The 144,179-nt window shown below is 40.0% G+C and overlaps 3 protein-coding genes across 4 annotated transcripts in view; 2 read left to right on the top strand and 1 right to left on the bottom strand.

Moving 5' to 3' along the window:
• Positions 1–11,275: 11,275 nt before the first annotated feature.
• On the top strand, positions 11,276–77,012 carry LOC131474510 (contactin-associated protein-like 4). The gene is made up of 24 exons (XM_058652416.1): positions 11,276–11,595; positions 26,635–26,745; positions 31,246–31,439; positions 37,874–38,021; positions 41,808–42,011; positions 47,251–47,426; positions 48,815–48,961; positions 51,322–51,589; positions 52,747–52,893; positions 53,016–53,187; positions 57,859–57,965; positions 59,158–59,277; positions 59,393–59,593; positions 60,354–60,516; positions 60,787–60,914; positions 61,125–61,295; positions 63,156–63,374; positions 66,317–66,556; positions 67,537–67,767; positions 70,062–70,195; positions 71,882–71,969; positions 72,547–72,762; positions 73,413–73,484; positions 75,719–77,012. The coding sequence occupies exons 1-24, from the start codon at positions 11,349–11,351 to the stop codon at positions 75,913–75,915; spliced, it is 4,101 nt and encodes a 1,366-aa protein (XP_058508399.1). The 5' UTR covers positions 11,276–11,348; the 3' UTR covers positions 75,916–77,012.
• Positions 77,013–95,076: 18,064 nt separating this feature from the next.
• On the bottom strand, positions 95,077–98,374 carry LOC131474184 (protein FAM161A-like). Its single transcript, XM_058651936.1, has 4 exons — positions 98,186–98,374; positions 97,428–97,705; positions 96,246–96,392; positions 95,077–96,155 (listed from the first exon to the last, which is right to left on the bottom strand). Exons 1-4 carry the CDS (start codon positions 98,282–98,284, stop codon positions 95,480–95,482), a joined length of 1,200 nt encoding a protein of 399 aa, XP_058507919.1. The 5' UTR covers positions 98,285–98,374; the 3' UTR covers positions 95,077–95,479.
• Positions 98,375–127,177: 28,803 nt separating this feature from the next.
• Positions 127,178–144,179, top strand: part of b3gnt2b (UDP-GlcNAc:betaGal beta-1,3-N-acetylglucosaminyltransferase 2b) — a 22,943-nt gene continuing 5,941 nt past the window's right edge. Inside the window, exons 1-2 of one of the 2 annotated variants that reach the window (XM_058651777.1) lie at positions 127,178–127,439; positions 141,175–141,306. The gene's annotated coding sequence lies outside the window, so the exon portion shown is untranslated. The remainder of the gene's footprint in view (positions 127,440–141,174; positions 141,307–144,179) is intronic. The other variant, XM_058651778.1, reaches the window with a different exon arrangement.

The following is a 144,179-nucleotide window of genomic DNA, read 5'->3' on the forward strand; positions in this document are numbered from 1 at the left end:
TCTGTCTGTCTGTCTGTCTGTCTGTCTGTCTGTCTGTCTGTCCGTCCTGCTAACCAACCAACTGACCACTAGAAGAATAATTGTCTTATTTCATTGTTGAGACTTAGACAATGATGTCACTTTGAAAAGCTTCAATAGATATAATTTTAGATACAGTGAATTGACTATTCTCTATGTGCATGTTTCACTGGGTTGGCTCATTCATGAAAGTTCAAGATTATAAAATCTGTTTCATATTTTAAGTGTATATTTTCTCATATAACCTTTATTTTATTCATTTAAAGTTGTGTGTGTTTGCTTCAATTGAAAACTCCATTTGTTTGCAGTCTCAGTCTCGTCTCTGATTACTGAAGCAAAAGATATCACAGGTGGCAGATTAATGGTCAGAAATAAAGGCCTGCTATATTTAAACTTTAAAGAGGAAAATCAGCGTGTCCGGATGAATGTTTTTTCTTGTTAGCAGCAGATTGGTTTCGGGTAAATTGTGGAGACAGAAGGACGACGTTGAAATAACCAAAGGGCTGGAGAGCGGAGGTTATCTCTTTCCCTTTCATAAATCCTCCTGCTCCTGATCACAGCGTCCTGAGCCGTGCAGCAGAGACACAGACACACATGCTGTTTGGAGAAATCTGCACAATGACAGCCAAGAATGTTTTACTGCCTTCATAAATTTGGTGCGACACTCATAGGGAAATGAAATAACAGTGGAAAAATGTGGGATATTTATAGCTGTGCTGTACCCGTCGACAAGGAAGAAACAGCAGTCTGTGTGTGGGGGTCAAATTTACAGAATGATTACACACAGAACAGACCCACTGCAGGTGTCAGAGGTCACCACAGTGATTTATTCACCGACTGTAACGCTGTTAACAGAAATCCTCTTCAGACAAGAGGGAGATTAATCTTTGAAGCACTTTCATCGGGCGACAGGATGGTTGTGAACGTGAAAAATAACCACATCTGTTGGACGCGTATTGTCAAAAATGTTGACAAAAACGTAGCAGTGACCTACGGCGCTGACACACCTGTAAGAGACGTGTCAAACTGTGAATATTGCAGCAAAGCACGAGCTGCTGAAGGCGTCCTAGGTTTGACGTCAGTGTAGTCTGGAAAGGCAATGAACATCAGAGTGTGTATTTTTCCTCAGAGCCAGTGTTGTGTTGTAACAAATAAAAAAGCACATGTTATCCTGTTTGTCATGCAGAAGTGGATATGTTGGCGTGACACCAGCTCAACTTATAAACATCACTTTGGACAGAGCAGAGGAGAGGGGACAAGTATGTGCTGTACAGGTAAACTGAAGGTGCAGGGGTAAGAGTGCAGGTAGAGAAAAGTCCAATAGTATGTACTGTAGAGACACAAATCTGCAAAACACTTGGTGACTGGGCTGTGTATTTGTGTTAAGGGGGAACCGATTGTAGAGTTGCCATCTTGCAGTGGTGTGTTTTACTTTTCTGTGCATAGACAAAAAAGAACGTACTATTGTAGGCTTATTCATATTCTTATTCATCAACACAGTTTGTAAGAATGTCACATAATTCTATAGTAGTGTGGCCCTATACTGTTAATTTATGGTATAGTTTTCGTATTCAATATAAAATGTGATTGTGCAAATCTCCTCACTCCATCTCCAAAATCATACGTGTTTTTAAATCACAAGGAAACTACAGATGCATTTAAGCGAGTACAGTATATGATGTGTATCAAAAAGAAAACTCCTCATATAACCAGCAATCTGTCAATTTTGAACTGCTTATATAAAAATACTATTATCCCACAAATTGTCCACAAGAAATGCTTTGTACCAAGTGTGATTAAATTGTTAAATAGTTAAAATGTGAAAATATTAAGCTACATTGAATAGCATGTAAACTGAAGCTGGCCTGTTCACTTTGTCCATTTTGCTGGTCGCTTGTATTTATAATTTATGTTAGTGTTTTTGGGTGGAGCCAATTTTCCACATGTGGATATAAAAGTTTTATAAAAGCTTACTGTGGCTTAGGCTTCCATTGCTGACCTCTAGCAGAAGGAAAGTCTAGCACATGCATCATAAATAGTCTCTAGCTCCTGTTTATTCTGATTATTTTATGTATTACTGTTTCTGCTTTGCTACACCTTAGACTGTAAAACACACACAGGTCTGCATTATATAAGCCAGCTAAAGATCATTTTTTCACAATGTGACACTAAGTCTAAAATGATTGACCCCACCTCCCATTCCATTATGGGTGACAGGGTTCTGTGTGTATGGTTGTGTTTGTACTCTAGGCCCCACTTTGCCCAGTAATCTGTGTTCTGACAGCAGGTTTACTTTGTCACTTTTCACCTAATGTCTGTGTGAAAGTCACAGCTGAACACAGCGTTTTCTTCCATCTCAGTGGTTCCCGTCACTCACTGCAGTTGGGTCAGCGATGCCTGGTGATCGTTAAGGCTGTGAGGCATCCTGGCGCGGAGACCTGCACCTAATATCACGCTTCACAACCACGTCAATACCCTGCAGCACCGAGCTCAAAAAAGCCAGCGAGCTCTGCCTAAGCACTCACACAGAAGCTTTTTCATTCACCCCTGCTGCTAAGCCAGGTCGATGCTACAGGAGAAATCAGCTGTCATCTGACTGGAGGCAAATGTAAATACACTGAGTCAGACATTAAGTCATTATGAGAGCTAGTTAGCTGGTCTTGGAACAACGTAGTCCAAATAGTCTTGTAGAGCCAAGTTAATAGTTATTGTAAAGTTGTCACAAGCTGTGAAAAACAGTTGTTTACATACTGAGTTGTATTACGCAGATTCTGCTTTGAACATAACTTGTTATTACATTTTGATTTGATGCTGCTTCAATAGTCTTACTTCAAAAAAGCTCCCTTTTAAGACCATGCGGCGAATACTTCTCCGTTTGTGATGCAAATAAGTAACTGATCTTCTTTTATGAAATGCAGATGTCCACTTTAGCGGTGTTTATGGAATGTAGGGTTTTTGTAACCATGTGGTTATTTGCATCCTCGTTCACCAATTATAAATTGTATATTAGCGGGTTTACTCTGGGTTCTGCAGCTTCCTCCCACAGTCCAAAAACATGCAATATGGGGATTAGGCTAAATGGTAACTCTAAATTGACCGTAGGTATGAATGTGAGCGTGAATGGTTGTTTATCTCTATATGTGGCCCTGTGATGGACTATAGCAAAACTGTCCAGTCACTATGTCAGCTGAGATTGGCACAATACCCCGTATGCGGAGGATAAAGTGGTAGAAAATGGATGGATGGAGATGGATTCAGATAGTAATACGACCTAGACAAAATATGCTTATTTGGGAACTTTAAATAAAAAACTAAAAATATAGTTAAAGTAAAAATATCTTCTTTGGCTCCACCTACTGCCCATAAAGCGAATGGCAAAATCTCTGCGTTCCTGACTATTTTTATCCAGTCATGGACATGGGTGACGGGACAGGGGCTAAATGTGCGTATTGTGCATTTGAAATTGTATTGTAGTTTGAGGATGCTCATGAATTTGTATGGTTTGTTGTGCGCCGTGATTTCTTAGCGCTGTCCATGGTGATGAAATGAGTAGGTGCCAGCAGTGACATTCAGGGTGACCTCATTTTATATTTCCACATTTTGGCTATGTTTGCACTGAGTATGTTTATTTATTTTCAGCTATGTAGCCTAAATTGTCTCCAGTTTTATAAAGTTAATGTTGAGAATGTTTCTTGTTGCGGAGAATGTTATTGATGTTATGGTCTATTTGTTTACATCTTCGTTAATTACAGGATTGCATTTGTTGAACGCTTTCAATTCATTGTACTGTTGCTTTTTCCCCCCACAATGATGGCTGAGGTGAAGGCCGAGCTGTAGTGCTCACAGTTCACCACTGGTGCAAATATATATTCGGTCTGTCGTAATAGCAAAGATACACCTTTGGTTGGTGAATACATAAGCTATGATAATATTCTGCATTGTTTTTCACTTATTCAAATACTTGTAAAGGGCTAGTGCAAATAGTACCACACAGTATTCCAGTTGCCAGATATTATTCTGTGCTCCTTGTGGCTGAGGCGATATTTTTGCTTCAAAATCACTTAGTTTTATTGGGTGTGACACATTTTAAACATTATAGCCAACTCAGCCCCTGTACTTGTTGAAATATCTGTAAAGGGCAATTGCAAATAATAACATGTATATTATTCCTGTTGCCAGATATTGATTTGTGCTCCTACCTTGTGGCTGAGGGGATATCATCGCTTCAGAATCACTTATTTTCATTGGGCTGTGACATATTTTAAACACTATAGCTCTCTCAGCCCCTTTACTTGTTGAAATAACTGTAATGGAGTAATGTAAATAGTAATATGCGACATCCTGTTGCCTAAAACAGTGATTTGTGTTCCTATTTGCTTCAAAATCACCTATTTTCATTGGGATATGTATGGGGTTATAGTTACATTTGATTAACAATTGATTAACAATTTTCAATCATTAATCGGGCAACACTTTCATTGAAGAAAGAAAACTGAGGAACAAACAATTCCTCTACACTTAATTAAAAGTAATTGTTTATTAACAGTTCATTGTAAATCCCTCTCATTACTGGAGTTATGAATTTTTGGTACACTGATTTTAGTCTCTGCTCAGAAGTAAGTAAAAAGAGTACTTCCTGCATGACCGGAGCACAGACTCCGTCTGACACAATCGCTGAACTTAAATACAGCAGAAGGGGTTTTGATTCTGAAAACTTCCAGTTTTCAGAATTGTAAAGTCTTTTTAACCGATGTGCATTTCAGCATTGTTCAGTTTGATTCCTGTGTTGGCCGTGGCGCTCATGACTCTTCCAGTGATGACACTCACTGCCGATCAGTGGCATGCAGGTCTGTTGACATCATATTTTAGGATCGGCTCACCTTGCTTGGGACATCTCCAGAGCAGGTACTAAAAAAGCTGGTGTCATATATTGACCTTTGACACGTTTTTGAATCAACAAAAGTTGGATCTGCAAGCTTTCAAAGTGACACCGTTAAGATTCTAATGCTGAAGTATCAGGACGATGAAGCAGCACTTTGTATCCAGCTATGTTGAGTTTTGGTCAGTCCTGAGCCTCCAACTTCCTTCACACATAATCCATTTATATTTCATTTTAGGACACTTCTGTTTCCCCTACAGGTATGACATATTTTAAACATTATAGCCCATTTTGAAAGTTTTTTACTCTAACTTGTCTCTCTCTCTCACTCTCTCTCCCTCCCCACCAGACTCCCAACTGTCCCTTTAATGGAGCCACACCATAAATCTCCAGTGAACTCATGTTGGCATGCCCATCGCACTGCTTGTGTCTGTTCCTGAAACCTAAAATCTTCAAATGCTCCCCCTATTTTCCCCATTTCTCAAGAAAAGATTCAGTGAAAGCTGAAGTGCAGCACTTGATGATGTATTCACTCGTGAAGTAAACTCATTAAAGAACTGAAGTTCAGAAATTGATCGATCCAACATTAATCTCATAGTTCATATTAATGGATTTTTGAAAAGGTAGAGTGCAGGAATCTGAATTACTCCCACCGTTGCTGAATCTTATCATAATTATTCATTCGTCGGGCCAATAACAACAAAATGTGTGGAGTCAATAATGGAAACAAAGCTACTTATGTGGAATAAGCAGCACCGGGCAAAGCTGTACATAAATCACAAGTCTTTATGTATTGTTTCTCATATTGTTTAGCAGTTGAGGGCAGTTTGATTTCTTCAAGAAAAAAAACGAACAAAACCAAAACAAACTAATGAGCAAACATACATACACAGTCCTGCTTCCAGGCTGGAAGGGAAATGCTTCAGGCAGCCCAGTAAACAAAGACTAGCTCTGCTGTGCTGTGCTGTGCAGACACATCGCGTAAACAAGTCCATCTGTATGTTGCAGGATAATCTTTCTTTCATATTCTAGGTGACCAGAGTCTAAACACCAGCGTCTCACTTCCCTGCAAAGAAATGTCACTGCTAAAAAACCAATGGGAAAATTCAGAAAAGAATAATTAAATATTCTAATTCCAATTCTCATTTCAAGTCAGCTTACCGAGCAGCTGGAGAACATTCTGAAAAAACTTTTGTTTTATTGAGAACAGACAATGTGAAACAACACCTGCATCAGCCAGTAGATTGATTTAAACGTATCATGCACATTCAAATTTAATCAGGTTTCTCCAAACTGTAATCTTTTACACGTCTGTTCTTTTAAATGCCAAGTCCTTGGAGGAGGACACTGATTTCTCTGTTTGCAATAAATCCCAGTGCAATTTGAGGTCTACTTTTTATACTTTTATATTTATACTTAAGTTTGTGTTTCTGTCTCCTACAACTGACTCGTAGAACCCGCACAAGATTTCCTATGTGCCTGGAATATCTGTTTAAGCACAAATGGCAAATAAAAACCTTGAAACCTTGAAACCTTTATGTGAACTTTGACTTTTCATCAAAGCAAATTCTAATGTTTTATATTATCTAAAACATCTGTTCATCTTCTGTACTGATAATTAAGCTATAGTGTTACAATTAAACCGTCTCTCCCTGTACTGATGCAGCAAAAAAAACAAAAAAAAACAACTGTTCATTTACTTAAAAGACAATTGCTGCCCTTTTCTATTGTACACTTAGGGACATTTAAACTGTGTTTGACCCCATATACTGTATATGAGACTGCTGTGCAGACAGTCTCTACTGGGAAACTATGCCCTCATTCATGTTTATGCTGCATAAGAGAATCACATGGATTAGACAAGGAGGAAGGAATGACTCCCTCATTGCCTCCACTGTCTCGCTTGTTCTTACTTTTTTTGCTTAGTGACATAAATATTGATGAAAAAAATCTCAGTGTACCCGAACCAGGGGCGTTTCTCCTCTGGATGGGTTCTATTGGTCTTGTGTGGACACAGCAATCGCACTCCGTTCTGGCACAAATCAACCGGGCTGCGATCGCCTGGAGAGGGTGGTCTCAGTTCGGTTGCATTTGAAGTGCGTACACAACTTAGGAGTAGTATCCAGCTGCATTTACAGCGTTCGAGCTAGTCTAGTCTTATAAATGGGCTCTATGACCTGATGTGTCTCCGGAATATGTATATCTGGTGAATACTGTAGGTCATTATACTCCTCCAGAACACGTCTTCTAATCAGAGGTGTCTGGATGCAGCAGCAGTGCGTCTTCATCATCACATATATTATGGCAAAAATCACAAAACTTTTAACAAGCACATAGCGTTGAGAGCATGTTCAGTCTAGAATGAAGTGTGAAAATGAATCAAACTAAGGTTTAACTGAATCGGAATTAAATACAGGTATGACAGCACCCTTCAATTAAGACAATATAGGATTTGCTCCTCCCACAGTTGGTAAATGGTATTGTTTGTTTCAACTGTCGTAAAATATACAGTATGTTACGGTAACGTGTGCATTAGGTGACAAGAAAACAATACCAGTGAACTCTGAAGCAGGAAAGTAGTTTAGGTTTTCTACACAGATTAAATAATCTTCTGCTCATTTAATGCACATTTTGTGACATATGCCATGAAGTAGATTGTTGCAGTTCTTTTTGTGGCACAGCCCTGAAACACATGTGACATGAACCCTGTTGTAAGTTGATGCACCATCAAAATAATATAGGAGACGTTAATTGAAGGTTGAAATCCCACATAAAATCCATCCTCCTCATAGTTACGTAAAGACATTCAGCATTGGGAGAGTTGTGCCTTACAGTGATCCCCCATAAAAAACAACATTTGTACAAAAAAACAACATGAATGTTATATTTGACATTTCCTGTTTTATTTTGAACCTTACATTCTTCTCCTGTTGCGGATCACTTTACTTCCTGTTATTTTCCCCACGCCCACCATCTTAGTCACATGCCCCGCCCTGTGCTCAGTTAGCCACACCAGTTTTTAATCTCCCGCCATCATGCAGTCTGTGCCACTTCATCTGTTCAGTCACCTGGTAACTTTTCAGCACTCTCTTGTTTTGTCTCCAGTGTTTGACCCTGGTTGTTTTCGTTGACTCTGCCCTCAGCGTTGTGATTTTTATACCTTTGCTCATCCTGACTGAGTGTTTGTGTTTCAAGCCATTTACCAGTAAATGACCATTGCTTTTTGTCAACCGGCATCTGAGTCTACTTCTCCAAAATTGCAGTGTCGTACTGTTGCTGACTGATTTCAACCATAACAACCACTTAAGTATATATTGACTGTGTTACCTTGCTGTTAGACAGCCTTTTCTGACAGGAAAACTGACATTTGTGTCACTTTGTGAACTCCTCACTTTCCCAGCACAGCAGTCTATAAACAAATACATATGTATTAGCGCTCAGGGCGTGGCAGTTGCTCAACTATTGCCTTGATCTATAAGTTTATGTTGCTTTTGTAAATAAAAACAACTCCCAAAACAAATATAATGGAACTTAATGATGGAAGCATCAGTGAAACAAAATCACTGTTGGAAAAAGAACAACTTCTCCAAACCCCCCTGTTCACAACTTCACAGCTCGTCTCTTCAACTAACTGCAGGTCTTTTTTGTTTTGTCTGGCCAAAGCCAAAAAGCCCTACACAGCCCACAGCAGGTGTTGTGCATATGAAGTAGAGAGGGAGTACATCAGTCATTGGCTGGCCTCATTTGAAATGCAAGATTAAAATGAGTTATACAAAGTGAGGCCTGGCAGGAGGCTACAGAGGGGCTGAAATACAGCTGCACAAAGTCACTGAAACATCACGCAATGTCAAAGCGAAAGCAGTTGTTTCGCTTAAAAATGGGTCAAATGAGATCAGCGGTTTTTCACTTGTCAACAGTCTTATTGAAAGACAGCAAAGTAAAACCAAACTAAAGTGTTTACAATTAAAGTTAAACTTTGTCTGAAGAATTTGTGTACACTACTCTTTTATTTTGTAATATTTTTCACTCATTGAAAATAACCTTTTGGCCAACATGAAGTTAGTTAGTGTTTGATGTTCTCTCATGAACATGCTTGATCCTTACAAATGGAAAAACGAAAAAAACTCAGAAGAGAAAAGTAAAGAAAAGAAAAGCAGGAGTCTCTAAAAGTATCCCTTTCTTGACATGTCTGTTGTTTTATGGTCAGGTCTAGTGAGTTTTCCACCTCTGTGATTTACTTTGTTGCACCTGTGTCTCATTACCTCCATTTGTGTGTATTCAATTTGGTGCATTTGTCATCTCTTCTTTTCTGTCCTGAGACGTCTCCTCTTTCCTCTCTTTAGTGACCCGTCCATGTGCCTGTGTTTGGATTACCACAGACGGGATTCATGGATGGATGTTTGGATGGACTTGCTCATTGTTCAACCCATCTGCAGGTATTCTTTTTGCTTCTCTTGTTTATTTTGTCTGTCACTATATTCACTATCTTACTTTATTGTGTTCGTGTCTTCTAAGTGATTCTAAAGGAAAAAGATGATGTTAAATATGGTATGGGGGGCCACACAGTTGCTGTAGTGGTTAGCACTCTTGCCTTTGCAGAGACTGGGTCTCAAACCCGGGTCCAAAAACATTCAGTATGGGGATTAGGTAAACTGGACACTCTAAATTGACCGTAGGTGTGAGAGTGGTTGTTTGTCTCTCTGTGGTCCTGTGATGGACTGGCGATCTGTCCAGGGTGAACCCCGCCTATCATCCTATGTCAGCTGAGATTGGCACAGCACCCCCCCGCAACCCTCACGTGGAGGATACAGCTGTGTAAGATAGATGGATGGATGGATGATATGATATTCAATCTCATACAAGTTTAAATCTCAAATAGTTGACTCAGTAGTGGCGACCACCAGGCTGGAATGTTGTCGTAAAAGAAAATGCATGTAATAGACAAAGGCAGAATGTTATGTGATCTTGCATAAAACTAAAATGAAGTGAGTGAACTGGATGGTCTCAGTTACACATCAGTTTTTAATCAGTAGACACGGGAATGTGTTTGCTGAGTAAATGTTGTCCCTGCAAATATTCACTGTGAGCCCAGGCTTTAATCTACAGAAGCGCAAACAATCACGGAAAGAAAGAAACAATAGGTTTATCTGTGTTTTTTTTTCCACAGGTTCATCTCTCACTCTGATTTTTATTTTAAACAAACATCCCCTGCATGTCAGTGGCAGTAGTCGTCTCTGTGGAGGTTTAGCTGGAGCTGTTGTCAGCTGCTCTCTCTCGCTCTCCCTCATTCACATGCCGTCTGCATATCTGCCACTGAAAAGCCTCGCTTGCATCACTGTGTATCTAACATCATTCGTCAGATTAAACAAGGAGCCCAACATGATCCAGGGATTGTAGTAGTCGCTGTGATAATACTCATAAAAGCCTGCAGCTTATTCTTCTGTCGTGAACAATACTGAGACATTTACGCAGTGTTTCACTCAGACTGTAAAATAAAACAACCAAAAACTTTCCATAATAACTCTGTCACACTGTTCAAATGATTCACTATCGCTCACACACACTCATCCTGTATGTCGACATTTACTACTTCATCCTTAACAACAAAGAATACTTCTGCAACCTCAAATAAAAAGAAATATAAAATATTTAAAATATTTATTTAAAATATAAATAATAATGATTTACAAAGTTGATGTGTACAAAGAAAATCAAAGTTAAAAGTCAGCTTCATTTTGTTAAAATTATATAATAAGAGACCACATTGTGGTAGCAGACAATACAGTCATAAAACTTAAACGGTAGAAAGGTGATATTTTTAATCTTAAGGACTCGCAGTGCTCTGCGTTTTCTCTTTCTCGTGGTATAAAGACAAATGATCCACTTTTCTCTTAAGAAAGTGCTCGCTCCACTGCTGTGAAAGACACTTCAGTGTGGGTGGAGGATGAATCGTTTTTGTTCCGAGTCTGTAAAATAATCTATAAATTGAGGTCCAGCAGCAGAGCAGAGAATACACTCCGTATTAGATTTTGGATAATCACTTTATTTCCCTTTTTTCCTCTCACAATGGGCTGCATTTAATTGATTTGCTATGCCATGATATGTGTGCTGCAGGATCCCTCTCCGTGGCCTGACCTGCTGCTGGATTACATGGTGACAGACAGACGGTGAGGAGCAGCCTGGAGTCTAACGGGACCTGAGATGACTCTTTCTCAAACAATGTCGGGACAGAATATTGCTGCCTGCAGTGGGTTTCCTGCTGAAGGATCAAGTGCTTTTAATGACTAAAGTACCTTTCCCTGGAGTAGAGACACTAGTGAAAGCCACCCTCCTCTCCCCCCACCTCTACCTCTCCCTTGCTCTCTCCCTCTTCTATCCACTCACTCTGCAGAGAGCAGCCAAACAGAGAGCAGCCTCTTGCATCTGCTGTCATCACTGTGAAGCCAGGCGGATGCTGCGGAGCGCTGCGGAGCCTGAAGTGAAAAATTCACTTGGGATCTGGGAAGTGTGTGATTGCAGAGGAAGAGGAGGTGGAGGATTCGGGGGGGAAAGGAGGAGAGGAGAGGAGAAGCAGACAGTCTCCCTCCTATTCAGCAGCAGCTCCAACTTCATCATGGATGTCTGGAGTAAAAAACTCCCAGGAATTATTACACAGGTCGCCCTGATACTTTTCAGCTCATGCGGGGTAACAGGAGGAGGTGAGTACGCACATCTAAAATGATCTTTACAGTGATTTTTCTTCAAGCATTGTACAGTGATACACTTTTAATATATACTTTTAAACACTTTCTAAACAGTTGTCATTGAGCTAGATTGAGTCACACCTGCTCTTTGGAGCCGACTACAGACATCTGTTGTGATTTAAAGTAGTCGTGATGCACAGCAATCATTTTTATAACAGGTTTATTCATGTAATCATGTCATTATTTAATAATATTTTAATATAGACAAAACATGCAGCTTGAAACACCAACAATGTAATTTTCCACCATTTAAATATTATTACTTTCTCTTTTTTGACTTGAGTTTGAATTCCCAGTCTTTTCTGTGTATTATAAGCTCGAGTATACTTTCTATGTAGTTTTAAATTGAAATCCAATTTGATTTTACTCCAATTTAGACATGATTATGTAGATCTTTGTAAATGTACATGCAGAATCCACATCTGAAGTGATGTAATGTAAAAAATAAAACAAATCCTGACCCTTCATAGTGTTGAAAACTCAACATTGGTATTATTTTACATAGAAACACACATTTGTGTGTGTTATGAATGTAAGAAACCTTAATAACACAACATAATTAATTGGATGAAAAGACAGCATGAGTCTGGCATTGTTGAAAATTGCATTTTGAATGAGCATCTGTGGACAAATAAGATTTACTTAACATTTAAGGAAATAAGGGATTTTGTCTGAGCAAAAAAGGGACAGATAACATATTTAGCATCAGGTTTTTATTTCTTTTTTTATTTCCCTTGACAGACAGCAGCTATGAGAGAGCGAGAGCATAAGCTCTGAAATAGCAGAATAAGGCAGATAAAGATTTTTATGACCCTGAAGGAAATGATAGGACTCAGCAGAGTCGGAAACTGTACAACCTAAAGAGAAGAAAATGCTGTTGTCTCTCTAAAATCAATAAGTACTGCATCAAACCCTTTTTGGCCACTTAGAAAGCAAACATACAGTACATCATCCACTTAATGATCTCACAAACCTTAGAGTTCTCTCATCTGGACTTTGTTTTAGTGCTGAGCCAGTGGCACAGGTATAAAAGCTGACTCTGGATATTAATCAAAAGGAGCAAAGGACATAAAAACGTTGCATAAGGGCAGATGTTTGTGTTTCTCCTGCTGGTTGTAACTGACCTGCTCAGCACTGAGGCAGCAGTGTACCTGATTAGAGGAAGTGTGGCTGGAGCGGCTGCAGGGACCGTTTTGTATTAGCTGACAGGTCTGTCATGACCACCAATGTTTCTCCATGATCAATTTCACGAGAGGAAAAAGGAAGATGCTTGTGTTTATTAGATCACGTGATTTACGGACGCATCAGTCGTCTTTGTCAGGGAACGCTCACCTTATAATACATTAATGATACTGCAGCTCCTATACACTTACCAAGTCCTCGTGAGGAACACCTGTTCACCTGCTCAGTCGTTCTTTAATCCATATTCATATGATCCAGCAGCTTGTTGGGCACGCTTATAAAAAATGGATGTAGTCAGCGGGTCCACAAAGAGAAGCCTGTATGTTGGAGTGCTTTAGATCCATATGGCTTCTGAACAAGCCAGCGGGACGACTCTACCGATTGTAAAAAAGTTTTCTTTAATGCAAGAAAAACACAGAAAAAGATCCTCATTACTTCACCCCACAGAGTGGGAGTGAAGTATTGTTTTTAGCGGCTCTGTCTGTATGTGTGCTTCCGCACTTGCTTGCAATATGTGCAACAGAGGCCGACATAGACTTGTTGTGTGATGGGGTGAAGTCTGCCATCTGTGATTGCCTTGTTGTCACTTGATGTATACCATCAGTAATCATTTCCCTTCAGAGTTTATCGGCTTAATCATTAGGTTTTCCTCAACACAGCATGGTGCTCATTTCTTTTATTCGCCTCCCATCATTGTTCATTCCAGGTTTAATACTAATCAGACTTTGCTTTAGATTTTGTGATTCAATGAAATATTTCAAATAATAAAACAAATGGAAATAGCATAGACATAAATGATGGTCCCTTTAATCTTTTCATTAAGTGACCTCTCTAAAGCCCCTTTTCCACCTATGGTCCCAGCCTTGCCACAGCATGGCACGGCACGGTTTAGTTTGGTTTTCCACGACTCAACATGGGCGGAGTCATCACTGCATGGCTGCATGGAACTGCCGTGACTTTGTTTTGCACACGACACAGAAATGAGTGACTAGTGACTTGTAAAGCAGTTGTTTTCAGTGTAACTGAGTCATTAGAGTTAGTTAATTAAAAATATTTGTTCAGTACTTTCTCCATGACTGGAGCACAGACTCCATCTGACACAGTCACTGGACTGAAATACAGCGGCAGGGTTTGTGATGCAGCTCGCGATCAGCAGTGCTGTCGCTAAACACACCAGACTCCTCTGTTAAATATTGAGATTTGAGACAGTTCCCTGGTAACTGTTTGAGATGATCCCACGTTTTTAGGACTGTTAAGTCTTTTTTTAACTGATCTACAGTTCGGAATTGTTTGGTTTGATTCTTTTGTCGGACGTCTGGCAACAAGTCAGAACAAGAATCTCAAGTTCTCTAGCTGTCTCAGGTTTTTCAGATCTTTCCACAGACCTGCAACAGGATTATGATTAAGACTCATTTCAGAATACTCAGTGTTGTTTGAGCTACTCTTTGGTGTTTTTGGGAATCCTAACAGAGGACCCATGACCTGAGACTGAGCTGTCTGACACTATAGACAGCATTTTTTGGTCCCAGGATGCCTTGATATTTTTTAACGTGAATTGCGCCTGAATGGAGCAGGTGAAGGCAGGAGATGGTGCTCATGTGGTTCATGTCTCAATGGAGCAATTAGGTTGATGCAGCCACATGTTTTTTTTTTAAAGCTACCAGGGCAGTGGTGTCAGACATTAAAAATGCCTTTAGGTGTCCTCTAAAACTTACTTTCTTCTATCACAGCCTAACTTTTTAACACACATACCTGCTGTTTGCATTTGTTCCTCAAAGCAGTAGAGTTTTTGGCATTGGAGTTCTCTCTCCTAGATTGTGTGAATCTAGTGAACACACCAGCAACAAGCACTCATCATTGCTATCATATAGAGTGGATGCTTCATCAGTCAGATAACACACACACACACACACACAACTTTTCTCTCAGTCTCTTTCAGACCTGCTCGTTCCCCTGTGGAATTCCTATCTTTGGTCTGGGCTGATTTGGAGTCCGTTGAGTGTCTGCTCTAATCGCAGCCTAATGACAAATAGAACTGCCGCCCTCCAAACCTTTGTGTGTACATGTCCTGTGAGTGTGAGTGTGTGCACCTTGAGATAAGAAACAAGTATGTGTGTGTGTGTGATAGGAGGTGAGCGACGGAATGCTAAGCAGCATGAATCTCGTGTGTGTGTGTGTGTGTTTGTGAAGCCTGTAAATGCAGTAAGTTTCTTGCATGTGCACATGTTATGCTCCGATAACGAATGACTCACCACTCAGTCAACAGCAGAGAGGTGGTCAGGTTAAAATAAATTTGTCGCTAGACGCTGCATCTAAACTGAAAATTGTTGTTTTCTTCTCGCTGTTCAAATTCAGCTGCTTTTGTCCCAAAGCTTTTGAGAAGTAAATGACTTGTCAGCTGATGATAGATGCTCAGCTGTTGACTCTGGTGTGTTTGATGATGAAGCACAAAACTAAGTGGCATATTTTTACTTTTTTCTTAACATGCAACACTATTATGTGACACAATGTTATAAAGACAGAGATGTTGCTCAGGAGATAGCGCAGGTCATCCTCTAGCCACATGTCTGGTGACAGATCTCTGGTTCCTTCACTCTGCATGCCTAAGGCTGCGTTTACATTGTATGGTGCAGGTGACCCAATTCTGATTGTGTCCTCCCATGTGGCACAAATCAGATATAACCCATGAAGGTGCAAGCTGGCATAGAGTCTAAATGATAATAACTCTAAAATGTTAGAGCAACAAAAGCACAACAAATAGAGGAAAATATTAGTATCTTAAAGTTGAAAAGTGATGTCAAATTTGCGAATGACACTTAGTGTCCCTTCACGTTAGTATTACCCTCCTTTCTCCCTGTGTCACCACATATGCAAACAATTAATTACAGACAAACAGCCCAAGACCCATAAGAGACCACAAGACTTGTTGCTTCTGGTCCTGTATCATCAGTGTCATCCTTAAATCAGATGTAACCTTTCACAGATAAGCATTTATTACTCTATAATTAACTTAATGAGTTGACATAATTGTGTGGCCTGGTCAAATACCTGTATGTGCCTACAGTGTGAATGGCTAAATCCTTGAGTTGCTTTCACAGCATCATTTTTAGTGTTAACCTGCAGGCTTAAGGCTGCAGGAACCAGTTTGTATCAGACGGAGGAGATAGTGAAATGTCAGGAGTATCGACAGTGTGATTATTAATGGTTTATAAAAGTGCACAAAAGTGTGTGCCAATTATTGAAATCATTTTCATCTGCTTCCCTCTGATGTCAGCATACAAATCTTGGCTTGTTTTGTTTTTATCTCCTCTGAAAATGATGTTTGCCGACATTCATACTTCAGTGTGAAGGGGGAAATCTCAGAGGAGAAATCAATCTCCATCATCACGACGCTTTGGGATGGATTAGTTTTAACTTGCTGTACTTGACTTGAATCTTTAATGTCAATCATCCCGTGCAGGATTCTGCCAACTTTATTCTGATGTGTGTCTTCTTTAGGACTTCAGCTATCGTTGTAATTAGAACTAAATGTAAACATTACTCACTCTGGCAATGAAGGAAAGGAAGCTGAGGAGAGAAATCTCCTCTTCTAATATGTGTTCAGAAGAGGTCAGCCATAATACCAACCTGATGAAGTCCAGGCTGTGTTACACCAGCAACAGCCATCACTGCAAACTTGGAGCCGTCCATCAGGAGTTTAGATTTATTAACCCAGGGACAAGTAGCTAAGTGATAAAACTGACAGAGGCCTGCAGTCCATCCATCTGAGTTTGTGATGCATTGATATTTGCTCAGGGCCGACCCCACTGAAGCTTTGGCTCACTAAACACACACACATTCATCACATGGGCCTGTCATTACCTTTAAATAACTTTTATTATTTTAAAAATCACTCTCTGCTCAAGTCGGGTCTCTTGACACTCACTGCAGTGCTATACTTGAGCCTCAGATCACCTGATGAAGAAGACGAGTGAAACTACGGATGTCAAAAGTGACACTAAAATGAAGTCATTCTTGTCCCAATGGAGTATGATTGAGAGGATGAGGAAGAAGAGGATGATGATGTATAAGTAGATGGAAGAACAGGAGAATGGTGATAAAGATTAAGAATAAGAAGTAGAAGTAGTGAATGAGATCAGGAGGATGTTCAACGATCCTTCCTCTGATGATAATGATGTAAACGATGGTGACAAAGATGATGCCAGTGATAGCGATGATGATGATGATGATGCTAAATAGACTAAGGATATGATAAATAAGTATCCTTGATGATGATTGCCAAGCTGCAGACAAACAAATTAATGTTATAAAGAGAAAAACTGTTCCCTCAAAACAATCAGCAACCTTATGTTTCTGACTAACTTAACCTCCCAAACCCCTTTGAAACAAACACCTTTATTACGTCTGATTACATATTCCCTCTCTGAACAATGTACAGCGTTATTTTTCCAGCACCACCTCTTAATGACTTGTTATTTACTGCCACTGTCTTGGGTGTAATATGGAACTCAATTGGCTGTAGCTGAAGTTGATATATATATATTTTAGAATATCAGAGGCAAAGCATGGAGCATCCACAATTCAACAGACAACTATTATGAAAATCAGTGGTTGCAGGATATTACTTCTGAGTCCTCATGAGGAGAACTGGGCATCATTTAACAAAAAAACATCCTCACACTTGAGCTGCATTTAAATGTCTTCTAACTGTAAAACTACCGGCTGTTTACGCTCTCAATCCAAGCTGCTACAAGGGACAATTAGATCCAAAGGGATGTCTTGGCAAATGTGAGTGCAGTAGAAAAGTCATTGACTGTAGCTGACATTGAACAGCTTTGGAAAAAGGTCAACTAATGGCCAACAAGCAAGAGAGACGAGGGATCTGACGAGCAAAGCAATGACTATGAGAGAGAGAAGAGAAAGAAGAGAGATTGCTCTCCATTTCCTTCAGTGCCTGACATTTCATCACTTCAATCCACAGATCAGAGCTGAGAAATATCTCACCTATTGATAAGCACTGGTTCATTGCAATTTCCAGTAATTAACTCTAAGAAGTGAGGCTAAGGTCATCCTGAGTAGGGGTGTCACGATCAAAACGATGTCACAGTCTCGATCGTGGGAAACAAAGTAGCAATCAAGGATTTAATGGAAGCTGCTGCCAACTAATAGTAACCATGGCAACTGCTGATTTGGGCGACACATATTTTAGGTCCCCCCCGTAAGTTTTGTCAACAACGTTCAACAAAGTTGCAGACCAGAAAACCACGGTGTGTGTGTGAGCTATTTTATGCATGTGTAGCAAAGCACAGGACATCTCCACATGCATCATCAAGTACGTAAACATGACTACGAAGACAACTCCGTTAACACAGGCAACTCCTCCATCCTCATTTGGAAGAAAACTTCCACAAAATTCAACTCGTACTAAAGCAATAACTAGTGCTATAGGTGTGTTTTCAGCATTCGATATTCCACCTATTAGCATAGTGGAACCATCCATCCATCCATCTACCGCTTTATCCTCCATCAGAGGGTCGCAGGGGTGCTGTGCCAATAGCTGACATAGGGCGATAGGCAGGGTACACCCATGACAGTTCACCAGTCCATCGCAGGGCCACACACATGGAGAGAAACAACCATTCACTCTCACACTCACACCTATGGTGAATTTCGAGTGACCAATTTACTTAATTCCCATATTGCATGTTATCTGCCCTGTGGGAGGAAGCCAGAGAACACCCACACACACACTGGGAGAACATGAAACTCCATGCAGATAGGCCCTTGTTTCAACTTGAACTTGAACCCGGGTCTCCTTGCTGCAAAGGCAAGAGCCCTCACCACCACACCACCCGTGTGGCCCGACTCTCTAACTAAATCAAGAGGCAGCTACAGCGTCATCACCTCTCAGTGAAGTTGTTGTTGCTCGGCAGAGGCAAAATGTTGTGAAATATGCATGAGCAAAGCTTTTTGCACATTTGCATGTGCTTACACCAAGCGTGACACAAACAAACAATGACAGAAAATGACATCATAGCATAATACACTAATTATGATATGAGGTGGGTCATGGTTTACAGGAAATAGCAGCACACGCAAAGGTGGTCAGTTGATTGCATTGCTTTTGCATGCTGATGCATATAAAGAAGATACAGCACCACTGTTTTCAGTGAGTTTGGATGTCAGATTAGATTTTTAACATGGTCTCATGTTGATGCAGAAGCCACACGTTGTGTCTAAATGAGAGACAGTGGGTTATGATTTAGACCCCCCCTTGCAGCAGCACCCTTCTGAAAAGAAGTTGTTTGTGCCACGAGTGCTGATCAGTAGCTGCACACTGATCTATCACTGATCGATGCATTTTTGTAAATCAACAGAGAAGAATGTAGAGATGCTGATCACCAGCACAGAACCTCTCAACAGGTGATTATGTTTTTAGGTTTTCTCCAGGTGGAGGCTGTAAAAGGAAACCATAATGAAGTTTGACTGTGACACATGGCCCTGTTCACAGGTCACATGTCGCACACACACACCCCGTCTGTTTTTGCATTCATCTGTGTATCAATAATTCACACTCTGCAGTGCCACAGCAGCTAAATAAGTGAACAAAATGGGTTTACACAAGGAATCTGGACTCTACCACAGGTTGGTGTCAATGTGGATGAAGAGGCGTTTTCGCTATTTTCGTGGCTTTTGAGATTATTTCCCATGCACCTTTTGTTGAATGTAAGAGCTTAGTTTTTAAATGTTCTCTTTATTGCTGAAGGTTGGAATTATTCCGTAATTTGATTTAATGAGAAAGCCTTAAACCTTTTTCCGTCTTTGTTATTATAAATGTGTTCAAAACGAAGAACAAGCCAACTGCCGTGATAGGGAATAAACCAGTTGCTGCCAGCTGTTTTGAAGTCACTCCAACAAACAGTGTCATTGTTTTGTCTTTAAAGGAATGCATATCTGTCCAGTAAAACACTTCTAAGTCATTTTGTCCATTTACGTCAAACAACACAAAAGGTTGTGAGAAAGTGAGTGGTTCAAGGGCACAATGCTGATTGCGTTTTTTCTGCCAGGTGGGTGATTAAAGTTTCTCTTCATCAGCCAGATTCTTTAACCTTTCCAGCTCTGCAGCCATGGGGGATTTCAGTTTACTGCCTGTGCAGAAAAGGATGAAAGTTAGACCTGGCAAACACTGAATAAACACAAATTCATTGACCATTTGGAAATGGTAGAATTTTATTGATTTTTCTTTTTCATGTCGTTTAGTTAACAGCAGTGCACATTTCCTTAGCTGCACCGGCATTGGCTCTAAATTAATATATATATATATATCTGCACACTATAGGATGATTTTGTGAGTAAATTGTCTAAACTTCATTGCACAGTAAAGGTGTAAGTGTTGAACAGAGTGCCTGAAACTTAATCTTGAATCCAAGGGGTTTGAGCCGAATCTATTCACTGCTTGTGCTTCCCAAGGTGCTACTGATGGTTTTTTGAATGTCCTTGTCCTAAATTGTGCGTGGGTGAGTCAGTGCGTAGACTCTGAGTGGGACATGCATCAGTGAACACAAGAAACAGGTCCAACAGGAAGGGCTTCTACTTTCCCCCGTTGCTTACGGTTTCCTGCATGTCATGCAGAGGCTCGCCGTGTTAAAATTCTCCACCATACATGGGGTCAGGCTCTACCACCAGGGGAGGAGACGACAAAGCGTTTCTCCTCAAAGCTGAAATCCAGTCGGTGGCTGATAACCACAGGACACGATCATGGATCTTTCTCTCTTATTTTGCCCCCTCTGGTTTCTCTGTGTTCTGAGTCATAGTAGCACAATCCTCATTAGCATCTTTGAGCTTATTGGTAAAATGTATAATTGTGCTTATTTTACCATGTGCACTTCTGTCAAATAATGTCATTTTTTGAATCAACATGTCATTTTGTCTTGTTATTTTGTCCTCTTAAATGGCAGGGATGGCTCCAGTCCACTATTTTGAATCTTAATTTAAAAACTTTAATTTCTTTTCACACTGGTTCAGTTCAGTCTCTCCAATAAAGAATCTTCCCTCTCTTACATCAGCTTAGCTGTTAACATTAATAACTAGTAGATAATTAAATAGCTGTCTCTACTGCAGAATAATTTCCTCCAGGAGTGAAGCCATATGTTAGCATCTTCCTACCTAACTTCATAATATTAATTACTTCTGGCTCGCATGTACCAAATCAAATGTAAGTAACGTGCATTAATGTATGGTTCATACATTACCTGTATGAACCAGAGTTTAAAAGCCATGATGTTCCTCAAATAAATCCTACTGGGTTGGATAAGCAGGTCAAGTCAGACATGTCAGAGCACAAAAGACACAAAAATGTGATAAATCACATTTGATAAAATGAATGACATGAATTACAAATAAGTCCTTCTAACAAAGCAGTCCCCATAATTAGCACATCTCTGGCTTAAAGAGGCAGCACTATGCTGGTGATGTGTTCTAAAACAATGTAAAGAATTCAGTGTAGCACAACACAACACAGGATGTACTGCATATATTGCCATGGGATTACAAAGACCTTGAGGAGTGGGAGGCAATGTTCACAACTTAATTATTGTTTTTCCACCCATGGCAGTGCTTCTACAGCTTCCTTGATGTTAATTACAGATCCTCATGCTTTTATTGCTATCATTTCTGCGTGCAGTTTATGGAAATTCTCTGGCAACCTAGCTCTGAGCGAGGGAGTCAAGCTGTTCACTCTAAATGTCAAGCTGAATGATATCTAAATACCACAAATGCATATGTACAGTACATGCACTATTTATGCTCTGTCTTTCTCCTAATCTCTACATTTTTAAACTTTAATGGAGGAATCTAGCTGGGAATATAGAATCATTCATTACTGTTCATATTCATACAAAGCAGTTAGTCACACCTGCAGAACAAATATATTAGATGAGACTGCGGCTCTTTGATGACGACAATTCAAACTTAAAGCTTTAGTGAGTCACTTTTAAGAAGAAATAAATCCAATATATTAAAAGATTGATAACCCAGTTCACACAGTGTAGATTAAGACAATATCAGATCCACATGAGTCTCTATGTTTTTATTCTCAGTATATATGTGTTTAGAACTCAAGTGTCACACACAGAAATGTGATGTCAGCACAAATGGAGGCAGCATTACACCAATAAAGTGAGATGAGATGACTGTAAACAGCTCAGAGTATGAATGAATATACAAAGAAGAGTACGACAATTTCAGAATTGAATTCTACTACTCAAAAAGAAAAAAGCTTCTTTCAGCATACCCACAAATGCTTCCTCAGTCAGGTCTGATAGTTTTGCTTGACAGAGCCTGTTTTCAGCTGAAGGACTCGACAAATAAATAATATCAAATCCTCTCTGTTCATGGAGACAAGCAGAGGCAGAATAATCACATCAAATATCACCAGAAGTCTTGTCAATGCAGTTTTAAGCGGGGCTTGGTGTGAATATTGTGCTCAGTATCAGCTTGATTTAATCATTCATTCTTTTGAGACGCTGTTATTCCAGGACATAAAGTAACACTTATTCATGGAGAGGTTGGTGGATATAGGTGAAGCTCATGGTGAAGAAAAGGTTGGAATACATGTTGCAAATGTGCCGGAAACTATTCGGAGTGAGGAAAAACAATTCAGTGATCTTAAACCCGTAGATCTTCAGTGTGAGAAAGACAAATGCTCTGCAGCAGCTTTGTTTCGGCCAAAAACTGTCGAGCGCCACTGTCAGTGAAATGCTTCTGGGAGAAAAAAAATTGGGGCTTGCATAAAATGCTGACAGAAAATGTTAGTGACATTTGTGTTTGCATATCCAGGCCCATCAGACAATCTCCAAAATAGTTTTCAGACTTACATATGTTTGAAATAGTAAGCTATAAATTAGAGAAAAAGTGGCATTACAAAGATATTCCATAGATGTTTTATAAATATGCTAAAATATCAATCACAAAGAAACCTCTGCCATTTTTTTTATGCTGTCTTTGAAAAAAAAAATTTGGTTTGCTAATGTCAAACTGAATTTACCATAAACCTGGCTGGTAACAGCTACAGCTGCTGCTGCACTTATTTAAATGAATTAAACAAGGTCATGAAAATCAGTAAAATGAGGATTGAGGCTCATGAAAGAGCTCACAAAAGACCAGGGTAAAGGAAAAAATATAAAGTACTGTTGGGCAAGAGGAAGTCCAGCTACTGCTTCACTTTTCCTTGATGCCCTGCTGATGTGTCAGGATATTTTATGAGCTGCAGTTTTTTAGTCATTGACCCAAACTCAAGTGATATTTTTCCTTGTGTTTGTTTATTTCGGAGGTCCTCAGCATTTTCTTTATCCCCTTCCACCTCTTTAAATTGGTTTTTCACAGCCAGCTCTGTGACTTGTCAGCCACTGGTACAGAATTAAGTTCTGCTCAAAGGAGTTGTTAAATTATTGCTGGGTCAAAACATAATTGAGGTTTTCCTTTATGATTGCATCAGCTCCATTAAAAAAACTGTCGGTGTTACTAAAAAAAAAAAAATCTTAGTTCATCTATGACTGCTGTGAGCCATGGTCCTGAAAATATTAGATTAGTACTCAGTTTGGACTTTTGTTTTTTTCTTGATCAGAATTTTCACATTCTTCTTATTTTCAGTTATTATAGTCTGGTTTCCCTCTTTTGTGACTGGCCTGTCCTAATGTGTTTCACCTGTGCTCAACTATCCCTGTCCTTTAGTCTCTGCTAGTTTTGTTGTATTCTCTGGTGTGTTTCTCTGTTTGGTTCAGCTCCAGTTTGCAGTTTTGTTTCCCCCATGTAATGTTTTGTACTTTGTTTTTTTGACTTTGCATAAATGTCTTCACATCTGCCACCGGCGCCTGTAAAAATACCAAAATGATCATTTTACCCTCACCATGTTGAGGGTTTGCAATTCAAGATTTATCAACATCACCTATACAACCAGGCACCTACTGTAGCTTTCAAGGGAACACAAAATGGACATAATGTGCTATTGAAGAAGATCTTAACTATCAATTGAGATTAGTATTTCCTCACTACATGCCACAAAGTTAGGCACAGCTAAATCTTGTACTTTATTAATCTCCTTAGGGAAACGATTTCTCTGCATTTGACCCATCCTAGAATTAGGAGCAGTGGGCTGCCACACTGAGTAGTGCCCGGGAGCAATGGGGGTTGGGTACCTTGCTAAGGGGTACCCCAGCCCCTTTTGACCTGCTGGGGACTTGAACTGGCAGGGAGTTTCTCCAGGTTCTTCAGTTTAATCCTACATGTTCAAATCGTAAAGGTTATTTGGACACTTTAAATGGCACGTAGGTGTAAGTGTGTGAGTGAATGGTTGTTCATGTTGGCCCTGTGATGGACTGGCTACCTGGCCAGGGTGCACCCCGCCTTTAGCCCTGTGTCAGCTGGGACTGGCACCAGCAGCTCTGTAACCCTCATGTGAAGGATAAAGCGATGGACAATCAATGAATGAATGAATTCCTCAGGGAAATGTTAACTGACTTTAAGTGAGGTGACAATTAGCCTCAATTTTCCAAAGATTGTTGTTTCTGCAACCAGCGCAGTCACTGTTCAATATATTCTTGTTTCCTGATTAGCTTCATCAGCAAACCAGAACGATGCTTCCATGTTTGTATATGGTCGGTGGTTGAGACCAGCATCTCCTCCTGCCAAAGGCACGGCTGTTTAAGTTGTAAACTTTATTGAGCTGTTGTTTGAACACTTGAACACCATGGACTCTTGATGGCTGCTCCCCAGCTAGCTGATTTATGGCCTTCAAGCCTCTAGTCTGCATCTCAGTCGACAAGCTTTTAGCCTACTAGCCTTTAGCTGCATGTTTCCAGCAGCCTGCACAAGGCTTGGAAAATAACCAGTTTTCCGTTTCCAGTCAGTGTCACATCCAGTGTCTGTTGTTGAACCCCAGTCAGTGGCGATGTGCCCGGTCGATGTATGTTCCTGCAATTCAGTCAGTGCCACAACTGACCTGAGCCTCTGCACCTCAGTTGGTGCCCCTCCTCTCCAGGATACATCGCAGCCAACTTCAGCTCAGTTGGTGACTCCTGCTGAGCTTCTGGTCGTCTGGTGTCCTGGGTGACGTCTGCTTTTCAAACTCAGTCAGTGTGACCTCTGTCTCTGAAATTAATTTGGCACCTAAGCCAACCTCCACCCCTGCAGTTCGACCCTTGGCCAACATGTTTTCCCTGGTTCTCAGTCCTGAGTCCAACTCTCTTTACATAGAACATTTATAAATTAATACATCTATTTTATGTTTTGAGTAAGTCTGTATCCTCGCATTATTTGATTAACATGTAGCACTATTCAGATAATGCATAACAATGAATAAAAGCAAGATGGAATCAATGTCCCATGAAAGATAGACCAAAGTTAAAGCTAACATACTGGGCAGGAATCCAATGTCAAAGCACTCGAGGCCAAGTCTGATTAAATCTCAAAAACAAAGTAAAGACAGCTTAAGATCTTTCATTAATTTAATTTCAACAAGCGATATCTTATCTCTTAGAGATGCTCCCAGCAAAACATCCACTGTTTGACGGCAGATTTAGGAATGGAAGCCAATGGGTCATTTACTTTTGCAGTGGGGTATATTAAAAGAAGATTTAGTATCACATTTTTAATCAAATATGAGTGCACATAGTTTTGGGAAGACTGATGTATGAGTGGAAGATAAGTATTGATCACTAACACAAAGTTAAAATGTAATCAGTTACAAAATCGAATTGTGATGTCACATGCCAGAAGTGAAGTGCTAAATCAAGGAGTGTATTTCAACCAACAGTACACAGTGCAACTACTGTGGCGTGACATGCAGAGATGGACGACTACATACAGCAATAGAAGACAATAGTGCCAAGCTTGCAATTAAGTCAAAAAACAAATCACATAGACTTAATCAGTTTTCGATGACTTTTTACACATAAGCTGGGTTTGAGTTACATAGGAGCCGAGTTCACATGGAAGTTGTGAAGTCATACATTGAGAGGGTCGCTAAAACTTAACCAACAACCATTATTTAATCGCAGGTAATGCAGTTTTCATCGCAGCGTCTATCATGTACATAAAGGAGATGAACAAGGTTTGGTAACGACGGGCCCCAGTGCACGGTAGTTACTGGTAACAAAGAACAGCGCACACACACACACACACACACAAAGGGAACGCGATCAGAAGGGCGCTTGGTGACAGCGCTGAGGAGCTGTTTGATCATAATGTTACATTATGTGTAATTGTTTTTATATGTATATTGTATTTATTTGAAACTGCTGTATGTACATTTTGTCTTCATCTCTGTCAAGCAATACTGTCAGACCTGACTGAGGGAGCATTTGTGTGTATACAGCAGCAACAAACTGCATGGATTACCACTTTTTTTTCAGCATTAGAATTCCCTTGAAAATGTTTGTTCATTTTTATTTCTAGCACAATGTTGCTATTCCTCCATCTGTCTTGGCATACAACACATCACTTTCTGTGTGAAGCATGAAAATGTTGCCATGCGGAGGACCGACGCCATATCTTATCACTGCCACACTGAGAAACAGAGTTGTGGATGTTGTGTAATCTCCTCTGGTTATAGTTTAACATGTAACAGACGTTCATTTTAACTAAGCACTGCTAGCTTAGCTTACCTTGGTTGAACATCACTGGATGATGAATGAAAAACCTTATCAGTGAATTTCTAAACATTGAAATAATAATAATGAAAAGCTTGTAACTGGCTGTGCAGGCTAAGAGTATGTTTTACAATTGAATCCTTTCTTCCTCTTCTGTTGTTGACAGAGGTGTGTCACAGTCCCCTGGTGTCAAATCTACTGCCCTCATCCTTCAGGAGCTCCTCACAATTGTCTGGCAGCCACGGGCCAGGTTTTGCTAAGCTGAACCGAAGAGAAGGTGAGTCAGAACAACTGTACTCTCTTGCTGAGCCTCACTGTTCTTCTCACCAGCTCCTTTCTGTGAGTTTGTTTTGGGGTCATTTAACGGTTCATCAACCAGGTTTTCTCCATCTAAACCACAGAATCCGTGCCTTTTCAGTTTAGGGTAATTAATGGGCCAACACGGTGGGGCAGTGGTTTGCACTGTCACAACAAAAGGGTTCTTGATTCTGTGATATAGAGAAAGGAAAGCTGCACAAAGGAAACTCCCCTCTGTTCCTGGTCTGATAGACTCACCTCATGATGCGCTTCCATGTAGGGCACACGGCACACAACATCAAAAAAAAAGACTCTCGCTTGGATTCAGACCAACTGACAGATACTTCCTTGGGGGAATGAATGAACTGACAAACGGAGACAGACAAGGCAGAAAGAGAGAAGAGCAGTTTTTCCCCCTCTTTCTACTCTGGTTTTAGGTGAATTTATTAGTTAAGAATGTCACACCATGGAAAATGGTCATGTTTTGTCACAAAAGAGTGACCACATTAAAATAATGTACGCTGAAACAGGAAGGTGCGAAAAAGACAGGTTTTTTGCTGCATTGTTGCAGGAAGAGTTTACTCGTCTTAACCTAAACTGAGTAAAGACACTGCTGAGGATGTGAATGATTCTAACCACCTGGGAACCTTCTTGTGTGTTTGGTAAAAGCTGCGAGCAGCAACACCCGCTGTGTTCCCTCACTTCAGTCAGTCACTGCCGACTGATCTGAGTTTGATCTGTATAAAGAAGAATTTGATGCTTGCAAAAACAGATAAGATGCATGTAAAGGGAAGAAATATGTTACTTTTTCCACGTGCTTTGGAGAAACTGAAGATGAAGGGAAAGGCACTTAGGATGTAATTCTGGTTTTGTCTGGCACAGAGAAAACACGAGTCAGGTTACAGTTCAGTAAAGGTTCTCAAAGGCAGCAGAGGAAGAAGATGTGTAAAGCTGAAGGAATTTAAAAGGGAAGAAGTAATGTAATATCATGGATGCCAAAAAACACCAAGAACAAACACTATTACACTAAAAATGGAAAAAAAAAATGGATCAGAAGGTGGTTATGCATCATTATCCAACCAAAATTACACAAAGATAATGGTTGAGATAGAAGATGAAAAGGAAGGAGAAGAAGAAAGCTAATGCACTTGCCAATGGTCCTGGTGCACCACATGAGAAAAAGACAAACACTAAGAGAGAAAATGGAAAGGAGGGTGAAGATGGAAGAGAGGAGCATGTTTTCATCTCCAGAGAGCAAAAATGGAAAGGTGGGAGTGAGAATGTGGGGCATCACAGACAAGGCTGTGACCCACAGGCAAGAGAAAAGAGGAGAAGGAGACAGTCGACATTACAGATGTCACTAACATCACCAACTCATAATGAACAAGTGACTGTTTTCTACCAGCATCATTTTATCAGTAACGTTTTAACAAAAGTGTTTACAATAATGCTACTCGAGTCTACATGCCATGTTTCAACACAGTAGGGCAAATTCTAAATCGGTGGAGGCCATTTACCATTCATGAATTCATGGATCGTTGCTGGAGTTGATTCAAAGATGGATCCATGGAAAATAGCATGTAAAGGGTTTCATACATTAAGAAAGCTTTGAGCTTCTACTCTCTTCTTTTTTATACTGGTGAGTGTTTAGGTTGTGAGCCCCATCAATATTATCTTGCTCACAATCAAACCTCTAGAAGGTACAATGCCTCATTAATCCTCAGCCTGATATTAGTATTGCATTAGAGCTTAGACCTGTAGCAGTAGTGTTTGCTCAATAAATCTAATTGAGCTTTGAGAGGAACAGCATTCACTTCAGACATAATCCACGATATAACAAAATGTTTCATTCATGTGAAAATAAAAGCTGCTTTAATTATTGAATCCCAGCTGTTCTTACTAGAATTCAAACCCCTGCTAATTTATTCCTCCTCCAGCTGCTGCTAATGCTCCTCACCCTCTAAAGTCACTCTCTGAGGAGACTCTTCATTCAGAGTTAATTTAAAAACAAAATGAGCCGAGACTCAACACACGGCTCCATTTAAGAGAAACATCAAGAGATCTTTGCTTCCTCCCAAGGCTCTGCACTTGTCTTTTTGCTGTATAAGAATGTGCGTTAACTTATCGGCTTTGTTTAAAAAAAAGGGACATTTTACTCTGAATACCGAAAGCAAGACATAGAAAACACACACAGAAAACTGATCCCACACTCATAATAATATAATGAAGCATCAAAAAATTTAGCTGGAAATTTGAATTTGAATTTGAATACATATGAAGGGCTCTGAAAGTCAAGCCTGATGCTAAATGAGAAGTTTTCTACCCACTTAATGCTTTTCAGTTTGTCATCACACAATTATTTAAGTTGCCTTAAAGGACTAATTCACCGATTAGCATTAAGCTTTGTATCACTACAACAGGGTAGTATTTTTGAAAAATTGTGTTTCCCAACATCAGTTTGCCCGGAGTTGAGAAATGTCTTCATTCTTTTCTTTGTTAGCGTAACTGTTAGCAAAGATGGCGGACACTGTTTACATTCTGGGAATGGGGTCCCTTCCCCTTACGAGTTCGGAATTAGCGTTGCAGTTTCAAGTGTCGCTGATGGGCAAGTAACAAAAAAAAACGTTTCAGGGGAAACTGAGGTTGGGAAGCACAATTTTTCAAAAATACTATCCCTATTCTAGTAATTCAAAGCTAAATGCAAATCAGTGAAGTATTCCTTTAAATAATTTCACTTACTGCATATTGTTTTACAGCCTCTTTTTATACAATATAATTCATTAATGAAATCCCTGGAAGATCATATTCTCTCTCTCTCTCTGAGTACTTAAATGTCTTTCTCGTGTTGTCCTTCAGATAATTTTGTGCTGCTAAATCTTTTTTATTAATTACTGATGACCAATTTGACTTTGTAGTAGTTAGTGCATCCGATGCTTGTCTCTTCCGCGGTGGTTCATGGTCGGCCTCAGTTAATATCTAAGACGTCGCAACCACCACTGTCAATCTTTTGAAAATATGCACAGGGTATTTAATCACATTTTACTCTGGACACACACAGAGACGAGGCGTAGATTGGGTTCAGAATGCTAATCTGTGCATGTGTGGTAATGAGTAATCTTAATTGACTAATCTAACATCTACCTCGGGAGGAAACAGAAAAAACACATCTCATTATAATAATTGGTTGTGGCGGTCTTAGGGGTTTCTGGTTTGTAGTGGAAATGTTGAAATTGCTTACTCCTTTGAGAAGATAAGGAAAGTTGACTCTCCTGAGGTCTCTTGCTTAACCTGATTCCGAGTGACTCAACTGGCAGAGAGCCCAGATTCAAGTTCATTTTTAAAAGGAATTTTGATACAGATACATATATTTTGAATTTGTAATATTTGGCTGCCAGTGGTAAATAAGGGAAATTTCAGCAGAAAGAGGGTGACATTGATTACTGTCTTTCGTTGTAATTATTTATTAGACATGTCTTCAAAGTCACTCGAAAGTGAGCAGTCGTCTAACATTAAAAACACATCACAGCGGCCCTGTTATCAGTGGGATTTCTCACATGTTGTGTAGTAATAATACTTGTATCTTTGTGATGACCGCTTCCATCCATCTTTGCTTTTTGTGAGCTCAGATTTTTTTTTTTCCCTTGCCTAAGACTTTTTAGATTCCCAGTGGTGAAGAATGGCAGTGGTAGACTTCCAGGGGGAGGTCGTTGTGAGAACAAACAGTGGCTGTGGGAATTATGGGGCAGAAATGCTCCATGGAAAAAATGTTGGGGATAGGCAAAAAGACCAGACTTCTGAACCAGGTTGGAAAAGCTTAATGTCTACTTAATGATTCCAAAAGTGTGGACTAGAAGGGTATTTCAATACAGTCTTTTGTGTTGATCAGAATTATGTTTCAAGGTTTTTCAAAAGTTAACACAGGTGAGAGCATCCTCAAGTTAGGTCCTGTCCTTACTATGAAGGGACTCACTAAGAGAAGAAATGTCCCTTTCGTCTGATTCAGCACATTCACATGCACACAAACACACACACACACACACACACACACACACACACACACACCTTGTGGTATTTTAATTATTTAAAATGTCTTCATTTTATGGGCCTCTGCCCTCGTACTCAGGTTATATGAAGCAATGAAGTAGCTACTTTTAATATTGTATAAGGCTTGCGGTGTTCACCATAAAGGCCTCAGCTGCAGCTCACATAGGTTGTGGTATGTCGAGAACAGGCTTTATCAAAGAGATGGACTCTGATAAAACCTTTACAGTCTGAAGATTTAAACCATTTAAAGATAAAAAAAAAAAGATAACTCTTCTTGTTCATGCTGTCATTTAATTTCCCTTTACATTTTCTAGCTCCCTTTTCCTAACAAAAGTCACGCACAGTTATTCGATGTTTTTCCATTTTTGTAAAGAATCAAATACTATTATTGTGCCTTTCCATCCTTCAGAGGTTTTTCTTTCCTCCTTCTCTCCAGGTGCTGGAGGTTGGTCTCCCCTGAGTTCAGACAGGTATCAGTGGTTGGAGGTCGACCTGGGTTTGCGCACAGAAATCGCTGCTGTTGCCACCCAAGGCCGTTATGGCAGCTCTGATTGGCTGACAGCCTACCTGCTGATGTTTAGTGACACAGGACACAACTGGAAACAGTATCGACAGGAGGACAATATCGGGGTGAGTGCACTGTACAAAACTACTGTCAGTTGTGATGTTAGGCCTATTTCAGGGTACTGTACTCAACTATGTGTGCTTTAATTTTTGGCACCCTTCCATTGGGGCACCAAGCACAGTGGTCCAACTCCTATAGGTTGGAGCTATAGACACACACTACAGTCCATTGACTTGTATAAGATCATAACTTGCATCTGTTGTGCTGTGCAGTCTGCATTATATAAGATTTCAGATGTGCTGTAACCATGTATCACCAGTAAGATGTGCCAAAGTTGCATCGAGGTGCATTACACCAGGGTATTTACTTAAATTAAAATGCTCTGCCTGGAACAATGTTTGCCTGATATTGCTTCTCCCCCAAATTTATAACTCCTACATTATAATCAAAGATATTAAAAAAGTTTCTCTCACACACACTCTCTTGTTCACCCTCACCTCATTAGGCATAGCAGCTTAAAATTGCCGTTTCAGTTACTAACATTGGGTCAACACAATTTAATACTAGAAATTGTTCAATAGCTGAAAGTTTAATACTGAAAAAAAATTGTTTTCCACGCTTCCTGGAGGTGGCAGGACTCTTTGTGGAGGTGACTACGGTTGCACTAAAGACTCGGTAGCACAGTCTCTGACTAACAGTCTCATTAGGACTAGGTTTGGCAAGAAATGGATAAACAGACTACACACATGGATACAGGGGGCCTCCTTCTGTTGCTCTGCTCTTAGAATAGTCCGAACCCTCCCCATAACATGACTGGTCTCTGTGGCCCCTCCAAAGCCACTCTACACATCTCTCATACCCATTCACATGCTGCCGGCACAGCGGTCAGGAGCAACTTGGAGTTAAGTGACAAAAAGTCATATAACAGACCCCCCACCCCCCCAACATGCACATGGTCACAGTTTCATTCAGACTAAACTGAGGGTCCACATCAGTCTAGTATGTGTGAGTACAAATTTCACATTCCACTTCAGTAGCTTTGTTGTTTTGCCAGACGTTTGCCAGTATCTGTATTTTACAGGTGCATGTACCTCCTTGCATAACCTCTCTCATTGTCATCATCTTCTTCAACTAAAAAAAGAGCACACCAACAACTGGGCTGCATAGCCCCTGATGTTTGTTTTTTTGACATCACATATTTTTGCAAAGGGTCTGCGTGTGCCATTGTAATCTTGTGGATAATGACATCCGTGTAAAGCAGATTATGGCCATTATGGCTCTGAGTGAGTCATTTGTGTCACTGCTTGTCTTGTCTTGTCACTGTCATTGTAACTGTTGTTTGTGTCTATTTTTATTTATTCTTGGTTGCTGCTGGCTGTGCTTCAATTTGCCCCTTGTGGGAAAATAAAGACAACTTTGAACTGTGGACTCATAAGGAAGTATAAATCTAGCCTAACCCTGACAACATGATGTTAAATGACAAGCACCATTTTCTGAAGCACCTCATCCTGGTGATCAAGAGAAGCCTTCACATATTATTAAAAATATGCAAAGTCCTCCCTTATAGCCAGTGTTTCATTTGTCCATTATACCATGTGTAAGAAATGGATGCAGCCTTCTGGTTTGAAAAGTGAAGCCTCAGAAGTAGGAAAGAAGTGACAGTTAACCTTTTGAATGGAAGTCTTGAGGAAAATGAATCTACCTCTCAATTGATTTATAACACCAGAGTAGTTAATAGTCGCAATCACTAATTTAAGTTCTTCAAAATAACATGAAGTCAGTTTTGTAAATGATAAAGTAACCACCAATATATGCTTGGTTGAAAGTGACATCTGTTAACTTCTGGTTACAAAATCTGACATGGCACCAGTCAAATCTAGAAGCTTGCAACTGGAAGACTACGTTCAAGTTTTTAGTCATTTAAAGGGCTCATTGTTAGGTAACTAAAACACAACAGCTCATATTTGTGAGGAGATAACACAGCATAACATAATTACAAATATTGTCTAAAATGTGTGTTGAAATTCCTTTAATTTGTCTGCATATCCTGACATCAACATCTTCAAAGTAATCATATAAACAGTTGTAACAGATGCATTTGAATTAATGTCCAGGTGAAACAGAATCCTGAGATTTATTTCATTAAGTCTCAAAAAAAACACACATAAAATTGTTCTGGGGGGAAAAAAAGCTGTTTGTCAAGCCTTTAACTCTGAAATGTTGTATTTATTTATTTTTCCACCTGGGTTGTTCTCTGTCATAAGGTAGAGGCAGTCATGTCATAGCACCTGGTACAGACCGACGATGCTGTGACAAACTGCTTCATTTGAAATGAGAGGTGAGACTCTCACAGTGAAGGTAAATCTAATGTCAGCCCAAAACTTCCTCAGACAGAGCAGAAATGGCTTCTGGTTGATTTCACACCCAGCATACAGTAAATCGAGATAAATCCACAGCGTGTCTCAAACGTCCCTCTGAAGCTCCCCACGTTAGTCAGCCGAGGTTATTATGGTTTTTGGGAAACAGAGTTGACTGCTTAGCTGCTTCATCAGTCATAATTCCTTGTGGGCCTTTCTGTCTTTTAAGCTTTAGAGGCCAGAGTTAGCGAGTAATGCTTTCTCCTTGGCCAGTTTTCTCCTTCTATCATCTTCTCTACTCATTCTTTCTTCACATCTGTTCCAAAGGATGCAAATGGACAGATGGTGTTGGGAATATTCTATTCTAACCGGGGGATACCTTAAGTGTTAATGGAGGTGAAGGGATTGGAAGCAGGATTCCCTGTAGCGCTGGCACAGATTCTGCTGAGTGGCACGCTGAAATGCAAATGTGGGCTCTTTGACAACAGCTACAAACTGGCTGTAGGAAATGTAGGTGTGACATTTTTAGCTTGTGCATATGGTATACATTTCAAGAATGCACTGGTTTCCTGATTGTTATGTCTCTGCATCTGGTTATTATAGCTGGAGGCATTTCATTTTCAGGTTTTCTAAATAATTTCTAAAGAAGGACTTAGAATTTGGTACCTGATTTATGATAAGAAAGAGATTTATTTCAGGTTTTTATGTGTTTTCTCTGTCGATAAGTTCCGGCAAAATGCATTCTGGGATACATGGCTTTCACAAGTACACTCAACTCACCCCCGATGCGTACTTGGTTAAATCTGTGGAGCCAGCACCAGAACATTTGCGGGTATGAGAACTGTAGTTGTGAATTGGAACATTCACAAGTACAAATCAAATGTGTTATTTGATTCTATAAACACAGTCTGACCATCTCAAGCTTTTATTTTGGTACTCAGCTACTGAATGTGTGATTTATATTTAACACTTATATTTAGATTTAATATTTAGATTTCAAATTTATATTTAATATTTAAAGGCGACATAGACCGGAAGCTCCAATTAGCGCTGCGTTTGTGCGGGTGTGATTTTGGTCTGAAACAGCGCGGCTGACGAGAGCGTCAGTGAGGAGATATTTTGATCGGCTCGGTTGCAGCGACTAGTAAGTTTATAACCATGAAAACAAGTTAAAATATGTATGTAGACCTCCATAACTAATATATATGTGTGATACAAGCATTCTATGTCGCCTTTAATATAATTGTAAGTTAACAAATATTGTTGTAAATGGTTTTTTTTATTATTATTTTTGGTTTATTTTAAACATTGTTTGAAGTTAATATGGCGAAATGTTGATGTTATTTTCAGCTTGAGCCACTTTTCAGACTTCAGTGGTCAAGAGTCAAAGGTAAAGGTCATAGTGACCTAGTTTTTTGGTGTGTTTTTTTTAATCAACATGATATAACACCTGGATATGAATTTTAATTACAGCTGACCCAAACAGTCGGAAATTAAAGGTGAATTCATTAAAAATTTAGTGGTAAAAGGTCAGCTTCACTGAGACCTTGTCATCTTAAAAATGCCCTGAGAGGATATTTTCAAATTTGCCATAAATATTCACTGATTAACAGTTTTGGTTTTTGGTGCTAAAAAGTCTCAATGGTCTCACAATTTGATTTGAAGTGCATGTTTTACAAGTCTGTAAAAAGATTGTGTGGTGTGAACTCCATTGGTCAGCAGAGGCATACCACCACTGAGCAAGTGTGACCTTCTGCAGTGATAAAATGTTAACTTTGCATTTGTATTAACTTTGTGATTGCCACAATCATTTATAACTGATTGTGGCAATCACTTATAAATGATGGTAGCTTTTGAATCTGTGTCCCTCCATTCCCTCAAAGGTCAATACTGGTTACAATTTACCATTCATCAGTGCTGAAAGTTCACAAATTTCAAACGATAACAGAACATCTGTGTCATGGCCTTTAGGAAGTCACGGTCTTTTCATTTTATTTACTTATTTAGGCACATAGGGTCTTTCCGTGTCCCTCTCTTACTGTGACATTGTGCTTTATTATTAGACTGCACTTCCTGTCTTCGTCTGCCTCTCTCTCTCTCTCCCTCTCTCTCTCCCTCTCCCTCTCTCTCTTTGTAATTAAAGTGTCCTTTTACGGATTTAATTTCTCGAGTCAGGTCATATTATCAAACGCCTCAGCTACATGAGGTGCACTTCTTCTCAGCTCCCTCAGCAGGAGAAAGTCATGTGAGGAGGTTAGGATTTGATCACTGACAGACTCAGCTGCTCAGCTCTGTCAGATTAGTGAAACATCGCACTTACACGGTTCAGATGATGACACTTGACTTAAATGAGTCAACACTTCAGAGGAAGCTTCACAGCATCACACAGGGATGAAAATAAGCAGACATGCTCGAGTAGTCACAATCTCTACGTGCCAGTACTCTGGCACCCCCCCCCCCCCTCAAATGTGGAAATGCCACTATATGAGTAGTGATTATGTAAGGAAATGCTCTTACCCTCCCCACCTGGCTATGTGAACAGACTGGAAGTAGGTTGATGTCGTCCATCACACAGGAGGACATTAATGAGCTGGACAATAGCCTCAAATGTTATGACAATTTATTTATTGTGGTTGTAAACTTCTTTGTGGACTGAACAACAACAAACAGGGAGATGTTTCATAAATGTGGGGCAAAACATTCATAGCAGTGGCGTGCTATGTCTCAAAGTGTCTTTGCACAAGGCATAACCATCCCTTCAATATTTAATGAACTTGTGTTGAATGAGAAGAAAATCATACAGCAATATACAGTATTGAATTAAATAGTCACTGTGACATCCTGCACTTTAGTATTAGAGTGTATCTCAACATAAAAAAGGGGAGAACAAGAATGTGAGCCAGAAGGGTTACAATTGAAACTGGGACACAAGCAGACAAAATATGGTCTACCTGACAAACAGTCGGGAAAATTAAACCGTTTATTGCAACAAATCAAAATACAGTCAGACTTCAGATGCAGAAAACCCCCATACAAGAGCGAGTCCAAGCAAGACACAGGAAAACACAATGGACTTTTGAGCTTGTTAGACTCTGATTGAGAAATGTGGAGGCTGGGGTTGTGGCAGCAAAGTTTGATGTGATGTGAGGCAGCATTGGTGTAGCAGGAAATGAGTGAGGAGTGGGAGGAGTGTTAATGAAATGGTCTTGCATGGTGTGAGAGTTGGACTGTGACTAAAAGATTGCGGTCAGCTGGGGTGTATGACCTCTGTGTCCTGCATGAACCAACACAAGACTTCATTTATTTATGTAACAAGGTTGTGTGTTGACTGATCAATGGAAATACATTTGTAACTATGTCTCCACTTCTCCACAATGTACTGGCTGCACAATGTCACCTGATATTCACCTCATTGACTGTCATTGATGTATTAGCAAATACAAAAAAACTTTTTCCAATACAGAGACTGAAGTTTGACTGAATAAGTAGTAGTTAAATAAGAGGTTAAAACTAAAGAATGCTTTATTGTAAAACGTAGTGTAAAGAGCTGAAAGAGTTTTTTTTTTTTATAATGAAGATGATAATGAAGTGTTTCCCTGTCACAGAAAGAAAACAAACACCATACACACCATCTTACTTCTCATCAGTGTGAAAAGAAGCTGAACTACTACAAAATAGAATTGTGAATTGGGAAACATTTATAGATTATTTTAAAAAGAGGTTAATACAGTCCACACACATCCAGTCACTCTGGCTCTCAGAGGATCACAGAGGTTAATAAATGGTATTCTCCATGGACCAAGTGTTTACCAACATGTCTAATATGTATAAAACTACACCTAGTGCCTCACAAATCTAATTTTCTACCCGATTGAGAAGCAATTCAACGGGAATGTGGCCCTATCTCCACAATATTCCCCCTCATTAAGAGGAAAATCAAACATATCACTTCTCACTGAAGCCTTGGGGGATTGCAGTTCAGCTTCATTGATCCGAGAAAATAACATGTTCACTTGTTTAGTGGAAAAAACAATAAAGATCCAGAGGGAGATGTTTCACATTTCTCTTTGTAGGATTTCTCACTATGGACAGATGCTTTGATTGAAAAACCAGGTAACATTTATGCTCTCCGTGTGTTTCAGGCCTTTCCAGGTAACACAAATGCAGACAGCGTGGTCCAGCACAAGCTCCAGCATCGAGTCATAGCTCGCTATGTTCGCCTCATCCCACTGGACTGGAATCGAAATGGCCGCATTGGACTCAGGCTGGAGACGTATGGATGTCCTTACAGTTAGTTCTGGCTTTTTATTTCCTTACACTTTTTATTTTTATTCAACAACAACAACAACACCTCAACCCCATGTTTTGTTTTTTCCGGCTTGGGGGGGGGGAATGTAAAATTTCATGATCAATGGAAATGAGGGACTGAGGTAATGCTGCACTCGCGTGTATGCAGTGGAGGCTTCGAGTGGACACTTACTTTAAGTGGGGCAGGGTCACACATCGCTGAACTGCACTGCGGATCCATCGCCACTTTGCCAATGTCGAGCGCGGCAGACTTTGATAAATGCACAACTTTTTCAAGTGGCACCAGCCAATTAAATCATCTTATGCAAATATCTGAGCACAGGCACTTGCAAATCAATATCACATTTATGCACTTAAGGTCAAACAATCCACCATCCAAGCGTATAGCACTCGGACAAGGCTCTTCTCTCCACTGCCGGTGTTTGTGTTCGATAGAGTGGTCACACAGTGTACACCACGCTGCCAGTGTGAAAAGTGTCTCAAAGTGACCTAAAGCATTATTGTTGTTAGGCAGACTCACCTTTAAGGGGGACAGGGACTTGCAAGTAAGTGCAGCAGACAGAGTGAAATTTGCTGTTGTTTCTATGTCAAAATCATATTTTACTTTACCACATTTAAGGTGCAGTAACGCAACTTTTTGGTGATTTTGTTTGTTGATGATGTCATTCCTCTGCTCTTTGTTGTTTTTCATGGGCAAGAATGACACATCCTTCATCTGAAAATGGGCTCTGTTAAGCAATAATATCAGAAGGGATTGCAGAAATGCGTGTGTGTATACAGTAACAGTGCAGGGGTGGGTCTGGGCAGGCAGCATTTATCACCTTTAACTGCTAATTGAGTGTAATTCACCTCTGAAACTTTTCATGGGCACTGTAGTTTCAGTCTTACCCCAACCTGTGCATAGTTGTGTACAGTCACTTTACGAGTGCAGTTGTGCTGTTGCCTGCAGTGACATAAAATGAATCACTTCCTATGTGCAGCACAGGATTGTCACTGCTATACTGAGAAACACAGACACAAAGAGGGTTTCCATTACCAATTGCAATAAAAACTGGTAATGGACACATACTTACATTTAGAAAAACCTCTCAGATATTGCTAAACCATTTTTACACTCATGAGGTGGTTTTTCCACACATTTCTATATAAAAGTTAATCGCAAAAGTGTAATGGAAACCCTTTGTTTTCCGCATTTCCGCATCACCGGTGTCACTGGACATGATGTAGGGGGGTCACATGACCGGTTCACGACAGACAAGATGGTGTGGTATGTGTGGGCAGATGAAAACATTCAACAGCAACAGCAGTATAGCAGCAATCGAAAAAAACATGGAAACGCGAAATTGCTTTCAGCCATCTACCTCAAAGTGGAGTCTCGCGGGATGAGAAATGGGATGTTGCAAATGGAAACAAGTTGCAATTGCACTTTGTGGAAATTTTAGAAATGTCACTTTTGTTTTGCAAAAACCTATAATGGAAACACAACTGGAGTCTTGAGGAGCAGCTAGTCTTAATCAGCATTGTGTGAACTCATGTTTGTGTATATTAACAGGTGCACACTGTAAATGAAGTTACAATTAACCAATATTCCAGTATGATGGAAACACAGTATAAGTGGAAATGAGGAGCAGGTGGAGAGGGCGCAGACATTTGAGGTTGAATTAGTCACATGTGAAAGACGCTGGAGCCTGGAAACTGCTGGGCAGGTGAGGAATGGACAGAAAAACCAGACAGGGCATTAGTGAGGGCAGACGAGGCAGGAGAGGACACAGCAGCTGTGGCCTTGACAATTACAGAAAGTTTGCCTCTTCCTGTGTCTATTGCTTGGAAGAGAAGCTTTCATCACACAAACAAAGAAGAGAGATGTCACGAGAAGTCGACTCAGTGTGAAAAGTTAATCAGTTCTTCTCTGCCCCCAGACAGCGTTTCTCGACTTGTCATGCAAATCCACGATGAAGCCGAAATAAAAAAAAAGCCAAATCAATCCAACTCAGAAAATTATACTGCAATAAAACTGGAAGAGTTTGAAAATATCTCATATTTAAACCTAAACTCTTGTGCAAGAATCAATTATCTTTGGAAGGCTGTGTGCTTGGAACAAAGACGTATGCTTCTCTGTTCAGAGGAATGGGATTTAATTAGACTGCGTGGATGCTGGCAACATTTCCTCATTTCATCCAGAAGGTGAAGAGTAGAAAGTTCTCGGCGTTGACTTTTTGAATAATTAAAATCGTGGGTTTGTGTGGTTTCCAGTGTCTCAAAGTTTCATAAGCACTGAATGCTTCAGAAGACATTTCTAATTTGACGCTTCAGTAGTGATACGTGGTGGCAGATTTCTCGTATCAGCACAGGAATGCTCAGCACAAAGATGGGCAATGGTGGGGTATAATTTTCTTCAGAGTGACATGAAGGATGCTACAATGTCTGTAATTTGCTTCTCAGACTCCAGACACCAGCTTGGAGACCAGCCCCTTATTGACCATCTGTATCTGCTTTATTTCTAATCACTCACTCAACTTGTTTTCTTCTGGAGAAAATGTGTGTTTGATTTGTGTCTGTTCTGAAACTTCAAATTTCATCATGACCAGAATACAAACAGTGTGATCATGTCAAGGTGAAGCCATGCAGAAAAAAAGGGCACGCATACAGTACATTATTCATTGCACCTAGCGAGTTCTTCACATATGTATATTCATATAGTTTTTATTGAATTATGTATGAAACATTATTAATATTTCAAAAGCTAAGAATAAGGTCCATGATAACAGCAGGTCATATATAAACAAAGGCTTTTCAAAAATTCAGTTACAATATATTTGTGATGACATGTGCAAAAAATCTAATTCATTGACTTGTTTTTTGTATTAACATAAACTGAAGGTGCAGAGAAATTATTGATGATGAAATCAGCTCAAGTGTTGGATTTGAGTCGTCTTTGAACACAATACCTTCAACTCCTCTGGGAGGACAGAGATTAGGAGAGAGATTTAAATAGATCTCTAGAAACAGAGTAAAGAGTGAGAAAATAATCTGAACTTGAATTTACTTCTGTAATCTGTTTAGAGCTTCTACATCGACCGTATTTAAAGACTTAGTTTGGAATAAACTGAAAAAAAGGTGAAGTAAAGTTCCAAAAGTTCTCCAATAAATAGTAGTGTAGTATAGTATTGTTCAAAATTAAAACTTTACATCCTTTGTCCTTTCTTTGTAAGATTTACATTATATATTTTGACAGTGCGTTTACTGTGTTTATACCAAAATCATTTAACAATTGTATGATATGTAAATAATAGTCGTACAATACTGTAATATTACGAGACTAAAATCATTCTTAATCAAGCAAAGACGAGTAGCAGCAACATGCGACAAAAGGAGCATTTTGTGAAGTTATATTCTGGTTTGGGCTTCATAAATAAAAAGAAATACTTAATCGTTTGGCAAATCAGCACCACATTAGCATCTTTAGCATCTTTAGCTGGACCTAACGATTTTGAATAATGTAGTTGCGATCAATTTGACAGGAATTGCATTTGCGATATTGGTCATTTACAATGGTAATTTTTACATCATCATTCTCATTTTTATTAAAAAAAAAAGTCTGTAGAGTAGAGTATTTATAGATCAAGACAATAAGTAATTGAAAATGATAGTTTGGCACATATTTAGGCTTTAATATTGCACGTCCTGTTTTGCAATTTCAATAAAATTTCGACCTTGATCAAAACTGTTTTGCACTTGTTAGTAACATGTGGTTGTGTTACTTCTCAGACTCTGACGTGGTGAGCTTCGATGGCCACAGCAGCCTTCTCTACAGGTTGAGCCCCAGGCTGAGGCAGATGTTCAGGGAGAGCGTCTCTCTGAAATTTAAAACCCTGAGGAACTCCGGAACACTGCTTCACGCAGAGGGCAGGAACGAGCACAGCCTCACCCTGGAGTTAGAGAGAGGAAAGCTTCTGTTCATCCTCCGCAAAGGTAAAACTCTGAAATACACAAAAAGTCACAGTTGCTCAAGGTCGTAAAAGCTATTCCTGCAGAATGACTCTTTAATGGTTCGGTCTCTGCTGAGAGGCAGGGGATTATGTCACCGAGCCAAGAGTTTACAGCCTGTGATAACATGCACTTCATTAGATGGCGCGTGTGTATTTGACAGTGTGTCTCTATAAGCTGTGAGGCTTCCAAACTCTGGTGGCTGTTTTACTGCGCTCACAGAAATGTACTGCTTCTGATATCATCATGGTGTTTGCTGACCAATAGCTTCTGTTATTTGTGTTGGTACTGGGATACAGTACATGTGATGAGATTTTCAGAATCTCAAAAAGAGTAAAAAAAAAGAAGAAATAACCTTGTTCTGTTACAAGACATAAGATTGAAGATGAAGGAAGATTAAGATCAGATTAAAGGAAGAGAGGTGAAACTGTACAAGAGTGGGCCAAAAAAAGAAACAATGCATCACTGAATTCAGACTCAAGGCTTAACAATAAGAGGAGAAATAAGCTATTAATATCAGAGGACTGCTTTGGTGTTTTAGTGCATAACAAAAAGAGATTAGGAAAAAAGATTTAGAAAGAACAAAATACACCTTTCATTTGCATAACAGGACATTTCTAAGTTACTGTTTTTGGTGGTTAACACATAAGATAACACACTGTTTGTGTTGTGTGATTTTTAAACGTGGAGAAATACGTATTTATCCAATTATACTTTGAGTAATATTAAAACTAAGAAGCTTTTCATGTGTTTCACTGCTGTGCATTTGTATTTCATATTACCTTGTTTACTTTTGGGATTTCAATAAACATACATCAAGGTGTTAATACCCGGCTCTGGTGTTAGCTTGCACTCCTGTGTAGTTTGTGCTTGTAGTTAAACTCTAATTTTCCTGTTAGTTGAGTAAATTTGGCATCTCCTCTATGTTTATACTCTTGTTCTTCCCTTTCTAGTCCCTTCCCTGCCTATTTTGTTGCTTTCGTCACATTCCTCTTCGCCCCTCTGGCCTCTGCTCTCACATCCGTCTTCTGATATTGTTACTTTTATAGATCTTCACGTTATCTCCACACTTTGAATCTGCCGTTGCAGAGTTCTCCGACTCCCTTTTGTTATACGTCCGGTTTTCAAATTGCCTCAAACTTGATTCTCCGTCATGTTCCCTCTTCCTCTTTGTGATGTAAAAACTGTACGGTACATGTTGTGCATACTCAATTACTCAACGTACAGTGCGATCTCATCCTTTGTAAATATTAGATGAGTTTCCATATGTACAGTAAAAACTCAAAAATAGCACATACAGTGTATTTTATGTTTGACACTGATTCATCTACTTCCTGCAACGACACAAAACAAATGATGCACCGCTGTGGAAATGGATTTCCCTCCCTCAAGCGCAGTCTATGAACCCATGGGCAGCTGTGTTTCTTTGCTTTGTGTGACATTAAAAATGCAAATGTGTTTTTTCTAAATTGAGGATACATTGTGCTTCTAAAACCAACTTTTTGTATTCAACCCATCCTGTTGCTGTGATTATTCTACATGCACACTAAGCAGCTTCAGCAGCATTTAACCAAACACATAACAGTTTATATGAACCACTTGCATGAATTACAAAAAGCTTATTATTTATTTAAACTTTTCACCAAGAAGTCGCATTGAGATTAAAAACCCCATTTACAAGTGAGGCCTCGGCAGGGTCCGTTAAAAGGATTATACATATATATCATACATACTTGAACAAACAAGTTAACAACAACACCAGGAAACAAAATACAAATCATATACTGTTGATACATTAGCAGAAGGCAGTAATATTTAGGCATAAATTCATAGATCAATGAATTAAAGCAACTGCAGTTAGCAGTGACTACTTTCTTAGTACAGATGTAAATTATGCACTGAAGTTTTGCTGATGTTCATGCAAGTTTCCTTTCAACTTGGAAACATCTTTGCACAAGGATTCTATCCTGAGTAAAGTGTGAAAGAGGGACGTCATCACTGAGTTTAACTTATGACCCGAAGGAAATAGGCTCATATTCATCTCAATGGAGGCTGATGGGCGATGCCTCTGACGCTCAGAGTTTCATGTCGCTGTCGAAATAAAAGAAGATTGATTTGTGTTTGTCGTTAAAGTGCCCGGAGGTTCAATTCCTGCAGCAACCCTCAGTCACATCAGATCACGTCACACTGGCACCAGAACACAAAAAGCACTCATGGTCTCTTGCAAATAAAAGTATTTGAATTATTCCCATCTTGTCTACTGTAGATTGGAAAACAGATTGTTGCCGAGTGCAGACGATGACTCACAGATACAGTGTGTCAGCTCAGCTGCGACAGTGAATGTCAGGCTCCCTGCTGTGTCCAATACTGCACTATTGACTTACCCTGTTATTCTACTCCATCTATTGAGATTTATAGGGCGGTTTCTGTGTTGGGCTCGGCCTGACGGCATTGTAAATAAACAGTTTAGCCTTCATCCGAGAAGCAACGCGCTGGTGTCATGCAGAGCCAGCTGTGCTTAATCACAGTCCACAGCTCAGTCATTTCAGCAGCACAGAAGGTCCTGCTCACACCTGGTGTTAACTTGTGCCGGGAGTGAGACCATTTTGGGATATTCTATACAGGTCACATGCTCCTTTTGCACCCCTCAAACACCTCAATCACCTGATAACATGAGGCTTTTGTCTGCAATGGGAGCGGATGCAAACAAATGACTGCAGTAGATTATGATCAGCTCCAACACTGATTTCCTGTAATGAAATGTATAATATGTAGTATTATTATAATAATAATAATAATACTAATAATAATACTAATAATAATAATAATGTATACATACATTTCTCTCTGGGAAAAGGAAAGCAGTCACTTGATTTTTAAAGTGGGTTTACTCATGTGTTGGTCTTCCAATAACTTACACATGAAAAAGATAAATCAGGGCTGCAGCGATTAATTAAAGGCCTTTATTCTTATTGCATTATTATATTGTAGCATCAAAGTGTCCAACCCCTAAACAACAGCTTGTATGGAACTGAGAAGGCATCTAAACTGGAACTCCTGCAAAGTGCAAATGCTTTTGTTTCTTAAATCAACATTGTTTTAAATGTTGATTATGTTGAATGTTGAAACAAAAGCATTTGCACATTAGACTTATTGTACTTCTTTTGATTTGAAATAATCAAATATATCTAAAAGTGAGATTCATAAGGTTACCTCCTTTGCATTTGTTTGATTTCCAATGAAGAAACGCTGTTTAAAGTTGATTTGCATTGTTAATATAAACTGCTGTGAATAGCAAATAAATATCAATTGTAAACGTTTGATTAACTATTGAACTTTTGCAATGAATCACCATTAAGAAAAAGCTGGAGTTTTTCTTTTTATTTATTTCTTGTTCTAGTCAGTTTTTGATTTTTCATTCAATTAAAAAACCGCAGTGTCTGTTATGAGCAGATTCATGTTGACTGATTGCGTGCACCATTTCAATTATTGAAGCTGAGCAGAGAATAATGAAAATGCGGCAACAATTACAGGAGTCTATCATCTGATAAAACCCGTCAATGTCTTCACACAAAATTATACTGAGTGTCTTGGTGAGGAGCTGTAACGCAGCAGCAGCAGCAGCAGACAGATGATTATTTGGTAATATTGCCTTGGGGAGTTTCTTTTTTTAATGATCAAACACAAGAGCCCACACTGTAAAAAGCCATTGATTTGAGCTTCTCGGGTCATAAAGCAGGGGAAGTTTACATAGTTCCTTGAAGAAATCTGCATGAATCCTGGAGGAAAGTCACTGAAAATGAAGACGACCCCAGTAAAACCATAATGATTGTGGAGATCACAGAGGCAAACTCCCACAAGTGCTTTGGAAGTAGTAAAGACACAAAGAGCACTTACTGAACAAGCATTATCCCTGTAGGTAATGGATCTCTTCAGCTAGTAAAGCTAATTGGAATTTAAATAAAAGCATATACGACTTTCGGCTATAGCACAATCTGCACCTTTTTTAAAGCTAACTTGTTTTTAAAACACTTCAAAAAAGATGCTTTTTTGAAGTGTTTCTGATGAATTCATTGTTCTTCGCCACAGATTTTGTTCATAGCCCGGAGATCCGACAGATGTGATGGATGTATGTTTTCTTTCAAACATTTCAAACAACAAGTTTATTTCTTGAACACTGAAAACTGCCATGTTTAAAATGCTTGTCAACCGCTTGCACTCCTCATGCCTCCCGATCCTCTTCTGGCGTGTTGTTGCATATCTTGACACAGAACTTTCACCTTCAGCACGGGAGGATTATGTGAGCGAGCCTTTGAATGTCATACAAATATAAACAGAGGATAGAACATAAAATCATTTTTACAAGAAAAAAAAACATCCTCAGGCATTTCCCTGTTCACCTGACACCATGGTGCTCATTCAGGGCAAATGAATATAAAGAAATCTCTTTTTGTTAGATTGTGTAAACTGTACCTCAAGGCAAAGCTAATACTCCACTTTGATTTGGTTGAAACTAAAGTGATTAAACTTGAATATTTCACATTTATAAATGCTATTGTGCCCTAACCCTTAGGCTTAACATTTAATCTATCTGGTATTTCCTACAATATCTAATTTTCTGAAGCTTATTTAAGTCCAGAAATGTATTTAACAGTGTATCTCTGAAAAATGTTATGGTTTAAATATTATTATTATTATTATTATTATTATTATTATTATTATTAATAAAATAAAACATGTTTTGAGTCACTTTTCACATCCAAATGTTATGAATGTTGTAATGCTTCAGTTAGTAACAAGTGATATAACATTGTCAGTGATCATTTTACTGATATGTTCAGTATCAACATTTTGCGACTTTTTCTCCGTCCCAGACTCTACTCTCTCCCTCTGCTGTGCCAAGTGTCTGTCTGATGAATCAATAATGATTGATGTCTCAACATGTCCATTTCCTTTTTTTTGTGCGTCCTTTCTTCTCCAATGCAGACATTGTTTTCTCATTTGAAACAAAATCAAATTCACATTTGATGAATACATTCAGCCCCATCTTCACTTAAAGGCATAAAAGGCAACACTATAACAAATAAAGAAAACTTGATGTATTTGCTGTCATCGTGAACCTATTCCATTTACTTAAATTAAGAACAAATTCAAATTATTAACTTTCTCATTCATTCATTCATTCATTCATTCATTCAACCTCCATTTCCTTCTTTCGTTCCAGGCCATGTTTCCTCTCGTGACAGTCAGCATCTGGTGTCTCTGGGCAGCCTGTTAGATGATCAACACTGGCACCATGTCGCAGTGGAGCATCATAGTGATCACCTCAACTTCACTGTGGACAAAAACACAGTGTGGCTGCAGATCCCAACGAGTTTCACCCACTGGAACCATGATCAGGTGTGTACGTGTGTGTACAGGTATAGTCCTTATGTTGTCTGTTTACACAGTCACATTATGGGGACTCGTCTTCCTTATGGGGACAAAAATGGAGTCCCCATAACATAAATGACTACATTCTACCCTTCCTTTAAGGTCAATACAAGTTTTAAAGTTAGGCTGAGGTCAGGGTTAGGATTAGGCCAGTAGAAATTATGGTTAAGGTTAGAGTTAGTGAGTGTCCAGGAAATTAATGGAAGTCAAGGCAATGTCCTCTGAAGTCATAGAAACCAGTGTGTGTGTTCGGTGTGTGTTAACTTTAAAGTGAAGACATTTTATTTAGACCTCACTTCTTTGAAGGAATACTTCAATATACATTAAGCGTTGAAAAATACCTGTATTGTTTTTGAATGCCCTCAGAATGCACCATTTGAGGCAGGAAACTACATTTCTAGTTTGGTACGTTTTGGTACGTTAACAGGCTCTTGCTCTGCAGATAAGATAAAATAGTCCTGTATTAGTCCCGCAGTGGGGAAATGTTCATAGTCACAGCAGCAAAGACAGTAAAGATAAAGATAATAAATAATAAACATGCATTTCCAAGTATAGTACAGTAAAGATTAAAGTATATTGCCCGTGGTAGGGAGGAATGAGTAGCCTGGTTATGTGTGGTCTACTGAGAGCTGTGCTTGTTGTACAGTCTAACAGCTGCAGGGAGGAACGACCTGCGATAACGCTCCTTCAGACATTTAGGATGTTTCAGTCTGTTACTGAAGGAGCTGCCCAGTGCTGTGATGGTGTCCTGCAGGGGGTGGGAGAGATTGTCCATCAGTGATGATATTGATGACATTCTCCTCTCTCCCACCACTTCCACTGGGTCAAGGGGACATCCAAGGACAAAGCGGGTGTTTTTAATCAGTCTGTCCAGCCTCTTCCTGTCCGTAGCTGAGATGATTTCCTGGATGTTGAACATTCCTGACATCATCAACAAATAAAGTTATCTAAAAAGAAAAGCTGACGTACCTGTCACTAACTGATGTGTTTACCTGTGTGGATACATTTTAATGTATTCATACAGGTGAATCATGATTCATCTCCCTCCTCCACATGGATTCAGGCACTGTGTGTTTCTTCTTTTTTACGTTGCATTGTAGCCTGCTATTACAGGTTTTCCAAATTTGAATTGCAGTAGTTTTTTTATTCATTTTTTTAATAAACTTTATTTATTGATAGCTATCTGGGCAAGAAGTGGGTTTCAATGAATAATATATTTCAGAAACAAATTACAGACTGAAACCTTAAGGTGTTGAATGCTGGCCAACAAAAGACTTGCCTCTTGCATTCACACACGTACGCCTTCTTTTCTTTGACTCTCTGTGTTTTTATCTGTTCATGTTTTTCGTAAACAGATGATTGTGGGATCAGACCGGGTTCTCAGCTCGTGGAGGTCTGTCGGGTCAAACAGAAATTTCTGTGGCTGTTTGGAAAACATAATTTACAACGGCGTGAACCTGGTCGACCTCGCTAAACAGAGAGACCAGCGTGTCACTGTGAAGGTAAACAGACTCTCAATGTTCAGCAGAAAAGTGTCTTTGTGTCTGTTTAATACCACATGTCGACACACAGATGTTTGGTGGATGCATCCAGCTTGATTTACTGGTGTATCTGCTATGTTTATGGTCTTATGAAGAGAACAAGTGTTCATGTTTGTAGCACAGGATTCAACCAGGATTCTTCATGTGTGGAGTTTGCATGTTCTGCTGTGTTTGCAAAGATTCTTTCAGGGCACTCGGGGGACTTCTTTCCACAGTGCAAAGACATGCAGATTGTGGTTAGGATAATCTAAACTGTAGGTGTGAATATGAGTTTGAATTGGCCCAACTCTCCCTCACCTCAGAGGATTGATATTTCAGTCAAGGTGAGAATGTGGAAAAAAAAACTGTGGGGTAAAAAAATGACTGAGTCAAGACTGAAAACAGGTTCTCTGTTTTTTTTTTAAAATATGACTCGATGACACACTGGAGCCATAGTTGGCATTACTCCTCCTCATATAGTGTATTGACATATTAACCTTCAGCGCCAGCTCCCACACTTCTGCCTTTCGGGTTAGATGTCTTTGTCCTGAAAATGTGTCCTCTATACCTCAATTCAAAAACACACAGAAAAGCTCTGCTACTTCATTTAAAATTCTTCAAGATGGGGGATGACGTTGAGAAGAAGAAGCATAGAATAAAGAGGAGACTCTTGCTGTAAGGCTGCAGGTACCACTGATAAAAAAGAGGGAAATAATGAGGGCAGGACTGCAGATAAACCAGCTCTGTTTGTGGACAGCATGTTGTACAACTGCGACCACAATGGTAAAAAAAAAATGTCACTTCTCTGCATTTGATAAAAAAAGTGTTAATTTTAATATTCTGTATAAACACTGAGGAACAGCGACGTTTAGAAAACCTAAAGAAAGATCAGAAATATGAGAATTGTATATCTGATTGTTATTACTGATGACGTTATTATTCTGCCTCAGTTTAGTCTTCATGAACAGAAACAATGTAACATTATTTGTGTGCTGCATTCTTCATCTGAAGAATGGCTTGGTACTATTACTATTACTATTGGCACATTTCCACTTGCTCGTCTCACCTGCGTCACCATGGCACAGTTATCTTGCGTGTCCACTAGCGATACCTGGTACTTTACCTAGTACCTGCTCTGGTGAGGTTCCAAGCGAGCTGTGGGGATACTATGCGTGACGTCGCCAGACTGCAGGCCACTGATGGTGGTCAGAGTGCTGTCACAGGAAGAGACGTCACGACACAAGAATCAAGCCGAACAATGCTGAACTGTGGATCATTTAAAAATACTTAACAATCCTAAAAACGGTTTAATCTCCAACAATTACCAGGGAAATGTCTAAAATCTCAATATTTACACATCCTCCCCATTCTGACCTCTGGACAATAGTACAAATACTGTACTTTAGAACAACATACTTGTACTCTTAATTGAATGCAAGCTTTGATGAATAGACCAAAATTAAAAAATAATTATTATAAGTCTGTCTGGATTTAGGTGAACAATGATAAATTCTGGTTTCCTGAAGTCCAACTTGTTTCATTGTGTGTTTTTGTTTATCAAGAGGACAATTGGCTTTGTATTTTAGCTTACACTTAAAGATTTACTGCATAAACATTGTCCCTTACTGTTGCATAAAATAAAAATTGCATAAAACACAATGGTATAAAGCACTTTTTCGTTAAAACATCCTTCTTACTGTAAAAGGTTATAATGGGGACACATACAGAATAGTTTTTCATTGTGTTTGCGTAAATGAATACATTTCATTACAGTTTGCATGCTTGTGGATTGTGTCAAGCTAATGGACAACACCGCTGCATCTTTGTGCCTCTCTACTCTGCAGTTTGCATTACTTTAACTACCCCGCAAAGAGCTTTTAGAGTTGATCATGTGTCTGCGTGTTGCAAACTCCACTGAAAATAGAAACTCAATATTCCCAATGGGTTGTAACATATCACTGTTGCTGCCCCAGCAGTGGATTTACTCTAATTACCACTTCACAAAACTATGAGCCTGCACAGAGATGGCCAACTGCTCCCAGTTATTAAAAGGCCACTTTCTCTCCTTCTCTCTGTTTCTGTCTCTCACTCTCGACTCTGTGACATTAGGAAGCTGTTGGGTGACATTGATGTCTTCATTTTGAGCTGTTGGTGCTTTTTTTCTAAGCCTAGCTATTATCATTATGTTAATACTGTCATGCTCTTTAAGGAGACTTACTGATGAGATTTTTGCGCATGAGGGCACTGCTTCGCAAATTAATTTATATGCTTCATCGTGTTTTCCCTGTTTTCATATAAATAATTACATATATTTTCCCCTCTCCTTTCGTTATCTGTCTCAGGGCAACGTAACCTTTTCCTGTGTTGAACCCATTTTTGTTGCCATGACGTTCACTGGCCCCCAGAGCTTCCTGTGGTTGCCAATAGTGACCAACGCGTGGACGATGGGCATGACAGTGGGGCTTCAGTTTCGGACGTGGAACAAGGCGGGGCTACTGCTGACCTTTGAACTTCCACACCAAGGTGGTGCAGCCTGGCTGTACCTGAGCAAAGCTGTGGTGTATCTGCAGATCCACAAGCCTGGCAGGGCTCCACTGGAGCTTAACACAGGTCAGAATGAACTCTAACTTCTAACTAGAACCACCTTGTCTCCATTTTGTGTGCGGTTAAATCCAGTCCTGGTATATTGGTATTCACAGATTCAAAAGCATGGATGTAACAAAGCAGTACATGACTTTTTATCCATCCATCTTCTACCACTTTATCCTCCACATGAGGGTCGCGGCGGGTGCTGAGCTAGACTCAGCTGACATAGGGTGAAAAGCAGGGTACACCATGGACAGATCGCCAGCATGACTTTTTAATTCAATTCAATTTAATTCAGTAAGGCAGAAACCTTTACAATATTAAAGAGAGAAGAGAAACCCAACAATTCACACAATGAGCAAGCACTAGGCATCAGTGGAGAGAAAATTCTCAGGAAGAAAAATTTCTGCCTCGACCGGTTGAAAGGAAAAATGGGGGACAGAGGAGAGGAAAGGGAGTAAAAGGACTCGGTTTTTAGTCCATTAACTTGGTATCAAGAGGAATGTGTTGGTTTAAACAGGCTGGTGCCAATGACAGGTGACATAGGGCAAAAGGCAGGCGACACCCTGGAAAGGTTGCCATACCATCACAGGGCCACATAAAGACAAACAACCATTCATTCTCACACCTACGGTCAATTTAGAGTGTCCGATTTGCCTAATCCTCAAATCTGCATGTTTTTGGACTGTGGGAGCAAAACGGAGAACCCAAAGAAAACCCATGCACACATGGGGAGAACATGCAAACTGCAGAAAGGCACTTGTTCAGACCAGGTTGCAAACATGGGTCTTCTTGCTGCAAAGGCAAGAGTGCTAAAAGTTTTAAATAATTGCTGAAATTTTAAAAAAAAAAAAAGAAGAAAGAAAAAAAGTTACCAGCTCCAAGAACATTGTCATGTTGCTGAGTCTGACCTTCCAATTTCCAAATTCATCAAAAGTCTTCTCTTTGTATAATATATTCAAATATTATGTTTAATTTTGATATTGATATTTTAATTACAAAAACCATGTTTATTTTTAAATACAACGTAGGGCTTCTCAGTCATGGCCAAAGATGATATCTGAACAATCGGATCATAATTGTCATACTTCTATTTAAACCTAAAAAAGTCTGCACATACTGATATTAGCTTTAGACCCACTCAGCATGTTCTAGGACAGTCAGAGTCTGTGTGTCCTCAGGTTCCGCTCTGAATGACGGTCAGTGGCACTCTGTGCTGCTGATCTCCAGACGAGGACATCTGACGATCGCTGTGGACGGAGATGAAGGAACCACTGCTCATGCAAGTCCCGCGTTTGATGTCACCTCAGCTCAACTCGTCTTTGGTGGTAAGGAAAAAAAAAATGAATGAATCAACACATGCATAAATTATGTTTTTTATATAGTAAATTTTGACGTGAATGTTAGGTTTTTCTAGGATCAGGACATCATGGTTTCCTCTCATGCACAGGTTGCCCCACTGATGGGAGCAGCCAGGAGTGTATGAACCCCTTCAAGGTTTTCCAGGGCTGCATGCGTCTGCTGACTGTGGACAACCAACAAGTGGATTTGATCAAGGTGCAGCAGAGGCTGATCGGGAACTACAGCCACCTGCTGATTGACATGTGTGGCATCATTGACAGGTCAGACCTAAAAGCACCATGTGTTGAGTTTGTGTTCAACACATGATGCTGTAATGTTGTAAAATGTCTCTCTCTCTGTGAATCTCCCTCTGAAGCATCTGCAATCTGTTTCCTGGGTAATAGGCTTAGATTTGGATAATGTGCCATCTGAGAACTGGATAAAGAAGTAATTATGGGCACCGTTTCTGTGTTTCCTCACCAGGAAAACAACAGCATTATTCTTTGGGGTATTTGGCATCATATAAGGTCGGATTTCTCTAACCTGGCTGAAATGTGTTTCTTTTGTTTCTTTAAAATGTGATTTATATTTGAAAGAAAGCTGTGATCCAGAAGACACACAAACGCGCACATTGCATTTGGATCAAGGGCCAGTCTCTCTCTCTCTCTCTTTTCTCTCAGTGTTTTATTAGCTTGGCACTGACTGTTGCTTTTCCCCCAATGGGCGTGTTTAGAAAAATCATGGTAATTTATGTTTCAAAGATTGTGTGAGTGGATGGATATTATTGGCATGTTTGGAAAAGGGTTTTCTGTTTGGATGATTTTCTTTCTCCTTCTGCTCGCCATAGTGGTGTTGCCAAACGATCATCATCAACATCATTTTTAGTTTTGTGGAGTCCAGTTCTCCAATGATCCCCAATCCTTTAATGAATTGTAGTGAAGACATTTCCTGTGTGGGTTAGCACAAAAAAAAAAAGATCTCTCTTCATCATCACTTACGTCATCAACCATAATTCTCTGAATGTGAACAATGAAATCATTCTCAACAACACTTGCTAACGAGGGTTTTACAAATCAGATGGTTGCCTCGGGCCCTGAGCTACGAGACCCCTCTTTAATATGATCAACTGGCTACTTACAGGAGATGGTAATGACCTTGTGAGACCCCCATGCCACCAGCTTGCTACTTTGAGCTTCATAATGTATAAGCGGTAGCATATACTTATGCTTCACTGAGTCAAACAAAAGAACAGGCGGACAAGTGGCAGGATGAGCTAAAAGTTAGGCAGTGGAGAAACTCAGATTCTGTTTGCCAAAGTCCCTTAAAACACCTCTTAATTATTTGCATCCATTTATCTATATTACTCATCCTTTGAGGGTAAAAGATGGATATACAGTTTAAAAATATCTGCGACATTGAGGACATTTCCGTGTCGTCAAATACTGGAGAAGCCACGACCTGCTCAGAACATGACATTAGACCTTTTTCCCCAATGATTAGAGACCATTTGTAAATGGCATACACATTAATTATCCACAGTGCAGCTTTTCTTTCAATAAAAGGTTGGGTTGGAAAATTGATTTCCACCTCTCCAGCCACTGACCCTCTACCCTGGTGATATGTGCTGGCTTGGCTGATTGTATTTTTCCATGGACTCTTGGGGAAAATAAATGATTTCCTATATAATGCCATATTGACTATATAATATATCAATATTATTGAATATAATTTAAAAGCACACAGCAGTGGAGTTAATATTGTCCCTGCCTCCCTCTCAGCCTACTTTCAGATAAAAAGAAATTGGTGTTTAAACCAAACTTTGCTATCTGTCAGGTCTGCTGACTAAGGTCTTTTCTGTAGCTGTGAATTTTCCTGTGACTTCAAGATTAAACATACATGCTGTGCTCTCTCTCTCTCTCTCCTTTTTTCAGTTTCTCTGCAGTCACAATCCACTGACCTCATTTACCCTTCCTAATATTGTTACCCAGTCCCTTCCTCCACTCCTCCTTCCTGTCTTGTTTTGCTCGTCATTCCCCGCTCCACTCTGACACAACGCTGACACTGAAGAAAAAACAGAACAAAACAAAAACTCAAGCTGACAAGAGCAGAATTTGCACAAATGTGTATCACTGTGTATGTGCAATTTCAAATAAGTTGGCAAAAATAATGATACACATAAAGAGGGAAATGTTATTCTGTGTGTTTAAGTATTCTTCTCAAAGCTTTTTCCCATCCACTCCTTCTAGAAATGTGTTTTAGATGACATGGACATTTTGGATTATCCTTTCCACAACAGTTTTCATAAAAATATGTACATGTATTTAGGCATTCAGTGTGACAGCTGTTGCAGAGGCTTGCAACATAACGTAAAAAGTTGGATCATAAACATGATAAAATGTGTTAATATTAGCAGACCATTTCAGAGATTGTCTCAGGTCATGTCTCTCATATGAAATGAGTGCTTTTCCACCCATGCTCATCAGGAGGGGCTGTCAAAGTCCAGAACAACTTATGTGTCTGCGCCATTTAATAAAAATAAAATCACACAAAAAGAGCCATTGATGTGCAGTGGGCGACATAGTATACTTTTTATTAAGGCGATAAAAGAGGCACTAGAGCCATAAACAGACAGCAGTTAAATATTTTATGTAGTGAAAAGTGATTTGTTGGGTTGATGGTAGTGAAACAGCATTTAAGAACATTTACCTTTGTCTTCAGTGATCTGTGTCAAATATGCTTTGTTGTGTTTGTTTTTATTTTCTTTTACCATCAGAATATCAGTATGTCTTTTATCTAATCACGTTAAGATTTAAGACTAACCAATGTTCTTGTTTATTTTGGAACCTCTGTTGAATGAGAGAATGAATGCTCTTTCTTCAAACATCTATGATGCTGGCATGTTGTTTGTTGTTGGCCCTCGTCCTCCTCCACCACAGCACACAACAGCAGATGTGATCACATCTTGTGCTGAAACCCAGTGAGAAAAGAAATGTTTGTCATTGTGGTGATAAGGTGGTTCTGACATGATTCAGTTGCAGATAACCAGATAAGATAACCTCCACATGAAGGTTGGCATAGGGCTAAAGGCAGCGTACACCCTAGACAGGATGCCAGTCCATAACGGGGCCACACATAGAGACAAACAACCATCCACTCTCACCTATGATCAATTTAGAGTGTTTTTGGACTGTGGGAGGAAAACCGGAGGAACCTGCAGAAAACCCACGTACATACTGGGAGAGCACGCAAACTCCATGCAGAAAGACTCTTGTTCTGACTGGGTCGTGAACACTGCTGCAAAAGCAGGAGTGCTAACCACTACACCAACAGTGTGCCCCAACCACAGTCCCCCTTCATACATAAACAAGCGTTCCATGCATGCTCTTTCAATCTCTTTTGACCAAAACAAGAGAGAAAAAGAGGGAGCCACCAACTGGACTGGAACTCATTTATGTCACACAGACCCTAAAGGGACTCACATCGGTTTATTATTATATTAACCTGGATCACGGAAACATCAGGTTGACTGAGCTCACTACTCTAGGTAGAATATGGATTCACAGGAAACACTACACACGTGTTAGGATGAGAAAACAAGAAAATAACCTTCCACATGCAGTATCTATTTTGGAAGAGCACAATAACACAGCAAAAGGGAGTTAAAGGTGACATAGAATGCTTGTATCACACATATATGTTAGTTATGGAGGTCTACTTACATATATTAACTTGTTTTCATGGTTAAAAACCTCCTAATCGCTGCAAACGAGCCGATCAAAATATCTCCTCACTGACGCTCTCATCAGCCGCGCTGTTTCAGACCAAAACCACACCCCCAGAATGTGGACTGTGTTGTGATTGGCCAGCCAACGAGAGCTTTCCCACTGACCTGTGATTGGCCAGGTACCTGGAAGTGACGTAATAGATAGGCCAGCTCTCAGATACACAGCTCCCCCTCTGGCACGGTGGATGCTCTGCATCTCAGCAGCTACAATGAGAGTAGTTCTTCTTCTTCTGCGGTTGAATGTACGGAACCAGATGTGCCCGGACTAGTGCCCGCACCAGGAGGGGCTACAGTGGTGAGACGAGTGGTGAGGATTTCTGATGACGACATCAAATTAAGGAAGTGCCGATCCGCTTCGCAGAGCCCAGGAAAACAATACAACACTATTTTCTCAGCAGTGGCTGAACTGTTTGTTCTGAAACTTTAGGGTTTCATAAACGAGGTAATGACGCAGATACACACACAAACGCAGCATTAATTGGAGCTTCCAGTCTATGTGGTCTTTAATGAAGGGACACTTGGATCTGATGGGAGAGAACCCAGGTGTTTCCTGTTTGGGAGAAATGTGTTATCATGCATTGGAAATTTATATTCAAAAGTTAAAAGGGAGAACGTCAGCCTAGGATGTGAAGACCGGGAGCTTCTGGAACTGGAGCGAGCAATGACCAGTTGTGATCCGAGGGTTTGCGTTATATTTTACGATTACCAATATAGGACAAATGACATGTATGCAATTGGTGATGTCAGACATGCTTTAAAATGTGTGGTTATGGGAAAACAGAGTTGTGCAGAGTTGTCCTAAGATTTGGCTGAAACTGCAGTGATGGATCCTGATGCTTGGCTTGTGATAAAAAGTTCTCTTTGTCCTAAACAAGCCTTGTGTCAGCGGAGTCTGTTTCTGTACCATCATCTCACCACCTGTTATTTAAAGAAGGAAGGCCCGGTAAACGACACACGTTATCCTTGTTATTCACCATATACTGTATCTTTTTCTGTCCTGCTCTTTGCTTTTGAAGATGAGCAAACGTCACTGATGAGTGGTGTTCTTGTAAGTGTAGAGATATTTTTCACTCTAACACTCTGCAGGTACGTGGGTTTATCTACGACAACGATAACAGCTATTGCTATGAAGACTAAATATGGACTCTCCTCTGTCTCTCGTTCTCAGGTGCTCTCCGAATCATTGTGAACATGGAGGCAGCTGCAGTCAATCATGGAGCACCTTTCACTGCAACTGCTCCAGCACCAGCTACAGCGGAGCAACCTGTCACAGCTGTAAGGGCCTGATGCTTTGGCAATTAGCGTGCTGCAGAGATCAAGAGAATTCTATGGATACTGTGGGAGACAACCGGTTGCTTTAATGCCAGGTCCCTGTGGGACACTGTTGAAGCAGCGTGTTGAGCTGAGGTCAAACTTCCTCGCTGTAATCCTTATTACACACTACTGATAATGTGTGGGTGCTGAAGAGTCCCAGCAGAAAGTCATCAACACAAAGGGAGAGAATTAGAAGTATGAACAAGGGAAGAAAGAGGAGGTTAACAAAAAGAGAAGGAATAGATGTGTCTTACGTGCATTTCACATCACTGTGCTCCCATTTCTAAGGTTCCCTCGAAATGTGACAGGCAAGTCCGTCATTCTATCCAAGATCAAACGTATAGATCTTTATTTTAGGATGTATGGTGTGCTGTTTTAAAAGGTGAAAGATAAAGATAATGGAGGCCAAAACAGCTGAGGAATATAAGTATGTGGCTTTAATTGAGTTTAATAGATAAGAGTACACATATAGCACAAAATAAATGACCTTGAGACTTTTGTTTTCGGTAAAATATGTGTTATTGTGTGACCTAATTTGTTAAAAGATAACTGTGTTCTGCTACTGTACATTTGTCGTTTACATTTCATAGGTGTACATATTTTATTATAAAAGCCAGTATAGCATTTAACTTTATCTGCTTACTTACCCAGAAGGGATAAATATTACACATTATACTAATTGAATAAAACATGTGCATAATGAATTAACACACACACACACACACACACACACATATAAGAAAGATCATTGCTCATTGGTTCATCATATGTGTGAATGATAATAATTATTTTCTGTTTATCATATTTTTTCTGTTTATCAAATCAGCTGCTAATTCACGAGTTTCATTTTTACACACGACTTGTTCTCAACCATTTCATTTATTATGATTCATGTGTGAGTCATCAGACAAGGATCAGTCACACAAAACAATTAGCAGCCTCATTTGCATGTTAAGATCCAGCATGTGTGGCCCTGACTGCACATCTTGACACCTTGGATTGTACAATATTTGTCTTTGTTTTCTTCATTTCCATTGTTTATGTTAAAAAGAGAGAGAATAAGTCCGACCTTACGGATGGAAACAGTATGTCTGGGAGAATGAAGTAAACATTGATGATGATGATGATGATGTTTGTCTGTCTCCGTCCTCAGCGATATACGAGCAGTCCTGTGAGGCGTACAAACACAAAGGGAACACATCAGGCTACTATTACATTGATGTGGATGGCAGTGGACCCATCGGACCACAGCTAATATACTGCAACATGACAGGTCGCTCACATGCACATCAAACAACTCCCCATGTCTAGTTCTACCCCCTCTCTCTCTCTTTCATTCTGCACCATAGAAAAATTGAATTTTTTTTTTTTTTTTTTGTCTCCACCAGAGGACAAGACATGGATGGTAATTCAGCACAATAACACAGAGCTCACCAGAGTTCGACCATCGCAGGGGAAGACACAGCACTCGGCTCACTTTGAATATGCTTCTGAAGAGAAGCAGCTGGTGGCCGTCATAAGCCAATCAGAACACTGCGAACAGGAGCTGACGTATCACTGCAGGAAGTCCCGTCTTCTCCACACGCCAGGTTATTGTGCTGATTTTCTGTGACACCGCATCTCAACAGACTTTTTGCTAAGCTTCATCCACAGGTTATTAAACTACTTGCAGATTTGCAGTTCCTTACAGAGAAGAGACAGACGCACTTGTTTCATACAGGACAGAAGACACAATGTTGTCTCTCATCTCTGAAACTCAGAGTATTGACAAATGGTTTTATTGCATTTATTATCTAACTTCTTATCTGTCTTCTTTTTTAGGTTTCTTTGTAGCGTAGGCAGTTACAACCAAAAGCACCTCTGTTCTCTCTCTGTACTGCCCTGTGATCTGATTGGTCAAAGCCTCCTGTGATGCTACAGATTAACTGTGTTCACACTGAGTGTGATAAATCACTGCATGTCGATCATGCACAACGAGCGGCAGGATACATTTCTTTTGCTGAAGTTACTCGGATTGGAAGAAGAAGTGTCATAGAGCTCTAAAATTTGACATCACCTCACAGTGGGCGGCATAATGGATGTGATGAACACATGCGATGCATCATTTAATCAATTTGATCAAGAGAACAAACATTTAGTTGTGAGGTTGTACAGTCCAGAGTCCAGAGACGTTTCCATTTTGTTGAAAGCTTATAGTGGAATTCTTCGGTTGTGTCAAAAAAAACCTGCCTACTTTAACTTTAAAGAAAAGAGGTATTTGTATTATTAGTTATAAGTTCAGTAAGGGTTGCACAGCTTGTGCATCATTTATAAAAGTTGATTAAAAGAATGTGTTTGTGTCTTTTTCAGATGGTTCTCTGCTCAGCTGGTGGGTGGGAGGTCTCGGTGAAGGACAGATACAAACCTATTGGGGTGGAGCTCCACCAGGCAGCCAGCAGTGTGCCTGCAGCCTGCAGGAGAACTGTGTGGACCCCAGACACCACTGCAACTGTGATGCTGACCACGTGGACTGGTACTGTTTAATTACTGTTATAAACAAGACAGCGTGATAATGAAATGTGCTGCTACAAAACACTTGCCTTGCTGGTTTTAATTTAAAAATCCTCTTGTTTACAACACAGTATTGATTTCGTTTACAGTAAAGTATATTATGACTTATCTAGAAGTGAATAATGATTGATTTGCCTCCTTTGTATGAGAGTTACTTAACTGGTGACATCTTTTTACTTTTGTAATCTGGTTTCATCTCTGAAATCCTTTCTACCATCCCTCTTCCATCCAGGGCTAATGACTCTGGCCTGTTGACACATAAGGAGGACCTACCTGTCAGAGCTCTGGTGCTGGGCGATGTCCAACGGCCTGGCTCCGAAACCGCCTATAGGGTAGGACCTCTCCGTTGCCATGGAGACAGTAAGTCCAGTCCAGAGCCCTCAATCTCAACTCATGCATTTGTTTTCTAATGATGCACAATGTATATTTTTCCTGTCTAAGCATCAGCATCATTTTAATGCCACAAAAGCTGCATTGCAAACTCATGTCTTTTCTACACTTGTTTCCTTGCAGCTTCAAAACCAAGTTTAATAGGTTTTTATTTTATTTTTCTTCTACATTATTTTGCAGAAAACGTGTGGAACGCTGCCTTTTTTGACAAGGAGACGTCATACCTCCACTTTCCCACATTTCACGCCGAGCTGAGCGCCGACATTTCCTTCCTCTTTAAAACCACTTCATCCTCTGGTGTCTTCCTAGAAAACCTGGGCATCAAAGACTTCATTCGGATCGAACTGAGTTGTAAGTAAAACCTTTCAGGTTAGATGTCTGATCCAGACTCCACTGAGATGTGGATACAACCTGAGCAGGAAGGATCATCCTCAGCCTAGGGAGATGTTCTTTCCTGAAACTCCAGCTCAGTTCACCTTAAACCCAGACATATATATATATATATACATATATACTTTTCAACCCCGTAATTCCCTTTCCTCCTCTGGGAAATCACAGCAGTGTCATTGTGCCTGCTGCAGTACATTTCTTTTCTTAGAGTTTGTAGTTCTCTATATCATTGTTGTGTACTTGTGTTGAAAAATCTTTGTAGCATCACACTTCGCGGCCATTCCCACTGTATGAGCTGTTCTTTGTGACACACCTATTGAAAAAGTCTTGGATTATTGTTTGTGACTTATTGAGGGCAACCTGCTGGTTTTGATAAAAACAGAGGTAGAGGCACATTTTTTATGTCAAATGATAATTGCAGCAGAACATACCGTTGTTTGAGTTTGGTGTTGGGACTCTGGCTTCATCACCCTCCTATATAATATATAAATACACAGAGATAATGGAGAGTAATGAAAAAACACCTCATCACATAATTTCAAAATCACCAGCAGAAATGTGGTCATGGGAATGAAAAGGTCAGGTTCCTGTAGAAAACACACTTGATGCCCTGTTATTATCAAAGTGATGATATTCTCTGTGAAAACGACTCTGAGTTGAGATTTCGTCTTTGGAGCTGGTTGTTAAGACGGCAGTGGTTTTGGATATCCAGTGGCCAATGGAACAGGTTTCTATGACAACTGCTCCTTCATGTGACACTGTTGTGTGCTAGTTGGTGTTGTTTCACTCTAGTAATTAATTACTAGTCTAAATATATATTTCTCTTTTCAGAGTTCCAGTGGAGCTTGTGTGTCAGTTTGCCGTCCGACTTAGTTTGCTCCCTCTGCAGCAGCCGCAGATGGTGAATTTCTGTTAGAGATTAAAATGAAAAACATGCGCTTGGTGATAGCAGAGGATCCGCAAACAACTCTTTAAAGTTGAGCTATTAATGAGAAAAACATACAGCTTTGGTGTAAACACACGCAGCAATGTGCTTTGGTATCAGCAAGTTCTTGATCTTACCTTACTATGGAGCACTGTTTTCTTTTTTGCACCTTTGGTGTTTGTGTTCAACAAATACAAATTCATAGGAAGATGATATGAACCGCAGCTCTAATACCCAGTTCATGTCCTTACAGAAAAACACGTATTATATATTAGTATACTAGTGCTGTCAGTTAAACGCGTTATTAACAGCGTTAACGCAAAGTCATGATGTTTGCAGTGTTACCAACCAAGCTGGCAGACCCCAGAACTGTAGTAAGGAGACCTCCTAAGACAGCTAGCTCCTTTAGCTTCAACACATTAAACCACGGGAATTCATCTGCGTTGAAGAACGGCACCTTATTCACAGCACTGCAGGGTGATACACAGCATCTCTTATTATTGTGCGGCTCTCGCAATGAGAGGAATAACTCAAAATATGCAGGGTGACAGAGATATTGTCTCAATAAAGTAAGCCAATCCACTTTTCTATGTTGATAAGAGCATTAAAATGAGAAAAAATAATGGGGCAATGCGAGTTAACTATGACATTAATGCGATTAATCGCGATTAAATATTTTAATCGTTTGACAGCCCTAGCCACTAGCATATACAGATCCTTTACTTATATACCTGAGAGTAATGTATGTGTGAATTTGTGGAGGTGAGAACTGGTCAAAATGTGTCCTGTCTGCAGGTGGAATACGTGAACAACAGACAGGACGGGATGAGTGGTTGAGGAAAAGGGATATTTGTGTTTTCCCATTAAGCCTGGATTCTCCTTCTTCCCTGATGCAGCCTCCACTGAGGTCCTCTTCTCGCTTGACGTGGGCAACGGTCCATTAGAGGTCACTGTGAAAGCTGACTTCCCACTCAACGACAACAGGTGGCACCACATTCGAGCCGAGAGGAACATTAAGGAGGTGTCGCTTCGCCTTGACGAGCTTCCTGGTGCCTCGCAGAAGGCTCCGGCTGATGGTCACATCCACCTGCAGCTGAACAGCCAGTTATTTATAGGTGTGTGCTCATGTGCTCATGTGTGTCTTTTTGGCCAAGTGGCTTCTTGTATTCCCCAAAGTGTAGGTAACCACAGTTTGGCAGTGTCTGCTTATCGTTTTTTTTGTACATTACAAAATGACTCTTTTCACAATTTTTGACATGACTCACATGAGTCATCTTTTATCTTTTCTTCCCCAACTTCCATGTTCTTCTCTGCTTTGACACTAACACTGGCATCTGCTTGGCCATTTTCACTGTACTAGAGTTGTAGAGGCAACATGCACATGCTGATGTCTCTTTAGTTCTCACTTCCCCTCACGCCACTCCACAGCAGCTGAAACACAACTAGTTTTTGTCAAGAAGACCTATCGTTTGAAACGTCACTGGTCCGCAACGGTATTAAGATTAAGACTTTTGACATTACCGTAACATCATATCGTCACATTTACAACTTCAAGGAGCCTTTGTTACAATAGTCAATTATCAAATCTGTATTTTTCTATTTATCTTATTGTCAGTCACACACCAACACCACATACAAAATGACACTATCCTTGAAATCTCACGACCCTCTTTGTATTTTCTCCTGAAATAAGCAGAACCACAAAACTCCATTCTACAGCGTTGCTCCCCATTCCGCCTCATACCCCACATATTGCAGTGTTGTGTCAAGTTAATGATACACACCGACAGATTCAAGCTCAATCATTCAATCTATTGCAATCCCTGTTACTCTGGCAAGTGTGAGGTCAGTTAGAGGTTGTAATGTGAAAAATTGTCAAACAGTAACCTCTGCATTTAAAATTCTGCCAAAGAAGGGGAAAAAAAAACCTGTCACATTCAGGGAGCCGGGCAGGACAAGCAAAGTGTCACAGAGACAGACAGCCCGTCAATTTCCCAGATATCCACAATCAGCATGGTGCTCGGATGGCAGACGGATACACACTTAAGAGTCAGCACTGGAGTTTTTTTGCCTGCCAGTTTGTTTCACCATGTTTCATCACCTCATCATTTAAAAATTCTCTACAAGGGTGGTGACTTTTTATGTATGTGGAGTGTTTGGAAGTCGTTAAAAAGTTAATAAAAAAAATAGGTAAATCAGTCAGTGACTCTCCCCAATTTGATCAAAGACGGATTACAATTTGCTTTTTATTCATTAATGTACAGTATGAACACATGAAAAAGGCCTGAGTTGCATCAGATATCACACGGAACACCATTTCTGCATATATTTTTGATGATGTTGTATCACTGCTGTGAGGGAATGCAGTGCAGACCTTAAGATCATGATTTTCTGTTAACTGTAATGGACAAAAGTCACAACCAAAGAACATAAATGATCTGCTGTAACCCAGACTCAAAAGAGCATAAACAAGGGTTTAATAGTTGCTGCATGCTGTCCAAGCTCTTTTTCACCCACTTATCAATTAACTCCTGGGGGAACAATGTGGTGTAAAGTGGCTTTGATTGTCACACATGGGATCACACAGCAGTTGCACAAAATCTCTGTGACTTGCACTTGAAGTGCAAATGTAACCTCTGTGTGTGTCAGTGTGTGTGTGTGTGCATCAGTGCAAGTGACTGGTAGAGAGAAAACAATTGGAGGAGCTGAGTAAATCAATACACTCACGGAATTGAGCCATTGGGGGGAAAATTGGGCTGATCAGTGTGAAGACCGTGGTGATGGCTACAAATAAATCAATGTGTGGGCCATGAGAAATGTAAAAATACTGTAAAACTGGAGCGGGTCAGAGGACGTCAGTTTTCAGTGAAAACTGAAGACCAGATTCAGGAATGTGTCCTCAAATCACCTCTCCGAACCCGGATTTCTGACTCCAAACCACAGTAAAGAGCAGTTGGGGCTAATTAGCATAAGCTTGTTAGTGCAACAGCAAAAAAAACTGTCCATGTCCACAAAGGTCCACTGGGGTCACTGTGATGTAAAATTCAGTGTCGCCAACTTGACGACTTTGCCGCCAAATCTGTTGACTTTCCAACTCCTCCTAGCGACAAATCAAATCAATGTTATAGGACAGACAATAGCGACTTTCCTTACTGAGGAGTTGACAGTGGTAAAATTCTGTCATTTTCCCATTTTTGTCGATGTTATGTGCCAACTATATATGCTCCCTGTCACGTCACTTCTCAGTCTAGTAGATGGCGCACTGTTGTTTTGGTCAAAACAGTTAGCATAGAAACGTGCTTGTGGTAATGTTAGCAAGGCCTGTGATACCCACATATGTAAAATTCTGCTTAACCCTTTAACACCAAGCGTATCACAGTCGTCACATTCGCACAAGCGCACTTCGCGTCACCCTAATTGTGCGACGGTTTGTGCTATCGTAAAAAATTCCAACGGTTTCTGAAAGCTGAGAAGTTGGAAGTCAACATGTGTTTATTACAGTCATTTCACTCATGCTGTTGCAGGAAGCCGGCGAGTCAGGGTCTGTGTCACCAGATAGACCTGTGTTTGGCCTGTGGTTTTACAAAAACTCATCAAACGTTATTTTAAATATGTTTTATATTGTTCCAATTTGAATCTGGTGTTAAAAAACTTTTTGTTTTTCTTCATTTCAAATTGTTAATACACTATTTTAACATGCTGCAAGTTGTACATAACTGCTAGATTTTGAAAGTTATTCTGGAAAAATGGGCAAAAGCACTTACTCACAGGACATTTTCTGGCTCTTTTTATAGTTAAAATTATTAAAAAAAGGTCAATTTTGAGGCTTAGGTGTTAAAGGGTTAAAAAATACAAAAGAGGAAAAACTCCTGACGAGAAATTACTGCTATTAAAACCCAAATGTGAGAGGGTTAGAGTTTGCATGTGTGTTCCACACAGCCTGACTCGAACACAAATGGCAAATATTCCTGATGTTATCCATCACATTATTCGATCACACCAGACCAAATCATAAATTCTATTAAAAAAAAATATGTTCCTCTATGTGTGTCTTCAGGAGGCACAGCGTCCAGGCAGAAGGGCTTTCGAGGTTGTATTCGTGCTCTGCAGCTGAATGGCGTCACCTTGGACCTAGAGGAGAGAGCCAAGATCACCCCTGGGGTTCAGGCGGGATGTCCAGGCCACTGCAGCAGTTACGGCTCCCTCTGCCAGAACCAGGGTCTCTGTGTGGAGAGACCCAACAGCTTCTCCTGTGACTGCGTCTCATCAGCTTACACAGGAGCTTTCTGTGACAGAGGTGCAGACACTTTGTCATCTGCGTCTCGCCAATATCTCAGGCTGTCATAGAGATTTAGATAAGTAACATTGAAATGAATGAAAATACGAGCTGATTTCAGACAGGAACAGCAGAAAATGAGATGACAATAATATATGAGGAACACAGCATGATAGTGGGTCAGATGTGTTCAGCTGCATCCAGGAGAAGGGCAGCAATTATTTACAAATCTTCCTCAAACTCGAGGAAAAACACAAACATGAGGTCTTTAAAATCTTTCCAACTCACACCGTTATGACTAATATTCTTATGTGCACTTATATCCAGCATTGAAGTCCTTCCTCTCTGTTTGTTTTGTGCAAATAACAACAGAACTATAACAATGAGTGCAAAAACTGATCTAGGTAATGCAGTTATTTTATACACCTTAAAATAAGTGCTTATTATTGTCTTTAATAAGTTATTCTGTAAAAAAAAATGTGCACATTAGTTGAGACATATATGCATTGTGTTCATAATTTCACACCTAGACAATATCATGGGAAAACTGAGCCATCACAACTGGACAGTAATGCAACCTGTTTTCTATCCAATAATGAATGTCTGAGCTCCACAGAAGCATCGGCAACAAAAACCACAGCTAATACTCAACTTTGTTATAATTAGACGGCAGATTTTGTGTTCTTCTTTTCACCTGTCAGCTGGTTTTCCTGTGGCTGTTGATTCATCAGCTCACTAATTAGGCATTGTTAGTGCTGCCGAGATGCTGTACATAAAATATATGAGCCACGGATACAGTCCCACTGTGACAGTAGTTATTACTCTGATGCAGTGTGAAGGGAAACAGTATATATTGTATATGCAAATTGAACTGGGGGTCATACTGTCTCTAGAAAGCAATTTACAGTGGATGTGGAAAAGTGAAATGATAAGTTAATCTCATTTACAACTGTGAACATAACAACATCATTTCAAGCAACAAACTTTTTGTCAAAATGCAGAAGTTTCAGCCAGCTTTAAGTCAGGAACGTCCATCAGCTACATCTTCAAGGAGCAGGTGGTGAACGTACTGAACAGGAGTAGTAGTGTGGTGGCCTCCTCCGTGCACTCTGACATGACTCTGAGAGCAGAAAACATCTCCCTGAGCTTCAGGACCAGCCAGAGTCCCGCTCTGATCCTCTACGTCGGCTCCTACCACAGAGAGTACCTGGCTCTGCTGCTCAACAAACACGGTGAGCACTCACATCCACTTATCCATGTTATGAGTAGCTACTGTGTGTATTTTGCTCTGAGGCTCTTAACTTCAAATTATACTTTAGGTCTGGTGAAAGTCTGGATTTTTCTTACACTCAACAAATCACATGAAAAGACCAGAAAGTGTGGTATTTGCAGCCAAAGCCTGAGATAACTGGTTTGAGGCTAAATTCTACAGACAAGCTTTGGAATTTGCAAAGCATTCTTGATTTTGGTGTTTTTCGTGATGGGTCTGTGTAAAATAAAAATAAAAATATTGCCAGCCTTTTATTTTAACAGTATTACTTTGGTAGTTTTAGACACTCAGTGTCAAGTTTCATCTACAAGTCAATCATTTCCTTTTTATTAACTTAATAGGAAGGTTTGGACTTCAGAGACATGAGACTTTCTGCACTAATCCATTAAAGATAACTTGTTTGTCTATTTTCAATTTGACCATCAAGCTTCGTCTGTCAAACACATGTTCACAAAACATACAAATGTTATGTCTTCGTATCCTGGGATTGAATATATTGTCATTGTGACTTTTGGTTTCTCAACAAGAAGAATGTATTATTTAGCCACTATAACTTGAAAAATAAGAGCTCAAAATGTGATCTGAATTGCCTTCAACAAATACATGTATTTCTCCATTTGAGATAGACTTGTTGGAGGCCTCAGTTGGAAAACTGTCAAATGCTTTTAAAATATCTGTTAAAAGGAGAACAATTCAGACTCCTGTCACTTGTTAATTGTGGTCATTACCCTGTAAACACCCTGTAAGACAGCCTCTCACTTTGCTTTGTCTCCCCGACTCTAACAAGTGTAGAACAAAATGTAAGTGTTAGGGAATATGAATTATGCATTGATAACATAGTCTCTTCTATATTCAGATTACACTGTGGCCTCAGCAGGAATACATGCATTCACAATATGCTCCTATGAATATTTTAATACATTTTCCTCCCATCACAAAATCGTACGAATTGACTTGATTCTCTGTTGTGTTATTGGCAGTATTTGGCCCTCATTTTCTAAATATTGATTCATTTTAGATTTGTTATTCAGATTGTGCTGTTGTAAATATTAATACTTACTAATATCCATCAATGATGAGTACAAGGACATATTAAGTGGACAAAATGTTCAATAGTTCTGTTTTTAATGGATTCTCCAATGATTGAGTGTGTGTGTGTGCGTGCATGCTTGTGAACCAGTAGAACAGTGGACATTGTGTCGTTACACACCAACAAAGAGGGGACTCCATGTTGAACAGGGGACATTTTTCAGGTCCCGTGTGTGTGCGCGTGAACCAGTAGAACAGTGGACTTTGGTGTCGTTACACACCCACAAAGAGGGGACTCCATGTTGAACAGGGGACATTTTTCAGGTCCTGTGTGCGTGCGTGCGTGTGTGTGTGCTTGTGAACCAGTAGAACATGGGACTTTTGGTGTCGTTACACACCCACAAAGAGGGGACTCCGTGTTGAACAGGGGACATTTTCACCATTACTGACATAAAATGGTTCTTACACAGAATCATCAACTTCGTTTTAACCACTGCAATTCGACCTGAATTATTTTTCTCTGATTATTGTCCCTTCTCAAAATTCTCGAAATATTTACATTTTAAAACGTGTTGAATGACAACATTTACATTAAAGGTGACATTGAATGCTTGTATCGCACATATATGTTAGTTATGGAGGTCTACTTACACATATTAACTTGTTTTCATGGTTAAAAACCTCCTAGTCGCTGCAAACGAGCCGATCAAAATATCTCCTCACTGACGCTCTCGTCAGCCGCACTGTTTCAGACCAAAATCACACCCCCAGATTGTGGACTGTGTTGTGATTGGCCAGCCAATGAGAGCTTTCCCACTGTCCTGTGATTGGCCAGGTACCTGGAAGTGACGTAATTGGTAGGCCAGCTCTCAGATACACAGCTCCCCCTCTGGCACGGTGGATGCTCTGCATCTCAGCAGCTACAACGAGAGTAGTTATTCCTATTCTGCGGTTGAATGTACGCAACCGGATGTGCCCGGGCTAGTGCCCGCACCAGGAGGGGCTACAGTTGTGAGAGGAGTGGTGCCCAGGAAAACAATAAAACCCTATTTTCTCAGCAGTGGCTGAACTGTTTGTTCTGAATCTTTAGGGTTTCATAAACGAGGTAATGACGCAGATACACACACAAACGCAGCGTTAATTGGAGCTTCCTGTCTATGTCGCCTTTAACACTTGTTTGTTCTTTGTGAATGCAGGAGTCTCACTGGTGTTGTGTTGTGTGTTCAGATAAGCTGGAGGTGCGATACAGATTGGACAGCAGCAGAGATGCAGAAGTCCTGAGGAGCAATGTGAAGAGACTCGCCAGTGGACACCTTCACACCGTTACTCTCAGCAGACTAGCAGATGCTGTCTCTATGCAGGTTATAAATTCACTACACTCTTCTTCTCATTCAGAATTAAAGCCTGCGTTGTGTCTGCCTGGTGTTTTTTCACCGCCTTCTTTCTTAGTCAGGGAGAACAGAAGGAGGGACCACCAGGAAGGGAATGCTGGCAGATAATAGCCTGAGCTTCTGTCAATCTTTTCAAAATTATTTTTCTTAGGTTCAATATAATACTTTTTCTGCTGACTCACTTTTAAAGTATAACCTCAGGGCTCCTGATTCAAAGACACAATATAAGTTGTACTTCCCACATGATATGCAGCTCTCTTCTAACTGCCTTATGTGGAAGTGCGAGAAAAACAATGGTCTAATTCACTGCCTTGTCTTAAAATCAACATATGTATATATAGACCCTGATCTTACAAATATCATTATACTTACAGTAAATTTTTTGGCTTTTATTTTTGGTTTGATTGTATTTTCGGAGTCCATATTGTAATTGTGAGGAAAAAGTTAAACAGGCCATAGCATGGTCCTATCTCACTTATATGTGAGATATGGAGGTGTACTTACAAACATGAAGTCGTTTTTATGGTCAAAAACATCCTAGTCGCTACAAACGAGCCGTTGTAAATGTCTCATCACTGACGCTTTCGTCAGCCACACTGTTTCAGACCAAAACACACCCGCAGAACACGGACTGTCTTGTGATTGGCCAGCCAACGAGAGCTTTCCCACTGTCTTGTGATTGGCCAGTTACCTGGAAGTGACGTAATTGGCACGTCAGCTCTCAGACCCGCAGCTCCCCCTCTGGAAAGCTACTTTCAACCGTAGAAGAAGAACTACTCTTGTTGTAGCTACTGAGCGAACCGGTTGTACGGAGCTCAGCAGCTACAACGAGAGTAGTTCTTCTTCCTCTACGGTTGAAAGTACGTCACCGGATGTGCCCGGACTCTAGTGCCCGGACTAGGAGGCGCTGCTGTTTAGAGGAGTGATGAAATTCGCCAGTGACGTAACTATTCAAACCCTAACCCTGCGCTCTCAGCAGTGGCTGAACTGATTATTATGGACTTTTAGGGCTTCTTTAATAATTAGGCCACAATTATTTCAATTAAATCCAACCAAAATATGTCACCAATATAACACTGTCTGTACCTGTTTCAAAGTAAAAGCATGCTTGCATTGTGGTTCCCTTAATTGGTTCAATTTGATCCACAGCATCCCAGGCCTTACAGGATTGGGGGACTAAAAGTATATATACATGACATATATATATATATATATATATATATATATATATATATATGTATACTTTTTAACTCATTTAACAAGCCGGTAGCATGTGGAAGAACCATACACAGCCACAACAGCCTGGTACCTCCTCCTCATGCTGGTGGTGAGCGTTGTCATCTTGGAGGATAGAGATCGGCCCCAGACTGTGGACATATGGGATTGTCCCTGTTTACAGAATCTCATCTCAATATCTCTCTGCCTCCAATGATGACAGGCCTTGTTTTTTCCAGTGAGGGAGATGCCGCACAAGAGTCAATAGCATGATAAGCTCGGCTATAAGATGTATTGCCAAGAAACATTGTACAAAGAAATAATAGACCAAACACAAATGTCCTAACTAAGATACTGTAAGTTACTACATTTTTACATGCCAGTGATCCTTGAGATGTTTAGTTTTTAAAATCAGAATGCAAATTTTTGATTTTCTTTCAGATTGACCAGAACCCCAAAGAAGAGTTCAACCTCACATCAGATGTAGAATTTAATGGCATCAGGCTGATGGTTCTTGGCAGACTGTACAGTAAGTATCAAAGCAATCAAAGACACAGACTCTCCCAACTGAGAGACAGCAGTGCAATCTTAATCTATATGTGAAGTTTTATTCTTGAAATCATCGTATTCAACAGCTTGATATTGCAAATCATGTTGTTTTTTTTCCACTGCTTTTCACTTACACAAGGTTTGCAAAGCTTTGTGTGGCTTGATGTTCAATGTCATGCTTTACTATGCCTTTTTTCAGTGATTATAAAATATAAATATATGAAAACTATAGTGATTCAATACTTAAGGTATCAATTATGGACTCTTCCTCAGCTCCTGTTTGCTTTCTGTCTTGTGTCTGTTACACCGATCAGACACATGGCAGCATTTTAATTTACTTTGTCATGACCTAGTTATGGTCTTTATGAATTGTGTCTCTAGAGACAGACTAAGAAAAAGGTTGTTAATGAGATGAGAGGCTGAGGGACATTCTAACCCAGGTGTACTGCTGTTTGTCAGCATGCTCAGATGGAACCAATTATGTGAGGGGGGGGTGGGGGGGGGGGGGTGTTGTTGTTTTTTTTTTTATAAAATCAGCTAAATCTTTTCCTCCACAGATTCTGGTGAGATGGATCCAGAGCTGGCTCAGCTCAGCTCGCTGGGTTTCATAGGCTGCCTCTCTGCTGTCCTCTTTAACTCCATCAGCCCTCTTAAAGCCGCCCTGCTCCACCCTGACACCAGCCCCATCATCGTCACTGGTCCACTAGTGCAGTCCATTTGTGGTTCCATGTCAGCCAATCCCTACGCAGCAGAAACCACCCATCTTCAATCAGGTGAGAGGAAAAATTACTTCTCACCTCTGCCAATGGACCTTTTGCACAGCAGCCATTTTGACATGGTTTAGTGTTACCGATCACAACAGTGACTCTGTTCACTTCAAATAAGTCAGGACAATATGACAGTGAGCCAGTGTACAGTCTGGAACTGAGGAAGCTGAATGGAACTCAGCTATAATTGATTTAAGTGTTCTTATATATATATATATATATATATATATATAGATTTACATATATGTATGTATGTATGTATGTATATGTATATATAATTAGACAAACACCTTTATTCTTGGGCTAAATTAATAAATATTATGTGAGGCTGTCCAGCCTTCTGTGAGGGGGGTATACCTCTCTAACCTCATGTTGCCTCCCTTGGGTTCCTTATAATATAATGGCACAGATTTAGTAATCTGCAGATGAGGCAATTGATTGTACTCTGATATTTGATATACTGCTCTCACTGATGAGTCATTGAGTGTCATCATGAGTCTTTTTCTCCTCTGCATTTGTCTGCAGTACCTCCTTTTCATTTTCATGTGACTGATGGCTCTCCCTGCTTATACACATGTTCTCTTCTCTTTCTCACTGTACTGTTATCTTTTTTTTGTCTCGTTTTTGTCGACACCCACCGTCTGTTTATGCTGTAGGTCAGTCTGAATCCGTGGGAACAGGTGAGCCTTTAGTCAACACCATCAGGAGCGACTCAGCTCTAATTGGAGGTACAGTAATTGCAACACTGTTAAAAAAATGTTCTTATACGTCTGTCACCACTTATACCTCTGTTACACCTTGAAACAGAAGAACTGAACACAGGACCAATCAAGTTTAACACTGAACTGCATGCTGGGTAAACGAAACCCTGACAAACCCTGAGCTCAAACAGCACGACTATGTCTGAGTACACAAAGGAAAACACAACTAATTGGAATAGAAATGATTTTACACCACGACTGTCCATTTTTAAATTTTGCTAACATCTGTGCAGAGACCTTCTCAGAGCTGAAATTGCCCCTGGGAGCCTGGAGAAAATGAGCCCACTGCACCACTAATGATGGCGCAAAACCAATTTGTTTCCTTCTGCCTGTTTGGCCACTTATCAGTTGTTGTTTTTTTAAATAGATATTTTATTTCATGTTCGGTTTCATAATTTGGTTCTACTTTTCTGATGTGCAAGGTCCCACAGCGTTCTAATGTTCTGCCTGCATTACATTTCAAATTTAAAACACCTAAACAAATCACACACGGATACTTTCCGCACATTCTGCTGAACTGAAATCAGACTCTATGATGGAAATTGTAAAACCATAAGGTGTACAGTATGTAATTATGTTACTATCTTGAAACTGGGATGCAGTTAATATGGACTGATGATGACTCAATTATCAGGCTGCTGCTTTCAGACTAAAGACTGGTCATTTTGATTCTTAATTGAAGTGGTTGTGTCATTGTGAAACATTTAAAAATATCATGCACCATCAATTTATAACAATGACAATTTGCAGACAAATCTATATAAATATAATATTATAGTTCTAAATTTTGACCAAAGCTTCACTGGAAAAAATACTAAAGTCCAGAATTTCTCGTCAAACTTAACGTCTGAGTGGAAAAGAGTATTGTCTAATTTTGTGAACCTGGTTTTCGCATCACTATAGTTCAGGTCCCCTCTCACTCCTCAGTCTTGAAGGTTTGAGGTTCCAGTATTAGATGAGGTTACATTTTGCCTCAAAATATATGATGAAACACTTATTAACCATCTATATAGCAATCATTCCTAAAGACTGGGTCAGGACCCACAGATGGTTTGCTGGAGATATTTTCTTGCGTCTCCATGTACTGTGAATTTGAATTATTTTACTTGAGATTTCATGTGTGTAAAGTGAAGTCGGGATTAATTTATTACACTAATGCATCTTGGAAATGGCTGCTTTACCTAAAATAAGATTATAAAACTAGCTGATACTGTAATGGCAGTGTAAACATATTCCGAGACATTATATTATGCAAACATTTGTTCTTGTGATTCATATTTTGTGTTGGGTTGTGATAGTTTGTCCCTGAACAAAGAGTGACCTCATACGTATTGGACCCTTTATTTAGGTGGCCAGTCTGGCTGCCTATATAAATGTATTGTAATTATGGTGCATTCAAATTGGGTTGTTTACCATGTTCAACACTTAAGTTTACTGAGTCCCAGAGTTTGAGTGATGGTGGAAAGTAGAAAGGTGGCAGGAGGGTAGTTCAAAGAGCAGCTGAAGATGAAATCTCCAGATTTAAATTCAAAGAAAACTTGTTCTTTGGTTAAAGTGTCCAGTGTTGATTATGGTCTGGCATTTCTGCAATGGAGAAACCTTTGAGCTGTTAAGTGTCTCCAAAATGACACTGAGAAAGCCCTTATGTTCCCTGGATGAAGTAAGTAACTTATGTTACATATCTGTTTTCACTGGTGATGGGTTAGAGTTGACTGGTGGTGATTGAGCCTTTCATATTCAAACACTGTTGCGTTTTGATTTATTCTTATAAAATTATGTTGGAACCCATCAAATCAGGTCTGGTGAGATGATAGAACTATGCTGCTACTGGAAAAGAAATAATATAACATTATTTTTATACTGAAAACAGGCTTTGTCAAGCATTATTATCAGGCCTGACTGAGGGAGCGTTTGTTTTTATATAGCTGCAGGGCAGGGGCAGTTGGGGGCGAGACAACTTTTTTTTGTGACAGTACGATTCACTTTTCTTTTAGTTTTCAGTAATACACCAGTGTGTTTGCAGTCATCTTGCTTTAGTTGTACAATGTTGCTGTTGCCTCCATCTCCGAGCTGCTTAATCAGTATGGTGAGAACTCATTTGACAATGGTTTGAATCAAACTGACATTTGTTTCCATAACATAATGCAAAGTATTGTCATTGTTGAGCTGCTTTAACCTGTCCCCACATCTCTGCTTTGTAGGTGTGATAGCGGTGGTGATCTTTGTGACGCTGTCTGCGTTAGCCATAATGGCCCGACTCCTCTACAGGAGGCAAAGGATGTTTCAAAGCCCGGAAATAAAAACAGTGAAAGCTGAGAACAGCCCGGAGCTGCCGTTCAGCAGCCAGACAAGCTCACACAGTGGACCAAGTGAGAACCAGAAGGAATATTTTATTTAGGTGGACCCTCTCCTGACCTGGCACTGCTGAGGCTGGAGAGACAGACAGGGACTGTGATGCCTTGTCAAACCTCTCAGAAACTGAAAAACTGAGCAGTGGCTCAACAAGACGGAAAGACACAGACAGTTCAGTTTTCACCTTTTTCTCTTTTTTTTGCTTCTGTGGTTGTATTTTTGTAAAGACTATGTACTGTATATATTGATGCACAAGAACAATGTGTTGGGTCTATATATGTGGATACCATCAGTAGGACAATTGTAAATATCTAAACACGTACAAATGATGACTTTATATCAATAAGTCTCCCGCTATTCTATTGAGAAGTTTGACAATGTGAAACGAGCAGATGCATTTTTGTTATTGTTGTTGGTCTGTGATATTTCTAAAACATTTTATGACTGAGTGAGTGAGTGAGATTTACAATTTGTCAGAATGTTTTTGTTTGCTAGCCCCCATTTTCTTCTTGCATCCAATGAAACAAATCGTTTTAATGTTACTCACATTGAACATTTCTAATTTTATAAAAGTCTCAAAGATTAATCCATCCAGCTTTTCTTTTCTAAAGCCAAACATGACTTATATTTATTTTTCCTTTAGACCCTTTGTCTGGTTTTTGTTGTTTTTTTTTGTTTTTTTTTGGTAGTGGGGTGGGGAAAAAGCATATTCCAGTATATTCTACCAAATATTCCAGCACATTTGCTCTGCATTTGTATCTTTTAATATAAACACCACCAAGGTATTTGTGTGAAAGGTCAGGGTATGAAAATGAGAAGCACATCATGATCAGGTGATGGAGAGAGTACTGTTATGAAAAGTGGCCATACTAATAAATATATATGAATAAAAACAAGTTGATGAGTTGCTCTTTGTCGGCACTGAAGGAATTGTTTTGTTTGGGGTTTTTTTCTTTACACAAAGAGAAGTCAGTTCCAGGTTTTGTTTTGTCTTGTGTCACTACTACACTATGACAACACAATCATCTTTACAGTGCTGGAGAGTTACTGTAATGTCAATGTCAATGTGTTTGAGTTTGATTTGAATGTTTTAGTAACAAAAACACTTGTGTTCTGTGAAAATAAAATGATTGGGTTTTTTTTTTTTCTGGAGAGTTTTCTTTTCCTTTTTGAGTGGTCGCATACATGGCTGCTACGCATGGCTCCAAAAGCATTCTGTGTACAAGTCTTTGTGAAGTGGTACAAAGTAGACTTAGATTAATTAATATGATATTTTCACTGAGTGCAGCTGCGAGTGCAGTGCTACACTGGGTCTAAAAATGAATACTGGCAATGTTTAAGTAAAAAAATAATAATAATCCAGTGCTCTTTGAGGATTGTGCATGTAGTCGATTAATAATTAAAAACAAACTGTCCTGTTTACTATTTGAAGATTGCACTCGCTGTTATTCGACAGCCCGCTGAGAATCGGAGTCACTTTGATCCTGAGTTAAAAAATCATTCATTCAGTTTAATTTCTTCATCTGTAATTGAATCTCTGTTAAACATGAAACAACCATTTTAATTACCATACCCTCACATGTTAATGGCTGTGATGAATTGTTCTTTGCTGTGTGGCATTTTTCATATAAATTATATACATTTCTGCAGAGAAGAGATAACTTCAACCTTCTTCTACTTTGTGAAGCGTTTAGGTGCTGGGGACGTCAAGCTCATCCCTGTCAAAGGCCGACACAGACTCTTCCCAAGCTGGAAAGATAACATACGGACACATAGCTTCTGCCAGCCCCTGCAGCAGCCCATTGTACACACACACACACACACACACACACACACAACATCATCCTGATGACAGCAGCTGTGTTGCTGTCACTGGATATTATTTACAGAGAGACGCATCTGTGCATCTAATAACACCTCATTAGGGAGAACGAAAAGAGGACTTGTTGTAACGACACATGAGGGAGGCAAACGACACAGATCATGAGTCAACATCATCTTCACCTCAGTTATTTGAAGTGAAGACAATAACAGTATATGATTATTATGTTCCTGCGACAAAACCCGCAGCGTGCCACCATAAATTATGTTATTAAAATTTGATTATAAAGCGAACAGAGACACCAGAAATGTGGGCTTCATTTGTTATGATTAATTGTGTTCGGTGTGACAGAAAGTCTGAGGTGAAGACAGGCACGCTGCTACAAGCTTGTGGGTAAACAGTATTTACATTTAATTTAAAAAACAACACATTAAGTATGCATGCGTTTTGATCCATTTTTGTTTGCATCAAGCCAGTTTGAGCTTTGTACATATTAACCTAACGTACTGTCAATAATACTACCATAACTGAAGGAAGACATCAAGAAGGAGAAGCTATCAGTGCAAAGAAATTGTAGAATAGAAAATGAAAACATCTGAGACACAATAGACCAATATGCACACTCAAATACATACAGGCAGATGTGTGTGTGTTCTTGTATGGGTATCTTTGTGAGGGCCAAAAAATGTCTGAACCATGGAGAGTGAGGACATTTTGACTTGTCCTCATGTTCTGTCACCCATTCAAAGGGTAAATTAAGGGTTGGAATAAGGCATTCCGTTGTAATGGTTATGGTTAAGGTTAAGGTAAGGGGCTAAAGAATGCATTATGTCTATGAATGTCCTCACTCATCACTGTGTGAAGATGTTTAACACCTCCTGCGTCTGTGAATCGGCTATTCAGAATCAATATGAATCAGCCTTCCTATTGACATTTAAGGGCTAGATACTTGTTGTTCCTTATGGTGGTGAGCATTTATTTCATTTTATCAAAGTTATCTACAGCCAATGACTTACATTTATTTATTCTTTGCTTTCTTTTTTTGTTGGTATTAAAAAGTGTAGACTGCAAAATATCACAGCACATTTTATCTTTGTCTTTGTCTGAAAGGTCAGGCTATGAAAGTGAGAAAAACATCATTATCACTTGAGAGAGAGAGAGAGAGCAGAGCATTGTAATGGAAACTGGCCACACTAGAATAATAGAAGAATAAAAACAAAGTATAATAAAAATGAGTTAGTCTGTTGTACTCAAGAGGGTTCCATGTTTTCAGTGGAAGATTTTTGGTTTCTCTTGAGCCACTGAAATGTATCACTAATAAACTGACAACACAATGGTATTTAGTACAAATACTGTTTGGTGACAAAAAATATGAGGGTGGTCTTTTTTTCTGAGGTGGCTTTGTTGTTTATTTTTTCCTTTAAGTAGCTACAATGTAATATAACTCACAAGTATAATCTTTGTATATGTATGTCTCCAATAATCATAATAAATGACAGGCTTTCTACATTTGTCAAATCTGTGCTTTTGGCAAATATATTGAAGTTTGTGAATCTGCAATTTATCATCACAATGAATCAGTATATCCTCATTTAAGCGGCTAGATACTTTTAAGTGTTTCTCTTGGTTAATTAAAGCTTCACTAGAGAAACACTTGCACTGTTTTGAAATATGCTCTCTCTTTACAGTTATCTTAATAATTAATGGTGATAAACCAAAAAGCCAAGATGTGTGTGTGAAAGAGTTCATCATAATAAACTGAAATTGACTTTGGGCTAAGGTTAAGATTGAAGGGCCCAGATTGGACTCAGTATCCTGTCAATCAGACAGGATTATGCCAGTGGTAATGAAATGTAAATCACAACAAGAAATAAGGAAACTAATGAAAAATAAACGCCACTACAGCAAATGATAAAATATTCCAGCAAATTCCCCAATCAATAACATGCGGCCCCCCCACTATGTAGCTGAGGCACTGCTGCCAGTGAGGTCATAAAATACAGTATAGACAGAATATGATATATGTTTGCTAGCAATGATTTCATAACAGTAATTATAAGACATTCGGTCATAATTATCACATTATTAAATGTATTACATATTCAGCTACATACATAAATACGCTTGTTAGGGCCCGGTCACGTAAATGAGCGAACTTTGTACTAGACACATCGGTAAATAGTTGTGGAAAATAAATTTGTTTTTATTGTGAAGTATACACGTGATGTCATGATGCAGTATTGTGTTTTAATTTTAAGCTTGTTCTATTGAACAGTTGTTGTTTTTTCCACTGACCAGACTAGACACTCATTGGCCCCCAAGTCATTTGAGTTTGACACCCCTACTAAACGCATAGGGATTACACTTGAGGGGAAATTATTTTAATTTGGCAGAAATGGAAGATTTAGAATTACACTTATGTTAAGTGTACAATCCTCTCGTTGTTTGTTGTTTTTCATTACCCCAGAATGAGCCTTTTATATTTATATCAGGAGCCAGGTCAACTCTACGACCACCGTGTTTTTACAACAGTCCACAACAGACAGTTTTGATGCTACCTGAAGGCTACATGAATTCTTCCCTGGTGCAATTTGAAAATGGAGCGGTGAGCAGAGGATTCCTCCATGTGTAACATTCTTCAGTCTCACCAAAAGATACCCCTTATTCTTACACACTGGACCTTTAGAACAAGTGGCGAGCGTTTATGATACTGCTGTAGGATACAAACCCCACACCGTTTCAAAACTCTTACTATTTGATTAGAAATCTGCAGCACATCAAACAGAAACAGCTCTGAAAGTCACCAAGAGATCATAAACAACAGCAGAGGTCGCTGGGTCTGTAACGCCTGCACATCCATCATAATCATGCAGGCAGTTGCATCCAGAATATGAATGTGATATTTATTGACTCTAAAAGACTTTTCACCCAAGTGCTGCTGCTCTTGACTGTGTTACGGTGAAGGTTCTGACCACCCCCAACCTCTGCTTGACCAAGCTGTTAAAAAGCCCTGCTGACAACATGTGGACACCTCTGTGTCAGGGGTCAGGGGTCAGCGGCCTACAAGGCACAGGTTCAGGATAAAATGAGAAAGGTCACAGTAGCAGTTTTTCACTTTGGCCTGTGCCATGTTGTTTTGTGTCTTTGTTAACCAGAAGACTATATTTGCATGAGAGGAAAGAGCAATAGAGTGATCTTGACGAGTAGTGACAGGATGGATCTTCATGAGGAAGTGGCCACTGTTGTTGCGCTGTAGCCCATTTGCTTCAGGTTGCAAAATGTGAGTCTTCTGTATACTATGGTTCAAGATTCAAGATTCAAGATTCAAAGTGTTTATTGTCATATGCACAGTAAAGAAACACGTTTCCCTGTACAATGAAATTCTTACTTTGCTGTCCACTCAAAAAACACCAGCATAAAGTAAAAAGTAAAAAAAAGTAAAAAAGAGATGCTTTTGTAAAAAAAGTATAAATATACATAAGAAAAATATAAATATAACAAGAGACTAAAATAACATATATGCATAAAATAAGTGTAAAAATATGAACTGTACATAAAGTGAACACAGATTTAAAGTGACACACAGATTTAAAGTGACAATGTTTCAGGTTTTAAAGTGACGGTTTTAAAGTTGTAATATGTGGTTATCTGAGTTGCTGCTGCCTTTCTGAAATCTTTAACCAGTGTGGTCTATTTTCTTCTGACCTCTTCCATCAACAAGGCAGAGAACTGCTTTTAAGTGGATATTTTCTCTTTTTCTCTGGAAACCCTGGAGATGTTTGTGCAGGAACGTCCCAGTAAATCAGCACTTTCTGAAATACTTAAATACATAAATGTCACATTCAAAGTCACTTAACTCATCTTTCTGCCCTTTTGTTGTGCTCAGTTTGAACTTCAGCAGCTCATCTTGACCATGTCTGTCTACACATCTGTCTCTATCTCACCCCTCCCTCTTTGCCTTCTCTCTCCACACATTTGTCCCGCTCCCCTACACTCTGTCCCACATGTTACCTTTCACCCCAACTGGCCTAGGCAGATGGCTGTAGACCTTTGTGTCTGCTTCTGCCAGAGATTTCAGATTCCTGTTTGTTTCTTTCCATTGACACCAGGTGCTTGCTCATTGTGTGAAATGTTGGGTTTCTCTTCTCCTTTCTTTATAATGTTGTAAGGTTTCTGCCTTATTATGTACTGCCTTGAGGTTATGTATGATTTGGCACTATACAAATAAAAATTTATTTGATTTGAAAAACAATTTACACACTGGATCAACCCCTCAAATGAGTTACTGGCTGTATTTTAGTTATTACTGACTCTAAATTACTGACGACATGTTTTTGCAGGTGTGGTTTATCTCATAAAAATATCCACTGTGCTGTTTTAACCTAATTTACATGTGTGATCCTGAAACCTTTGATGACGGAACATTATTCATTATTCCCTGATCCATCTCTCTCCGCTGCTGCTGTTTGTCTTTCTCAGCAGAGCAAAATGAAGTGGAGCTCCAAAGCTCGGGCATTAAACTGATGTACGCTGAGACTCTCTGCCTGTCCTCTCTCACTCAGCTCCCTCACGATGTCATACTCGTTGACACACAATTCTCATCCAGGGTTAATTTAAATGGCCCTTCACGGAGAACTCCACTTTAGATGGTCCCAGACTACCATGGGTCTGTCGGGAATAATTATGAGGTCATTGCTGTCTCTCTGAAAATACTGTCTAAAGCTCCTAAACTGAGATAATACTGAGCCTGATGATGAATGAACACACCCAGAGGATACTGGGTTAATCTGTAACGCCTCATTATCAATTCTAGAGGGCATCTTTTAAACCCAGACTCCCTGGAGATGCTTAAGAGGCCTATTTTCGGTTTTCAGCCGTTAAGTAGATTTGAGGTCTCTCATCAATGGATGCATACAATATTAATTTCTTACAAAAATTCAATTATCCATGTGATCACAGAGCTTTTCTTAAGTGTTAAGTTTTATTTACATCTAAAATAATCTTCAAACATAGAGGATGCACAAATAAACTCATTCGTAACATTCAGTCACTTGTTAGAACGTGAAGCCTGGCCCCCGTCAGCTGAGGCGGTGTCACAAACTTCCCATTGTTGCTGTCAGCAGCTCTTCAATTACAGAGACGTTCGCCTCACCTGCTGCAGCCGATGCACCTGACTTGCATCACCTATAACGATCTGAAACCTATAAATATCCCCCCTCCATCACCGCAGCACCTCTCTGCTTTGTATGTGTAACAGGGCTTTGCTGTCATGACAAAAAAAAAATGTTTGACTGTGTGTGTGTGTGTGTGTCATCAGACTGATGTTTAAATTAACTAATGTGAACCTCAAACATCATTTTAATACAAAGGCGGTGAATATTGATTCGTAACAGAGCTTTGAAAGTGTCTTTTTTTATTCTGACTGCGAGGGGAAAATGTGCACACCCTACTTTTACGCTCATTGCCGCCGCGTCTTAATACATTTTGTGTAATGAATTAAAGATGGAGCTGGATTTTTTTCTTAAAAGCTGTGGCACCTGGGGAACATGATTAATACATTTGCAAATGGATCAATGTGAGCTCAGACAGATTTTACGACTTTCGACAGCTTGCAGCAGCGCAGCAGAGAAGTTTGATAGCCGCAGTTTGGGTTTCTGTCTGCCCCTCCTGCTTTTGTGCGTGTCCTTGTATTTGTGGCTTTGTGAGGACCAAACATCGCATAAACCATGTGTTTTACAGTTACTTAAAGCGACAGAATTTCAAGTGAAGTCAAGTCAACTTTGTTTCTAGAGGGTTTTTAGTCGGGATTGTGGAACATCCAAAAGGAGCCTGTTATTAGACCTCAGAGCTCGGGATGAGGTGTGAAGAAGAAGGAGTTCCTTTTGTTGCTTACAACAATAAGAGCAGATTTTTCTGGCAGCCTGAGTCACTGATTATCATCAAGTGTGTAATCAAGTTACACACTTTTCTAGTTGCCAAAGTAAACACTAAAACACTAGTGTCAGCCCCTGGGACGCATGTTTCATCTGTACATGTTATAAATGTGATTAACACAATAGTATTTGTAGCACCTTTCTGAACATATGTTGTCTAAAACATTAGTATTCTGCAAAATTAGCTATTTAATAATAATAATTGACAAAATTGTATATCGTGTACTTGTTTCAATGAAATAGTTGCAGCGATTCCTGAGTGATTGTGTGTTTCTTCGATAATCTTCAATCTGCACATTTACCAATTGTGATTAAAAGTTAAATCAAGGATCGGTAACATACCTAATGTCACATTTGCAAATATGAAAGCCATAATTAATGTTGTATTATACATATTAACCCTTTAACACAGAGCGTATCCCAGACGAGCACACTTTGCATTACTGCAGTTACTGAGCAGTTGCAAGTGGTCAGTACAGTCATTTCACTCGCGTTGTTGCAGGAAGGAGAGTGTTGGAAAAACGCCTGTACATAGTTTCCATTTCCTGTTTTTGGAAATTGAGACAAAGACTCAAAATGTTATTTTAAATGTGTTTTATACTGTATAATTTCAATTAATACCTGGTGTTTGTGTGTTTTTTCTAAATAAAACCATTTAAAATTGTTAATTTACTATTTTAACATGCAGTAAATTGTAAATAACTGCCAGATATTGAAAGTTATTCTGGAAGAATGAGCAAAATAACTTATTCACAGGACATTTTCTGGCCCTTTTATGGTTAAAATAAGCAAAAAAAAGTTCTAGATGGACATTTTGAGGCTTAGGCGTTAAAGGGTTAATTCAAAGCCAGTCCATTACACATACACAACCAGTGGAATCACCACCTATGTTGAGTGAGAAATAATTAATTCCAGTGGTGTCCCTGTTTAGATTGTACCTCTCTATCCATATTTATACCCATCTATTATCAGGCCGGGCCATGTGCTAAAGGTCCTCAACTTTCCTGTAATTATTCAGTCTCAGACGCCGTAATACATCAGCAATGCTGGTTTTGGCTCAAGGTCAAAGCCAAGGATCCAGAGAGTGGAGGCAGTGATGGATTACTGTTTTCCAGAGCCTTGAAGTCAGCAAAACAGTGACAGATTTCGGCAAATCAAGAAAAAATACCCTTTTCTCTGGGTCTTTATTGACACCTCAGAGTGCCTAAAGGAAAAATGGCCTCAGTCTTCCTGTGTGTGATGCTCTGATGTGGACCCTTATCATCCTGTGGGATAAATGAAGTGTCTCCCTCTGAGGATACAAACGGTGACAAGAAGGAAACTTAACTGTCAATGTTCAAGGAAACCTCCCTCACCCGCCTGCTCCTCCTTCCTCCTTATCACGCAGGTTTGCATTTAACTCATCTGTCTGTTCTCAGCACTGATGACTTTGCTCACTGGTGGAGAAAATGGACGTCCTCTTTTAGCTTGTTGTTTAGCTCACTAGTGAATTATGGGCTATACAACAACTACAAGCCAAGGTTAAAGTGGTTAAGACTCTGACTAAAGAGAGAGATGTTTGCAGAGTTTCAGTCTATAGTGACCATTTTATTCTGCAGCTCATCTGCGTAGAGTAGACACATGGAGTTCTTGGTGGTGTCATCTTTCACCATTCAAACAATTTGTCTTCTGATAGCCAATTAAGTTACTATTAAGGCATTAATTGTGACTGATAAACAACCAATAATTGTGTGTCGGAGCTGTGTCAGAGAGCAGAAGAGAGAGAGTTTGGTATATGTGCAACTGCAGCTTCATAGCGACAGTGAGAAATGAAAATCACTCCCCCAGTATCAGTTTAGACTGCATCTGTTTGTTTGTGTTAATGTGTGTGTGATAGGCAACATCCTCAAAATGGTTTATTAAGGATTTCATTTACATGCTTTTTTAGATAAATCTGAAGTTATTTATAAATTCTTGTGCAGTATTTCTGACAGTGGCCAGAATACTAAAACTACCCGGTGACTGAGAGTAGGTTAATAAGCACCAAGATTTAGACACATGTCAACATGTTCATATACAGTAGGTATGTGTAGTTTAAAAGTTTGAAGTTCTAAATGTTCTACAAACCCACTTGGCTGTTTCCAGTTGCTCTGATTGCACTTGTTTGATTGGATTAGGTCGATTATACTCGGAGGATTAGGTTAAAGAGGGGCAGATTTAAACTCATAGCACACTTCAAGTCCTATATGAATCAGTGTGTTTCTCTGACTCTTGAGGACGGGCTTGTAGATTTGAACGTTCTCTTTTGTTAACCTCCACTCAACTAGATGAATGAATACGACATTTTACATGATGTAGCCTTGATGTGACTCAACTTGAGCAGAAGTGGATGAATTGGTCTCTTCTTGTTGAAGTGAGTAAACTCATCTCATCCAGGGTTTTTGTGACGGCCTAATTATTCTTAGCCTTGTGCATGTGATTGTCCCATTTCCCATCAAATAATGAAGTGGTGAAAAAATGCTTTTCTATCAACTTTGATCCTGGATTCGTGGACAAAATCATTGTTGTATAATTATTATACCTTCACAGTTTCTAGCTGTGAAGTTTTTCGTCCACCAAGCAAAAGGTTTGTGAACATGACTTGATTTGAACATAAAAGGTTAGAGAGAGAAGGTTTTAAAACAATATTTAGAGACATCAGTTCTGTTGTCAGATAATGGCAACCGTGCCAGAATTTGCAATTTATGCCCATAATCTCACAATATTAAATACTTCATCTTATTTTATATGTAAAACATGGATGCCAGAGTTCTCAAACTCCCAGCCTGTGAGCCACATGTGGCCACCACTTAATGTCTAGTTATAATAAGATAACTCTGTAGGTTTTGTAATTATCACAAATATTTTAATTGCAATATCATGTGAACCTCAGACCCCTCCTGACATAAGGAGATAAGGACAAGTTTTATTGTCATTGTGTCATTGTGCTTCCATGGTGATGGAGGCTACAGCTCTGGGGAAAAAGCTGTCCCTCAACCTGGTGGTCCGGGTTCTTAAAGTGCGGTACCTCCTACCTGATGGTAGGGGAACAGACAAAGGATGTCCCGGGTAAGTTTGGTCTCTGCAGGCAGTCATAAACCGAGGTCTGTTCAAGGTCTGTAAGTGCAGCTCCCACAATCCTCTGGGCTGTCCTTACCACCCGGAACAGGGCCCTCCTGTTTTCCACTGTGCAGCTTCCATACCACACTGTGCAGCACTGACGGAGAATGCTCTCTATTGTGCTCCTGTAGAAGTTAGTTGTGGGGGTAAGTTTTCGTAAAAAGTAGAGCCTCTGCCGGGCTCTCTTTACCAGGCTGGAGGTGTTCAGTGTCCACATCAAGTCCTCCGTTATGTAGATTCCCAGGAATTTGATGGACTTCTCCATTGATGAAGAGAGGGGACTGTGTGGTCCTCCTGGACCTCCTGATGAAGACCTCTTTTGTTTTGGTTGCCACTGATGAGTGCCACCACAGTCGTGTCATCGGCGAACCTCACCATGGTGTTGGAGGGGTGGATGGGGGCACAGTCCTGGGTGAAGCGAGTGAAGAGGGCCGGACTGAGCACACAGCCCTGCGGTGCACCTGTGTTCAGGATTATGGTTGCTGATGTCAGGTTCCCTATCCTGACCATTCTGTGGTCTGTTGGTGAGGAAGTCCATAATCCATGGATTCCACTTGTTTAGTCATCACTTCATATCAGGTACAGAATCCAACACTGACTGTAAAACTACTAACTCTTATTGTGATGTTGAAGCATTCTCCAGAGTAGGATGAGGCATAGTGCAGGTCTGAAATAATGTCCACTCCGGCTCTTTCTATACCTGTGAAAAACACCTTGGGGGCATTAGAAGGGCCAGATATATTCAGTCTCTCTGATTCCGCGATATATAACTGGATCTTTGTGGATTTAAAGTGCACTGAACTCTTACGTCTTGAAACCTGCACTGGTGCCTTTCATTTTCGCAGAGGCTTCTCCTGCCACCATGAACGAGTAAACAACTTGAGTCACATGACATACAGAGCTCTATACATTCCTCAACTGTACTTAAACTGTCAGTGTTGGCATGTTAATCTAGTTAGAGTGGACATCTACATGCTGAGTATACAGTTTATATGCTGGGAATGACCCAAAATGACAGTGTGTATATACTTTGACTTTGTTTTTATTGTGTACTAAGTTCCATCTGCTAACATGGAGTACGGGCGATCAAGATGGTTTGGCTTCACTGTCATGGTTTCATCCTGATATGCAGTCATTGGTGTGATGTGATACTAACACCCGAGCAGCTGTTCACTCATCAGTGTTTGGATTGTTGAGGTGTGTCCCTGGAACCCACTCAGCATTCAGTCCATCATGGCATCCTGCTCCCCGGGGGCGACCGACTGAGAGCTTCCCACTTCGTCAAATCTGCAGACACTGCCATGGCATCTGCGATCCAGGGCCCACTCCCAGAGGCTCATGGGCAATCTTCCATCCATTGACTCCATGTAAACACGAAGTGTCATGATCTGACTCTTGATTTCTCAGCCTCGACAGCGCGAACTTTGCTCCTCTGCTGTCTCTGTGTGACAGCTCGGCTGCACTGCTCCACTTTTTATTTAAATGTCACACCAGTGTTGACTGCTGCACCAGTCGGAGACATACAGTTCACGTCAAGAAGCGTCTGACAGTGTGCATGAATATTCCGAGGGGAAGTGCTTGACCTGCTTAAATGGTACTGATTAGATTAATGTGAACTATATTCTCACCCATGTGAGTTTGAAAGATGACTCGACGACAGATGTTCATGTTCCTGTTGAAGACTTATTTGTGCTTTTTCTTGTGTTTGTACGGACCGTTGTATTTTAGTTATTTCCCTGTGTTTCACCTGTGTTCCTTTGTCCCTTCCTCCCCCATGTATTTAGTCTCTGCGCTCCCACTCTCCTTTGTTGGTTCATCTGTTTAGTTTGGTGATTTGTTTAGTAAAGGTATCTGTTCTGCTGTTCTGCTGTTCTCCTGTGCTCCCAGTGCCCCAGCCTTTTGCTATGCTGTTTTCTGCCTTATGTTATTTTTGCTCACTGCAGGAGGGCAGCCCTGCATTTTGGTCCTGACCAGCCTGCACCGTGAAATTGGATACAGTGTAAGTGTGATAGGGGACAAATTTATTCTCAGAGCCCTGAGACTGAAGCTACTTTCAGACAGAATTCCAGGGATTCTCTGGAGTATGAGTGTAAATGTCTGCAAAGGTATTCTCAGAGATCCTCATGCCAGCTCTATAGTATAAACTGAGGTTAATGTGAGCTCATGTGAGAATGCAGTGAGGAAAAACACAGAGGAATCCACAGCAAGTGAATGGGTGAGAATCCTGCTTCATGCATGCTGTTGTGAAAATGTCTCCCACAGACAATTACAAAATCACGTATTTGTACTTTATTTAGATTTCTAGCAACTTTTACTCTACTGCATTTCCTCTAACTATCTTTGTTAGATTTTTGATTGTGCCAATCTCAGGTGACATAGGGTGATAGGACAGTTCACCAGTCCATCACAGGGCCACACATAGAGACAAACAACCATCCACTCTCACATTTACACCTATGGTCGATTTAGAGTGACCAATTTTACCTAATCCCCATAATGCATGTTATTGGACTGTGGGAGGAAGCTGGAGAAAAGCCACTCACACACGGGGAGAACATGTAAACTCCATGCAGAAAGGCCCTTGTTCCAACCGGGGCTTGAGCCCGGGTCTTCTTGCTGCAAAGGCAAGAGTGCTAACCACTACATCGACCGTGTGGCCCTCTTTGTTACTACCAAATAAAATCAGAAGAATTAGTAATGGCCTGTATTTATATAGAGCTTTTCTAGTCTTGATGAGCTGCTTTACACTATAGTTTTGCCATCCACACGCTTAAGTGTCTTGCTCAAGAACACGTATAGACTAGCAGAGTCAGGAATTGAACCCACAGTCTTCCAGTTGAACGACAACTTGCCCTCCCACTGAGCTACCATGGCTCAATCCTTACTCTTTTTTAATACTTTTACTTCTCCTCCTCCTCAAGTACTGTATATTTTATATCAGAAAATGACAGTACAAGTACAGTACATGTCATATACTTTAAGACTTTTACACAAGTAATATTGTAAAAAAGTGACTTCAATGTCTACCAAAGTCATTTTCTGGTAAAAATACTTGTACTTTTACTCAAGTATCCCTTTAACATACTTTATACAAGACTGTATATGTTATTATGTAAGTGGCAAACTCAGAAGAACTCATAGTCCATGTCTTCTGTATCACTGTACTGAGTTATTTGAACTAAAGTATGTAAGTGACAGCAGATTTACTATTCAAAGCTTACTGTACATAATTTCCAGCCTATTATTATTATTATTATTATTATTATTATTATTATTATTATTATTATTAATAATAAAAATGGTGCAATAAGAGACACTAAACTTTAATAACACATGCCTGAAACCTGCCTTCACCATTAGCATCAGGATCAAATAACCACTGAACCACTTGCACATGAGGTGACAGTGTCACTATTCAGCTCTGAGTACAATTTAACACAGGGAAGCTGACGTGTTGAGCAGAGTGTTGTCCATGCTACAACAAGCAACAAATGAAAGCAGCTATGATCAGACAGGAGCACAGTAATTGTCCTGTGTCACTGGTTATTACAGCAACTTGACAACGCTGCATTTAAGAAGCCGCTGAAAGTTTGTCTCTTTGACAGTTTCTCCAAAAGTTCTATTGTTAGCTAATGAATTGTGTTATAAAAAAAGACAGTGAGATAAGTACAGCAGCGAACACTACAGGCTGCTGTTAGAGATGCCATAAAGCCTGTGTGGCTCCCATCTGACTCTCAGAACTGATCAACAGATCAATAGATATGGCAGCTGAGGCCATCCGTCAAAATCCAGCCGCGCGTGAGCCGACTAGCAACGTTTCCGCTCATCTTTTATCTTTTTCACACAGTTCTCTCCCCTCTGAGAGAAACGGCGATCAAACACATCATAAATCCCTGCTGGAAACATGAGCTCAGATTGCTGCACTCGTTCATGAACATCATGGACACAAACACTTTGGATAAGTTTGTAACACTCCACAGATGTCTTTTCCCTCCGTTTGATGAGGATCACATCTACTTTCAACAGCTAAACATCACTTTCTTCACCCCCTTCTTCTCCTTGTCTCTAAAACACTGAGCTGCTTTACAATGAAGAGAGTCTGAAATAATCTAAAACACCTGATTAACTCATTCCTTATGTTACATGAATGATTGCTGTAATCCCATTTTAATTAACTTTAATTACTGTGGTAAATAGTAAAATCAGCTTTAAGCAAGTGCATATCTGTAATTCTAGCTGCTCTGTTTGCTGCAGTGGTGCATTTAATGTTATATACCATTAAGTACTGTAATTTTGTAATTTTGTATTGAGACACGAAGCCGATTGTGCACAGTGTACAATAATCATTTGCAAGGTGTTTCATTAAAATCGATTTCATATGTTAATCAAATTTCCAAAACCTTTGTAAAAAGAAATGCACACAAATGTGTGTTTCCATCAACAGTACAATAGTTGACAGAGAAAAGCAGTGAGTGGTTCAAGTCATGATAACCACAGAAAATGAGAATTTGAACAGCTTCAGTAGCTCTATATACACAGTCGTGTTCTGTTTCGTTGCTGCTTATGATCTATTACTGTAGTCATTTTTACTTCTCTTACTAAGTTGAGGAATGTTCAGCCACATATTTACTAAACATCATGTTTCATGTTTTGTTTTTAATCTTATGTATATTCATTCATTGCTAAACGAATGATAAAAATCAGCAGGAGCAGGCTGGAAGCATCTTCACAGACAGATGATACCTGACCCTAATGGTGAAATATCAATCATTAAAACAAGGGTTTAACACATTTGGTCAGCTGGATATTATACACACTTTATCATGCATATGTTAGTTTAAATATGTTTTATTCTTTAGTGTGAGAAAGACAGAGACAAGAGTGGAAATAAAACCTGTAGGTTTGTCTTTGTCATAACTACACAATAATTGGACAATAAACGGTATAGAAAAATAGGTTTGTAAAGTGCAGCCAATGTGGATGTGCTTAAACCTGCATTTGGGTTGTTTAAAAGTGAGCTTGTATGTAAATCTCTTGTGAAAATTAACCTTATTTGATTTTTTTTAACATCAGTAAACATTTTCCTGAGCAAATAATACTCACTAATATTCAGTACTACAGGTGTTCTTCAATAGAACATGACATTCATTTAAACAATATAATGCACTGGTGCTACATTGGAGGGGCAAAACATGCTGTAATGCCTATTGAGCTCATTGTGCACCGAGTACATTTTGTTGCAGTCCAGTGGTTCCTGCTTCCTTCTATAAAGTTACTTTTACGAAGTATTATGTGGAAATACAATAAGAACCATCCAATAAGACTATAACCACAATAAATGATTTCTTTTCACATGTGACAAATACAATCACACACCTTCTTAAATGTACTCTTTACTAAACGAGGCTAAATTGGATGAGAAAAGACAGTAACCAAAACCACTGTTGTATCTTCTAACCCCAGTTCACTGAGTTACATGTGAAACAGCTGATGACGCCCCCTGCTGTACGACGTCTGATTGTGTATGTGACAAATACATTTGAAACAAGAGAGCCAGAGGACAGGTTACTACTTGGTTGCCAGTACTGTTGCTGGCCAGAGGTTAATTTAGGTTTTGTGAAGAGGGGTTTAAATAAAGTCCCATTATGTCGCTGGCCAAACTGCGAACTTGGAGACATTTTCTTTAGCCGGTGCTATTATTTAGAGAGTAAGAAAGAATTGTTGTACAGCCAGAGAAGACAAAGGAACAAGACAGTCTTAATCTCCCCCCCCCCTAACTACATTAACATTTTTCATTGTTGGAGGAAATGTTAGTTGTATCTCAGCCTTTCATTTTATTTATTTTTTTATACCTGTGCATGTGCTGTAAAGTGTGATTGGATACAAATGCACAGTCAGCACAGTTTCCCACTTGTGTTTTCCCTAATTGCATTTCCCTCAGTGTGCGTGCGTGTGTGTGTGTGTGTGTGTGTGTGTGTGTCAGGATTATGCTTTTAAATTGTTAAGCGCAGCAGTAATAAACTAAATGCAGACAGGTATGAACGGCTAAGTGAAAATAAATCAGTGTAATTGATGGGGATAAATTTGTTTTTCTCTTTGACTGATTCCGGGTTTTCCATTTCTTTCCATCCCATCCTTCATAAAGACATTACCAACTTAAAAGCGTTGCATCCCGTTCATTAAAGCCATTAATCAGCTGAGAACTGTTACTCCAGTGGGGATATAACAAAGTGAACGACTTATTGGTCATGTTGTAATGTTCACACTCTGCTGAGACCAAACTTTTTTCTTCTCCAGTGATGCTATTTGTAATGTTTTTCAACTTGTTCTGTCACATGCACAAAAACATCATCAAAATTCATGTACTGTACATAGCACACTCATACATAGTTATTTAAATGTAAATTTATTTCAGGATGCCTTTGAATATTCAGACTTGGACAATGGATTAAATTATTCTTCTATGCAACAAACATTTTATTATAGTTACGTTGTATAGAAACGAAATAATATAATATATAATTATATAAATAAAATAATATAATATACTATAATCTTACAGGGGGGAAAGAATGTGAGCTAGAGGAGAGTTCATACCCATAATGAAATGCTGAATAATAACCGTAATAAAAAAGAATTATGAATATATTCTGGCAGCTTTGTAAGTGGCGTCAGCGTTCAACTTTCTCATGATTTCAAAAGAAAGAGAAGAACACACGTAGACAGTAAAGGTGAAAGAAGAGACATTTGTTTGTTCTTCTTTTCCTTTTGTCATCCATCACAACTCTGATCTTTTTCTTTATCTGTCACTTTCTCTCTGCCACGTTCTGCCTCTTCTTTCGTCTCACGACAGAGAGATTCCCCCAGTGATGATCTTAAGTAATTCTTCTGCCTTTTGTGTCATAGCTAAGTACGTGTGTGTGTGTGTGTGCGTGTGTTACGACTGCTTTTTCCTTGTGTGTATGTGTCTTCATGTGAGTGTGAGATGGGTTGCAGGTGTGCATGTTTTGAGTGAATGACATGTGTGTGTGAGTGTTTAAGTGGATCCTGGGAGCTGCACAGGAGGCACCAGGACAAGAGGCCTTTGTGCTTGGTTTTAATAAACCTTTAAAATGGTTTGTTTTACTTGTTGTTTATGGTTTGATGGCAGTTGGGAAGAGGCAGACTCATTATTCATGTTGCAATCAGGTTTTCCCCCATAGGCCTGGCCGTAACAGTGTGCGTGTGTCAGTGAGAAGAAACACGAAGCGTTGCTGACACCTTGTGGCCTTGTGTTGGACTAGTTTATGTTGCACAGAAGGGCAGTATCAGGGGCTATAGGTGTGGCAACTTAGGTAGAGAGAGACAGGCTAATCAGGAGAGTGAGATCACCCGAGGAAGCTTTGATTAGTGAGGCCCTTTTGTCTGCCAGAGAGTCAAGCTGGAGACGTGTGTGTGTCAATGCATAGGTGGACACCATTGGTATGTATAAACTATATTAGTTTAATAACATTTGTGATATGCAGATCTGTGCTTTGTTCATTTTATTTGGCTTTTCATGTAAATTGTCTGTGAACTGAGGGGATTATTAACTATGATGGTTTAGACTGGATTGTGATGTGATGAGATTGTTTAGAGTTAATTTGTGTGTGGAAGATATTCTGGGATCTAGTGTTTACTTGAGTGGTTGGTATAACTATTAATAATTATTATGCTTTTGATTTCAATCTGTTTGATTTTCTTTGTTTCGTAAATATGGAAGTAAAAGTGATGGAGGTAAATTAATTTAATGCACTAAATATTAAAAGGTTGAATACATGTAAATTCATTCTTATAAATAAATCTGTTTAGAAATAGATCCTAAAGAGACTTGTAAAAAAATTGATTGCTTAACAATAGTTTATTATAATGGAAAATTATATTAATGTACTTATATTACTTATATACTTATACCTATATAATATCTGATCTTCTGCTATAATATTTGGCATGACATGAAATTGGTTGGTAAATTTAGAGTTATTATTACATATTTCACCCCATGGGGATATTCTACAACAAGACAATGCACTGTATTATTAAATGGTCTAACCTAATGTCTGCATGAAGTCTGTATGTGGGTTTTTCCTACTGTGACCTATCAAAATGTCTTCCCTGAAAAAGACCTGCTCTGTTAAATTGATTTGGTAAAATTCAAACAGATTCTCCCTTGAGCTGTTACAAAACTAGCACTGTCTGTCATGGACACTTTTGTGGCCACTATGTGATCGTCTTTATTATTCATTGCATTTCATCTCTAATGTTTCCTGAGAAAAAACAAATCAGTGAAAGAATGAAGAGTTTTACAATTTCATTTCTGAAAACGTCTCCCTTCTGTGACCAAAATAAGGTGGACCACAACAAAAGAAGCACCTACAAGAACCTCAAAAACTGTACATACATACAAAATAGACATATAAACGGATAAATCTGTGTACCCTAAACACATAGTGCTCCTTGATACAGTTTAGCATACAGAAATAAACCATGATGACAAAGTTACAGTTACAAAACACAAAACCGAGCACTTTGTATCGCCTGTTATTCTCTCATTGATTTTTGAACACTGTACGGTTGATGCCCTCACCTCTGCTTAGAAAGCAGAGGCTCTGGGTTGCATGGAAACAGAGGTGAGCAGTGGGTCAGTGTTGGACCACTCCTTCTCCTTCACCATCTCACTGGACTTGGACTGGAGAAATTTAAGGCGCCAGGTGACGGTTTGGATCACTTGCACCCTCGGTGGTCTCGCTCTCCTCTGTGCATGTAGTTAGAGACAGGGTCTGGCGGTTTGTGGTCTTGGGTCCTGCTTTGCGTCTTGTACCATACACAGCGCTGGGCATGGGCCGAGCCTTAAAGGCCTGTCGCTTCTCTTTCTGACCAAGGTTCCCAAACTCCGCCAGAATCTTTGCCTCCCTCTTCTTCTTCTCCCTCTCCAGGAAATGGAAAGGCTGTGGAAAGATGGCAGCAGAGGCCTGGTTGAGTTTGGAGTGACGGTCACATTTATCACCGCTGCTTCTGCTTTGGTCTGACCACTGATTAGTGCGACGGCTGAGGATTTCGTAGAGAGGCAGGTGAATGTGGGCCGGAGCAGGTGATGCTCTGAACTTTTTCTGGCATTCTCGGAGTTCCTCCAGCTCACGTCTCAGTAGCACGTTCTCCAGCTCAATCTCTGAGCGCGTCCGCACCTTGTGCCTCTTCCTCTCCTCCTCTCTCAGCATCATCTGGAAGGGTTTGGGCACTGTGATTTTAAAGCTGGATCCAATTCTGATCCCAGTTTGATAGGATAGTCTTCTCTGGGGTTTTGAACACGGGGTCTTAGGCTGGAATGGAAACTGTTTCTGGATTGCCATTTCTTTCGGCCTCACCAGGATGGCTCTAGGAGAAAATAGCAGTTTGGTTCAATGAAACGTTCTCCTTGTGGGCTTCCCTCCAAAAATAACTATATTTTTGCTAAACTTCACCAACCTCCCAAAGGATCGAGCCTGGGCAGATGTCCTGCATCGATTGTCCAGCTCCCCGATGGTGTCCTCTGCACAGATCTCTGATTGGTCAGATCCACTTGACATCTCATGGAAGTCCAATTCCTCCTGAGAGTTGATCCTCTGGAGTGTCCTGGAAGGGCAATTATTGCAGATTTGAAGAGAGATTATCAGGATGAGGGCAACATTAATGACGAAGCAACCATTATTCCTTACTCATGTGGACAAGGACAATGTTTCTATCATCTACAATATTACACATGTGACCTGCATCTGTGTCAACAATGGATTAACAATTGCAAAAACTAAACAATGAATTGAAATTGTATCCAATATGGCCTCCAGCAAATAGGCGCAATATTTGTTAATGCCAAAATGTGTGTTATTCTACAGACTGAAGGGAACATTTTTGTTTCTCTCACAGATCTGCACAAATATCACACACTAATCATTTTGAATATGTTTTTTAATGAAAATGAGAATAACGATGAAAATAAAAATAAAAATAATCAATAGTCAAAATAATTGCAATTAGATATTTATTCAAAATCATTCAGCCCCAATTTCCACTACAACCCTGTGCTTCATTGCAGGGAGGCACATGCGGTTTGCTGAGCAGCTGGCAGGGCTGCACACCTGATCTTTATTTTCACTTAGAACTTAAGCCTGGTCCACTGCTCCACTTACTGCCAGATGATCCTGCCTTTCACGTGGTAGAGCTCAGACAATTCTACTGAGAACTATTCTGAGTCAAATTGAACGCTAAGTTTTTTTTATTCCTTTTCCGAGCGCTGCCTGCACCCTAACTCTAGGTCCACGTCTGAATCAGTCACTCACAACAGCTTTATCAATACAACCAACACTTTTCTATCACCGTAGTTGTCTATAATTTCAGTATATGTATGTTTTACAGAGCCCTTGTGAGCATTTGTTTTCCTTTAAATGTATGTAATATTTTTGCATTTACTTATAATGACTCCCCTCTTTATATCTATTATATATTATATTATTATATATTCTATCTATTACATCATACAAAAGACACTTAATAAAGACAACTTCATAAATTTGCAGGAGTGGCACTCAGTGTGAAGATTTTATATAACTAGAAAAAAAAAACATGAGGTGTGAGAAATTTAATTTAATGTAATGTAATCACATGTCCAACCTGATTGACTGTCCGGCTTCTCTGATTCTCCCTTGTGCCAGACCTCCATCATCGTCCTCTCCTCGCCACTCCATGCCCTCGCTGATGTACATCCTCTCCAGCTCAGCCATGTTCCTCAGGTGGGTGTTCTTCAGCTCTTCCAGCCTCCTGTGGTACTCCTGGTTGGAGAAGTAGACCCGCTGCTCTCTCTGTAGGCCGTGGATCTCCAGGGACACGGAGCTGCAAATCCCTCCGTCCCCTTTACCTTCCTCGCTGCCTTCTGAATCCAAGTCGTACTCCTGAAATGTGAAATTGTAAACTTCATGACATCTGGTGGATACATTGAGCACAAATGCAAAAGAAAACCAGAGTACAATGAAGTAGTCTGCACTTTATTTTAGCAAAAAAATGGCTCCTTGTTTACCATGTAAGGTAGATCCACTTTATTTAGATATACAAGAACAAGTAATATGGATTTATGTGAATATTTTGCAACTTATTCAAGAAGCATTAGTGATTTAATTCTTAGTTATAATCAAATGCAATTGTAACACTGTAGTCTGCAGTCTGTTTGGGGGATTTTGGTCATTATGGGGTTTACAGTCTGATAGTGTGTGTTTATAGATAATAATAATGTTGTCATGTCCAGTAACAAAGGTTACACAATCACTTGCATTGACTAACTAATAGAGATCCCCATGCTGAATTATGGATGTTTCATGTTTTATAGTTTAAAATATTGATTAATGTTATTAACTGAGGAGTCTCTGAAGTCTCACCTCACTGGAGCAGTCCTCATCTCTGATAAAGTAGTGGTCTCTTTCTTCTTGGCACACAGAAATGAAGTTCTTGTTTTCCAGAGACGGTGATCCGTACATTGTTGACACCTCCTTTTACTTATTAACCAACAAACAAACAAAAAACTAAACAAACAGGTGGAAGTAGAGCAGCGCTGCGGTCTTCTGACACCTCAGTCTGCACACTGACCTGCAAAGCAAGTCTGGAATAAGATACACTTAAACGCACAAGGGGGGAGGGAGGGGGTGAATCTTATCCTCTTATCATCACCACGAGTTGAAACTTTACAGCTGTCAGTGGTGTGGTCCATATGGTTGAGTGGATTTTCACTTGAAGACAAGATTCAAAAGGAGCCAATCTAATTTACAGATTAACTTTCTGATCCAGGTATTCCTGCACCTGCTGCAGTTTGCAAAAGAAAATTCACATAATGAATGAGTTTACACAGAATTATTTAACCACATTATATTAAATATTTGTTTTAGATAAACTCCATACTAAAGCAATTCACATATTAGTGAGGTTTATGCAAAAAAAAAAACCTAATATTTTGAATGGTTTGTCAAAGATTGTGTGCAAAAACATGTCTCAATGTCTCATGTCTGCAGTGGACAAAGGGCATAAGAGTAGTATAAAGAAATGAGTAGAAACTTGGAGATGTCAGTGTGCTGATAACCTCTCTTTCCTGACACAGTTCAACACCTCCCTCTTAAAATATTGACAGGATTTCCTCTGAGCGTCCAGCACTAACACTGCTGACCTCTGTGCTGCGGTGGTAGACATGGAGCAACTCTGCTCCTGCAGGCTGAGGTCAGGTGAAATGAAACCTGGCCTCAGTTCAACTGTGAGATTTTGGGGATTGGAGAGATTGAATGTTCCCAGAGCCAACTATTTTAATCTGTTTACTCGGGTTTCTCAGCCGAGTTTTCACCTCGTGCTGCCACGCCTCTCCCCATCTGTCCTCTGTCTTCTCCGATTCCTTCTCCCATCCGTCTACATCAGACAATATCTCTCTTGGAGAGTTGTTTACGCTGTCCTGACTTTTATACAAAATATATAGTGATGTATAGTGTTTCGTTCTTATCAATTCAATAACTTTGTGACCTCTCAGGTTTATAGTTCACATTAGATCAACACTTAATGGTAAACGCGAAAGGATTAAGTTTCGTAATTTATATTGATTTGAAATCATATCATGTATCCACGATAGAATATTATTCTATACAAAATTTGATTGGCATAATTTTATTATTAATATTTTGGCTTTTAAACAACCAAGATGATATTACACTTTTCATAAATTTAATTTATGTCTAATTTCCGGCAGTCAATTAGTAAAAATTCTCATTTTAATCTATTAATTACATCATTTTTGTACTGGAAAATCCTTAGATTTGTACTTAAGATGAGTTCAGACATAGGGTATAAAATGTTGAAGAACACTAACAAAGATAATTACCATTATTATAATAATCATTATACATGAATCTGACACTTATGCATTTACATTCTTCACTTTGAATGAAAAGATGTCCAGTCCTCAGCTCACACCTGGACATCTGTCCACAAGATGGTGCTATTGTATATTTTATTCCTAGTTCTACTCCCAGGCATCATGGTTTAATACTTATGTCAAACGTTAAATCTGAGCATGTTTCACATGAACAACATCACCTTGACCAATTATAATTCAAACATACATTTTAATGTTTTAATGTAGCAGTAAAGGTGGTTTTACTGTGATTTTTCTTTTTCCCCTTCTTAGGTTAGAGTGAGTGTAAGGGGCCAGGGCAGGGGTCTCAAACTCAAATGACCTGTGGGCCACTGACAGTCTCGTCTGGTCTGTCGGGGTCCAGTCAATAAAAAAAAGCCCAACTTTTTTGTTGGGCTTATGAAAAGCAACAGTTGCGGTGGACGTTATGAGCTCAAAATTACATATCAATATGCCGTATTAATTCCTTTATATGTACTCTTGCCTCGTGTGAGCTTTTCTGTCTTTTATCCATTATTCTGTACAGCACTTTGGTCCACTGTGTTTGTTTTGTGCTTTACAAATAAAGTTGGATTGGATTGGATCATTTCAAAAATATAAGTGCTTGTTTTAATATGCAACAATAAAAAAAAACATATTTATGATGCAAAATTAATCTGTTCATTTAAAAATAAAAACATATATAAATGACTTGTTACAACTTGATATTGTTTGGAGGGCCACATGAAATCGATTGGAGGGCCACATGTGGCCCCCGGGGCGCCAGTTTGAGACCCCTGGGCTAGGGAATGCATTATGTCTTTGAGTGTCCACACAAAGAATGCAAAATTAGCGTTTGTGTGTGTTTGGGAGGGGGGGGTCTAAAACAGTGAGCTGAATTACAGCTGTGAAAGGTCACTGCACAGATGGTGTATATCTCAGCATGCACTGGGCAAATGGGAAAGCACCTTTGACAGGTTACCAGGGCTTTATAGGTAATAGATATTTGTTTTACGATCTTCCTTTTGTGGACAATAAATGGGACATTTGTGTACATTTGCTGTGTGTGTGTGTGTGAAAGTGTCCAGTTTTCCACTGGGCTCCACAGTGCGTTGGTGTGGGATGAATGGTGGCAGTGTTCGGCCAGAGAGGGGCAGAGTAAACAGTTATCACAAGCTTGGCCGTCGCGTGCAACACAGAGCAGCATGTGGCTGCACAAAGCCATGGTTCTGTTCTGCTTTTTGTGCAACAAGTGGTGTTTATTAAGCCCCCCGATGTCTACAGGGAAGATTGATATGGTGTGATGCATTACTGGTGCCCGAGGTTTCTCAGTCAGTGGCACTTGCGTACTGAGTTTGAGGGCCTTTGGATTCAAGATAAAGTCTGAGATCTTATCATAAAAGTGAAAATTGAAGGGAACATCAGGGCACCTTTTTTCTTTTTTGTATTTTCTCAGTTCAAATTAGCAAAGAAAAGGAAAAAGGATTTAGACACGAAGGCAGAAAGAAAAGAGAGTGCTGCTAATTGATCATAAGTGGAAAAACTCAAAGGCATTAAAGTGAAGTGAGATGAATTTTTACACAGAAAAAAGTCGGGAGAATAAAAGGCTCACTTGTGTGAAAGTTAACGAGACTTTTCTAGTGTGGCTAATGCATGGCAAACATTTAAAACCTAAACAACTACAGACCTTCATCAGGCTGACAAATCCGTAAGTGACACAGTGTAAAGACAGGAAATGACATCATAGTCATAACTGAAGTGGATGAAAGAAGACTGATATATTCAGAATCCATTCAAAGGAATCAACCGATATAGTCGACGAAACATATGTACAAGAACGTGTGCTCTGCTGTCCAGCTAATCCAGCCATGAATGGAACAGGGAAAGTTCCATTTTTTTAAATTTCAAATTACATTTTTTAAAATGTTTAAATTGTGGGAAATTAAAAAATAAATAAATGTATAACCTGTGTATTTTAGACTCCACAGAAACATAAAAAACACAGAGCTGATCACACACACACACACTCAGATCACACTCAAACACATTCTGCCACACGTTACTTCAAACTCATGTAGCCATTGTAGACGTGGTTCTTTTGTCTTATTCATATTATTTTTGACATTGTTACTGTCATTGTATTATGTTGTATTGTATCTCTCTCTCTCTCTCTCTCTCTCTCTCTCTCTCTCTCTCTCTCTCTCTCTCCCCCCTCCCCTCCCTGGGGTCCTTCATGCATCATGTTTCCATACACAAATTTAACGGCAGTGCTTTTTTAGCCACATCCCTTTTTACAGAGAAGTGTGTATGTGTGTGAGGAAATCCCCCCTCACCTTACCTCAGACCTCAAACACCTCACATGTGATGACACCTGATTGGACGTGATTGGAGAAAGACGGAGACATGTAGTCGTGGATGTGTGGAGAGGCTTCCTCTTCTGCTGATCTTTCACTTTATGACCTGTTTTTGTTTTTGTTTTGTTAATCAATGGATATGTAATGTGTCCGTGTGATGGACTGGTAACCTGTCCACGGTGTACTGCACTTTTCAGTGTTGTAATGTAACAAAGTACAAATACTTTGACTGTACCTAAGTACAAAATTTATGTAGCTGTACTTTTTATTTATAGTTCTAGCGACTTTTACTCCACTACATGTCCTCTAACTATCTTTGTTACTACCAAATAAAAGCAGAAGAAGAGCTGTCTGTATTTATATGCTTTTCTAGTCTTGATCAGCTGCTTTACATTATAGTTTGGCCATTCACATGCTTCAACATGGGGTTAAGTGTCTTGCTCAAGGACACATATAGAATTGAACCCACCACCTCCCAGTTGAAAGACGACACGCCCTCCCGCTGAGCCACCATGGCTCAATCCTAACGCCTCACTTTTTAAAATACTTCTACAACTTTAGTACATTTTACATCAGAAAATTAGTAAGTAAAGTAAATGTCACATTCTAAAAGACTTTTTCTGAAGTAATATTATAAAAAGTGACTTCAGCTTCTACCAAATTAATTTTTTTGGTAACTCAAGTATCCCTTTTTACCTTTTACCTTTATACTTTATACAAGACTGGCGCCTCTCGCCCTATGTTTTCATCCCCTTTGTTATCTTTCTATGTGGAAAACAAACCCTGTCAGTCTGCTTTTGTTTGTTTTCATCAGATCAGATTACATATACTTCTAAAGCTTGAATCTGTGCTATAGCTTTTTTCAAACACATAAATATCATGTATGTGTGTGTGTGCGTGTGTGTCTGACGGACAATTTTCTCATGTTCCCATTTCCGGCAGCTCTGCCACAGGCTCTGGTGAGGGTGCAGTCTGTGTGACAGATGTTAAACTTGCTCCTGCACTTTAGTGTCTGCGTTGAGATTCTGTAGCTGCAGGCAGTTCATGTGAGCCATGTGCTAAAGTGTTTTCAGAGAGTCATTTACTGTACATGAGTATACATGATGCATCTGACCTTCACCTCCACACAGTACAGGGGAGGAGCTGCTGTCTTACTGTATGTTCAGACTGTTATTCCGTTTCCACCGTAAATGTGTCCATGACAAGGTGGAAATACTTCCAGTTCTTCTCTACATGTTTATGGGGAAAGGTCGGAGGAACACAGACGGTGTTAAAGGTGGGATTAAAAAGTACATCGGTGCATCAATGTTCTTATCTGTAGTGCTAAATGCATTCCATGAATTCTTCTCAGGACAAAGTATTGAACATGTCTGATTCATCTCTGTTTCAACGGCTTTTTCCAATATCTCCCACAATGCACTTTAACCGTTCCAGTAGAACAAACACTAAACCCTGTTGAAACAAAACTTGTGGTTTCACATAAGAAAGTGATAATAATAGCGGTGAGAATTTCCAGTTGCAACAGTCGACTGAGTAATGATTGACTAAAGTTTCACTTCCCTTTTTCACTAACAGTAGGATTTAGATTTTTCTTGTATTTGTTACTATATTTAAAACATCATTTTCCCAGCTTCAGCACTGCTTTCTACTGTTACGTGAATGAACATCAGGGTGTATGTCAAGTTTACCGGTTCAAAATGTGCCTCATATTGAGGGATCCACAGTGATCAGACATAACATTACGACCACCTCTTCATTTCCCACAAAAACAGCTCTTACCAGTGGAGGTATGGACTCCAGAGACTGTGTTGTGGCAGGACATCCAGGGGCGTAGCAACAGAGGAGGCAATTTATTTAGTATTTACAAACAAGACAGCTGATTAAATAAGTCCAGAACAAAAACTCTATGAGACCCCATGCCACAGCCTGGTTGTTAGATTTCAGAATGGTAACGTATGAAGCATTAAACAAACACATCCTTGGAGAATCAATCTGGTTTGAGCTCCAGTACAGAACCTCTATCGCCCTCTTGAGGAATTATGTGTAATTCCCAAGGTGCTGTACATGTTGTGTACTGTATATGTACACAACATGCCACACCATTTATTGTCTGCATTCAACTCTACTCAGCAATGGAGTGTTTATTTGTTTGTTTGATTGTTTTTCTCAACGTCTCTTTATGCTTAATGAGGCTCGTGATTTTGCTTCTGCAGCGGCTTCAGACCGCTCTGACTTTACGACTTAAAGGTATCAGATACACAGCTTTGGTCTTAATTCATCTCACTTCACTTTAATGCCTTATTGTCCCCACTACCTGTGATGCGACAGAGAGAGACAGCGAACACATTTGTTTTGTTATGTGTTGTATATCTGTCTCACCCAAACTGAAGACACAAAGTCGAGCGAGAGTTTGTCTTGCTTTGAGTTTTACTGACGGAGCACAATCACTTCCATGTATCTGTGTGTAGCCAAAATTGTGCTGGTGATTCAAATGCAATTGTGCATCCAGGTTTCTTTGTAGCATTAGAATCCACTTCTGAAACATTTGCGGGCATTTCATGGCATTCCCAGCCAGAGACTTTCACTTTGTCAGCTGATTGTAGCTGGTGTGCTTCCCCATTTCCTCCAGCAGGAGTGCTATCACTGTCTGTGTGCAGCGCAGGAATGTCATTGGGCAACAAAACACTGCTATGCTGAGAAACACAGAGTGAGTCACATGGAGGGAGTGGGCTTGTTCAGTGTTGTGTGAACTAATTTGATTATCGTTTGAATGAACAAACAGATATTTGTTCATATTTAAAAAGTTATGAACTGAGGCTCTAAACCTCTAAGTTGCAACTTAGGGCCTCCATGCAATTGCACTTGTTCAGAAAATCCCACTGATGAATCATCCCTGTAAGCTCAGTAACCTGCAGTTTTATAAATGTTCTGAGATATCTTCAACAAATGAACTGTTCACTTAGTGCCTTATAAAGTATATCCCATACACTGACTGGTGCCACTGTCAGGGCTGGGTCATACTAACGACATACACACATAAGTCCATATAGGTATATTCATACTAAACGCCATACTCCGTTTCATGCTCCATTCCAGTTGCTGCAATTTCTCACCAGGAAATCAACCCTCATTTGTGCTTCCTCATATTCTTTGCTGACTTGTGCATATGTGGTTACTGTTGGACTTCCTCATCCCCTCAAGCAAGTTTCCATCTTCATCTCCGTTGTGTCTTCTGCCCAAAAACTGAGCACGCCACCAACTGGAAAGTGCTGTGCCGTGAGTCAATGAAATTGTGAAAGTGCGTTGTAGTTTGTTCACTTTTTATTCATTTAATGAAACCCTTCCAGAGTGAGTTACTATGAAGCCACAGATCTAAAGCAACATGATATGAAGCTGCAGTGTGACTTCTCTTCTGCTGGAGATTGGAAATGTAAGCGTGTGAGTTACAGGGAGGCTGCACCTTCCTGTTTGTGGGTTGCAGGTTTTTCGCTAACCTATATTACGTGTGTTCTAACGCAGCTTGATGTCCGATTTCACCATCTGTGAAGTTTAAACCGTTCCAGGCTTGTGTAGAAACGACATTTACGTCTTTCACACCAACGATCTAGTAGATCTAGTAGGTGGCATGAAACCACTTGTTCCACCTACTTCAAGTGGGTTTATTCCCAGCTTTAAGTACGTGCACTACAGGCTTTTTCACTGTATCTTTCTCCTGAAACTGATGAAGGCCTTTTGGACTGTCAGAGCTCTGATAAAATGGGTGATAAAAAACCTCAGACGCCTGACGGGAAGAGACAGAGACAGCTCATTCACACACACACACGCACACTTGTGAGGAAACACTGTGTTTAAATAGAGAAGTAACACAAAAAAATGAGTGAGTACAAAAAATCTGGTTGTTGTAATGCAACTCGTGAGATCCTGTTTGCGATACTCATTGTTTCATTATTATATTCTAATAAAGGTCCAGTGTATAACATTTAGTAAGAAAAGAATGTTTGTTTAAGTGTAATCACTTCACCTTGCTTTTTATTGCTATTCTTGAGCTGATGTGTTTCTATAGCAGCCCGGCGGAGGCTTACGACACAAATGAAGAAGAATAACATCCTCTCTGGTATGTGAAGGCCACTATATTTAACCGGTGCAGGAAAGGGAGGGGCGGGCCGAGTAGTGCTCTGCTCTGCTACAATCTGCAGTCTCAACCTTAGATATTGCTAATTCTCACACGCAGATAGATAGATAGATAGATAGATAGATAGATAGATAGATAGATAGATAGACAGATAGACAGATAGATATGTTTAAACTATAGCAACTTAAAAATGCAGGCAACTTCCTTCTCACCAGATTCGCCACAAACACTCAAGTTCTACAAATGTGAAAATATAAAATATCCACACATCTAAAGTGCTGGTGTCTGAATACCAAAAGTTTGTTTTATTATTTTCTAGTTATCACCTCCCCAGTCGGGCACCAAGTACAAAATATTCAACATGCTCTGGTGCAGCCTTTTTGAAACTGGGGGGCGGGCCCCCCTGGGCGGGCGTGGAGACTCTCCAGGGGGGGCGCAAGTTCTTTTTTTGCACAGCAAATGATTGATATTTGTAAAGTATGACGCTATTCTAGTTATAATTGCACATTTCATATTTTTTTTTGAAAATTGATTTCTCACAAAGCAATATTGAGGTTATTTGTATCGCTAAAGCAAAAATGCCGCGGGGCCCCCGGGAAATTTCTTCCTCCAAAGGGGGGCCCAACAGAAAAAGTTTGGGAACCACTGCTCTGATGCAAGTTATTGCTAATGTTGTGTTATTCAGGCACATTAAAACACAACATTAGTTTTGTGTCCCCTTAGCCCACAGCGATCCTTTGTATTTTACAGTATGATGTGCATCCTTCCAAGAAGCCTACAGCACAATCTTGCCAGGTTAAAGGAAAAAAAAATCTGCTCGTTCATGTGAAGAAAATGTCAGATATTATGAGCTCTAGTGGAGCAGAGTCAGAGACAGGTACAGGAAGAGCTCACTGGATATCTGCTTCTGCTTTTCATACTTGACTGACCTTATTCCTGATGTGAAGCAAAATGATGAAGAGAAATGTAAATATGTTCTGCTGCAGTCCTGACTCTTGGCTCAAACAGCTCTCATAGTGTGAGACAAAGGCTTCTCTGTCACTCTGGTTGATATGACTGTAGTTGGCTTTTACAGTGAGGGAAGAAAGTGATTCCTCTTCCCTTTTACAGGCATTGCAGTAGATTTTCCAAACAAGTCGGGCGGGTCAGAGAGAAATGTATTATGCAGGAGCATTTGTGTCCACGCTTTCTCCCTCTCCCCATGTTTCATGAGAATGTTTGCTCTGTGCAGCATTTGTTTACATATCTCGGATTCACCTCAATCCACGAAATGCCCTCACAGTGTAACAAAAATTCTCAACTGTGTTTAACCCTGGACCCTGTAGGACTGTTTCCCCCCTAAACTCAAAATAAGACCATGTGAAAGTCACAGTTGTTATTATTAGTATGAAATTATCCAGCGGTCAGGGATGATAATAACTTCTTCCTTTGTTTCCTTCTGTGCTTTCTGTCTCTGCAAATGCTTGCAGAGACAACAGAAGACGTTTGTGCTTTTGCACAGTTCCTGTTTGGCCACAGATGTGGTGTCATAAAACATCTTTACATCATAGCGACAGGTACTGTATAACCCATAAAGTTGTATATGTATATACAGAGATACACTCTATTTTACTTATTGTACGTCAAATTATTAAAACCAATGGACAGTTTGACACAGAAAAATGGAAACGTGAAATATTCCTCAGTAAATACAGTATTTAATCTTACTAGTGCAGTGCCAGTGCAAAATCTGTTTTTGTGTGTGTTTTTAATTGTTGGTTTGGTGTGTTTGAGTGCTCATTGTGACTATTGCACAGCAAAAGTTCAGATGCAGAGCTAGGGTTCAGTAGGGTGACAGCTGCAGGAAAAAAGCTTCCTCTGAGCCTGCTGGTTTGGGTGTGGAGAGACCTGGTTGGGGGCACTGCGTTCGTTGTCTGCCGTCAGCTTGGCGGCGCCTTGTCTCACTCACAGTGCTGTGTGAGTGAGAGGAGGGGTGGCTAAAGTAGAGCAGCGAAAGCCAAAATGTGCTTCTTTTAGCGATATATTGAATGATAATGAGAATGAGAAACCTGGCTGCACGGTTGGTGTAGTGGTTAGCAATCTCGCCTTGCAGCAAGAAGACCCATGTTCGAGCCCCGGTTGGAACAAGGGCCTTTCTGCATGGAGTTTGCATGTTCTCCCCACGTGTGCGTGGGTGTTATCCAGCTTCCTCCCACAGTTGAAAAACATGCAATATGGGGATTAGGTAAATTGGACACCCTAAATTGACATAGGTGTGAGTGTGAGAGTGAATGGTTGTTTGTCTCTATGTGTGTGTGTGTGGCCCTGCGATGAACTGGCGAACTGTCCAGGGTGTACCCCGCCTATCGCCCTATGTAGCTGAGATTGGCACAGCACCGCCTGCGACCCTCTGGTGGAGGTTAAAGCGGTAGATGATGGATGGATGGAGAATGAGAATCCACGCAGACACACAAGGAGAGCATTCAAATTGTCGTGTTTAACTTGTCTGTTTCATTCAAACCAATATCATATGAGTTCACTCAGTCGTGTTTAAGTCTATCATCTCCATACAACTCTCTCTGTGCTCTGGAAGAGTCACGTCATGGAACCACATACAGGTTTACATGTTTGGTCAAAATCCAAGTGTATTGACACCGTGGGAAACTGAGAGTCCTTTGCCGAGGCTTGTGCTCTCTTTACTTTTATGCTTTTTTTCTGCCCTATGTCATGTCTGTGGCTATGCCTTTTTCCAAATCACTATATACAGTATAAATACTCAAACTCATTATGACACACTTCACATCCTCAAACCTTATCATGGTTCTGTCATCTACAATGTCAGAAACATGATGATGGTGCAGGACGTCCTGGAGATCTGATACTGTGAGCATGATGATGTCCCTGCATTACACACTCACTGCTCAGATATACCCACAACCATGTTGATAATAAACTTGCGAGTGGAGGAAGTTTCTCATCATAGCAAGTTGCATCGTTTGAAATAGTTTGTGCCTGCAGCTCTGTGTGTGTGTTGTTTTACTCTTGACAAAAAGACCTTGATGTTGTTCCAGCAGTGGTGTGCTCTGTGGTTCAGTCTCGCTGCTCCTCTCATCTCTTCCTCTAATCTCTAAAACACAACCTGACCATTCTGTTCCTTCTCTGATTAGACTGCCTGGCTCCTCACTACGTGTCGCTGGCAGAGCCACAAAGTCTGGGCCGAGTTGCGGTGGACATTTATTTATCTGTTACAGTGCAGTATCAACTGGGCCTGGCATGGGTCATCCTGCCTTCACTAACCATCTGTGGGTGAGTGGAGCCATGCTGTCTACTGTTTAGTTGTGTTTAAAATGCATTTACACTATCAACTCTCATTCAAGGGACAAAGATAAATTCCAATGGAATTGAAACGTTACATTTGAAAAAGATCTGTCCATGTAGTTTTAAGTGGGGGCCATTTCCTTTTTCTGCTTATCATCCACACTGACCATGACCGTGCAGATTAGATATGCTGGCTTTGATGGGAACACTTTGGGGAGAAGGGGAGAAAATACTCAGCTGGTGAATGGATGAACAGCATTTGTATTGTCATTCCTGTCGTTCCCTGGAATAATATTCTCCAGTTCTAGTATTTCTGATGCCATGGAATTTACACTACCCTCTGTAGGAGCCACCAGACCAGTGCTGTAAATATTTGCTCTCAAAGTCACATCACTATCTTTTGGCCGCGTGTGAATATCTTGGAAAGAGCTCAGTGGCTGAAATTGTCAGGTAGTGATCTGCACGTGTGCCTCAAAACAGGAAGGTTCTCAGTTTGCATCCCAATTCAACTGCAGTTCAAAACCAGTTCCCAGCTTAAGACATGCAGTGTGGGCTCAGGTTATATGGAAAATCGAATCGGTCTTCATAGGTATACAAGAGTATGTCATATATCAAATTAAAATGTAGTTCAATTATATTTATTTATTTTAAAAAGGTAAATACAATGAACATTCATGTGCAATTGTTCCAGATTGTAGCCATAAGCTAACTGTATAAAGCACATAATGATATAAATGGGGTCTGTAGGCCCAGGTCTTCATTTTATCCCATTTATCACATTTTGGTAACATTTATTTCTTTGTTTCTCTAGGGGCAAGGTCATATTTTCTGTGTTCAGCCACTTTGCATTTAGCATGTCTATACATGCCTGCGGTTCCACGTTAGTCTAGCGTTCCACGCAGACCCGACCCATCGCACATTCCATTCCAGTAGTGGCAATTTCTCACCAGGAGTTTGTGCTGATTTGCACATTTGTGGGTACTGGCAGACCCCATCGCATTACTTCAAGGAAGTTTCCATAGTTACCGTGTTCTTTGCTGTGTCTTCTCACCACAACAAGAGCATGACACCAACTGGAGTGGAAAGTGTAACAGGGAGCGTGCACAGGCGTAAGGTCGGTGCAGAGCAGAGTGGAAATGGACAGAAATGACATAACGACGACCTTATTGGACTTCTGCTCACATGTGGAATGCAGAGAACATGACCCGGGCCTTATGCTGCATTACACAACAGTAGATGGAATTCAGTGAACGCCAGACAACACTTGCTCAGCTTTTACCACACACATCATCAGCCCAGTCACTTTCTAACTTCATATATGCTGCACTGAGTCATCATTTTCCTGAAGAGCATTCAGCAACTTTCTCCACCATCACCCTCACATCACGCTTGTGTCAGTTTCATGTTTCTGATTCAGTATCAGGCAGATATTGTTGCGAGAGGTCACCTGGAGGGCATGAGGAAAGGGGTGATGACGCTGTTTTCGTATAAATATCTGTAAAACACATTCCTGTAGGGCGATCACACATTCCTCTGCCGCATAGTTGTTCCTGTTGCTCTTCATGTGAGGGTATCTGCTTTACTACATCAACATTTGTCCACTATAAAACATGGGTACGTTTCCAAACGTGAAGGGCTTGCATCTGTCTGGGTCTGATGGCGGTTTCAGTAAGTGTGCAATAGTTTCAGGTCTGGTTCTATGCATTCTGGCTACAGTGAAACAAAGTTTAAAAAAAAAAAAGCACAGTTGCGGCAAAAACAAGGGCCTGGATTTTTGTTAATTAAAGTGTTAATTGAACACTCTTAAGCACATGTGTCAAACTGGCCCACCCACCACTGTGCAAGGTGATGGAATAGAGACAGAATATAAGACTTAATGTATTTGCCGGCAATATTTTTATAATAGTAATAAGACATTTGGTTGTAATCATTGCTTTATTAAATATTTTACACTCAACCTAAAATTATATATATTTAAGCTGTTTTAATCACAATTATCCTCATCATTATTTGCTAAATTTTCAATTTAATTCTCCGTTTTTGTGCATCATAAATATGTTTTTTATTGTGAATTATTTATATCAAAACATCACTTTTACTTTGCAATTCTGTCTAATATCAAAATGAATATCTTATATTGATTATATATCCACTGGCTATAAATAGTTGTTTTTTCCCCCAGGCCATTTGAGTTTGACACCCCTGCTCTAAAGTGTCCGTAGGTGTGAATGTGTGAGTGAATGGTTGTTCTTGTCTGCGACGTGTCCAGGGTGTACCTTTCACCCTGTGTCAGCTGGGATTGGCTCAGGTGACCCGCGACCCACATGTTGAGAATAATGCGGTAGACAATGAATGAGTGGACGTCTGGCGCTGTCACAATTAAACGTATAGCTTCTGACATTTTATCCTATATTCATTATCTTGTCAGCACAATGGCATGACAGCAGAGTAAAGATAAACAATTAAAACGGTGTGTGTATTTGGTTCTCTAATAGTGCAAAGTACATATCCTGTGAGCTCACATGACCTTAGAGCTATACGTAGTCATCTAGCTCTGAGCTGCCAAAATCCAAAAAAACATATGTGATAACCACGCTGGAGGGCCCAGCAGGGATAATTGCAGCACTTTCAGGACAGAAGAGAGACCGCAGATACAAACAGTGGCGTTGAGAGTGGCGGTCACAGTAGGTGGTGTCTGAGGAATTTCCTCCATGAGGAGGAAACCCACTGGCGGCAAAGGTTGTCATTTACAATATGATAAAAGTGGAACTACTTCAAAGGTCTTAGGCAGTGGGAGTGATTCTTCTATTCACAGATCAATGTCTGTCGACACAATAAACCCTCTGAATGAAACAGCCGTTGTCAAACAATGACCAGTATTTGATTTCACAATTTTGCATAATTCATGTTTAAAAAAAAAAAAAAAAAAAAGGGGGGGTGTAATTAGAGTTGTTTTTCATAGAGATATTTGCGGAGTATATAATTACAAGTGTCTTTGGCTTTTTTGTGGTAGCGTGACAAGGAAAGCCACACTGGGTTTTTTTTGTTTGTTTTTTATCCACTCTAACGCTCTTAATGTGAAGGAGCAGCAGCAGTGGGAAACGTTTCAGTGCACTTTAGCAGTAATTTAATACAACTCTGTGAACAGAGGCCATACTGAGACGCCCTTATCAGTGATATAAAATTACACATGGTATATGCAATCATCACTTCCTGTGACTCACTCGAGTGTGTGTTTATGAAAGTAAGTTAGATCCTGCACAGGTAAACAACAAACAGGACAGTAATTATGACTGAATATTGACTTAATAAATAAATAAATGTAAAAAGAATCTTTGATAGGTTTTGGGTTTGGTTTAATAAAGCCAAGCCAGCTCACTATTTTTAAAAGAAGACTTAAAACTTATCTTTTAACTCTACTAGTTCCTTTTTATTCCACCCTGTGCTGTGTTTTATTTGCATTTTTACTTTATTTCAAAGTTAAAACAGGGTTTTAACCTCTTGACTCTAGCCTTTTTCCTATTTTATTTCACCTTGTGTTGTATTTTACTGTTTTATAAAACAGGGTTTTTACAATTTGACTTTAGACTCTTCCATTTCATTCCACCATGTGTATTTTATTGTTGTTGTTTCCTTTTATTGTGAATCACTTTGAGCTGCAATCAATACATTTTAAAATTATAAATTGAATTAACTGCAATTGACAGACGTAACAAAGGGGAATTGGGGCCCTGGAGCAGTTGTCTGGAGGACAAACAGATGGGGAAATTGTGTATAGGCTTTATTTTTTTACAAGATAACAACTGACAGGCCTTTGTAACATGTTTTTGTTTGTTTGTTTGTTTGATGACTGTTATCATAACCTGGAGACAAAGTGCAGTCTGTCTGCACAGTAAAGAGGCAGCAATTTGTCACCTAACACTGACACAGTGACCATCACTCAACCCTTGAGGAATAACTAAGTAACTATGGAAACTGTTTCCTCTTCCCTACCCATCAACAAAACATGAAAAGCTCTGACCTGATGAACACACACACTGTTCTTTTTAAATGGTGACATTTGAGGTCCCTAAATTGGTCCAGACATGCTTGACAGAGAGAGACAGAGACAGAGACAGAGAGAGTTAGCTCAAGGACATGTATCTGCCACAAAGCAAATTTACAAAAACATTGTGTATTTTTACTTTACTGTCTCTGATGTGCTTGTATTTCATATGTTGTGTTTTGTCGGGACGTTTTTCTCGATGTAATATTTTCCATTGAGGCACTGGCTGTTTTTATCTCTGTCTTTATTTGTCTATCTTTGTAACGTGAGAACAGGCACCCTTAACAGTGTCACGTTCATAGTTAAATGTGTCTCCCACATAATGGATTAACCGCAGTCTGAGAGCATGAGTCACTGCACATTAGTGGAGCTCAAAAGGGAATTTGTCACAAGTAAAGTGTAAAGTTGTCAAAACATGAGGGAGATATTCTGAAATATTAAACAGTATACGCCACTGGCTATGTACATACTACCGTGTATATGTGTAAAAAATGTTATTAGGGTGTTTATTTTTCCAATATTCCTAATCCAATGTACATCAACACACCAGATGCAGAGCAAGACATTTCACATAAATGCACAAGGCGAGAAATAGGACCTTCATACAGTATATTCCAACTATTAAATCTACATCCTCAGTTTTTGCAGCTTGAGAAAATCGAACTAGTCTTTTGTGAGGAATATGAACGCTCCCTGGTTTTTCCGCCTGCCTTCATTTCCATCCACCAGTGTTGCACACCTGAGCCTCATCAAATGATCAACATCCCTCCAACTGTGACGCTGCTGCATTGAGGACCAATGCACTTTGCCCCAAACCTCTGTTTACACTAGTTTTCGTGTTACGCTGTGTGTGTCTGCTAGATCCTAACCTGTGCTCACTGGATCATTTACCTGTGCAAACAAAAAACAGCCCTGCTCAGCCATGCAGGCTCCCGCTTCTCATGCTCCTTTGCCGGTCTGGTTACTTTCTTTAAAAGCAGAACATCAAACAGTGACAGCCAGGCACGAGTGAATCCTCAAAGCAAGAGACTCTCGACCTCCTGCTCCTCATCAATATCATTACCGTCTGTTGTAAATCGTTCAAAACTGTGTCTTTGCCCCGTTCTGCCATGACAAACATTGTCACAAATATAGATAAATGTTATTTTAATTATGATTTACATCGCTACAATCACATTTGTGCAGCACCCAATGTGGTCGTCTGCCGGCTTAACGTCTTATATTATTATATTATATTATATTATATTATATTATATTATATATGGTCTGAGATGGTCTTTTGTAACAAATGGTTTTCGAAGCAGTCTGGCAATTATCCTCTGACCTCTTTCACCAACGAGGCATTTGAGAAATGTTGGCCACTGGATAGTTTTTGGGGTGTTTTTTTTTACCATTTTCTGTAAACCCTAGGGATTGAAGTTACAGAAATACGTTGATCAAACACTCAGTTTGAACTTCAGCAGGTTGTTTTGCGTGTGTTTACATGCCTGAATGCATTTACTTGCTGCCATGCAAATACTAAAGTGGATGTTTAGTGTGCAAAGCTGACTGAAATGTTGGTCTTGTGTATTTCTGTGTAAAATACAATCATACATAACTGCATCATAACTCGAAAACGATGCATTACCGTAATTACGCGACGGTTTGTGCTATAGGAAACATTTCTGAAAGCTGAGAAGTTGCACGTCAAAGCCAACGTGTGGTAATTACGGTAATTTCACTCGCGCTGTTGCAAGAAACCGGCGAAACAGCGTCTTTGTCACCATAGAGGAAAGAGTTGGAAAAACACCTGAACCTTTGGTCACATTATTTTAAATATGTTTTATACTGTTCAAATTTAAAATTTAAGACGCAAAATCTGGTGTTAGTGTACAACTGCAGTGTAGTTTTCTTCATTTTAAATTGTTAATACACTATTTTAACATGCGGTAAATTGTAAATAACTGCCAGATATTGAAAGTTATCCTGGAAAAATGGGCAAAAGTACTTACTCAATGGACATTTTCTGGCCTTTTCACAAATATTGCAAATGTGCAATTTCTCCGAGTAAACATGTTTTCCACTATGTGTCTTATAGGTCAATTAAAATACCTGTCACAGGTGAAAGTTAACCAAGTGTCAAACCTCAAATCAGCACAAGATAATCAATGACTCATTGTGTGGCGTGGAACTAATCTTAGTTCCACCAGTTAATTATTACGCTTCTATAACGCTGTCAGACTCACCATGGACAGTCAAAATCAATGCTGTGAAGCCACCACCCACATTACCCACAATGCAAATTTCACTTTACTGTATGCTAATATGCTAACTTCTAACTGCAGCCACTGACGATTGTCGTAACTTTGACTTCCCTCTCATTCATTTCTTCATTTCTCTTTCAGGGCTGCACCTGCCCCGATCACACTCTGTGGTTTCAGCAGAGGGGATCTGTGCAACAGTGAGGCGACAGCCTGCAGCATTTTAACACTAAAGTCAGAAGTCACACGCCGGGTCATCTGATTCGTCCCATGACACTGTGGGTCAGCGTGAGGCAACAAACACTCCCACTTTCATATTTAGCCTCAGCATTAAAGAAGTAAGATCACAACTGTAGATTTGCCCAAACATCTTAATCCTTTGTGAAAATCCAACCTACAGTTGCTACAGTCATAGCTAATGGTTAACAATTTAATCGCTCTGGGAAGAGGTTTTTATTTCATATTATGTGGAACTTGGGTAATACTTCCCTCACCGTCTTTCACAACGGGTGCACACACTGAACGACCTGCTCACTCAGTCTGTGAGGTCTATTATCTCCAAGCTTCAAATGTTTAATAATGTATAGATGAGGAGTGTTGTCCTGACACACTTAGCCCAGCTGAGCCATTCCAAAACTTAAGAAAGCTGTTGTTGTGAAGACCACAGTTCGAGTTATGAATTTAATGATCTTGAACGGAAAGAGATTGAAGCTCACCCAGGTATAGGTGCACTGATGGATTGGGCCCTTGGAGGAGAGGCTGGGCTGGCTGGAAGATTAGAGGCAAAAAGCAAGCTGGAGGCTTTGGTGTGGTGGACCGTGAGCACAGGGGAAAACACAGAGAGGAAAACTCCCAGGACCATGATAGCTGTGGCCTAAATTAAAATCTGTCCACAAAAACCCTGATTAACACTCGATAAAGTCAATAACTTTCATGTATATATTTCTTTAATACAAATAACATTTGATCACAGATTATATCTAAAGTATCCATCAGACAATTACTTTAAAGCTCATTTACAAAACTGAAATCTAAAAATGACTATTTATGAATGTATCGTAGATGACATCTCACGGCACAGCAGCAGTACCTTCCCACAAGTTAGAGAACAAAAAAGAAGCCCTCCATAGATTATTCATGAATTACTAGCAATTTGCCACTTTTTTAAAATAATTCCTTTTTTTTTTTTACGATCGTTTGAACCTTGTTTACGAACCTGAAATTTAAACATTGACCCCTGTGAGAAAAACCTCTTCTTCTTTTACTTATTGCCAGCAGGCTGTGCACAGCTTCTTAGTCATAGTTCAAAGTTCTTTTTCATCCTCTCATCTCCTCAGTCTCATCCTATTTCATCACAGTTCATAGCACTTTATTGCAGGTGAAGGTTCTCCACCAAACATCGCACCCAACTACTTTCTCTTTCTTCTTCTTCTTCTTCTTCTTCTCCTCCTTCTTCTTCTCATGATTTCTGGCAGGCTGCACGCTGAAAGATGCAACGTTGCCCTCCATAGTTCAAAGTTCCCAATCCACAGTTCAAAGTTCCTCAGTGCATGTCAGTAATACTGATTAAGAAGAATACTGTCACTGTAAATGTCGAGGCAAAGTTATTTCAATTCCTGACAGAGAAAATAGAGAAGAAAGGCATTTCAATGTTCTCCAAATCAGGTCTGGCCGCTGTGGCAATTGATCTCCCCGTGCCTTTTAAAGCAGATAAGGGCCTGGACTGTGGAGGAGGAAGGAAGCGACGGACACTCTGGACCTTAAGTCACAGGACAAAAGGACATCACTGATCTGGGCAAAGAGCAACAAAGCTGCTATTGTTGTTGGAAGAGGACAAACATATGACACCTTCCCTCGTCTTATATCTGAATAACTATTGTATCTCAACAAGAAAACCAGGGCAACTTCTATATTAATTACCCATAACTTTTTCCGACATTGATCAGTTGTGTGTGTTTATTTGCCGCAACACAACAGCATGTTGTACATTTTTAGTTTGTTAATACTGTTTTCTGTTAAACCATCGCCCGAGGTGACGGATGTTATCACCTGCTAATCAAATTTGCCCTTTAAGTCCAAAAGAATTAAATATTGACTTTAACTTAAATTTAAGAACAGATGCCCCCAGTGTTTGTGGAATGTCTAACATAAACACATCTGCTGGGGAATAATTAACTGTGAGAGTTTCTCAACAATTTATTTGGAAAACTGCCTAAACCAGTTTGTCTTGACACTTTAGCATCACATTATATTACATTTGACTGGATGACAGGCTGACATTTCCAAAGCCCCACCATAATCTCCAGAGGATTCCAGAAAGATGCCAAAATAATTTATCATTAATATCAGCAATTATCAATAAATAATCACTATCATCAACGTAATGTTTATTACCTAATACTGAGTCTGACATTGTGTATTTCTTATTCATATCAATGAGTAATTGAATCCTCCTAAATGAAGATTTATTTACCGGCCTGTAAATCTGTCTCTGTCCATCAGACATTTGTTGGAGCGCGACACTTCAACACCCTCACTTGTGCTTTAATGCCAAAGTTAATAATAGAGTTTGTGCTCGTGGCCTGGCATGTTTGCACATTTATAGATAATGCAGTGTGCCTGCTGGCCTGATTGAATTAGTGTGAATATTTTTTTTATATTTTTTTTTTAAATCATGCAACTTTATCCAAGTTTTTATTAAAAGATTCCCCCCGTGACTGTGGCCTGTTCTAATCTAACCAGGCTCTTTTTTTCTCTCTCTCTCCTTCAGACTTTTGGCATATCAGTGTGTGTCATGTGAAACCTTTATCAGGGACAGTAATGTGTGACTGAACAGATGTCGTGTACAGAACATTCAACGTTTGACAGCAGTTTGGGATTGTTTACGTTTATCATGGTGTCATTTGGTAAATGTTACATTTGCTGGGAACTCCCACTTGGTGGAGCCAATCCCAGCTGACACTGGTGTTGTCAAATATGTACTGTGTTGCATTTCAATACGAAACATGCGCTAGAGCGCCATGAGGATGGATCTCCTTACGTGATTTCCCGTAGCAGCCTCCGCATTAAAGGCGACATAGAATGCTTGTATCGCACATATATGTTAGTTATGGAGGTCTACTTACATATATTAACTTGTTTTCATGGTTAAAATCCTCCTAATCGCTGCAAACGAGCCGATCAAAATATCTCCTCACTGACGCTCTTGTCAGCCGCGCTGTTTCAGACCAAAACCATACCCCCAGAACGTGGACTGTGTTGTGATTGGCCAGCCAACGAGAGCTTTCCCACTGTCCTGTGATTGGCCAGGTACCTGGAAATGACGTAATAGATAGGCCAGCTCTCAGATACACAGCTCCCCCTCTGGCACGGTGGATGCTCTGCATCTCAGCAGCTACAACGAGCGTAGTTGTTCTTCTTCTGCGGTTGAATGTACGCAACCAGATGTGCCCGGACTAGTGCCCGCACCAGGAGGCGCTACAGTGGTGAGAGGAGTGGTGAGGATTTCTGATGACGACATCAAATTAAGGAAGTGCCGATCCGCTTCGCAGAGCCCAGGAAAACAATACAACCCTATTTTCTCAGCAGTGGCTGAACTGTTGTTCTGAAACTTTAGGGTTTCATAAACGAGGTAATGACGCAGATACACACACAAACGCAGCGTTAATTGGAGCTTCCGTTCTATGTGGGCTTTAAGCTCAGCTTCAACTGTTGTGTGCTTGTTCATTTGTACATATACACCGTAAATACAAACACTATTATAGCATTTCAGTTTTACATAATTATCGCATTTCCTTGTTCTAGTTATTTGTTTGCAGAATGTGCTGTATGTATAAATAACTGGGCCTGAAATGAGCTTCCCCTGTTTCAAAGACCAACAACAGCCACTGAAACAAAGGCTCCTGTCCGTTGCCTCCCTTGTCTGTCTGATAACTAACAACATTTGAATGCATTTCTAATTGGTTGTCATGGTATTATATTATGTAATTTAGGATGGTCTGTACAATTCAAAATCCATCTTATTCCAGCCTGTCCACCCACTCTGTATTTCATCATTTCTTTCTTTACATTATATCTCATTATAACAGATGTTGTGCGCTGAATCATGAATCAAATGAAAAGGAGAACATGCTATTGTGAAAGACTGGGGCGGGGGGGGTGCTCTCGTTATCAAGATGATATAAATCTTTCTTAGTTTTCATGCTGATATAAATGCTGATACTGATTGTGTTGTTGTGTTGTTGTTCTTCATTGTCTCAGAATGAGCCTTTTATTTATTATATCAGGACTCCAATCAGCCTTACAGAGGTCATAGGCTCTCTAACACATTTAGTGAGGTGAGGTGAGAGATATTCTGCTGCAACATCAAACCAATAAATACTGCTAAAGAAAAAAAAAAGGTGCTGCATCAGAGAGTTTCATTTCTTTGCAATTGCTTTAGGTTTTGTTCCTCCCTCTCTCTCTCTCTCTCTCTCTCTCTCTCTCTCTCTCTCTCTCATGGTGTAATTTTTTTTTTTAAGAGTTTCAGAAATGAAAAGTCAGGAAATTACGCATCTTTCACCCCACCCGACCCCTGCAGGTGTGACGTTGGCTCTCACTGCAACATGGTTTAACATTCATTGTTATCACGTGTTGTCACAATAAGCATTTTATTTTGTAAACAAAGGGTTTCTGCTGCCATTGCACACATACTCTCTCTCTCTCTGAGACACACACACACACACATCATGTATGTATATATATATGCTGAGTATTTAGCTAACTTTGGCATTTGTAATCAATAATTTACCAGTTTTGACCCTCATGTCAAGCCATTGTGAGATAAACAAGATACTGTAGGTATGTTGTACTTTATCCCAGTGAAGCTGTTTCTATGTTTTGCCAATAAATAAAACCTTTGTACTTCTCTAATAGGGAGAAGAGTATAGTGCTTTAATCATAGTGTGTTGTGTGTGTGCTTTTAAGGGCAGTTGAAATGTGTGTGTGTGTGTGTGTGTACCTGGTATTCCACATGTTGTGGGGACCTAAATCTGTTTACACAGTGACATTATGGGGACTTGACAAAAATCAAGTACCCGTAACATAAATGATTACATTTTAAGGTGAAGACATGTTTTAAAGTTAGGCCATGGTCAGGCCTAGGATTAGGCCAGCAGTATGAGTTTGAGTCAATGCAATGTCCTCTGAAGTCATGGCAACCAGTTTGTGTGTGTGTGTGTATTGACATATTGACGGTGGTAACGCACTGGTTTTTGGTTCAGTCTCCTGGAGGCTGCCAGCTGGGATCGTTCATCTCATCTCAGACGCAGCATTACACTCATGAAATATATAGATGAACAGATGTAACATTTACAGTCTGCTATCACCAGCATTCCCTTGTGAACCTTAAAAACACCCTATCATGACTTCATTCATTTTTAAGTGTGTGGTTGTGGGTGGTGCCATTTTACATTTGCATATAGGTTCTAAGTCAAATAGCCTAATGTTTTTGTTTGGGTGATCTGGGAGGGAACATGTGGCTTTAATATCCTTGTGGCTACTAAAGTAAATTCCATTTCTTACTCACCATGTCATCTATCGCCCTCACAGAGTTATTCCCGTGGTGTATCTCCTGTGAGCAAAGCCTTTCTGTCAGTTGCTTCTGTGAGCACACCCTGAACACACAAATGAAAGTTGATCTTATCAAAACTGTGAAACCATTTGTTGTGTATAGAAACACATTGAGTCCTTCACTTTCATGCCCTGTGCCTCATTAGCAGTAGCATGTATTGGTCATAGTTTGATGCATGAGCACCTGGGTGGCAACAGTGACTACAAGTGCCAACATGTGCTCCTCAGACACCCTTGGGTGATCACATACTCAGCAGACAATGCCCTGGTGACCACCTGAGACTCAGGGAGATGCATAAAAGCGACATCTGAGTCCTGGCTGTGCTCCATGGTCATCCAATCCTTTCTTGCTAACGTAGTTAGCCAGCAAAAGCAGCCTGCCCTCTACTTCAACAACACAGTGATTGGTGGACGGCCTTGAAGTACATGAAGCAATTAACCCAAAGCCACAGCAGAGTGTGGGCCACGTGCATCCTCCATGTGATGTGACAGTAACGTGAGATAATTATAGTCAGGAAAAGTATGAGCTGATGTCAGCAGCTGGAATAATTTTCCATAGAAGAGAATGTCATTTGATTCCACAGCAAAACATCACATGAATCCTTAAAATATTCATACGATTCAGTCAACAGAGATACAGCAGCCACGTGGATTAAATGCATGACCCTGCTTTTGTTGCCTAACATTTTATTTATGCACTAGTCTATTGATGGAAATGTCTTACCCTAATGTGTAAGTAATGAAAATAGATACCTTAATTTGACTGCAGAGCTAGTTATACATGTCTGTGAATTCAAACAGCGCAGCATCCTGCCAACATGACATTGTTTCGGTCAAGTGTTGCATGACAGGATTGCGCGACGTCATTTACAGCTCTAGAGAATGAAGAGGCTGAGGTGGTAGGTTGGTCTGGGAGACAGCAATGTAAATCTGGTGGAGGCCCAAGCCTCTTGTATATTCATATTAGCAGTTATACCTGAGATTTTAAGAAATAAAGGTGATTACCGCTATTCTCTTTATCAGTGGTTGTTCTGCCCTATGGTGTTTGGTGAAAGAAAACCACAAAAACAAACCAGTGGAGCTCAATTATGACGTTACAATCATTACCATTTTCTATCTTACATTTCAGCTCATCGTTCAAACTCAGTAGAGAGCACTTTAGTGATAATAAATTACAATATAATGAAGTATGATGAAATAAATAATACTGAGCAGCGTTTCGAGGTGTAGAAAGTTAAATTAATGACTATCAGCTCTGCTAACAACCAGAAGATTAATGTCAACTAAGCATTGCACTGGAAATGATGCAGAAATTTTAACTGCTGCCAAAAATAAAACAGACAAAGAGAAAATAAGTGGGTTCACCCGGGTCTTGCATTTCCACTAATGCTCCAAAAAACTGTTTAAACCTGGGATTAAACATGTGTATTACTGAGGATAATGGTGCATCAGAGTTGTGGTTCTGTCACAGTTTTGTTCAACATGAACTGATTATCTGCAGGAAACCGTGGAGGCAGAACAGGAGGTTGTCAGTTCAAACCATGGCTCCTCCAGTCTGTGCATGATGTGTGATATAAAATAGCACTGCACAATGTAGTTTGCAAGAAAGGAAAGTTGTACAAACATAACATTTACAATGAGATGTGGAAGAGGCAAGCAAAACTAAATAGGAAGGGAAGAGTTGAATGGCGGGAAGGACAGAGGGAAAGGATGAAGGGGTGAGGGTCAGGGTTGGTGGGTCTAGAAATCTGAAATCTAAAAACAGTGTGCTTGGTGTTCGGCCTTGCTCTCCAAGTTAGCTGTGTAACTTTATTTGGTGTAATAGTGATTATCTCCTGCAAGACAGTGTGTGGAAATGACTCAAAACAGTGGCTTCATTCAGGTTAATCAAGGAACATGTTCATCTGTTTCGTTGGCCTCCTGAAGGTCTGGGTCTGTGCAGGTGGGTCCAAGCCTGCAGGTGCTGTATAGTTTGGGGGTCCTCTCCACAACTGCCGGCTGCGCTGGTGGTCTTGCCCCATAGTACCAGGTTGTCGCCCGTCCTGGCCACCTTGGCCCTCACCGGGTCAGGGTGGCCCAGTGCCTTCTGAGCATGTCGGCCCCTGGGGCCAGAGACTTGCTGGGGGGTGGGAGTGCCCTGTTGTTGTTTGGTTCACTCCCCTTCCACAGCTCAATCTTGAGAGTCTTTGGTGTCCTCCCCTCGAGGCCATGAAGCTGCGACGGGATCTTAGTCGCCAGGGGGCCTCCTGATGTCCGTGTAGTGGGTGAACATGTTCATGTCTGTGAATGTTCAGACCACAAAACACAAGGTCATGCACTATTTCATTGTATCAGACTGTTGCTATCCAGACAGTACCCTGGTCAGTGAATTGTTGGTCTAATCTGTGTTCTTTTCATAGAATTTGTTTACAACAAGACAACAAGAAAAATGCTGAATATTACCAAGCAAATCATCTAAGCACTTTGATCATTTCAGCTATTTCATTTGAGAAAATGGCCTTTGCACTGGAATTATAGCTGGGGGAGGATTTGCCTGAAGGAGCTTGTGATGGGATGGGAACAGACAACACTTTCTGTCTTTGCCCACTGGCACAAGTTCAGTTCCAGAATAAAAACACTTAACTTTTTTCCCTGGAACTGTTACGGGAATATTATCAGCCTCACCCCGCCCTTCCTCTCTCTTTCTTAAAAGCCATCAGCAAACAGACCAGATGTGTCAGTGAGTAAATACAGAAGGTAGTTCATCAAAACAGGTTTGATCTTAACTGTGTGAGAAAAGCAAACAAAGTAGATGGGCTCAGAGAGAGGAAAAACAATATAATGTCAAAGAGATAACAGCAAAGACAATGCTGAGTCAGGCTTGTGAGGCCAGGCCGTACATGATGACCAGCATGATCATATGCAAGTGCCGGCTGGTGTCCATTGTCTCCATGGGGTCTCCAGCCCTCCTCACAGCAGACAGCCTTTGTCCTGGCCCACTCATTAGGGTTATACAGAGTATAGACACTGCCCCTCCCTCTGTTTGGAGACACCTCATCCTCTCACACACTCACACAGACATCTAAATGCCATGTGGGTGCCTCTTGTCTGGTCACGTCAGCAATGTTCAGTATCAGTGATAAGAACAAGTGAAACAGTCAGTAAGGGACACAGAGGTGATATTATATCAAAAGCTAAATGAAACCTCATTGCCATTGAAAACACTACCCCTTGAAACTTAGGGAAATACATAAAACCAAAACAATGCATCATAACAATTAGAAAAATACATGTGTGAGCATTTTATCAGAATGAAATCAACCAGCCTGAATTCTGTATTTCCTTTAGAAACCCACAGATTGGTGACAACACAACACCTAAAAATCCCTTGGCGTTCACCTTCTTACAGCTTCTCTTTTCTAATAGCAATGGTGATGGTGCTACTTGCAGCAGATTGTGTGTCAATCCGTACATTTATAAGACGTCATTATTGCGTGATTGACTAAGACTGGACTTTTAAGATAAGTGTCTCAAGGTCAGACTAAGACACCAAGATAATGCAGTTGGGAGTACATTTGCTACTGCATGTATACATTGAACTGAACTGAAAAAATATTTAGATAGATAATTTAAAACAAAAATAAACCGTCTTAGGCGCTCATGTTTGCACATGTTTCACAATTTCCTCCCATTTGGGCTTTGACCTAGAAATAATGTAAGAAGGTGAAACATAGAGGAAGACGTGTGGAAAACATGGCAAATTCCATGCTGGGAGGAGCTCTTTATACTATGCTATAGGCTATAGGCTATAAACATATCTTGAATTAACTGTGTATGGAAATGTACCAAGTCACTCATCAGTTATCTTTGCGGGACTCAGTATTGAAAAGAACTGCCATTCATTTCCTTTTGTTGGATTCACTTGTCTTGCGCCTCTCCCAAACAGGAGTTATGGAAACTTACCAGCATATTCAAATGACTTAGCAAGCTTTTTGTTTGTGCAGAGCAGGAAAATGCTGTGTTATGTCTTTCCAGTTCCTCTTCACTTCACACGAGTTTTTTCAACATGCAACTACATAACTATAACTAAAACTATAACTGTGACCCTGTCCCTGATAGTTTGTCAAGCTTTGCCCGCCTAATCACAAAAAGAAAAAAGAATTTGACTATTTTGTTGTAACATTCTGCAGGTATGTCTTTTACATGACAGTAGATGCATTTACGCCTCGCCACACCTCGCCTGGCCACGCCTCGCCTCGCCTGGCCACGCACACCACGGTTTAAGTAGCGTTTCCACTAGCATAGTACCTGGTACCAGGTACTATTTTTAGTTCCTGCTCTGGCGAGGTTCCAAGCGTGCTAGTAGTAGGTACTATGCAATGATTGGTCAGAATGCCGGCCGCTGACTGGCCAGAGTCCCGTCACAGGAAGAGACCTCCCACACACAAATCAAGCCGAACAGTGCCGAACTAACCTAATCGTGCTGTGCCGAGGCGAGGCGAGGCGGGTAGAGCCGGTGGAAATGCGCCATTAGTGTGACCAGTAAGGCACACAGCCTTAAGGCCTGCTATTTGTTTTCTTCCTGCAATTTGTTTTGTACTGCAATTACTAACCTAATGTTATTTTTTTGTTGGAATTACAATAAAATGTCACAGAATGAAACACAGAAATGATTGGTAGATTGGTACATGGATGTGAAAGCTATGTCCTGAGAAGAAGTCAGACACACTTTTTGGAGCTACATAGTAGCAGCGGTGGTCCAGGGCTACAGCACTTTAACAGGTTTCAACATGATTGTTTGTACACACAATTTGCATGACAGTAATGGCATGTGTCAACATTTAGCCCAAACCCCAACTGCTACTTAGTGTTGTAACAGTATTTGTACAAAGTACAAATACTTTGTTACAGTTAAAATTCACGCATCTGTACTTTACTTTGTTATATATATTTCTAGCAACTTTTACTTTTACTCCACTACATTTCCTCAAACTTTCTTTGGTACTCGTTACTACCATATCAAATCAGAAGAAGAGTTAGTATTTATATAGAGCTTTTCTGGTCTTGATGAGCTGCTTTACTTTACTACAGTTTTGCCATTCATCCATTCACACATCTTTCGTACCCATTCACACTCTTCAACATGAGGTTAAGGGTCTTGCTCAAGGACACACAGAGCCAGGAATTGAACCCACACTCTTCCAGTTGAAAGACAACTCGCCCTACCACTGATAATAATTATTATTACCATGGCACAATCCTTACTCTGCACTTTGTTTTACTTCAAAAACTTAAGTACATTTTATATGAGAAAATCACTTTTGATAATTAAGTACAATAAATGTCATATACCTTAAGACTTTTACTTAAGTAATATTATAAAAAGTGACTCCGACTTCTACCAAAGTCATTTTCGGGAAAGTGTACTTTTACTTTTACTCAAGTATCCCTTGTAGGAACTGCTGTATAAAGTGTATACAATCTTCATAATCCCAACCTCCTAAAGTATCAATGTGCATCAATATTTATGTGTGATGTAAAAAAGAAAGAATGGTTTGCAAACTTTAATTCCCAACCAGAACAGTTGTTAAGTGTGTTTATAGCATCAGACATGCAAGCTTATTTGGTGGTGTAAAACCCTTGATTTAAGCATTTACTGGTTATTGTTACATTCATATTGTTAATAAGTTATTTTAACAACAATACAATTGGGCCTTAGTGTGGTACATTGCAAACAAATGATGCACATAAAATCGAAATAGGACTTCCACACGTGTGTGTGTGTGTGTGTGTGTGGTGGAGTTGCTCCGCCCACAAGTCCTCCCCTTTGCACGGTGAGTTTCAGTGCGTGTCTCGTTACTAAACTGGTGTGTCCTCAACCGTCAACGCTGGAGAAACGGAGGCGAACAGACGACGTTTAACTACCGGAAGTAAGTCGCATGGATTTATTTCGTTTCCCGGTCCACGCTGGGACTCTGGGGTAAAGAGTGGAAAAAACCTGAAAGTGAGCTTAGTGTGAGCTGCCCGGAGCTCGAAGGACGTTTTGTGTTCGGAGCAACAGCGTCCATATCACGAGCGACCATCTCACCGCTGACTGAAGTAACCTTGTGAGTAGCCTCCATTTCTCCATCGCGTGCCAGTTCCCGTCTCAACAGAATGGCTTTAAATAAAGTGTGTGGTTATTATACATTTCTTTGTTTTCACCTTTAGGAAGATTTTCAAGAGTTTACGGGTAAAAGCAGCCCTAAGTTCCGCTACAACATCTGTCTTGGGGGGGGGAAAAACGAGTGTAGCGGGTGTTTTCTGGGCTATGTATCAATCATTTCCCTCATTCACTGGTTTCACTGTAAAATGTGAAACGCTCTGATTTTCTCTTCGTTTATTGAAACGTCAAATGTCTAAAATAATGCTTATGCAAATAGATTGGTAATCTATTAAGTGATTGAGTGTGATTCTCTGAGAATTACTCATAGTATTTTTCCCGAGTTCCTTTCTTCTCTGACATTACACTGAATTTCTTTAATTTGTAGCTAAACACATTTTTGTACAACTTTATATGGACTAAACATTAACTTAACTGTTTACAATCGTCTCATTGACACCTGTACTTGTTTAGAAAAGCATGTATAGCTGGATTAATAGTAGTTTGGTGTCCCGAGGTGAAACAAAATCCTGTTGAAGAAGCCATACAAGACTCAGAGTCACACAAATAAAACGCCTGATGTTAATCCAGTATGTGAGGGAGACACACGAGAGTAATTTATTCTCCTACTTCTCTACCTACTTCTCCCTCTCTCCGATGTCATGTTTGCTCTGCATCACCACGATAAAAGTTTGATCCTCATGAGCAACATTTTCCAGAGCTGCAGTTCGGGGGGTGTGCGTGTGAGTGTCAGCTCAGTGGCTCTGCTATGTTTACACATTAAAGGATGAGTAGCCTCCATCCCCAGAGTTTGCTATATCCAGTCTTGGTGGTAACTATGACGACAACACTTTTCAAACACATGATAACATGAGGAATTACAACTTTAAGATGTATTTCTTTTCTATCAACATGACCAAATGTCCTTGTTTGGCACTCTGCTCTTGTATCACACATACCACAGATCGTATCTTTAATTCAAGTACTTTAATGTTTTTCTGAGTGTCTAATGTTATCGCAGAGAATGTCATTTCTGGTACTTGCGGTCTCTCAATCAAAACAGCAACAGAAGACCTTGTTTGATGACATCGCAAAGAAACGTGGGATACTGTGGGAATTGGTGTCAGGGAAGAAGCACAGCAGACGGCAATGAGTAGACATGACCCATTAGTCACAAATACACAGTCAAATGTGTAAATAAAAGACAACACACTGACTTATTGGTAGTATGGAATGTTTCCTTACTGTGATTTCATCTGGGGTTTCCCCCCTGATTTTATAGCTGTCTTATACAGTACTGCACAAATGTAGTGGTGCGTTTGCTATGGGCTTTACAGTAGACGTGTAGGTAACTAGAACTGTGAAATACACAGGAGAGAGTCAGAGCAGGCAGGTGAGTGTGAGTGTGTGTGCGCGCGCTTTACACTTGTTGCTTGTTCTGGCACTGATTCAATTTAGTAAAAGTTGTGTAAATCATCCATGGTCATTTCACAATAATGAAGATAGGTGACGGGAATGATGTAACTACAAAATATAAATACAAACAAATATAATAAAAACTTGTCATTTCCTGTAAGGTCAAAGTACTAACAATGGCAGCAATTGAACTTTATTATTTCTCTTCCAATCTCAGTACATCAACAAACATTGCGTGATTAGTAAATTCAGCTCAACAACAGTTGGTAGGCAATAACCTGGTCCACTTCTCTACTAAGATCACGTAACCATCAGGCTGTTGACACTTGTTGATTAAATCAAATTGATGAACTTTTTTCAGAAGCGGGGCCATTTCTTTACCACCTCCTGTAAGATGTGGAGTGAACGGTGATTATGGTGTGTAGTCTTTTTGTTATTTCATTTTTATGGGTGTGTGTGTGTGTGTGTGTGTGTGTGTGTGAGTGACTATGCAGAACGTATATTTTTTCAGCAAATAAATGTACTCCTTTCTCGTGCACCGCACTGCAGAGAAACATAATTATCTTAAGAGCATCCTAGGCGTTACTTGCAAAATAAATTCGGTTTTCTAAAATGTTGAAAGAAGCACTCCAAATTTTGGCCGGATGGGTTCACTGACTCACTCTGATTTAAAGATCTGGCCCTTTGCCACGTTTATTTCAAGGATTTTAAGGTCAGTAATTCCAGCACATCCTAAATGGGAGACTACTGTTTCCCAGTGGTGCTGCTAACAATGAGGACGTCTCATCATGTGGCTCATTTTGACACAGATATCTGCTCTGTCCTGTGTAGATGTCAGATTCTGGTGTCACGATTATTGTGAGAGGAAAAGTCACTATTATTCAGACCTTGTAAGGAAACGCAGAGCATTGTGGATAGATATCTATTATATATATATATACACACATGCAAACGCACACACACACACACACACACATCGTCGCTGTCCTAAAAAAAAAAAAAAAACACAAAACCAGTTTTGTTTTTTTCAGGTGCATAAAAAAACAGATTTTCTCATGAACTAACTTACACAGTACACTCAACACTATACTAGACACATTAAAGACCCCAAATGAAAATCTATATTCAAAATATTATATTATTAAATATATTTTTATTTATTATATTTTAAATGGACATGCAGGCTTAGGAACACAGAAGTGGCAGTTTGAGATCTCTTTTTTTCACGCAGCAATGCATCGATGACTCCGCCCACGTTGAGTAGGTACTCTTTATTGTAGTGGAGATGCAACCTAACCGAGGCGAGGCGAGTAGAGCCAGTGGAAATACGCCTTTAGTCTAGTCATGTTGAAGTGCACCGTAGAAGGCATGGAAATCCTTTGCCAAAATCCTCTTCAGCTCTTGCATGTTTGAACTTCAGCCTTTTGATTGTTTTTGGCTGGATGTGTGGAGCGGGGTGCTCACTCTCTTCATCTTCCTGAAAAATGGGGGAGGGGAGGGTTCCGTTGTCTGAGTGGAGAATCTTATACTCCTCAGCGCCATCCACGTTGTACCTAATAGAAAGATAGATGATAGATCGAGGGAAGTGTAATTTTTGTTATGTTGGAGATTATGTTTAGAGATAAGAATCTGTCACACATACTGCAAGGCTTTGTTTGCAGGACATTGTGATCATCTTTATGTTTGATGTTCCAAATGTGTGATCTTATCAGTACATTGAGGAATTGCTAAATGTAATGGCTTCAGGGAATCATTCATGTTTTGTTTTGTTTTTTCTGGTCACATTTTAAATCCTCTTATTCGCTATGTGGTATCTTAAAATTAGAATCAATATCTGTGTGAGAATGTACAGTTATGTGTATGACAATACCTGATTGCTCTTAGGTCATGCACTGTAGGGTCTCCAGCAGTTTGTCTGAGAGAAAGAAGGTGTGGTCCACTTACCTCACCTGGTATGGTCTGGTATTGGAGCAACCCCTCCAGATCACTGCAGCATATTCCACCGGCTCACTGATGTCTCTGTTCCCCGGGCTTCTCTCTGTTACACTGTGCACAGAATTGCACTCCATTTGTGCGTGACCTTCCTTTCTCCAGATATTTCTGTGTCACTGGCTTCTGCTTTTGGATAGGAAACCTGAAGAGGGCATTGCTTAAGAGCAGGTTTTGGTTCTGGCTGCCACATCCATCGCTCTCCTGTGATGTTCTCCTCATAATGTGGGGGTGCTTCAAGATAATGTACAATACGTGAAGCAAACTCTTTGGCAGAAAGACCATCTTCACCCTCATGCCACGGGTAATTGGTCACGTCATGCGATTTCATGTCAAAGATAGTAAAGTTATACAGAGCTTGGTTCTGTAGGAGAGGGTGGAGGCTTGCAGCTTGGGATGGATGCAGATCCATGCACACTAACGAGGTCTTCTCAACTGACTCTTATTTGTCCTTCTGCTTTATGGCTCACGCAATTTCCTTTTTCAGGCAGTGCTCCTCCCTTGTTTGTTTGAACGAACAACAGGTGTCACATTGTTCTTTTTTGGGATGAAAAAGAGACAGATTTAAGTCATGGAAAACAGTGGTAAAAACCATGTTGTCCACAGGAGCGACTGTACTGTGTGTGGAGGTGATTTAAGCAAAGGCTCCAGGAACAGCTTTGAGTATGTGGACCTATGGTAATGTGATAGACTTTAGGTAGGTCCCTCTTCTCCCCACCCACTTCAATAGACACTACTGTTTAATCCCCAATGTTGACGGGAACATTCTGCCATCTGCTAATAGAAGGTGACAACAAATGAATGCCGACCTCCTGGACTCACCTGCATCTGTCCACTGCCGCTTCACATTACTAACTTCCACTGAAGACTTTTCCTCTCTTTCCAGTCTAATTTTCTCCCGAAGATCTCCTCAGACTGCAGACTTGCATGGCATCCATATTTCCTTGCCTCCTTCAACATGTGTTGGGACAACCAAAACCAGTTAATCCTGACATTCCTAGTGTAGAAAGACTGGTTACACCTTGGGCCAGTACCGTTTTCAGCCCAACTATGTTTACTTGGCTGTTTGCCTGAGCTCCTTATTACCTATGACTGGAAGCAAGCTCACTTAAGAAATGTGCAAACAAAACAAGCACTTTCTGCTCATTAACAATACAGAAGAGCAGTTAAAAAAAAAAAGGTGCATTTGACAAACTTGGCTACATATCAAACACTTAACATATGTAGCATTTAGTAGTAACAATAGTTAGTCAAACTAAAATATGCATACACATACACTTTTTCTCCAGCTTTGTCCCTGTGTTTCCACTGGTTTCAGCTAGTGGAGAAAGTTAATTAAATTCACCTTAATTTAGCTCAGTTTCAGTTTACATCAGTGGGAAATCGCAGAAGAAATCCTGCAATTTTGTTTCGGCCATTCGCTGCTGTCACCACCACTTATCAGCCAGCTAACATATGGACAATTGGCACCAACCCCTGTTTGTTTCTCTTTGGCTTAGCTAACCTCACTCACATTTCAGGTTATTTTATTGGTGTTGTATCGATATTTATCTACATTAAAAGATTGATAACAATAGAATTTCCTAATTCAGTGGTGTGATAATGTAACATATGGTACCACCTGGAATCAGGTAAAAGAAATAATCCGTCAAAACTGCCCTACTTATGCATTGCTTTCACTAGCTGGGAAATCAGTGTCTTGTTTTTTTGTTGTTTCCTGTGTGAACTGCTCTACCAAGTGTGTGTTTACACCAAGCACAGCTGCCGTTGGTCAAGAAATAATTCCACTGCATACTAAATGGTACACCATGATACACGTGCAACATTTTATTTATGATGGCTATTTGAGTCACATGAATTCAGCTCAGTTTTCCTCTCTTCAAGTGTTTTTGTGCTGAGCTAGGCTAAACACATCTCCCAGGCACAGAATGCATTAGTATAAGTACTCTATATTAACAATCTCTTCTGAATACAAACAAGTCAACAAACAAATGCATGTTTCTAAATAACAGTGACTATGTTGGACACAAATAAACTGACTGACTGACCTTATACTGAAGACCCTCGGTGTCGGACACGGTAAACAATGAGCCGCTGATGTGTTTTAAGTCCATTTGGAGCCGAAATCTGCGGCTAACCACTGAGTGGCTAACAGCTGGTGCTGCTAAAAACTAGCGACAACAAACAGGCATTACGTCACCAGCTCAACTTTTATTTTATATTAACAAGTAACAAAGTTTTATATTAACAAGCAAGATGGTTAAGAAATAATTCTTTTTCTAAGCCACAAACGGCTCACTCTCCACCTGCACCGTGTCTGCCACATTTTCGATCAAATGTCTGTTGTGATGTGTAGCATGGGTGGGAGACCAAGGGGCGTGATTGAGCAGCTGAGCTAGGCTTGTAGACTCAGAGAGAAGCGGTCGGCTTTATTGAATAGAGTTCGCAAGGCAACATAAAAATAATATATACAAGTATGGCGATATTGTCTCAACTACATATTTCTTTCAAAAATATACCGGTATAACTCTTACTACCGGTATATCGCCCAGCCCTACCCTATGGAGGATAAAGTGTTGGACAACAAATTATTGGAAACTTTTATTTAAACCCCCATACACAGAGAAAGACAATTTGATAACGGCAGTGTTCTAAAAACCCATGATCAAAATACAATATGTGATTTGCCAGAAACAGATGCAGCTGCTGTTATGTAAGTGCTTTGCTACAGTTTTCCAAGATCCATTAAAAACAGCTTACAGGGATATACTGCTGCCTATACACGGCTAATCCATATTGTTACAGCCATTTTACCGACATCAGTATCGCCTGACTCTGATAAATACATCAGTGGGTTTAATACCTTTAATGGCCAAGGGGAAAAATGAACTGACACCAGTGTTGCCTCTGATAGGCAACACACACAAACAGAGCTTTTATTGTATGTAATACCTTGCATGTATGCAGCACTTAGAGCAAATTCTCATGTAAGTACATTCAGACAATACAGGACAATGTGTGCTTAGTGGCCATGCTGCTTCTGAAATTAAAGTTGCACATTGTCAGATGTGACACCAGCAGTAAACTGATGTGTTTAACCATCGCAAATGGTTGATGTTGATATAGTGCCAGGCCTGTACTACAGCCATCTGCGGCACCTTTTTCTTTTCAGTCTGGTCTTTGACGAATGACACATACACGTGGTAAGTGCAACTGAGGTCAAATGAGCATTCAAGTGTTGGGGCTTTAAAAATAGACCACTACTTGTCTTGCATTTGTAGCAACTTTACTATGTTCAATGTAGTAGGCCTTTCAAGTCAAGTTCATACAATTAATATTTGGATGATTTAAGAAGTTAACCCCAGTTTTGCACTCCACCCTCGTGATATTTACTTAAGATGGTTTGATGCACTTCTAGACTGTATATTTTGAACATGAATGGGTTTTTATGGTCTGTGATTTATCATTTACTGCAAGATGTCTCTGTGTTTAGTTATTTAGTTTCTGACTATTGGTCTGATTAAAAGAAGTGAATACTTCACTGGAACTATTGGAATATTGTAATAGGTATTTTGTTGTAAAAGCGACACAATGTAGGATTTCAACCTTCAAATAATGTCTCCAAGATTATTGTTATGTTACATCAACTTACAGTACAACAGGATGAATGGTGATGCAGCCCGAGCAGGTCTATCTAACCTCTGGTTTCGGGTCCATGGCAAAAAAAGAACTACAATGGCATATGTGAAGCTACCTGAAAATTTGGAAAGTAATTGCAGCCATAGATGCTTTAATTGAAGATCATTGTTGTGCATTGTCATGAAATTTGAGCACCGTGTATGAAAGCATCTATAAATCCACATAACATGAATTCAATTTAAATGCAGGCAATTACTGTAAAATTAAAAAGTATAATGTTCAAAAGGAGATTCAACAACAACAAAACCATGTCACTGCTAAATAGATTTCAGTTGTTGCATCATACATTTTAGATGTGGTGGATCATGTATAATTCATCAAAGTTGTATATTAACACCAACAAGAATCGTGTCATTAGTGTGATTCAATGTTGTGCAGTTGTTTTCCAGGAAAGGAAGTGTACATGGGCATTAGAGTGGCTGGAGGAGGAGGAATTTAATGAGGGGAAATGAGCTAGAGTGGTACATGACCATTAAAACAAGCTATCACTCAGAGCAAACTGGGAGATGATAATGGCTACATCCAAGCATAACTGAGACCGATCTCACAATATTTGCGTGCCAACACTTATCTTCTGCGAGGCCAACAGATTTTCTGCCTTTTCTAATGGTGGGACTTGACATGTGGTCATTGGCACGGACTCTGATTTTGTTTCCATGGTTTTCCAACCACTTGAGTGTGACACGTTCCTGAGATTACATTTCAACAGTGGGAGGGAGTACTGAATCCAGTGCCTGTGTACCCTCAGGGTGAGAAGAGTATGATACACCGTTTCTTTTGCAAACACTGCAATTTATACTGCACTTTATGTACTGGCACTGCAAGGGCATGTATTTTAATGTGCAAGCATCTTTGTGATGTGTGTTTTATTACAACTTCATACGTTTGTAAGTGTGACCTACTGGCTTTAGTGCGACTAGCTTAACTGCATTCCTCAGTAATGTTCAGGAAGTTGTGGTATTTTAGAAATAATCTCGATTCTCATTTAGGGTGCAGTTTTGTGCCATGTTCATCTCTATTTTACGTCAGGAAAAATAACCCCTCAGCTCTAGATCATAACTTTAATATCCCAGAGGACCAATTGACCAATACACAGTTATAATTTATATAAAATAAATCATTAATAACCAAACAGCTTTCCTTTAAAAAGGGTAGCTATGATGCATCTTTGGCTGAAGATTTTTTTTTTGTCCGTGATGATAAAAGCAGCATCAACATGGGAAAAAATCATGATGATGTTTGCATTTCTCCTTTCTGTTAACTGTTTGGCAGTGATGACACATGGGTTTCAGCAGCAGGATGTGAACTTTTGGGGACATGGACGTCACAGTTCCTTTTATGGCAAATATGTTTACGCGCAGAAATTAGGTTTTATGTTTGACAGAAGTTTGGACACAGTTGACTCTCTGTTAGCAGATTGAAACCTGGTGCACTCCTCCTCCCTCTTGTTCTTCCTGCTGTCACATCCTGAGGATGTGTAACATACTTATTTATCCATTTATAGTTCATAAGAGGTAATCAGAGGTGATGCCAACACAGGAAAGAACCGCATGACTTCTTCCTTCATAGTTTTTTCTTAACACATTTGACAGCGAGTGAGAAAATCCTCAAAGCAAAAATGCTTTGCATCACAGTGGCGTTTGACTCGTTTAAGGTGTGTTTTGCAGTAATGCTGCAACACATTGAATGCCACCAGAGGCACATATGAAAGGAAAAGGAAGAAACAGAAACACTCAGTCATCAAGGTTAATGTACCCTAAGGAGTGTTCTTGGATTGAGTTTAGATGAAGACACTTCACCTGCCGTAGTCCTGTTAGGGAGGTTGGTCTCTTCAGATAGATATCAAAGAAAAAAAAACTTGTCGAAACTGTACAAAATATTCTCGTGATTAGAGTTGACTGAACATGGTGTCCATGATCAGTAAGTCACACTGGGCGTCAACACTTATCAGTACACATACTGTATACACACTCACTTAAAGTTTAGATTATGTTCTCTGTGAGTGATGTGGATCATGTGCTGTCAGAGTGGAATGAGATAACGGGGAATTCCATTCTAAGTGTGTCTGTCTGTGTGTGTGTGTGTGTGTGTGTGTGTGTGTGTGCCTTCAATGGGGTCATACTTTCAAAAATATGAAACCAACAAGATAATCAGGGATGATGCTTAATGGTTCTTTGAAGGTTATGTAACAAATCATGACCTTGATTGTGTCAAACTGAAATATCACCACACTGTTCTTTTTAATTGAACAAGAAAACCGCTGCAAGGACCAACTTAAAAAACAGGGAAGTCCTCAGTCAAGCCGATGTGTCTGTGACTATCTCCAGCACATTGATGTGGGACCTTTAGGCCTTTTGTGAATACTGGTGATGACTGTTGATATTTGGTGGGCAGGCTCCAGTTCAGGAAACACCTTCCTCTGTTGCTGCCCTTGGGCTATTTATGGTGCGCTTCTTTTCACACCATGTCGCCACTAGGCCCGTATTCCCTCGTGCCGAAACATCCTCTTATACACTGCTGCCCTTGGTCGAGTTGTGTTTGGACATGGCTGTTTGGTTGCTTTAACATGCTGCAGTGCAACAACACATTACAACACGAGTAGACCAAGTTAAACCTATTTGCATAGTACAGTTTATACAAACAGACTGTTAATGGTGCGTTTCGTAATGCATGAACGACATTCAAGTTGAAATAGAAATGGGTGTAACATGTTGCAACGCAAGGGGCAGCTACACCTCTTTTGTGTTCCCAATCGGGAAAATGGATTGTCAATTGTGAGACGTTTGTGTAGCCAAAGATGTTTTACTGATGGCACATCTCTGGGACATGCATATGCTAAGTCTGTGACAATATTCCAAGCAGAGGCAGTTTTAGCTGGAGCGCATGGCAAGTGGCTCCTGTGCTTAATATTTCTCTCTGTGGACCCAACACTGAACCAGCCTGTGGATTTTAAGATGTGGAGCAAGAGAGAAGCATGTCAAATTAAGTAGGGCTGCCTGACCTAAATGCTGATGATTAAACTGTAATTGCTTGTTTTCAATCAAGAAACCCTGGAAGCTAATCATATTAATGAATTAATTATTTATTTGTTTTTGTGACACCGATGTACATAAGAGAACAATAACATTGGCTAAATGTATTGTATATGTGTGATGAAATAGCATTTATTTTCTGTATTCATTATTTAGTTGACAAAAGGTTATTGGAAAATGCTCTTGGATTCATGGAGATGGTGCTAAATGTCTAGTGTTGTTTGAGATATTTGCCTGGAATTTTCTTGATCTCAACTGTCAGTTCACCTTTACTTTTACTGCACACCCCAGTAAAGCCTCACCTGTTGTAGTTCACTGTGACTCACTCTCTCGGCTTTCAGTAGTGTCAGCAAAAACCTGAACCCTCTCCCAATTCTCCCACTGCTTGTTAATACATGTTGCCAGGAGTAAGAGGCCGCAGAGAAATTTAATGCTAAACCCAAATCCAATTTCACTCCATTTCCGTTATGTTCACATTCAAACAGAAGTCGAGTCGAATCGCCGTGTCATCACTCTGTCGCCGTTCTTCCTCCATACTCATTTAAAAACTGAACTTTGTCCAACAGACCTGGCTTCGCTGGTCGTCACTTGTCTGCTTTCTGCCTCCTTATCTGCTCTCACATGTGCAAAGCCTGTCATGTCTGCACTGGTGACCTCTTTCACACTAATGTCTTTGAAAAGGCCTTTATTGCGGCACAGTGTGTGCTAATGTACTAAACTGAGTGCATGATTTATCTTTATTCTAAATAACTTTGAGATTAAATTGTTCAAAGAAATTGTCATTATTTAGTTTGAATACTACGAAGGAGGATTAAGGCCACATTGAGAAAAAACATTTTCACAGACTTCAAAGTTTTAATTTACGAGATTAAAGTCGTGAATTTACAAGAATAAAGTTGAAATATTCTAACCTGTTGTTTTAGAAGAGGAGAGTTGGGGACTTGGAGGAAATCGCTGCTTTTGTGGAGGGGGAAATGGCTGGAACTGGTCGACTGCCGGGTTTTTGGTGGCTGCATCAGCGGGCCATTCAGAGGGGTTTTGTGGTTTCTCTAGTTTATCATATGAATCCATATGCCATAAGGCGTTGGGGTTGGGGCCTCTGCGTTGGGGCCTCTGCAGGTGCAGGTCTTCTAAAACAACAGGTTGGAATATTACAACTTTATTCTCGTACAGTCGTAATTATTCTCGTAAGTCGTAAAGTTAGGACTTTATTCTCGTAAAGTTACGACTTTATTCTCGTAAATTTACGGCTTTATTCTCGTAAATTTACGACTTAATCTCGTAAATTTACGACTTTATTCTCGTAAATTCAGGTTTTGTTCTCAGAGTTTTTTCTCATTGTGGCACTAATACTCCATTGTAGAATACAAACTAGCACTACAGTACTAAACTACTACTTTTTCATAATGATGCACTAATTGTGAGTGCTGGGTTTACACTTACAATGACCTTAAATCTGAATATTCACTTCAGTGGCTCTGGGGATTTTAGCCACATGCATTTGTTAAGTAGGACGGGAATAGGCACACCAAAATGTGTGATCATTTCAATGATAAACATTTTACAGTTGCAGAAAGCTTTACTTATTGCTACCATCCACTCTGTTTTTCCTGAGCTGGTTCTTTTGATCGAATCCCTGCAAACATGGTGGAATTCAAAGTACGCAGGCCATCTTTGGATCCGAATAGGTCTAGTATGCAAGGTGGCAATATGCTGCACTTTCAGCTTGTTTGGCATTGGGTGGTTTCCAGTTTTCTGGTAGCTAATGGCTAGCATGTCGAGTGCCATTCTGAGTCTACCTTTCCATTCATGAACTAAAAATATTCCATGCTTTTAGCTGACGGAGCATAAATTTGGTCTCCCCAGCAGTTCAAAAGTGTAGTGGTCTGGATTGTGTGTGTGTGTATTTCTCGTTTTCTTCTTCTGTGCCTGGCTGACTTTTCTTTCTAGGTCAAAACCCAAGGGCAGGAACTGTGGCACATGCACAGAGCACCTAGTCCAGTTTGAGTCCTATTTAACATGCAATTGTAGTTGTACCATCTTGGGCTACATGTATTTTAAAAGTCCTGTTTTTGTATCCACAGAACATCATAGACACAACACTGGCAACTGACTGTTATACTGATACTTCCTCTGCTCAACAGTTTTGGGCAAAGGGTTGTTTTTAAGTGAATGTTTCAGAGTCTTAGTTCCCGTCAGTGAAAGGTGATATGCCTCATTATCTGCTCAGCCATCATATCTAGCCCGGTGGTTTAATGATTAATGAAACTCTATCATGTGTATAAAAGCAAGTTTCCACACAAGGTCTCTGTTAAGATTTTTTTTTGGGTTTTTTTTTTGTTCACCAGTGAATGGTGGTGGTTTACTGATCCACCAAAGACAAATAAGGTGCTTGTCTGGTGTTTACTTCACATTGCAAACCCAGTGGTCCTAGTAATCAAAGAAAATCTGAGAAGAAATAATTACCAAGACACCTGTGGGTGATGGTTATCAGCCAAATAATTATAATGACATCACAGTTGGTTGACATTCAGAAAAGTAACAAATATACAAAACAGTAGAGCATTTGGCTGACTTAAACGATCTGTACCAAGTAGTGCAGGTATAATGAATTAACACACTATCTGAAAAATTAAGTTTCTGGTTACCCTTAGCGATAACTCTTTGCCCCATGTTTTCCTCACTCAGAGCTCATTTAGAGATGCTCTAACTTATGAGTCCCAAATCTGAAAATATTGCGATAGATTTAATATTAATTTTTGCACATACACCAATTGTGATAGTGAATTTGAGCAGCAGTAAATGGTTAACGTGAAATTAGAAGTAGTCATGAAAGCACTATGCTGCAGCTGTGGAGTAAAAGCTTGGTGGTCACTTCGTTGGAGTTAAGAATACATATTGCACTTGGAATGAATGATTTGAGAGCTATGTGCCAGGATACTCCTCAGTTTTTTCCCTGTTCTTCTTTTCCCTGATACCAGGCACTATTTTTAGTACCTGTTCCAAAACGTGCTGAGTATGCGATGATTGGTCAGGCCACTGACTGGCCTGAGGGCCGTCACAGGAAGAGACGTCCCACACACAAACCAAGCCGAACTGTAGATCACTTAAAACTACTTAACAATCCTAAAAATGTGGGTTAATCTCCAACAACAACCAGGGAAATCTCTATATTTAACAGAGGAGTCTGGTGTATTTAGGGACAGCGCCGGTGATCACTGTCGTGCAGTGATGACCCCGCCCACGTTAAGTAGGTTTTTTTTGTAGTGGAGATGCAACCTAACCGTGTCGTGCTGAGGCGAGTGGAGCCAGTGGGAATACGCCATTAATGTCAGGTGCCAACAGTAGTACATGGAGCTGTGTGATAGGATCTCTAAGGATGGATGTTTTTAGCAGGTCTGAATGGGGCCTAGATTACCCTGGACTCCTCTTTGTTCCTCATTCACCAAATTTTGTTCCCATTTGTTAGATTTCAAGAGAAAAAGGAAGGAGTTTTGCAGTTCTTATTACAAAGTTCCCCATCGTTGTTGTTGTTGACACACTGGTTGTTTCATCTGTTTTCAGGTTCAACACACCTCCACTCCTTCACATTTCAAGCTGGCTCCTCTTCCCTAGAGGGCAGAGTTAAGTATGGGGTAAGAGTGAACAGGAGACGCAAAGACAAGTCAAGTTGAGGAGGCCCACTCCCCTGCACAGGTAAGATTACAGTTTGAACTTGCACCTTCAGATATAGTCGACCCATCATCAAATATTGCAGTGTACTAAAAGAAACCTGCTGCTATTGTTTTCTGCAGTCTCTCACCCATCACCCTCAACTAACTGTACATTTTATCAAAGACCGGCTCTATGATCTAATCGTTTTGGTACAGCTCTGCTGTCTGTGCTGATTAGTGACTCTGCAAAGAGTCCAAAGATCAAACAGCTTAGAAGATCTAAATTTGTATTATATTCTACCAGCCATAAAGCTAAATGAGTTAATATAGGCCAGTCATCCAGCTGGCCTGCTAGTGTGGGTAGGTAGAATGTTCCTTACGTTGTCTGTTGATGTCTGCTGTCTTTGTCATATATGTGGTGTCCTGTAAAAAAGTGCCCCACAGGGATAATAACGTTATCTACTACTATTACTAAGCTCCAAGCTCCAAGATCCACCCTGCACCAGCTATACATTTTAAAGATCCAATCAAGATCTTCTTGTGCAGAATTATGCCTGTGATAAATTAAATAAAACCCAATACAACAATGCATTTTGGAGTAGTTGTACAAGCAAAATTGGTTTTGGACATAGTCCAAATGCACTCGCTTCTTTCACCTAGGACAATGAGCTTACGTTTTGTAACTATTTATTCAACAAATTTAATGCCATGAAGTCTAATGCGAAATCCTGTTTGGCTTGAATAGTTTGACAGCTAATTGCAGGCTGTTTACACATTACTGTCTATGTAAACATGGTAAACCACACTGATGGCTAAGCCGATGACTCATTCAGAAGTGGTATTAGCGTTCGTCCAGAGTGATCCAATCATGTGCACATCACGCAAAGTCAAAATCTAAACGTTCCTCATTCACCCTGAACGCCTCCTCGGACCCAATAGTGAAAACCATATTTGGACGTGGTCTGATACTTTCGATGGCTTCTAGACGTCGGTGAAAGGACATGAGCAAAATAGGGTGTCTTCTCTTCAGAGGTCCATTTATGTTGCTGCCTTTCATCATTCTGTGTCACCGTCACAATTCAAGGGAGAGGACAAAACCGCAAGGAAATGGATGAAGAACAGACCGTAAAAGTAGGAGAGGGGAAATGGTGTAAACAAAGGATGGAGAACAAACAGGAGTGTAGCAGTTGCTAGGAGGCTGAGAAAGCAACATGATACAGAGGCAACAATACAGCCAATGGTTGAGAGGAAATAAAAGCAACAAAGTCATTGTATATCAAATTTAACTTGGTCAACTTGACTTTGCGTACATTTTACACCGTTTACACTGTCTTCTCTTCAATCTATATCCTTTTCTCTCCGTGTCTCCAGTTTCAAATGCATAAAACTTTATTCATCCCCGTAGGCAATGCTGGGGGCAAAGAGCAGCACATTGAGGGATACAGTAGTTCTGTATCTTTTATAAAAATCTGTCCAATAGCGATCACTCAGCTGGGCCTTAACTGCAACAATTGGTTGATTAATCAAGTCGATGTTAGAAGGTGAAGTTCATTAATAACATAATAAAAACTCTAGATGTTGTACAGTTCATGTGGCTGCATCTCTCTCAGAAGGATGTAATGAGATGCCCAGAGGCTGATGGAGGAAAACATTTTTTTTGTAATCAATGAAAGGTGAGACTCGGGGAAGAGAATGTTAACAACGAGTATGTGTGAGTGTGCCAAAGCAGGAACCTGAGGTTGACTCGAACCTTCTGAAAGACTGTATTGTCTGTTCAAATCTACTCCTCACAGGGATTAAGGTTCTCCATTGCTGTGACAGATTTCTGTCTGTTGCATTCCAACGTGGCCACATATGAGAGTCATGAAGATGTGAAGGAGAAAAGGCAAAGGGAATCAAACCTTGAGATGTAGAACGTAGGCTATTTGAAAGGTGAACACTGCCATGTTGGCAAATATTCATATATGCCATGACCATCTTCTCTCTGCTAATTTCACAGCGACTACCCCCATGTAGAAAGTGCATGATGATTATGTCATGATACCTTGATAGCTTGCTGCCATTTTGTTAGTCTGCCATAGGTCATTCCTGGGGAGTTGCAAAAAAACGTAAAGTTGTGAACTGTACATTATACCGGCACATCAGTCCTCACTCCACCAACATCCTTACTTTATACTGTAAGTAATACTGTATATTAAATATAGATACGACTGGACAACGTGTAAATGCACTGCAGTGTTATTAAGTTAGCGCCACACCATCATCGGTTTACAGGAGACGGCAGTATACCTCAGCTGTAGAGCCAAGAGAGTATCAAAGAGCCTTTTGTTTTTTTTCATCTTGCATGACCTCAGGTGACTCTATGGTCGGTGATACATTCTGGTTTTATTGTTTTATTGTATCATGTTTGAACGTTAGTGTGTGTGCTGCTTTTAATGATTGCCTCTTCAAGGCACACACATAGGAACGTGCCGTCTCATTTCCCTTTGGGTCACTTGAACGGTACCTTAAAACACAATAGTATAATTTATATATACAGTAGCGTACCGTGGGGTTTCAGTCAGGGCCTTCAGTAAAAAAAAAAAAAAAAAACACACAACCACATACAAAACACACTATTATGCACTATATTCACGAGACAGTTGATCTGCAACAACCATAGAGCACACGCACACCACTGTGCATCTATAGGCTACTGCATCATTACCACCACATCTTCCGTTATGTCACTCAGCAACCGCAATTTCACAAGCCACTATATGACACAAAAACAAGCTTCCACATAAGCATAGGCGTCAGCTACGCGGCGGAACGCGTCCACGGCACTATTTAATGATCAACAGTTTTGTCCTCACCACTTCTAAAAAATTTTATAAATTTATCATTAACACTCAAACTTCCCGTAAATGATGTACC

The sequence above is a fragment of the Solea solea genome, chromosome 15 (assembly GCF_958295425.1).
Source record: "Solea solea chromosome 15, fSolSol10.1, whole genome shotgun sequence".
Taxonomy (NCBI): Eukaryota; Metazoa; Chordata; class Actinopteri; order Pleuronectiformes; family Soleidae; genus Solea; species Solea solea.

What these genes read in the sequence shown, in the direction of transcription:
- LOC131474510 (XM_058652416.1), top strand. Translation starts at nt 11,349, where the DNA reads ATGCTGCGGAGCGCTGCGGAGCCTGAAGTGAAAAATTCACTTGGGATC. An exon ending in GATGCTGACCACGTGGACTG is followed by an intron (nt 60,517 to 60,786) that starts GTACTGTTTAAT and finishes TCTTCCATCCAG; the next exon opens with GGCTAATGACTCTGGCCTGT. An exon ending in TCTGCTGCTCAACAAACACG is followed by an intron (nt 67,768 to 70,061) that starts GTGAGCACTCAC and finishes TTGTGTGTTCAG; the next exon opens with ATAAGCTGGAGGTGCGATAC.
- LOC131474184 (XM_058651936.1), bottom strand. Translation starts at nt 98,284, where the DNA reads ATGTACGGATCACCGTCTCTGGAAAACAAGAACTTCATTTCTGTGTGC. An exon ending in GAAGCCGGACAGTCAATCAG is followed by an intron (nt 96,393 to 97,427) that starts GTTGGACATGTG and finishes TTGCCCTTCCAG; the next exon opens with GACACTCCAGAGGATCAACT. An exon ending in CAGGCTCGATCCTTTGGGAG is followed by an intron (nt 96,156 to 96,245) that starts GTTGGTGAAGTT and finishes ATTTTCTCCTAG; the next exon opens with AGCCATCCTGGTGAGGCCGA.